A 144,179-nucleotide genomic window follows, 5' to 3' on the forward strand; every position below is an offset into this window, starting at 1 on the left:
ACACCATGTAAATAGCAAAAATGCGCAGGGTATTAAGATTATTTCCAAGTGAAGAAAATTGAAGAAAGTGAAATGAGCATTTGGGAAAAAAATCTGGATTAAATGAGCTTTCCGGACTTATTTGTAACTTGTTATTATGGAAAATACTCTGAAAGATCATTTGCCAAGCTGTCTGAATCAGATATTGGTCCTCAAAGAATTTTAAACAACGATAGAAGGTTCTCTAAAAATGAACATTACCTCTTTCATCTTCTTTATGACAGTGAAATCAAAGGTTTGTCGAATAGTATCGAGCATTTGTCTCGTATGAGTGCTTACAAAAATCTTTCAGTTAGTTCGTTATAGTTAATCAAATGGAAAGCAACGATAAAGAGTTGGAAGCTGGTTTGACAGCTTACATGCAAAATCAGCGTGGCACTCGAGAGTATTGGTATAAGCGATGCGGTGAAGTGAAAACAATGTGTTTTTATTATGGTCCACCTACGTCTCTTATAACTCTAAATACGATTGGATTGAGCTACGGTATCATTTGCGATTTTTTACCCATCAAGGGAAAAAGTTTCTAAAATTCCAGTTGGTGAACTTAGCAGTAATGGCCCAGTTGCCGTAACACGACATTTTCATAATAGGTTTAAGCTGTTTGGCAAAAACTCATTATGAGTAAAGAAAACCCAGTTTTGGGGGAAGTTGAACTTTTTTTGGAGGGTAGAATATCAAAGTCGAGGTGCTCCTCATATTCATTTTATTTTATGGATACAAAACGCACCGAAAATTGGTGAAGTGCCTAATAAGGTCGTTATGAACTTCATCCAAAAACATGCCACTTGTGCATTGCCAAACTAGACTAAAAGCCCAACGTTGTACGATTTAGTATCCAAGTATCAATGGCACTTGTTTGAGGAGGAAAAAATCAGGTGGTAAGTTTATAACGCATTGTCGTTTCAAGTTTCCCAGAGAAGTTACTAGTATAGGTAAACTGAATAAAGTTGACACCACTATAAGACATCATGTCTAGGGAAAATCGTCGAAAAAGCTCTATTCGCTGGCTAGAACAAAGGCTGAAATACAAATTAATGATAACAACCCTGTATTGCTTTTGGCTTTCAAATGTAACATGGACATTCAGTTTGAAGCGGATGATAAAATGGCTATTGCACGTGATATTACTTCGTACATTACGAAAACGAGAAATCTGACCTAGATAATTTGTCGAATGATTTGGCGAATAAAGTTGTTCGTAGTAGTCTTTGGGCTTTAGGCCTAAAAGCTATATCGGTACGATAAATCGGCAGTTACGAGCCAGCTGATCGGTTAACACATCAGCATTTGTATGGAAAGTCAGATAGTTTCGTATTCGTGAATACTTATCCTAAAGAACACAGTAAGCGCTTACTTCAGCGATATAAAGATTTGCTAGCATTGAAAGATAATGAGCCCAAAAGCACAGATATTTTTATGAAACAGCAATACAATGATATTTACCCTAACCACCTTGACAATCGAGAAAACACTTGTTTGTATGATTGGGCGAGATTCTACTATCCTGCGCCAACAAACCGAACTCAAAAGGTCCTTCTGAAATATTAGAATTAAAGAAAGGAGCTGGTTTCGTGAAGCCTTTTCTAGTTCAACATAAGAAACATGATCCAACTAAATCTGAATCAGTACTAGCTGTATTGTACTCACGGGAAAATGTTTTCGAAAAATATTAATTTGTACTATTTAAAAAATTATTGTAAAGAAGTATAATTGGAGAAATATGTCTACGATTTTACTAAACAGTAAACCTAGTGGAAAGAAATATAATTTTGGTAATGTATTATTAAATGCTCATTGATAGTTTTGGTATGATAAGTGTCAATGTATGTTTTAAAATATTTCTTTTCATTGTATATTTCTACGTTTAAAAACGTTCATTTTAAATTGATTATCGTTTCTGCTCTTAGTTTTACACCAGAATCAAAACTATTTTCTACATACTCTCGTAACAATAATTATAAATTCAAATTGGTAACAAATTCATATTTAGTGTTTCGTAATTTGAATTGAACTAATAACCCACGAAAATATAATTTATATATAATTTATATAATATATTATATATAATATAACTATATAATTTATTAAATATTACAAATAAAAAATTTCAAGAAATAGGTGTGTATAGTTCTTAAAAAGGGACATATATTATAGGAAAAAGCTCAGCTAGCTATATATAGGCTGAAAAGGAAAACAGCAATACATAAGATGATATTTGTACATTGGTGTTGTACACTTTGTTAAAACTTCAACGTTTTTTTCATTAATCAAATACGCGGTTTACGGGTAATAAACAATTGTGGTTGCCATTTCGGTTATGTAGTTTTTAGTGTGTTTTGATATATACATACAGCGTCGGTCACTAGAAGAGCGTCGGTCACTAGAAGGCGATAGTCAAAAACTACACAATTTTAAAGGTATACGGTAACCTCGTAAATTACATATGTGTGTAACCCCAAAAAAATTAATTGGAATTAATTTACATTTTTACATTTTCTTGGCCGCAACGAATGACTCAGGTCTACCTATATATCACCTTCTTAACTCAGCGTAGCTGAGCTTTTTCCTATAATTTAAATATATTTATTGCATGGTTTGCTTATATTTTGATAAGTTTATTTAAGAACAAGTTGGCAAGCCAAAATATACCTCTCCTCGGAAGAATTGTCCCTAGTGGTATTAATTTCTCAAGATGACCCTTAAAGATATCTCCGCAATTCAGAGTTATTTACTAAAAGCGTAATCCCAGTTCAATCCCGCCCGGTATAAAATTTTAATTTTAATTAAAATAATTGAGACGAAACAACCGAGTTTAATTTATTCAGAATAAAATAAATTAGGTAGTTACAACAGCGAGTTTATCAGTTAAATATAATACAAAGACAATTTTAATGAAAGAAATATCTACAGAGGGTTTTTGTATTTTTCTCGCTTACAAAATACTTGACTTTAACGCTTATGTTATTTCAACACTCGCCCTTAGAATAGCTATATTCGACATATGGTAGTGGATGACTCGTAGACTTCCTGTTGACGTTGTGACACATGCCGCATGAAAAAGACCAATACCGTCCAATTTCCAATATCACATAATGACTCGCACACCCAGGAAATCAATGACTGCATTAGGAATCGTCGATGTACAAATATCCACACCAATAAAAATGAATTAACAAGAAGCGAAAAACTTACCATTCACAAAGCACAGAAAGCCACTTGACTGAACGACAGCTCGTATATCACTAAATGACCGTAGACGGAATAGTTAGGGCTCTTTATAAATAAAAACAAACGAACCCAATTGATGAACTGCATTAAAAATCTTAATCAGTCGAGAAAACGTTTAAAATAAATGACGAATTAATGACGACCCAGTTTAAAACCAGAACAACATAAGTGTAAGAGCACGATGTCTACAACTCGATATTTTCTTCAGAAATGAACTATAACGCTTGAAAACTAATATTCTAAACCCACAATAGATAAAAATATACGATTGAAAAAACGAAATAAATTACAAAAAACTAACGGGTTCTATCCTTTAACCATCTTATCTGCTGACTGCGCTTAAACAAGATTTCATTCGTAAAAAAATTAGACTTTAAAAATCGAGATTCACGATCGCTACCGTGTGAGAACTAAGAGTGATATTCCTACGCGAGCTGTGCGCTAGAAAAATGGCGCCAATTCTCTGTGCATATAAAATGTATCAGGTAGCGGCTTACAGAGTTTCAAGCTAATGGCCAAGTTAAAAAACAATGTGATGCTAAAAACATTCAAACATTTTATTTATAACAAAGCTTTAACAAAGTTAGCCTTGTCTTAACGTCACACGCATTCAAATTACGCAGAAGTAACGTTATACTACACCGAATGTAATATCAAACATTTAAGTAACATAAACAAAATAAACATCTACGTAAGGTGTTTGTAATCTTCCCACTCAAACAAATATTACAATTATTGTTATCCTGGTTTTACTGGTATTTAAACTTTAGAGATGTAGACGTCATCGGTAAAACGTCCGCGTCATAAGAATGTGCCCGGGTTCGATTCCTGACGACGATCATTTTTAACTACAAATTGGTCAATTTCCACATTTGACAATTTCTACTAAAATACTAAAATAAGAAGCATTTTTTATTTAAATAACTGAATTTTAATATTTTTTAAAACTGCATTAATTATATTTTTGAAAATTAAATATAACCTAAATATTTTAAAAATATTTTTATAAAATAAATATTTTTATAGGACAGCAATATTCCAGTTCATCCGATTTTAGTTTACAATGAAGACTCCATTTTAGAATCTACTAAATTTGTGTTATATGCTGATGCCGTGCTCGTAGTAGAATGTGATGACGTCGTCACAACACTAGTGAGCTATTTTTGTAGCTTTTGGGTGTTTCATTGCGCTTACTATCCTCTGTTAAAAAAGACGTTGTCTTTTTTGGAAATATTTTTTTTTAAATTGTCAGAAAGCAGACCTTGTAAATCGGTGAAAGATTATGTAAAAACAATTTCAGGATAAATATTAAGTTTCTAAAAGTTGCAGTTAATTAGAAATTTTTTGTAATGAAATTTGTGTTGATTTTTAAATTTAAGTAAATGTTTTCTAAGTAATTCAATGTGTTACTTTACAATAGTTAAAACTCCAACAGTTATAACAGGAAAAAGGTGTTTTGGATAAAATAAAAGAGAAGAGGTGTTTCTTTTAGGTGTAAAAAACACCTTTTTAGAGTGGTAAATTGTCAGAAACCATCATTTTAACGCCATTTTATGAAGTAAGAAACGCCCTTTTAATACCTTAAAGGGTGTAAATAAGTGAAATTCATAAAAAAGATTGGTCAATTTCCACATTTGACAATTTTATACATATCAAAAAAAAATAAAATGGTACAGGAAAAATTGACGTTCATAACTTTAAGGTTTTAAAAATGCGTACATAAGCCTGCTAAATGTTTTTTCAAATGAATATGCTCCATTCGATTCTAATGTAGTTGTTAAGAATACTTTAGAAGGTATATTGGATGAATATTTAATTCTAATTTGATTCTTAAGAAATATTTCTATAATTTGTTTTAATTAGAAATATAACATGTGCTTAAACATCCAATTATTAACTATTTGGCATTAGCGCTTGATTATGAAAATATTTTTTGTCAGAATGATCCAGTTTTCTACACATTTCCATTTAGCTGTTGCTTTGAAGTTTGGCATATTTATACAGTTCAGAAAACCTTGACTTGCTGTCTCTTTTAAGATCATGAGGAGCGCCAAATTCGGCGATTTTCCCTTGAGAGAGAACCAACACCCTGAAAATAAATTCATATTTAATTCAAAGTATAAAATATAAATGGAAAACATACAAATGTCTTAAAAGTCGAGTTGACTGGTTGAAACCTTCCCTGATTTCTAAACCATTTTTAAACAGAGAACGTAGTGGTTTTGGGTTTTGGAATAATTTTCTTTTTGCCCTAACTCAACCTCCAATAAAAAGTGAAAAGTAAATTATTCCAAAAGAAAAGCGGCAGTTAGTTTAAATATTATATTTTAACTCTAACAATGCAAGATTCACTGTAAAATGAATTTATAACAGTTAAATAGTCAGATATCATAACCGAATAACCCTCTGATTTGGATTGTGATTTTAACTGATATTGGCCTACGATTTCAAGGGAGCGGCTGAAATTATTTCACTTGGAAATATCTTGTCACCTCTATAGCCGCACTACCAGACATTTTGTATGGTATAATTATTTATTTTCGCCTTTAATTAGTGAAAATGAAAACGAACTAAACGTGTTTGGTTTAAAAAAATTGTTGATGTCTTTTGCAGTTCATGTGATCAATATGTTTGAATGAAGATACTTCAACTTGGAAAAGATGTGTTAAAATATATTATATATATGAAATTTAAACCATAAGATTTCGATAAACTTAATATCTGGAACACCTCAAAAATGAAATCATCTCTTTTGGGGTAAGTATCCAGCACTTAGCCAGATGATGCAAAACTAAATAGCTATCGGTTGCAAGGGATAGTCGCAGCTCAAACAGTTATATTGGCTTTTGCGCTTTGAAGAGAGCCAATTCCCAATAGTTTCATTTAGCAAGGAAATTACCCCAGAAAATTAATTTGAGTTAGCAAAAAATTTAAATACTGAAAGCGCGTTGCCCTGTTGAAAGACTTTTTCCTTCTCGCAATATACGGGTGAACTGCAAGTTTTGGAAATACAGAGTATCATTACGAAATGGGTTCCTCAAACTGATGGAGAATCTTCGCCCTAGTATCAGTTTTGCCAGCACCCGAAACATTTGACTCAGGCCGTGCTTTAACTGGAGCCGCTTGACCACGGCGTGCATTCCGCTTGCCTCCACCATCCTACGCATTGTCGCTTGATGACTATCATGACTTAGGCCTAAGGCGGTGCCTTGGTATTAGCCTAGCTGATTATTATTTATATTAGTTAGGGTAGTTGGTTTGGTGATATGATAATTTTAATTTCATCTTATAGGTGGAGAGGGAACTCGTTGTTATGAAACATGTATTTTGCTTACTGTGGAGCCTCGCTCCTTATCCCGGTTCCTTCTCAGGAGATGCTGTGAAAACCTTTATGCTGATTCAAGGTGCGGCACAAATTAAGTGTCTGTTTTTGTTTTAATGATATTCTAAGAACATATTAATAAGTCAATAGCGTGTATTTTTACCTGTCGTAGTCCATGATTGTGTTTATTCTATGCGCAATAGTGATTATTGTGCAAGATTTAAATTGGTCCCGAATTGTGGCTTGAATTAGATCGTCCGTTTCCATGTCCACAGAAGCCGTCGCTTCATCCATCACCAAAATCTTCGTCTTCCTGATAAGCGCTCTTGCCAAACAGACCAGTTGACGCTGGCCAACGCTAAACAAATAAATAAATCTATCTTGATAAATAATTATTATTTCGTTGTTCCCAATATAGCTAGACAAACAATCATACAATAAATATAATTTAATGACGTTATGCATCATGTGACAAACGATTTCATTGAATTAGAGACAGAAGAGTTCAACATGATTTTTAAAATAGAAAATTAAAAAAAAGTGTGTATCATAGAGGGCCATAGGCATAGCCACACCAACTAAGCCTCTAGAGCCAAATTCTATTTCTATAATTTTCTTAAAAGTAAGGTAAATTCAATTGAGTGTTGGGTAAGAACTCTAAGTATTTAAAAAAAATTTAATTCCTATAATTAATTTAAAATAAAATAAAATAATTCTTATAAAGGATTTAAAATAAAATAATTCTTATAAAGAATTTAAAATAAAATAATTGTAATAAAGTATTTAAAATAAAATAATATTTATTTTTGTTAATTATTAATAATAGAAATATTAATATTACGTTCGCAAACACCAACTATGCATAGCTTGTAAAAATAATTAAACAATTTAAATCCAAAAACAAAAATAAATTTGGTCTTTCGCAACCTGTTGAAAAGGAAAAGAATACACACGTGAGATCACTACTCTACGAGAATTTTTGCACTTGTTCCCTAAACGAAAAATGTACACGCGATGAAACAAGGTATTGTTTCGCAAAACATCCAGTAAGATTCAGTTAGTATGTAGCGCGGGACTGCCGGGTACTTGAGTTATTATAATCGCCTAGATTAAACGTCGCTCACTTCAAGAATTTTATAAGCGTTAAAAGATTACTAACAAACAGTATGCGGCTAAAGATGAAGAGTTTAAAGTCGTTTGCCACGAGGAATAAAAGCAAATAAATCTGGTCGTAAAGATTTCCGGTAAAAACTGGTGAATTTCGCCAGATGAGTTTCAACGCCATAATATCCTTTTTTTTAAAGGATTCCGAACACAATTTATAAATTTTAATAAAATCTGACCTTAAATTCTGTCCACCTTCCATCATTTCGTGATTTAAGCCATTTTTGTACGTCTTCACGAGAGTTTTTAAATGAGCTAATTCTAGAGCTGTCCAGAGTTCGTCGTCACTGTTTAAGTTGAAAGGGTCCAAGTTGAATCTGAGGGTTCCGGAGTAGAGAACAGGATCCTGTGGAATAATGGTGATTCTGGATCTCAGGTCGTGTAGACCCAGTTTGCTGATATCTTGTCCATCGATTATGATTTCTCCGTTTGCTGGCTCAATCATCCGTAACAGAGCCAATGCCAAAGAAGATTTTCCAGCTCCTGTTCTTCCTACCACACCAACCTATTTAATTAAAGTATAAATTACTTTGACTATCTTGAACATGCTTACAATCTTTGTAAGTTTTATAACATAGGCCACAACAAAGTATACAACAAATATGAAATTATATAGCAAAATCAACCAGCTATATTTCTACACTGTAAAAAATAGGGGTGTACGGAAAGTGTAAAAAAGGGGTTTTTTTTTCAACATGCCTTATTACACCTTTCAAAACCCGGAATACTTTTTTGGTCATGATAATATACACCTTTCTAGAGTACATGGGTTAAAAAAGGTGTTTTATACTCGAGCATGCCTTATTTACACCTTTTAAAGCCCTAGAGAATATTAATTGTGAGCTAAAAATGATTATTGTTTATATTTAAAAAATAATATTTTTTATTATAATAACTATCGTCATTATATTTAAATTATTGTTATTATTATTAATGGGATGTTTATTAATTTATAGTTATATACATAGTATCTGGTTCTTTAATTTAATATTAATAATTATTTATTATATATTATTATATATATTATTATAATTTAATGTTAAGTTAATTATTAAAACACTTAGATCATTTAGTAAAATATTTACATCATAAAAATATTGTGCCATCTATTGTATAAAATTGGGTTTTGTTTTGGGAATTTTGAATAAGATATTGCAATATCTTATTTAAAATTCCCATTAAAAAATCTAATTTTATACGATAAATAGCACAATTTTTCGGTATAAAAATAAATGCATTTTTACATAAAAGAAAACAATATTTTATATACTTATATATCTTAAAAATAAAGCCTGTACACTTAATGGATAAATATAGTTAATTTTAGTGAAATATAAAGTTGAAATTTTATTAAAGAAAGTTTCTTAGTTAAAATACGTAATAACAGATGGCGTGAAAATCTGCTCAACTTTTTCATTTTCGAAACATTCAACCTTAAACATTTCTCGCCTCTCCTTTCAGCCTCGAACGTTTTCTCACTGACAACCTTATCTCTCATTTATAAAGAGAACTAGTTACTAGTTTCACTCCCAGTTATCAGCACGTTCTAAACCGCTAATCATCATTCTATTGTTAAGATATCTTTCAGTGAAAGGGCCCGGGGCAAAACTTGGAAAAAAAACCGTGGAAGAACCACGTGTTTTTCTTTAGCTTTTTCCATTTATTGTTTAATTTTTTGGTCGTATTTTTTTGTCCATCAAATTATTGAGAAACGCGATACGCTGTGTATACATTTTTTTAAATAGGATAAAATTTAAAACTAAGGCGTTTTTAATCATTAATTGGTTTTTAAGTGAAGGTGTATTAAATAATCTTTTTTTAAATACATTTAAAATTATATTTTATTCTTTTATTTAAAAATCATGTGTGGGTGTAATTCATTATAGGACGATTTTCTTAAAACAAAATAATAACCAGAATTGCCTTGGAAAATTCTGCCGAAGATGATGACCGAGCAAACAATTCATTGACCGAATCGGACTCGAATTTACCATGGTGTATTGGCATCAAAAGGAAGTCTGTAGCAGCATCAGGAAGTAGAACTAATTTTTTGATAGAATACGAAATGCCTATTTTTCCTTTCCATATTTCAAACCCTGAAGTTTTAAAAATATTACCGGAGAAAGCTATTAGCTGATCTGTTGTGCAAATATAATGAGTAAGATTTTTGTAATTGAAAATATCTATCATCCAAATACTAACGTAATTTCCATTATAGGTATCCAACCTCGCATATCATAACAGCAAAGAAGCTAGTAAAACAATTTCCTCATTTGGATGATGATCCAGGTTTTGGATACGTAAGTTGAACCATGTTTTTTTTATAACAATTTGATAGAGACATAAAGTAAACGGAGTCCATAAATTGATTAACACTGACAGAGAGAGAGATGGTATTGTGATTTTTGGTTAAAGCTAGGAGGATTTCAAAGGATAGGTTGAGTTTTGACCCCCCCCCCCCCTAAATTTATATTTAGGCCCATTTTTTAAATAAATCCACAGCACAGGGAATGTTAGATGGGAGAGAGTCCAAACATTTAGGACTTGATCGAGTCCTCGAGTCCTAAAGAATTTTACTAAACTTTTACTAACTTGAGAAACTTGAGATCATTTAATAAAAATAAGAAGAGCAGACCTTACAGAAGATTTGGGAATGTAACTAAAACTAAAACAGGGAACCTGAGGCACACTCGAAAACGTGACTCATGGCGAACAAATCGAGAACTGTAAAATGGCTACTGCAGCGCCATTTCGGAATTATTTGTAAAGAAAATATCAAAGTTTTTTATTTTTTTTTATATTGGACTCGGCGGGTAAAATTGGACTCGGCGGGTAATATTAAAATTATCTATTTACTCGAGTCCGGGTCGGGTAATTATTTCCCGTTTTCGTGGAAATCGTGTACCCGTGCGAGTAATAAAATGGCGTATTACGAGTCCGAGTACTCGCACTTTACAGTCTTGCTGAAATTGTTAAAATTCAAATTCAATAGGAAAATAAAACCACGTGGCTATCACGGCACAAAGCTATTTCAAAGTTTAAGGTATCGCGTAAAGATAACAAGCATAGAAGCGTGCCCCCTTGAATTTCTAGTTTCGCCTATAATTATTCCCGTATTTAAATTATTTTAATATTTCACATATTAAATTTACATTAATTTTTGTTAATGTAAAAAGCAACATGATATTATTTTTTATTAAATGAATCTATATTTTGCAAACTGGTCTAATATATTTAAGGTAATTTTTACTTTTTTTGTAACTAATTCGCTTAATATTTTCTATACAATTTTAGATAAAATGGAGTTCAAAAATTTGAGAAGGAAGTTATTGACACCACTAACTAAAATGGCCAAAAAATAAGCAAGAAAACACAAATTTGCCACAGCACAAAACACTGATGAGCGAAAGACAAATGAATTCTGAAGAAAGACCTATGACTTTCGACCTAGGACCAATGAATTCTAACAAAAGACCAATGAATTCTGACCAAAGACCAATGAATTCTGACAAAAGACCAATTAATTCTGAAGAAGGGCCAACGAATTCAACAGTCGCTTGATGACTTAGGCCTAAGGAGGTGCCTTGGGTATTAGCCTAGCTGATTATTATTATTATTATTATTATTATTACTATTATTATTTTTATAATTATTATTATTATTATTATTATTATTATTATTATTATTATTATTATTATTATTATTATTATTATTATTATTATTATTATTATTATTATTATTATTATTATTATTATTATTATTATTATTATTATTATTATTATTATTATTATTATTATTATTATTATTATTATTATTATTATTATTATTATTATTATTATTATTATTATTATTATTATTTGGGACGAAGGGTCATCAATTTCCGACTGTCAACTGAATTCTGACAAAAGAAAAAGCAAAAAGAAATCTCGCAAAGAAAAGAAGGTTGAAGTCGAGAATAATGAGTCTGAAAGCCAGAATGTTCCCGTTTACGAAATAAAAAACGTAGCATCTCTGATATTACTAAACCAAAAGATTCTTCTAAAAATAAACACTTAAAAAACAGCAAAAAATAGAATTCCAGTTGAAGGTATATAACTTGTTTACTTTAAAATGATTTCAAGAAAATTGACTTTTATATTTGGTTACCCTCCATTTATTATTATAGGAACTTCACATAATAGAGGATGAATTAAATATCGAAAAACACAAGTTGTTTATGGTTTCTAAACTTAGAAAAAAGAATCCTGATTATGAGGTTATGGACTCAAGGATGGCAAGGACCTTCTCAACTAGAACTGCAGCTATTCAGAACGGAGAAATCGCGCTAGACATAATGGAGGAATATCCCGCCCTCAGAGATTACAGACAAGTAAACGGTTTTTATAAATGTCTGAAAGCAAGTGTCGGCTCCTAACCTAGAACATTTAAAAACCAATTCCCAAAGCTGTAGCATCTCCTGGGTCATATATTGAATTTTTATATAAACTCGCGTGTGTTGGAGAAAGGCAAATTACAAAATATGCTGGAGTTTTACTGATGATACCAGGGATTTTCAAGGAAAATTACCGAAAATTTTTTTTCTGATAAGGTAAACCATTTTAAAGAATATGAAGCAGTCTTGGTAAGCTAGAAATTCTAGTACACGGAGCGCAAAAATAAAGAATATTTCCGGTCATTGCCAGCGCCAATTTTTGTTTTATCATTTTACGGGGATATTTTAATTTGTCGTAATTCAACGCCATCTAGTTTCAATTGATTGAATTAAAAATACTCTATGAATGATTTTAAATGATCTGGTCAGATGAAGTGGTCACTGGTCAGATTTAAATTTTGCCCAAAGAAATGACTGGGAAGTGGGAACAGTCCACGGTATTCTTCCGTTTCGAGTTCTAGAATTTTTAGCTTCCAAGACTGCTTTCCGTAATAGTTCCCTTTATACTAAAATACTAAAATAAGAAGCATTTTTTATTTAAATAACTGCATTTTAATATTTTTTAAAACTGCATTAATTATATTTTTGAAAATTAAATATAACCTAAATATTTTAAAAATATTTTTATAAAATAAATATTTTTATAGGACAGCAATATTCCAGTTCATCCGATTTTAGTTTACAATGGAGACTCCATTTTAGAATCTACTAAATTTGTGTTATATGCTGATGCCGTGCTCGTAGTAGAATGTCATGACGTCGTCACAACACTAGTGAGCTATTTTTGTAGCTTTTGGGTGTTTCATTGTGCTTATTATCCTCAGTTAAAAAAGACGTTGTCTTTTTTGGAAATATTTTTTTTAAATTGTCAAAAAGCAGACCTTATAAATCGGTGAAAGATTATGTAAAAACAATTTCAGGATAAATATTAAGTTTCTAAAAGTTGCAGTTAATTAGAAATTTTTTGTAATGAAATTTGTGATGATTTTTAAATTTAAATAAATGTTTTCTAAGTAATTCAATGTGTTACTTTACAATAGTTAAAACTCCAACAGTTATAACAGGAAAAAGGTGTTTTGGATAAAATAAAAGAGAAGATGTGTTTCTTTTAGGTGTAAAAAACACCTTTTTAGAGTGGTAAATTGTCAGAAATCATTTTAACGCCATTTTATGAAGTAAGAAACGCCCTTTTAATACCTTAAAGGGTGTAAATAAGTGAAATTCATAAAAAAAGGTGTGTAAGCGTGTTCTGAAATGGTATTAAAAAGGTATGAATAAAAACACGTTTTATTTAATATTTCGAAGATTGGTGTGCCAAAGTAGTAGATAAACACGTTTAAAGGTGTAAACTAACATCTTTGATGGTGTCAAATTTAGACCCAAAAAAAGTTCTTAAAAAAGTGTTAAAATACGCATTAATTCCAACATTTCCGGCTTTCAGTGCTTCTGTAGACTATGAATCTTACTTCTTAATAATATTTTTGAAACTACGTAATTTCTTACTTTTTCCATAGGATTAACAACGAAAGATAAGTTATTTAAAACCAGGTCCAATCCTTCACGGTAGCGAGTTGAATAATTGCGAAATTTAATTTGACCTTCCTCAGGCCACTGCTTCGGTAAATGCGCTTCTTGTTTATTCCAATCTGCCTATTTGGGAAAAAAATGATAAAGGAATTAATACAATTTGTGATGCTTATGCGCAAGACTAATTCTTAGTTGAGTACTAACGTTTTGTTTTCTAACATACACAATTGTCCTTCAAATTCACGCGCATTTTAAATATAAGTGATGAATCATTAAAATGTTAATTATATTAATACGAAATTTTTCCAGGCCTTTCAATTGTTCGTAATAGAGCCAAACATTCAAGTAAAACCAATTCGAAATAGAATACCCTTAATAATTTTCGCATTATATTTAAAAAGAAATGGTGTTCTCAATGCTTAAGTATTTTTTCCACTGTTCGAGAGTTCGGTTAAATGCAAAATTGTGTACCTTCTTTAATTTTAGAGACCAATTATGCGGGTAAGTTAAAAAGCATTGTCTTTTATCTTGATAAAAGTCGATTAATTTATTGAAAACAATGACAACCTTTTAACAATTCAAAATATTATAGAGGAAAATTTCGCGATTTAAATTTATCTAGACTGTATTAATTTTATGGAATAAATGATTAAGAGATCAAAATTGCTATTATTAATCAGTTGGCTAATTTAGTTAAATAACAATTACCTTCGTTACAAACGCTAGTTTCAATTAAGCATCATTACAGACCATAGTCTTCATTCAGTGTTTTTACCTGTTCTATTCATTATCTAGCAACATAACGAGCACTACACATCTAATTCATTTATATAAAAAACTCGTTTTTTAAAAAAAAAATTTCAAAATTAAATCTAGGAGTAGTAAACACACCCCTACCACAGGAGTGTCAGCTTCGCAGAAGATAACCGAGAGAAGGGCAGACTTATCTTATTGGTCTCCTTAAATTCAAATATTAGCCAATGAGGGCATTTGTTTATAAAATTTCTAGGCACGTGTTTGCACGGAATTTATTTTTTCGAGGTTGCGTTTTCGTGGAGTTGTTGTGAAGTTATTTCTTATAAATTAGTTATTTTGTCGAGTTAAGTTTTGTATTTTTCAAAACAGAATGGCGTTATTTTTTGATGGGTCTAGTAGTGACTCAATAGATGCGTGCTTATCAACTGATAGAGAATTAAAAAGACGGAATTTCTTTAGAAGAAGCCGAGGCTTAAAAGGAGGTATGTAGCCGATAGTGATAATTTTGAAACTTTAAAAGCCCCAAAATTTCTTAACCGTTTATATTTTTTTCAAGATGAATTTGAAATACCATTCAAAAGGGCCTTCTTATTTGCTGTGAGAAAATTAAGTAACTTGGAAAACTTAGCTAATGACAAACAACTTATCCTATGTACAAGACAACTAAGACGAAATTTTCCAAAGTTGAGCGATAAAATCTCACAAATAAGGTGACTGTTAACAGATAATTTGGAGGATTTAACTGGGAATGATTACTTTATAAAAGCTCTTCAAAATTCCAGAAATGAAAAGATAATTGCTGAAGTTAACAACACCTTTTCTTTAATCAAGGTAATATCTACAATCGCGCTTCTCTTAAGTTTACAATTTTTAAGATTTCAATTTGGTTACAGGCTTTTGAGGAGCTCCCAGATTTATCCCAAAATTTCTTGGCTCACTCCTTCCTTCGTCGCATGTATGATGAATATTTAGATTTGCTATCTGTAAAAGACAAAGATGAATTTGATGCTTCGGGCTTCATGGATTACGTGCCGACACTGGATGAACAAAATTCCCTGCGATAAGAAAACCACAATATTAGACAATTTCATAGGTACTCAAGATATGCCAGTGGAAGAAAATGAATGTTACCAGCAAACAATAAGTAGAGGTCATCTAGTCCGCATCACTGACTCAGGATATATATTTTTTGAATTAGTGGACAATTTAACGCGAGCCAATTATAATGAAAGTTTAACAAATGAACAGATGCAACGCCATGGCGATATCATTAACAATTTAAAAAAATAAAGAATTAACGGACATGTGGGCTGAGTTGAGTGATGGGTCCAAAGATTTACCAATTATTGTACACTTGTTTTTAAAAATGAAAGGAAAAGCTCTAGCAATAAAAATTAACGAAGATTATCAAATTAAAAGTAAAAAACCAATAATGGGTAGCAAAGGTATTAGACCAACTTAACAGGCAATAGAAGCAAACAAAGATTAAGTGTGAATACTTTAAATATGAATTTTGTAATAAATAAAGTTTCTAATTGAAATAATGAAAACTTCTTACATTTCTTCTTAATTGCTCGAATAGTATTGAGTCGCCTACAATTATGCATGTATTCTTGAATTGTGGGGTTAGTATTTGACCCAGTAGAAGCTCGATGAAGACTAAATTGCTGTTCAATTAAGTCTTGATTAATTTTATTTGTTAATATAAATGGAGCACCATGGTTTAGCATAAATTTTACAATTGCAGGTACAGAATATGCTGTAAAAAATATTTACAATAACTAATTACCAAAGCAATTAGAATGTATAATCTTACCAGTTCTCCTTAAAGCTTCTCTAGTTTCAATACTTAATAGCATTTTGTTTTTCTCGCTCTTTTTAAATTCACCTGGTCGTTCCTTGACATCTCGCTCCCAGCTTGGATTAATAATAAAAGCTGACGCTTAGCTATTATTATTAATCCAAGCTCCCAGTATTCAAGATATTTTAAGAAATTATTTTCCAACCACTATTTATTGAAAAGGATAATATTGAAAAAAAACCAAAACAACTTAAAGACAAAATAAATAATTAATATTTACTTTCAGCCTCTCATCATCAGTGGAGGTGTATGCAGCATTGTTTTTATTTGTTGAAGTTTTATGCTCCTTAAGATGTTTAGTATTTACTAAGTCAAAAAAATTATTGAAGGTCCTTATAAACAATATTGTTTCTGATAGTTCTGGCTCCTTTAGTAGTTCTAAAGCTGCGGCTGTTGAAGAGCTTAAAACCTGAGCTGCCAGTTTTACAGACATTAGTGAATACGAATTAGGGAAAACATGACTGAACGTGAGTTTATTAGCTATGCGTAAAATAGTTTGACGCTTGTAAAGATTAATAATGTGATATCATAGTGATGTTATCTTCTACACTGTAGGACCACCCGAGTGGTATGGCTTCCTCAATGATATTTATACCATTTTGAATTAATACTGGTTCAGGATTACATGGTATTGGATCTGGATGCTGTTCAGTCGTCCATTACCACCAGTGAAATGATTGGAACACACGAACCAATGTTTCTTTACATTTGCAGGATCTGTTGTTTTTCCGCACAATTTCATCCGTAAAACACATTTAGCCAACACAGTTTTAGGTTTCGGGAATGGAATAAGCCAAACCCGTTCATGTGGGCCACGTAATTCCTTCAAGTGTCATTTGTACAACCGGGGTAAATACAGTGTTTGGTCGCGACCATTTTTATGGATTATAATATAAAACGGTAATTTAATTGTTAATGATTTGTTAAATGAAAATATATTAGTACAAAATAACTATAAAATAAAATAAACTAACCACAAAAACCTAAAATTAATTGGATGTAAACAAAAACGGAGACAAAAAAAACTTTCCCGAAAACTTTAAAAACATTTTTGAGCGCAGAAGAATAAACAGACGAAAAAATCAACCAATTACAATCGATAATCATTTCGATTTCGGCTTGACCAATAACAGAAGTCTGCCCTGTCTCCTGTAAAGGAGATGTTATATGCTGACACTCCTGTGGTAGGGGTGTGTTTACTACTCCTAGCTTAATTGAACCATTCTTCGCATTTGAAAAATATTTTAGCCGCATAGTTCAATTTACAGCTAATTTCAGAAACTACTTAATTTTAGGATATTGGAATTTTTTAGAAACGTTTTTTAAAGTATAAATAATTGTACTAAATTTCTAAAATTAAATATACCCAATGTGTAAACCAAATTAACTCTAAATAATTCACTCACATTGAGATTCATATAACATTCGTTTTAGTAAAGAAGCATAAAATAACTTAATAACCTTGGATTATAATTTTACAAAAATGAAAAAAGTATCGATATGAATTTATCTCACTTCAGGATTTAATTTGAAATATTCAAAAATCCTCTCCAGATTCACAAAAGAAGCCTCAACAAATGTTCCGTAAAATAATATGAGCCATACAAAAGGTGCAATCTGCAAAATTGGGAAAATTGAACGATTACCAAAAATAACAATGGGAGCTTTATAGTCATTCGAAACTTAAATTACAGGACGATCGACATCCAGCAAAAAAACAGATAATTATAATTGTGATACTTAATTATAATCGTCATATTTAATTATAATTGTGGTATTTTGAATTGAACATTTCAGTTTTTTAAAGAAATTGAATAGTGCAAGTATAAATCTATTTAGTACATTTATTTCAGAACTGCCTACTGAAAAATTTGTGAAACGGCCACAAAACCCTATGTGATAAAACGTTTATGAACGTAATATTATCAAGTCACCCTGCCAAAATATTAGTTTGTTAGATGTATGAGCCCCCCAGGGGCCCAATGGACATCGCTGTTGAGAAAATTTTTTACCTCATGAATCGACGTTTCATTTACAAATATGGTCTCAGCGGTTTCCAAGAAATCAATTTCCTAAAATGTAAGGCCCCCGAGGGCCCCAATAGGTATCGCGATCGAGATAAAATGTAATCACCCATACATGGACATATAGTTAACATTTTTAAACTCAGAGGTTACCGACAAATCAAAGGCCCAAAATTACGAGCCTCCGAAGGCTAAAACGGGTATCACACCTCCGAGAGTTTTTTATGCCACATTAATGGACGTATCGTTCATATTTGCCCCCTCCCTGGTCGCTGAGAAATCTATTGCCCAAAGTTACGGGCCCTAAGGCTGTCGTGATAACATAGTTTTTAAATTTAAATGATTGCTTACCAAACTGAATGGTTTTACATATTGGTTTTGCGTTTTGTAGCCTACTTTTAGGGGCTAGTAGGGCACACTTTGTAACTCTCTGGCGTTCTTTTAACTAACTCTAGGAAAATGTGAAAAAAACGCATACTTCTCAACTCACCCCCTACAACTCCTTAAAATGTTTGCATACACTTTTGAAACACCCTGTATATATATCGACGCGGAACTAAAAACTGGCGTATTTTGAATCAATGGCTTCCAAAATAAATTGTATTATGCAAAAAATTAGTATTGTTTCAATTTTCCCCAGCAGGACTAAAATAGAACTAGAGGAAACGTGCAAACCAAATTTATAACAATGTGAACCTGCAAGATGAAAAACGCAAACTTGACCTGGTAAAACAACGGCTGCTCTGTGTTTCAGGTGAAATCTTACCCCTTAAATTTATTTCAATGTATAAAAACAAAGCTGTCGGAAATCAGATAAATTTATAAATTAGATGTTCGGGGCCTAGGGTGGTGCTTTGGATATTTGCCTAGCTGATTATTACTTTTATTATTAACTTACCCGCAAAATATACTTTTTTTAAATGCCTTTGGTTCTAAAGCTAATATATGGGATTTTCAAACTCATTGCGTTACCACGAAATTTTTTCAATTTACCACCCAATTTCTTATGAATTATGTTTTCATAATTGGAACGAATTTAGACGGTATGACATAAACATTTAAGAAATAATTAAATAAGACCACCTTCATAATTGTAGTCTAAATGTTTTTGGACTATTTTCAAATATTGATTGGCTTCACATTTAAGAAAATAAGAAAACAAATCTCTGCATATCAAATATCGGGCTTTCTCGGGTACCCGTAGTACCCACCGAAACCAAAGTACAAATTTGCCTAAGTAACCCCTAAAACCTACCCTCGATTTTTACTAGCCCCATTACTCCGTACTGTTACTTAAATAAAAACTACTGTTGTACTTTTGCCATATTATTCGCGTAGAATCTTAACTTAAAAGCGATTACTTGGCGAAGACTAGTATTCATAAAATGTTAGGAAATTTTGGTCTTATCAGAAATATTTTACATAAAGTTCAGCCATTCTGCATAAATATCACTTTGGAAAAAATTACTTGGATTTATATTAATTTTTTCATATACCTTAAATAACTTTTTTTATTTCTCACGTTTTGAACATATTTGTAATTGGGATGTCTGAACTAAAGATTTTCCGGCGAAGAAGTAATAGGTTTCACCGAAAAATAATTTTACTATAGTAAGCTCGAGTGAAATCCAAAAAAGTATTTCAAATACTTAGGCCTTTTCTTTGCGGTCATGTTCAGAAATGTTTTCAATACTTTTTCATTTGACTAGCGAAATAGATTTCCTGAAGGCACCAGGTGAGAAATGAACTGAAATCGTTTAACCGAGGTGATGGTTAAATAACACAAACCGTGTTCAAGTTGTTAATAATATATCCAACTATTCCAGGTGAGAAGAATTCTTTTGACAGTATTACCCATAGATAAGCAACGAGTAACAGCGCTCTTAGTAACAAATTGACCCGGAAGGACATCCATCTGAAAATAAAGTTATTGTAGTTTCGGAGTCGTTATTAAACAGATTAATCATGATCTCAAAAACGTATATGGGTTACTTGTGGAAATGAAGAAGTAGATTTAAGGTGTACGATATGATATCCTAAAAGAGGGCTGGCTTTATATGTAAACCATTCCAGACCCATTAATTCGTATGGTGTGAATGATGAATTATATATAAAAGGGATATTGCAAAATATAGGCCAAAGATATGGATAAAGTAAGCTTTATTTAGGAAACTAACTTTATATCTAACTAATGTAATTGGACATATGGATAGTTCAAATTTTTGCAATCATTAAACATAAACGGATTTCAAATTAAATACGAAATATCTTTGAGGAATTAAGAAAAAAATTATACATTATTATTATTATTATTATTAGCGTATTAAAAAGAGGAAAAAGATATTTAAAAGATCACTAGTACGTTCACGCAAAATCGCCTGGAAAATAAGTATATCATGGTTTTAAAATGTACCGGATTTTAAAAACCATGACATCTTACTATAATATCAACCAGGATATATCGTGCTGAAAACCATTTCCTATTTGTGTTTCTTTGTTGCGTAAGTGTAGAAATGAATATCAATATTATCGGCAACATTACAAAAGAAATTGAAACGCAAGATCTTTAAACCAGCATTCATGAGCGACTAATCTCCTACAAGAGAAGTGGCTTTTCATGTAAACTATTCCGGCCCTATTAATACGTTTTCTTTGAAATATGGTTTATTTATAAAAGGGATAGTGCAAAATATAGGCCAAAGATATGGATAAAGTAGGCTTTATTTGGGAAAGTAACTTTATATCTAACTAATGTAATTTATGGATAATTAAGAATTTTGCAATGACTTATTCACTTAACATTAACGGATTATCATTTAAATACGAAATATCTTTGAGGAGTTAAGAAAATATCTAGTGATACATTATTATTATAGCGTATTAAAGTGAGGAAAAAGTTATTTAATTTTTTAATTTTATACGCAAAATCGCCTGGAAAAGAAGTATATCAGGGTTTTAAAATTTATCGGATTTCAAAAACCATAACATCTAACTAATATCAACCTGGATATATCGTCTTGAAAACCATTTTCTATTTGTGTTTCCTGGTTGAGTAAGTGTAGAAATGATTATCAGTACTATCGGTCCCGTTACAACAGAAATTGAAACGCAAGAACTTTAAACTAGCATGAGCGACTTCACTGGGCATTACGCAAAACACGAAATTACTTGAATAATATTCTGTACTCTACAGAATAAAGAATATTAAAATTATTCAACGCACCAAGAACATTTATATTAAAAATACCGTAAAATGGCCTAAAGTTAAATATAAATTCTATAAGTAAAATAAATAAAACAAATTGTACACTTATATGAAAGTTTCTAACCTCACACTCATTGTCCATGAATAATATTTCGCTTCGTTATCCTCAATGAGTGAAAATGCTTTCTCGGTGAATATGTCAGTAGCTTTCAGAGATCTGAGGACGCTGGCACCGCCCAAAGTATCGGAAAAATGAGTGAACAGAGGAGAATTTGAGTTGACGAATAGCTTCTTCAACTGTCCATGAGCTTTCGAGTAATACACCTAAAAGCATTAAGTTTCCTCGAAGTTTAGTTTTAAAATAAAATATATTTTAAAAAAGAATATTTATATCCGTTTCAATTCTACGATGTATCAAGAATAAAATGATAATTGGCTAGGCTTTTACCCAAGGCACCACCGTAGGCCCAAGCACCTGAAACATAGCATTAATTATGTGCTGCTGGTTTTTGTACTATCAAACACGACTAGGTTACAGTTAAACGTCGAAAATTATTACAAGTCTTGTTTTTAAAGCTTCTTCGTAAATTCACAATCTGGAGGTGCATACTTCCGGACGATATTGTCATGCTCATTTGATATTCGGCGATCCTTTTATCACTTTATATCTTAAAAACAACCGATCATTTTAAGACAACAATTGTGATCAAGGCATTATAAGGATTTCACATTTGCGTGAATTTCGGTGTTTTTTAGGTCAAATTTTGAAAGCTTGTATCTCCTAAACGGTACATTTTAGGACCATGGTTCATTGGACATTTTCAACTCGTATTGACCCATAGAACACAATATAAAAGTTTCGGTACTCTTATCCGTAACACCCTGTAACTTACCAACCGTACTATATTGCTTAGTGCCAGCTATAAAAAATGTCATTTTTTCAAACTATTCTAATTAAATTTAGTGGCTGCCACAAAAATACACCTTTTCCAAAATATTGCAATTTAAATTTAGTGCCTGCACGAAAAAATTTTTTTTTTCTAAATAATTATATTTAAATTTAGTGCCTATCACAAAAAATGTCACCTTTTCCAAAATACTGCAATTTAATTTTAGTTCCTGCCACAAAAAATACACCTGTAATGGCATTGCGTGTTTCTTAAGGGTTAAAAAGGTTATTTAAGTTGTAAAAGTGCTTGGTTAGGTTAGGTTAGGTTAGGTTAAGTTAGAATAATTTTGGTTGGGTTAATATCGGGTTGGACAATTCTTGATGCGTAAGGCTTGGTACTGTACTGTGGCGTTATAGACGGCCTATCGCTCGAGCGAAGTGAATGCACGGCACCGTCAGGTGCCAATACTTAGAATACGTCAATTTGAATCGAAACACATACTACAGGCTAGAGTACAGGCTATATAGTCGAGGCTTTAGTTCTGGTACTAGTCAGTATACAGTTATTACACTACGATCTTAACCTAAAGGCTAAAAAGCTACGAATCGCTGTTTGACTGGCCATATATTTTCAAGCGACTAATTCGACAAATTATTTTTCAACTAAGCAAAACATGAAAATTTTTGTTATTCACAGTGCGACCGGACATTAAACAGTGCAGCTGGATGGTAAACAAGGTAATGTTAAAAATTATCTGCCAAAAATAACCCTTTTGTCAAGAAAAAAAGGCTAAATAATGAAAATATAAATGCGAAATCCGCGCAAATGATAAACCACGCAAATGAGAAACTGCGCAAACGGAAAACCGCGAAAATGAGAAATCCGCGGTAACGGGAAAATCGTGCTACCGGAAAACTGCACAAACGGGGAAGCCGCGCAAATAGGAAAACCGCGCAATTGACAAATTGCGCAAATGGCAATTCCGAAAATGGGAAACGCGCAAATGGAAAAGTGCGTAAACGGAAACTGCGCAAATGAAAACTGCGCAATTGGACTCAAACAGTTTCAATGGGTGTTTGTAAAAAAATTGAGGTCACGTGTTAGTGTTTTCAGTACTGCCAGATAACTTAAATAAATGGGGCTGGACATATTTTAAAACTGCCAACTACCACCTGAAAATCGCTAGAGTAGTCAATCTATTTTTGTTTCACAATTTATCACAACGAAAACTAACAAGGCTTAATCTATACCTTTATTATGGGCATTTTAATGATTTTATACTTTTCCTGAGCGCTTAATCTTGGATTAATAATATTTGCTAACTGAAGGTGAGTTCTTCTTTTACTACATAGAAATAGTATGTTTATCATAATATTAATGTTTATCTTCAATCAAGGAATAATCAAAAAAGCTAAACAACAAGACTTGGTTTTGGAATCCATACCATATCTCCTTATCTACAATATAAATAATCAGGTAAGACTTACACAATTTATGTAAGAAAATTGGAATATTTATGATTTTAATTTTCAATTTTAGAATGTCTAATCGAGCTGGTGGTCGTAGGTGCTGCGTTCCGGGTTGCTTCACTTCTACGTACAAAAATCCAAATGTTTCATTTTCTCCCTTTCCCCGGAATGAAGCTTTACGTAAGGAGTGGATTAATATAATAACAGCCAACACGAAAGAAGTTGAAAGTACTGCATCAGAGAAGAGACCGTGGAACACACCCGTAGGAAGGGTTTTAGGATCTAAACATCAGTCTGTATGTGGTCGTCATTTCATCGATAGAGGACGAAAAATGTACGGAGATACTAAGCCAAAATATTTTTACCACAATGATGACAACTCTCAGCAATGTGACCTCATACCATAAAGACTTATTGATGTTTCCAATTTTGTTGAAATACCACCCTTAAACGTAGGAAACCAAGCGTGTTCATTAATGAATTTAAGTGATTGTGAAAACGAAAACTCTACGATACCCGAGTCAACTGAAGACCACTGTTATAACCTTAAACAAGACTATGGGGAGCTAACGAAAAAAATGAAAAGCAACATGGGGCAATCTGTATGCTGATCTTAATGGTTGAAAATATGGCTAGACTTACGAGTGAAAACGTAATCCTAAAAAATCAAAACAGTGGTTTTGAGAAAAAAATTCATGATCTAACTGCAGAAGTAAAGATAATTAAATTAAGGAATTCGGAACTTTCAAAGGCAAATGAGGAAGTGGAAAAATTAGAAAATGAAAAAAGAAGTTTAAAACTTGAAATTGAAACCTTAAAAGAAGAGCCTAAAATGAAAAATACCAAAATGTCCCTGCGTAACATGAAGTGTTCTTCCATGGAAGATTTTAATAGTTGATATGAATATTTAGAACCAGATTTGCCAAACCTTAATTTTTATTACAATGGAGGCTACGAGCGTAAAACAGAGAGAAAAGATTTGAATAATAAAGGAAGACCAGCTATTTTTGGTATTATGTCGACTCAAAGTGGGACTTTTTGAGCAAGATTTAGCATATCGATTCGAAATTTCGGTTAAGACTGTATCAAACTTATGCATTACCTGGTTTGATTTTTTAGACAAAAGATTATCTTGCCTCAAAATAGGGCCTTCAAGGAAACTAGTTAACTAGGATATGCCAGATGCTTTCAAAACAACGTACCCAACAACTCGGTGCATAATCGATTGTACCGAGCTATTCATTCAAACTCCAAACGATTATACTACCCAGAGCGATACCTGGTCATGGTACAAAAGCCATAATACAGCAAAGGGTCTCATTGGAATTTGCTCTAATGGTTTCGTTTCATTTGTTTCCAAATTATCACCGGGAAGAATTCCGATGTTGAAATAACTGCACAAAGTGGAAATATTGACTTGTTAGAGCCTGGTGACTCTGTAATGGCTGACCGAGGTTTCACGATTGGGGATTTGATAAAGGAAAAAAAAGTTGGACTAAATATCCCACCATTTCTTGGGAAAAAAAAACACAACTATCTTTGGAGGAAGAAAAAAAACTAGAGATATAGCTTCCATTCGTATTCATGTTGAGCGTGTCATTAGAAGTGTTAAAAAATACCATCTCCTTGACACTGTTTTTCCTAATAGTATGCACACTCAACTTGAAAAAGTTTGGAGAATATGTCCCTACCTGAATAATTTTTGTAATGAACCGTTAGTTAAAGTTGAAAATAGTGAACTTTAATCCATTCTTTTTTAAAAACCATTTGTACAGTACTCTTTCTTTATTCAAATGCCTTGGTTTTCCTCTGCTTGTTTACCTTTAAGTCTTCTTCCGCGCAGCACAAATATCCTGATGGTAGCCCAACCTAAAACCAGGATATTTGTGCTGCGGGAAAGTAAACTTGGAGGGAAACAAGCAGAAGAAAACCTAGGTCTTATAGGAACATTAAAATCACTTTTTGCTTTTTAAAATATCACTTTTTCCACTGACCATTTACAAGTCGATTCTGACTGTTTTTTTAAAAAGGGAACTAAATGACTAGCGTAAAAATTTGTTAACTTTGGCAACATATCATTTTTAAAGAACTCCTCATTAAAATCTATTCTTTCGAAAAATGGTGTGTCATCCCCACAATCAACGATTAAATCACACCAAGGGAGACCACTAATACCCAGTTGACCCTGTATCTGATAGTAATGATTATGTTTCTTATCACATGTTAAAGAACCATTTTCGTCTAGTTTTAGAAAGTAAGTAGTTGGTTCCTTTCTTTTAACGCCTTCGTTGATTGAAATATTTTCTAATTTACATTCTGACAGTGTTTTTATTTCTAAGAGTCCAAATTGGCCTGTGGTTTTATCTAAAACTAGCCTATCCGGAGAAGCGCCTAACATCGGCAACGATGGGTTAACACAAAACCCTGTTTAAAAATCTCTATACTTCCTCGTAACGCTTTGTACTTTTCTGTAGCGGCTTTTTCGTTGTTAAATCCTTCTTGGGCGTACTTATTTCTCGATATATCTGCACCTGTTATAAGATTTTTTAAAAAGCTTTCGGTTGTCTCTTTCTTCCGCTTGCAGACGGCTCCAAATTTGGAAGCGGTTATCTTTTCTAGGCGTTCAGCTTTCCAGATTTCACAGTTAGACTGGACTTTTGTTTCAGCTTCCAATTTTTGTGCAGCATCTAATGTTATTTTAAGGACAGACGTAGTTTTTCCCATAGCATCTTCAATAACGTGGAGGGATTGTTTATTGCACTGACTAATATCGAATATCTTCACTGGTAATGGTATTCTTTTGGTGAGATCTATTTGAACTTCTATCAACTCGTTATTTCTTACGATAGCAGCAGCTACCTCAGGAACAAAATGGTTTTCTTCTTGTATACGAGTTAAGAATTTGCGTTTTGAAGCATTCTTAAACCTGTCGCAAAGCTTCTCAATCCTACATTTCATGTTCTCGTTATCGCCTTCTGAACCATGATTCCGGATTGAATTGAATTGCTTCAACTTGTCGGCTTTTTTCATCAGAGATTCACTTGAACTGGCACTAAGGCACCCTGGGCATTGGGGACACCCCACACTCTCTTCTTCTCCGTACAAGCTAGATCGTCTGGAATAAATTTGTGGTCTTCACGATGACAATCCAACATATGCCAGAGGAGAGCCGACACATTAATACATACGCCACCTTTACCAGCTTTACAATTGCATTTGCCTTTTTCCACCATCCCAGTAGATCCGCTGAGTCTACTAGCGACTTCATACTTCGTAGCCAAAGTGAACGCGGCCTGGACTTTACTTTTTATAAATAATGGATAACTTTGATTACGAGTCAAGTCAACTTCTTTTCTACCAATACACAGCTGCACATTTGACACCTTGCCCGCTTTAAACATGCGGTACCCATTTTGGAAATGCTTCTTGGCTTTGTTGCGGTTGAAATGTTTTCGTATACAGATCTCACTGAATTTCTTAGGAAAATATTGCATTTGCTTCGTCCAGTTACCCTTTGGTAGAATAAGGTTCTCTTTATCTTTGTTACGTGTGCCAGAGCTGTAATATGATTAACTTCTTAATTAATCAATCTTAAAGACCCTAGAGCCAACGTGTGTATTAATAAGAAGTAGAGCGTACCTTGAATCCATATCGAGTACAGCTGATTGCGAAGCTTCACCCATGTCATAGCAAGGAGGATTAAGAAGGGGAGTGGTTTTGTTCGATTTTTTTCTTTTCCAGCCGCGGTCAAAGCGGAGGAAAACTTCGCGGCTGGGCCGCTAGAGGCGCTCGGGAGGAAATCAGGGGAAAATACGGGACACTTCAGTTTTTAGCGCCACCTATTGCCAATAAGGGAATTTGTTTTATGTTTTTCTACATTTTAATTTTAGTGTCGGTGGGTTCGGTAGGCGAGGTCGTTTTTGAAAATATTTAGTTATAATTAGTGCCTTAAAACAATGAAGAAGTACTGTATTTACCGTTCATGCAAAAATCATAGTGAATCACAAAGTTGGGCGGTTCTTGAAAAGAAAATATTCTTTATCGCGGTTCCAAAACCTGGAAGGAATTATGATCGGTGTAAGAAATGGGTTGATGCTATTAACAGAGAAGATATTTTACCAGAAAACATAAAAAATCACCATTATGTTTGCTCCAAACACTTTGTTGGTGGCAATGGACCGACGAATGAGTTTCCCGATCCTATTCCAGATGATAACATTGACAATATAAAGCCCAAGAAAAAGAAGATACAGGTAATCAAACTATCGAACTGTCACTGAGCTGCTATATACAAGTATATTTATATCTTTGGTTTATAGATAACTGACAACCAAGAAATTCCTAACATTGAAGGAAGTTTAGTAGACGATAATTTATTAGGAAAAATCAGTGACCCTCAGGTCTGTAAACTACCTATTTGTTAATTAGATTAATTATAATGTAATACATGTATGTGTAAATATTTTTCAGTCGAGTATTGCTCCAGCTCGCAATGACGATAATTTGACCAATTCTAATGAAACCCAAGAGGAGTATGAAATCATTAAACATCAAATAGATGTCATCAAAATATCTCGCTTTAAGGATGCAGCAACGTCTCCTATTTTAATGACTCAACAAAAGGAAAAAAACTACAACAAGCTAGAAAATCTTCTTCAAGAGTTCTTGTCTTATCAATCGCGAAACTTAAGAGAAATTACGTGGTGCGTTGACATATTACATCGTATCAATCTGAAAGCGAGGAACGCAACTGTAGCATTTAAGAAGAATGAAAATGAGAAGTTAACTCTAAAAATAGTAGTCTCATCAGATATGAAATATAGGATAACTAGCTGTGATAACGAATTGCCTGTTAGTCACAACCTAAGAGAAAATATGAAACTAGATGAACCTCTGACTTCAGTGGAAGATTTACTTAAAATAATGAAAGAAATTGACGAATGGGTTATTTGTCATGGAGTTTGTGATGAAAAATTTGCACCCTTGAGAGACGGTTATCTACAGTCTTCCTATTTTTGCCAAATATCCGATTCATTTCGATCTAAAAAATGCCAGATGCTGTTTAAGAGCAAAGTAACCACGCTCTGCCAACAGTGTAGACTGAACAAGGTATATTTGCAAAGACGTCTGAAACGAAGGAAAAAAGTTATCTCAAATCAATGCAGTCCAATTACATATCCAACGAAAAAAAATACAAACATTCGATATATGGATAAAGGTCAAATGCAGAAGAGAATTTTGGGGTTGAAACTAAAAAATCAAGCTATGAACCGAAAAGTGAAAGCAATGGAAAATAAAATTCGGAAAACTATTAATAAAGATGGAATTTTTCTATTGGAAGATGACAGCGCTGAATTGGAGCAATTGCTTCAAAAAAACCCATTTGAAAACCCAAGTGTTTTTCAGAAATTACTCATTAAAGAGCAACTGAAATTAATAAAATCTAAAAAGTCACGACCTAGGAGATGGCATCCGGCCATCATTCAGTGGTGTCTGTACCTAAAATCCAAGTCACCATCAACCTATGAAGCTTTTAAGCAAGTTTTCAAACTTCCAGCTCAACGAACGCTGTTCAATTATTCCCGTGACCTCACAGCTAAAAGTGGATTTAATGAAGAAAGTTTAAAAGAAATGAGGTAAAAGATAGATATAGAGAATTTAGAGGAACACCAGAAATACTTCTCATTGATCCTTGACGAAGTTTCAGTTAAACAAGATCTGGTCTTTCACAGCAACTCTGGTCAGCTTATAGGTTTTATAAACCTTAATGATTTTCGGAATTCAATAAACAATGCTGAAGCTGAACTAGTCAATGTAAACAAAGATGATGTTTCATCTATCCCTTTAGCTAGTCACATACTTCAAATAATGGTACGTGGTATTACCACAAATTTTAAGTTTCCCTACGCTTTTTTCCCTTGCGATAAATTGAACTCCAATGATATATCATCGATTGTTTGGGAAGCTATTGAGAATTTATGCGGAGCGGGATTTAAAATATTAACAGTAATATGTGACAAGGCACCGATTAACCAGAAACTGATAAAAGATAGTACCGAGAATGCACAAATTTTGAACGGAGATAGAATAGGGTATCGATGTTCAAACATGTTCAATAATTACGAACCACTATTTTTCATATCTGATGTTTGTCACCTTCAGAAAACTGCGCGTAACAACCTAGAAAAAAGTGGTAAATTGCACAAAAAGAAAGATAAAACAGTATATCCAGTTCGACTACTTAAGAAGAATGATAAAAAAATCCTATGGAAACACGTTTATGATACATTTATATGTTACTTATTTTTATTGTATTAAACATACTATCATTATAGATTTAAAATATCACGTTTTTATTAAAAACATTGACTTGGTTTGAACATTTGCAGTGCTTATCACGTTTAATATTTGGCCAACCTTATCACAAAATTTAATTTGCAGCCTTTTTTTTATCAACTTTTTTCTCACTTAAAACTTTTAACTCATTTCGGATACCACACGTATTTAAACTTGTCTTTTTTTTAATTTGAATCTGATTTTTGATATGACTAGTAAACCCTTTAAGATGACAATTTAAAAAAATTTGGAAACATTTTGCTAAAGCAGCTTTAGAATTTGTCTCATCACTCCATAGCGACTGCCACAATATCTTTAGCGCATGATCTTTGTACAACTTTTCTAGAATAAGTTCATTTCTATTGTTATTTTCCTCCATTACTTTTCTTATTTGGAGATGTGGAGTGACTAATTTATGGGCTCTGACAAAAAACTGAAAAGCTTCCCTTTTCAAGTATATCAACCCACCACGATCCAATTTTAGTGACCACCCATGAAATGCTTCTTTAGGTTGAGTTTTGTCTTGTAGGCTGTTTATTTCAAATGCTGCAGAACCATAGAAACCACTTAACTGGTCTATTACATAACCAGCTACCTGGTGAAGTACTGATTCGTCTAAAACATTCTCATTTTTACTTTGGTTTGAATCATGGTTATCAATGTTATCTAAAATGAATAAGTTGTAAAGTTCCCTTATCATGCGGACCAAAAACACTTGAATAACACAATGTTGATTTTGGTGATTCAAGTTTTTAAATGTTTGTAAGTGCTGGAAAGAGGGCATCATTTTTTCCGCAAACGTTTGGCTACTGGTTAACGCAATCCTGTTTTTCATATATTTATCTTTATCAAATGTTGCTTTGATCTCATTATTATTGGAGAAAATTTCTAAACAATCAGTTGCTTCTTCAGTAAGAAAGTGAATTTTTTTTACCCTTATTTCTTCGAAACACTCCTAAAATAAGAACAATCAGTTTAGTAACCAAGAATCCTGATTAAAAGTACATAAATATGTAAATATTTACAATAACACATGAAGGTCTTCCTGTTGTAGAATATCCCTTTAAGTTTGATGCACTGTGCAACACTTTCTCAATTTTCAATCCCAGTGTTGTTTTGTCGAACGCAACTACAATTAAAAATATCCTCCATAAACATATATTCAATAATTTAATAGGTTAGCCAAGGCTTAACGAAATTTGTACTTACTTCTATTACAGGAAGAGTTATTTATGCCTCTGAGGCGTTGTGGCTTTTTTTTACAATAGATATGATCGTTCATTATAATTTTTGTACTTCTTCATTGTTTTAAGGCACTAATTATAACTAAATATTTTCAAAAACGACCTCGCCTACCGAACCCACCGACACTAAAATTAAAATGTAGAAAAACATAAAACAAATTCCCTTATTGGCAATAGGTGGCGCTAAAAACTGAAGTGTCCCGTATTTTCCCCTGATTTCCTCCCGAGCGCCTCTAGCGGCCCAGCCGCGAAGTTTTCCTCCGCTTTGACCGCGGCTGGAAAAGAAAAAAATCGAACAAAACCACTCCCCTTCTTAATCCTCCTTGGTCATAGGCTTAAAATATTTGCAGATATATTCTACCTTTTCTTCTCAATGAAGATGGTTTACTAACAGGAAACCACGAATACTAAATAAAGGCAACATAAAAAAAATATTTAAAATCTAATCTGAAAAACTAAGATTTAAATAAAAACAACTGCGGAAAATACATTCTTGATCCGAGTCTTCCGAGAGTTCGGAGCGTCTGCTCAAAGGGTCAGAGGAGAAAATGTCACGTGCCGAAACAGTTTTTAATACCTTCCCCCTAATTTTTTTCCCTTCTCATTTTTTTACAAACACCTATTGAGGCTTAACGATTGTTTTCCAGCAAAAATGTCTACCAAATAACCAAATTGATTTGTCTACATTAGTCACGCATTCTGCTAAAATATGTTTCAAGATTATATAAATGTAGCAGAGAACTTCTGAAGTGACGGAAATAAAAAATGTTTAAGATATAAATGATGAGCGAATAATGTTCACAAAATACTTACCCTACTTTGAATATTTTTTTCCTCTGAAATTATCTTTTTTCCAACGATTTCATCACAATTTTTTTCAAAAGTTACTTCTCTGAATTTGCAAATAATTTTAATTTTTTTAAAATCAGGTGTATAAAATAAATATTAAGCAATTAAAATTATACAGGGTCTTTTTTTTTGCTCGGAAAAGTGTTTTTTTTCAAAAACTATTTATAGTACCGATTTCAAATTTGGAAGGTCAATTCTCTATACCGGGGGACATCAGTTTGAGAAATTTGAGCGTTTTCGGTAATGTTTTTCACCAATTTTGAAAAATTATTTTTCGACCACTAGGTGCGAGATAAAAAATTTCTATTATAAAGTTGTAGGCCGTCATCGAAAACCCTTAAAAATTGTTCACTCGACGAAAAACAATTTATTTATCAGTGAAAATTCGAGCTTGAAAAATTTACAAGTTGGTGAAGCCAAATTACGATTGTTTGAAACGATAATTGAAAAGGGAACAAGTCTAATACAAACGTAGTAGAGTTTTCACACTTGAAAAAATGTACACGTTTGGTTTTTAAATGCAGATATTTTATTCACATAAATTTTTACAAAACATTTTCAATAATATCACCATTGGCTGCAACACAGGTTTGTGCGCGGACAATTAAGCTCTCAAACGCTTTCTCTACCATTTCTGGTGTGACGTCTCGGCAAGCACTGATTATTCGTCTAATGAGTTCCTCCCTAGTTTCAATGGGCGTGGCGTATACCTTTGCTTTAACGAATCCCCAGAGAAAATAATCCAGCGGTGTTAGGTCAGGTGACCTTGCTGGCCAATGCACTGGACCATTTCTCCCTATCCACCTTTCAGGAAACTCGTTGTTGAGGTGCTCAGTTACTTGCCGGGAAAAATGCGGAGGGGCGCCATCTTGCTGAAACCACAACTGACATCTTTCAGCCAATGGAAGGTCGTCGATTGCGTCACTCAGTTCGTTCTGTAGAAAATGTTAATACCTTTGGCCGTTGAGGTTCGTCGGCAGGAAAAAAGGGACCAATCAAACGGTTTCCAACAAGTCCAACCCAAACATTGACCCGTTCAAATTGAACCTGGTGATGATATTCAAAACCCCAATGTGGGTTGATGTCAGACCAAAGATGGCTGTTTTGATGATTAAAGGGCCCATCTCTAGAAAATGACGCTTTGTCGGAGAACAAAACATGGCGCAAAAATTGTCTATCTTCTTGGACAGCATTTAGTAACCAGTTGCTAAATTCATAACGTCTTTGATGGTCTCCGTCAATTAGTCTTTGGTGGAGCGTAGCTCTGTATGGGTGATAGCGATTCTTACGAAAAATTTTCAACACACGATTTGCAGAACAACCCAAATCAGCAGCGGCGTTAGCACAACTGTGACGAGGATATGCCACAAAGTACGCGAGTACATTGTTCTCGAAGTCTAAATCCGGTTGACCAAATCCGCGAAACCTAGGTTGCAAGTTACCAAATTGATTGAAATCGTGAATTGCTCGTCTTACTGTATTTACAGATGGTGCTCCATTTGGATGTCTTTCTGCGAAGATTTCAGTCACTCTTCTAAGGTTTTGCGCTGCTTCTCCATAGTAAATGGCAACTATCTCGGTACGCTCAGCTACTGAATAACGAGGCATTGTTCGAAATATTATCAAACACTGACAATAATCTCCCAACGTTTTCCTTTAAATACCCAATGCATGTTTAGGATTGACCTATAGCCTCGTGTTTTTTAAATCCGGTCGTTTTTTTAACCAAAGTTTCAACTGGATTAGGTAATTCGGTTTCAATTATCGTTTCAAACAATCGTAATTTGGCTTCACCAACTTGTAAATTTTTCAAGCTCGAATTTTCACTGATAAATAAATTGTTTTTCGTCGAGTGAACAATTTTTAAGGGTTTTCGATGACGGCCTACAACTTTATAATAGAAATTTTTTATCTCGCACCTAGTGGTCGAAAAATAATTTTTCAAAATTGGTGAAAAACATTACCGAAAACGCTCAAATTTCTCAAACTGATGTCCCCCGGTATAGAGAATTGACCTTCCAAATTTGAAATCGGTACTATAAATAGTTTTTGAAAAAAAACACTTTTCCGAGCAAAAAAAAAGACCCTGTATAAACACAATTCATAAGAATAACGCTGTTAGAAAAACTGAGCAATTATCTGCGAGATTAATTGCAAAAATTATGAATCTAAAATGGAAATTATTCTTAACAAAATGGTCTATTAACACAAGAGATTATCAAATGTTCCAACAGTTGTGATACATAACAAAAATTGTACTCTTTTAAAAGTTCCGTATCAAAAAGCAGCGATAGTAGGGTCTTCGTACCGATACCAACCAGCGCAGTTGAAGGCCAAAACCCATTGGTAAACTACCAAGGCTACACCAGCGGGTGGTGCTGGGTGGTGATTACACAAAGCTTGAACACCGGGTGGTGCTGGGTGGTGAATACTCAAAGCTAGCAAGTGCGTGGTGTGGAAACGGGTGCGAAGAACCGCGACTGTCTCTAGTCAACTAACGGTCGCGGACGTGAAAATGTTTGCAGTAATAAACATATTGTGAGAACTGTTTATAAGACTGGGAAATGCGTGTTGCTATGATAAACAAGTTGGCAAGCCAAAATATACCTCTCCTCGGAAGAATTGTCCCTAGTGGTATTAATTTCTCGAGATAACCCTTAAAGATATATCTCCGCAATTTAGAGTTATTTGTTAAAAATATTAACCCATTTCTATCCCGCCCGGTATAAAATTTTTATTATAATTAAAATAATTGAGACGAAACGACCAATTTTAATTTATTCAGAATATCATAAGTTAAGTAGTTACAACAGTAAGTTAGACGTACTATAACAATGCACAATTGAATTAAACCCTTTTACAGAACAAGTTTATCAGTTAAATATAATACGAAGCAAATTTTAATGAAATATCTACAGAGGCTTTTTGGAATTACTCGCTTACGAAATACTTGCCGCATCTTTAACGCTCATTTTATTTCAACACTCGCCCTTGATGAAGATACCGTAGATATCTGGTAGTGGACGACTCGTTCACTTCCTGTTGACGTTGTGACGCATACCACATGAAAAAGACCAATGCCGTTCAATTTCCAATATCATATAATGACTCGCACACCCAAGAAATCATTGACTGCGTTAGAAATCGTAGATATCCAAATATCCACACCAAATGTATTTACAAGAAGCAAAAACCTTACCATCAACAAAGCACAGAGAGCCACTTGACTAACCGCCAGCTTTTAAAGCAATTAACGTTAAATTATCTGCTTTGAATTAACAGAACTATATATAGGTCGTTAAGAAAGTGGACCACCCACAGGGTCTACCCTTTAACCCTCTAATCTCGGCTGACTGCGCTAAAACAAGATTTAACCTTTAAAAAATACCAGATTAGGCCTTCATAAATTCATTAATAAAAAAAGACTTTATTACCTATTATGCTTACGATGCCTGTCTTAATTTCAGTTAATCTAAGCAGCTATCGGTGGTTCTGTGGTAGAGCGCTCGACTGCCAAGCCGAATGGCCTGGGTTCGAAACCTGGGTGGCGCATTTGTTTTTAATCAATAGAGAAACGCTAAATTAGAATTTCTTCGATGCAATAATTGCAATTTCAATTCTATTTCAATTAAACCAAAATTTCGTACTCTATTAAATACGCTTCCGATAAAGCTGAAGGTCTAATTTTCAATAAGGCGTAACAAGTGTCGGTGGTTCTGTGGTAGAACGTCCGCCTGTCAATCAGGAGGTCTCGGGTTCAAATCCCGCCCGATGCGATCGCAAATTGATACTAAGACGAATACCGTGTACAACTGGTGGAAACCCTGCCATTGGACGTTGAGAGGTAGCATTACACTCAGCACTCGGTCCGTCCCAAAGTCATTAAGAAGAAGTTGGAGAGAAAACGCCCATATAAACACAACAGACTCAACATGCACAACCATCAGAACACAAACACAACAAATTCAACACTCACAACCTACGCATAAACATTACAAAAACGTAATACACCAAACCGTCACGACGGTGAGCGAAAAAACACCATCCAAACCAAACCGCAAATGCATCCGTTAACGCTCACCGTCACACGGTGGTTTTGCCAACCCTTTGAGAAACTGCGTACGCAGTGATTACACTTTGCACCGAAAATGCGAACGCGTTCGCAGTCCTGACAGACAGACAGACCCACCCACAGACCCACCCACAGACCCACCCACAGACCCACCCACAGACAGACACGGTCGTTGTATAACCCCTCCTAGGGGACTTTGTCCCCTCGGAGAGGTAAAAATATCGACTACATTGAGATTTATAAGATATTTACTTTAAAAACCTATTTAAATGATGATGTTTGTAAATTCATATTTGCCAGAATAGTCTGTAACGCTTAATAACTTTGGTGAATAAAATCTTGTTTATTTGGGAAAAATGTTTAACACTCGGTTTTCACTCGGCGATTTTCTTTGCGTATATAATTTCGCAAAAAGATCGGAAAACGTAAAATCCGTTTTCCTAAATTTTTTCCGCTTGTGAGTTTTCACTGGGCGAAACGAATTGTTGCGATAGATTTCCTCCTATTGTCTTTCATGATTACATCTTTGTAGCTCGAGTTTTTCTTATCCCAAAGATATGGGCATTTTCTAATCTCTTCTACAATAGCTTCAGAATTAATTTTTGTTATTTTAACTAAATACACTGCAGAGTGCTGATGATATACTATATCAGATTAAACAGCTAAGCTTATAAGTCTTATCTCGAAATTTCAAAATGGCGACTTGAAAAAGGTAAACACACGCGCTCCCTCGTTGTTTCGTAAATCACGTGATTAAAAGACTGGCTATGATTGGTCTAAGTCTACGGGGGAAAAACCGCACCAAAATATATATCGCAAAAATTGAAATAGGACCCGCGACGGAAAAACACGAATTTCGCAAAAATAACAGGAAATGTTTTTCCTTTTCCGCAAAAAAATACGAAAATCGCACAAAAACCGCCCACTGAAAACCGGGTGTTATTCTTTAAAACGGTTTTCAGACCCAACATCCTTTTAACGGTCTGATCGCAGGTGCGACTCAGTCTGGGAAATATTTTTTCATGGCTAGTCTTTCCAATGTAAAGATACGTGTATTTCACCCCACCAGAGTTAATTATATGGTGTTACACGGAATATCAACCAAAACTGTTTAATTTGATATTAGATGATACACCCACAGTGAAATTTCACGAAGGATTAGTAGACGTTAATATTTTCCACCTAAATGTCAATAATTTTGTTATTCTCGATGACTTTTACTTTGTGAAATATCAAATAACATGGACGTCACAAATTTGTTTATAAGAGGTTCCCATCATAAAAACACTTCGGTTTTTGTACTTATGCACAATTTGTATTATCCCGTGAAGGAAATTAGAACATTAAATTTAAACGCTCACTATCTGATAATTTTCAAGACACCATGTGACAAATCAGCAAAATTTCATTTGGCTAGACCGATTTCCCCATCTAACAGTAAATACGTCAATGACGCCTTTCATCAAGCAATTGCTAGAGACTTTGGTTATTTATGGGTGGTTTTGAAACCAACTATGTCAGATGATCCAAGACTACGAACCAAACTTGTACCAGGAGAAGAAGCTGCCGTTTTTTTCCCAAAATGAAGATAATTCATAATCATAAGTAGTTTTTAAAATATCTAACTACGTCTAATTCGTGTCAGAGAAATACCACAATTAAATATGCTTATAACGACACGAATGTGGGATGAGTATAAATGTTACGCGTGGCAATGTAAAATTGTCCGATGATCAGAAGAAGCGATTAAAGCGACATTTTAAAGTTTTGCGGAAGATATTTAAACCCATTACCTTTTAAAAACGGAAAATGATTCTAATTATAAAGGCGGGATTTTACCGTTACTCTTAGCACCACTTCTTTCAATTGTGAGCTGTGCAGCATGCGCGGTTATAAGTAGAGCTATCAAAAATGGCTAGAAAGATGATTTTAGTTTTTGAAGACGTTTATCGACAACTCAATTCGCAACCGAAACTTGACAAAAACTTGAATACGAAAACGGATTTAATTAATCAGAATCTTAATCAGTCACAAAAAGTAGAGTTGTACAACCATTTGGACTCGGATCAATTCCGGTATACCGTGGAGAAGTGGTGCAAAGAGGATACGGTCTTGGAAATATATTGGCCTAGGAATTTCAGTCGGCTGAAATTGCATCTGACGTCTCGAGTGGTGTGCCCATTAAAGACGCGTTAAAATGTGAGGGAAAGAAGCGGGGGGGATTTTAGGAAGAGCCGCCATTGCAGTAACTGTTACTAAGCTGACTGGAATTGGTTGTATAAGGAAACGTAACACGTCTCCCATCATCAGTTCGGTTCGAACCAGGAAGAAGAAAAGACATTCTATGCTAGAGTCTGATATATTATCGTAGTCACCCTTGAACAATGTCCCTAGCCCACCCCAGTTCGCAGAATAGCATTATTTCGGAACTTGACATATTTCACGTACCTTATACTCAAACGGGTATAATAAGATGTCAATGCGTTGAATATAATCCAACATCGAACGTTAAATAAAACCAAGCATTTATTTTCTATATCGCCGGAAACTCTAAGACGTACATTTCAAGTGAAAATTGTGAAACTAGATGGAACTTTACCAAAACCCAATATTCATAACGCTATATCAAAAACAACGCCTGCGGACAAAGTTGGTCCAGAAATTTTTTTTACACAGTCACTTTGGCGAAGTTCACGATTTAGGTGACAGATCAGCTACGTTATGCCCTCAACAGTACCCTTAGAAGAGCATGATTCAAACTCTCTTGAAATTCGGTGGTCCAGCCAAGGAAAGTTTCTTAACTGCGTCTCTATTCTATAAAGACAAAGCTGGAAAATTTGCTCAAGAATTGGTCATTGACATGATAGGAGTTGTACGAGCCGATATTTTTCAAAAAACTGGGTTTATTCCTCACTTGACGTAAATTTCATTTTTTCAAAGGTTCAAACGAATTTTGTTTACACACAGACGGAGAAAAATGCAAAGTCATTTTCACACACGCACCAATGTTCGTCAGAAAAGATAGATTGACGCCAGAGATTATGATATCTCACGCTAAAGCTTTGGAACTGGCCACAATGAAATATTCTATCTCCCAAACGGAATGTAATTTCAAAACGGAACAAAATATGCGTCAAAGACAGCTTATATAATAGTCAAATACCGAATATGTTGGTTATCGGTTTTGTAGACCAGAATGATTATTTGGGAGACCTTTAAAATCTTTCCGCTAAATCAAATCGCCCTAATTTCAAAGATAAATTGTTTATGAGATCCTACAAACTGGTCAATGGAATATTGACGAAGGAAATTATATTGAACGTGAAGAATTCGCCAATGGAAATGCCTTATTCTTATTCGATTTAACCCCCGACCTTAACGGAAGATCGACTGATGTTTCAACCTTAAAAAGAACGGGAGCGTTCGTCTCGAATTAATATTCGGAGAATCATTGCCGTCTACAGTCAGCGTGATTTATTATTCCAAATACCAATCTTTGGTTGAAATCGACAAGAGCAGATCAGTTTCATTCGATCAAAGCTCATAATGGACTCACAACAACTTGTAAAACTACTCAAGAACGACCCATAACCCAGATATTTGCTCAAATGAGTTTGCACTGCGGATAAACTTCCCAAGAATGTGAAAACGTATCCTTCACTTTACATCGTGAACACTGATACGTCCAAAGGGGCAGGAACACATTGGTGTATGATATATATATCTAAGTCACTCAATTGTACATTCTTCGAAAGATTATTTTTAACTATTTTATAGAACGAAACAGCTTAACTTTTACGTATAATTCTGATCAATTGCAAGGAAATTCTAGTAAGACTTGCGGTGGCTATTGCTTATATTTTTCTTTAAATTGGTGTCGGGCAATAAAATTGTTTAATATATTGGAAAGATTGAAACCAAAAATATAAACGATTGTCTGATATCTGAATTCCTGTATAAGAAATACGTAATAAATTTGTCATTGAATAGATTTTGTTTTGCTTTATTACGATGCATGGGCAAGGGTCCAAAATATAACGTTCGTCATCACAAGGGTTGGACACAATTTGCTCTGACGCACAGTTGTCACAATATGTTTATTACTGCCAATCCTTTACATGTCCGCGACCGTTAGTTTATTGGAGACAGTCGCGGTACTCCGCGTGCCAGACCCGCTTCCGCAACACGCGCTCGCACGTCTTTCTTTAGCCTTTCAATGAAAAAATGGACTATTTGAAAAATTGCTTTGTATTTAATGGTCTCCAATTTTGCATTGATATTTCTTATAATCACCCGGCATAAAAAGTGCTTTTCTCTAAAGCGCAGTTATATTTTTTACTTAAATAGTTCGTTTCGTGAGGGATAAGGTACGATAACATGGGTCCGTCTTCATATAGTTCCGTCACTTTGGGGCATCCCACACCATTTAAGTCTGTAACTTCACGGTGTAAAAGTCCCAATAAAAATACACATTTCTCCTCGCCTTTACAAAAACTCTTTCGTAGCCTCGCAGTGTACCAAAAGCACGATTTTTTGCCAAAATTCCAGAGAGAGCATATAAGAAATATTTGAACATATTTCGTTTATTCAGAATACCCGGATTTGTCAATTCGAAATATTTTTTTCATTTGACCCCTAACGGCCAAGTTAGATTCCTATTGCATTTTGGACAATTTTGACTTTTGCATTAGATAGATTAAGCTATTCTAATCAGGTAGTAATTTTCGCCCCTTTTAGAATAGCAACTCATGGAAGATACATCCTTGAACTTTGTACGCAAACAATATAAAAGTCTATATTTTAGAATAAAAAGGCGAAAAAAAAACTATCTTTGAGTAAATTTAAGTTTTGGATTTATTTAAGAAATTGTTTTATCATAGATCAATGTCAATGGTTGACGAACTAACAGAGACCGTAACGATTTTTCACCGTAATTACATTATATGACTTCTTGTCTAACCATACTGAAAAGATCTACGAAAGTGGCTCGCAACGTTTGGATTTAAAGCCAGTCAAAGATGGTTGCTTTTGTGCATTTTGAGATGGTTTCCGTTTTGTATCTTTATTTATCTGCGAGACTTCGCCATCCAAAAATAGCTTAATCTATCCAATGTAAAAGTTAAAATGGTCCAAAACGCAATAGGAAGATTCTTACCCGCTAATGTCGCGTGAAAAAATATTTAGATTTGACAAATCCAGGTATTCTGAATAAACGAAATATGTACAAATATGAATTATATGCACTTTCTGGCCAAAAAATCGGGCTTTTGGAACACTGTGCACGGGTATCAACTGATTTTAAGAGGCATGCCAATCGTTTATCTGGTACCACCTATGAATTATGAATCCTTTTTATGTTAAACCTTTACTTTAGTAACCGTATTTTTTTATACTTTTAAATATAAGTATATCGGTAATTTAATTTCTAGGATTAGTTTCATGGTCTAACCAAATTATTTAAGCAAGTTAAATTTAGTGTCAACATATATAAACATTAAAGATCATTAACATTTCATTCGTTAGTTTTTATCTAATTAGTATTAAAATATTTAACTTTGAATTGGACTGATCAGCTACCAATAAAATAATAACAAGTTTAAATGCTTTGTCTAGTTATCTTATAATTTGTAAAAATAAAAAATCGTCCTACTCACTAGCATTAAAGCGCTTAAACGAGGTTAAACAATGTACTGTACTTTCTTTGCTATATCGTTTTATTTCATACCCATTGATTTATGGTCTGTGCTTTCCTTGATCATCTTAGCTTTGTTTAGTGTTTCTAACAGCATAGAAGGAAATAATTCCGTGAAAAATGTAGCAGAGCGCCTACTTCTAAAGGTGTTGCTGGAAAACGTTGAAGACCACCAAAGTCGTTTAACTACAGAATAGAACATTGGAATTACCTTTTTGAAGTATATTTCGAGATGTCTGCTTTCGATTTTTCTTTCTGAACAATCCCTTTGTTTTTAATTCCTTCTTTGTTTAACTCATTTAAGAGATCTTTGAACGGACCCTCTTTCTGTAGCAATTCCTCGTACGTCCCTTTGCCTTCAATTCTACCATTATCCATCACGTAAACAACATCGAAACGCGGAAGAAGAGACAAATTGTGGGTAACCACTATTCTCGTCTAAAACAAGTTTTAAAATTAAGTTATTAAATGGAAGTTTAAACATTCTTGTTATCATTGATAAACTAATCAAAGTGAAATTTTGCACAAAAAATTGTTGTTTTATTTAGGTGCTGATTATCTTAAGCTAAATTCAAAATACACCTTTCGTATGCGGTCGTAGACTATAGGCTTTATTCTTAGCTAAAAGTAATTTCGTAGGCAACACTGCAAATAAATCGTTCACCTTAAGATCACTATTGTACACATTGGTAGCACATACATGTGATCTGTATATGTTCTACAAAGTGATCCCATGTGTGCTTTTACGATCTCTGAGTGTTCTCTCTTTTGAAAATATCGCTTATAAGTGATCTCGTTTCACCTATCAGTGTTCTTAAAGTGATCAGGGTGCCCTTAAAGAACGCATAACACATTTAGAACACTAGTATCAATGGTTTGGTACACTAAATTATCACTTTGAGAACACCACGTTGTAAAATTTGGTACACCACATAATCTCTTTTCGAACACTTTAAATTTATAGTGCCAATTGGTACACTAAGCGTAACAACTTATTGTTTATATTTATCCTTTTAGCAGACGCTAAAGCTTGAGCGTCGCTGCGCCACCTAGTCTAATTTCGGTAGCGAATTGAAATTTCGTACTTTTGTTTTATCCCCATTAGCTACTGAAAACTTTCGTTATGCCCCCTTTCGGCGGCCATCCACGACATGTAGAGGATACAAATAGGTAATGAAGTCAAAGCTACGAGAACAGGGGGCTTAACAGACGTTTGATACACGGTGATCCCACTTAGCAGAAGCTAAGCAAAAGCTTCTGCGTCGCTGGGGCCACCTAGATTCGTTTCAGTATGGCTAACACACTTGTTTTCAAACACGGACAGTAGGCGCCGTCTCTTATTCCTGTTTTTCTACGCACGGCGTCTATAGGCCCCGTGCATGAAAAGAGAAGATACAAGAAAATTCAAAATCGTCTGCTTAACTTTTAATTTATCCAAGGACTATAGTGTAAACTTAATAAAGCAGACGAAAATGAGAGCCACATGTGGTATTTTTCCTCATTGCGGATAGCTTTAATGCTGCCAGATATCTAATCTACGCCAGGGGCCTATTGCCTTACATATTTATTTCCTACCCATATCGGTAAAACCAAGATTTTTAACGCACGGGGTCTAAACTATTTTTTTTTAGATATATCTGTAGTAGCAGAAAAAGATACTTATATCATTCACGTTAATAAATTGCAAACAAAAATAATGCCGTTCAATATTAGAGCACTAATTGATCACCTGCGCAACAAAAATGGCTCACCTGTTCACTTAAAGAAATAAGGGAACACTACTGTTTAAGTGTTCTACTGTGTTTCCGGTGTGTTCTTTAATTGATCAAGTGAGCCAATTTTGTTGCGTAGGTGATCTTTTAGTGCTCTATTTTGAACTGTTTTTGAAACACTTTCAGAATGCCAAAAAACACTACAAGATCACTCAGGAACACTAAAAACACACCAAAAAACACTTAAACAGTAGTGTTCTCTTATGTGTTTCCTAAGTGTGCTTTAAGTGAGCAAGTGAGCCAATTTTGTTGCGCTGGTGATCTTTTAGTGATTCACCTGTACACACTTTTGAATTGCTTAAAGAACGTATTATTCACGCTTGTAGATCACTATAGTACACTAGTTACACACACACGAAGTACTATGTTCCAAATGTGATCTCTTGGTGTATAGTGATCCGATTTTGTTGCGCACTTTTAGCGTGCTATTAGTGATTTACTAGTGAACGTTTTTTTTGCAGTGTAGGGCTAATTTGATGAAAATATCAATTGTAAAAGTTGATTTTCACTTGACAAAAAGATTGAGCGTCGACACCGCTATGAAAAATAATTTTTTTAGAGCTTACAAAATGTAATCATTGTGGAATTTCAGATTAAGTATAACATTTTCCCCCTCAGGTGTATCCGCGATCCAAAGAAATTCAATGCGTGAACGGTGTCTGCAATATACGCCTAAAAATTGCGTAAAAACTGAAAAATATGACACTTACTTTATATTTAAGTAGTCCATTGGATCCAATCACCCTCTCGAATAAATGGTTTGAGGTGTGAGTGTCTACCGCGCCCAAAGGATCGTCTAACAAGTAGATGTCTCGGTCCAAGTAAACGGCTCTGGCTAAGCTCACTCGTTGCTTTTGACCCCCCTAAGGTTAATTCCCTGCAGAAATATTTAAAGATTAACAATCATTTCAAGCGATTTCTGTAGAGTTAAGCTGGAAGGTTTTGAACATTGTTATAATACTGATATTAGCAAAATTCACATATTTAAATTAAAGATATTCTGCCAATATTCTTAGTGATATAATTGATTTTGATAAGCTACAAGTTTTGCATTGAAATTGACAGAATATTTCCAGAGTCAATAAAAAATTTACATTTAATTTGTTCTGTACTAAATTTTAAATGATTTGACGGTTACTGTGAATTAAAAGGTAATATATTCTTCCTTTTAATGTTCAACTTTATAGATTCCTTTGTTTCAAAGTCATATATTTTTACATATATGATTCCATTATAAACCTACCAACTCCAAATTCACACCCTAAAATGATTTAAATTCGCACATTTCATCTACATTATTAGCGAATAATTTATTGATATCAGTGGCGTATATTCAAAGTTTAATTACGCACTGATATAACAAATGAACTTGATGTTTGCAAATATTTGGTTAGCTCTTTCAACGTTGTATTGTTGTATAAAAATCTATCCCGAAGTTATGACATCAAATTTGAAAATTTGTATGCATAACATTGTTTTATTTCCACAAATATGTGTTGTATTTTGACAGATATAGTTTTCCTTTATTGTTTTGACTAACCGCCAACTGTCGAGTTAACGCCATATAATAAAATGGAGCACACATTAAGATTATAAACAAATTGTTTATGTTATACGGTTCTATTCAAAGGCCGTGGTCAAATTGTTTTACACAGAAATTCTCAGATATGATTGACTGTTATATTAACTTTCTCTACTACACGCTCAATGCAATTTTGAAAAGAATTGTTAATGAACCCAAATGGAATGAAATTACTTTTTCGCCAATTTCTGTTTCGTCGAAAGCTGGTAAAATGTTGATGTCTTCTTCTAAAGCGCACGACTCAATAATTTCCTCGTACTTTTCTCGGTCCATTTCGCGGTGAAACAAAATGTTGTTCTTCAAAGATGCATTCTGAATCCAAGCTTGTTGAGGACAATAAGCCACAGTTCCCTTCGGTGATTTAATTCAACCAGTTAATATACAATGGAAAGTAAAACCCAGTATGATCACAAATTTTCACTATTTTAAAGCATTGATCTAATATAATGTAAATAAAAAGAGTGACCGGAAACTCTTCGTGATGAGTTGAAGGACTGAATTTAAATGACCTTTGGATTTACCATTTAACTGTTTCCGTTCGGGAGCTCCACAAAAGTGGTTTAACTTAAATAGCTCAATAACTAAAGCCTTCATCGTGGTAAGCCGGCATAGGAACCTTAATTTCTTTTTGCTCGAGTGTAACTCTTTTTTATATTGTAAAGATTTAAATGGTTTAAGAGACACCAGGCATAACTTTGCACGCAAAGACATAGATACCTGTAATATCATAACTAATTTAAGAACCTATGGTATTAACACATTGGTTGTGTTCACTACGATGCTTACGGATTTTCCACAGATTTTTGGAATGGTTGCGTTTTACCAAAGGAATTCTTTTAATCGCATCAGCTCACCTCATTAGGAATGGAATGAATCACAACCAAAACCACGTTAGAGACTGATTATACCAAAACCACATTAGTGACTGATTATATCAAAACAACACTAGTGACTGATTATACCAAAACCACATTAGTAACTGATTATACCAAATTCACATTAGTGACTGATTATACCAAATTCACATTAGTGACTGATTAAACCAAAACCCTCAAGATACCCACCAATCTTATTTTTAACAACGCTTTCCGTCAACGTTTTGGCTTGTATTTGTTATAAAAACCGATTTGAAGGTGCGGAATTACCGAAAGAGAGTTTATATTACTTCAACAAAATTTTAAGATATTTTTTAAGGTATCTCGTGTATGCCCCACTGTAGACTTTCTTTTATTCCATTAAAGGTACATTGCCTTGTAGCCGCGCAAATTAAGAAGCTCTTTTGTGAGCTTTCCAAGGAAAACGAAACGTAGGAATGTTGCATCAGTTAGGTGCCGAAACCATATAGCATATGTATATACCGTTTAACTGGCATGAGACTACTTTAGGGCACCATCAAGCAGCTTGTCTATAGCCGAAAAACAGTTTATCGCGATAAAATTGTGCCGTTGGTAGAGGCAGGCCAAATAGGAAGGACAAGTCATAGAATATAATAATTCTTTATGAAATCTAATGAGATAGGGGTGACACTACGCAACATTCGGTCAGGGAACGGCCATGAAATAAATAATATTCGAATTTTTGATCTTACGTTCACTCTGATCTCTCCACGGCATTTTTCCGTTTCACCAAGAACAGACGACAGCAGAGAGGTTTTCCCAGATCCAACTTTGCCCACAACAGCAGCCAATATTCCTTTTTCAAATTCCAGACTTATTCCATGGACAACGGGCTCGTCGGAAGAATCCCAAGTGAAATATCCGTCAATAATTTCAATTGCTTCAAAAGAAAATAGTAAATAGCGCGTAAATAATTCATATAAAATAAAACTCATACATCCAGTAGCACCCTAATAAAAGGAAAAAAAACGCTTTTAAATAATAGGCAGTTCCCTTTATTTCGTCGAATTAAGGTTCAGCGAACAGTTTAATTGATAATCACGATTTTGCAACTAATCAATTTCGAAAAAGGGCAGTGGCCAATTTCTTTTAAATAATCTGAAATAAATTTGGTTATAAGTTAACTATTAAAGCTTAGGACTAATTTCACTTCATTAGGAAAAATTTCATCTCCTTTAAATGCGAGCGTATAAATTTAAGAATTTCACTTATTTTGGTATAAACCGTAAAACATTCTGTGGGATAATCTGTGTAACCAAGACGGTAATTTCATGGAAGTATTATTTTTGGTTTTGGAATAATTTTGTATGGAGCCATAATATAATTTTTTTCTTCTACGAATCACAACATCGTTTTGGATGCAGAAGTCGATACTTTTGACTTGGGGCTTTCCTGTGCGGAATCGAAATGTCCGTAGAAGTGGGGAGAGCTATTTTGTGGTAGATTGCAGGCGGACTGAAACACCTACAACTTGGCGGTTCGAAGATTTCGGCGTACGCGAGCTTACTAATGTCGTATTTTCTTAAATATATCGAAGAAATTAATCAGGCGTGATTTAGCTGAGGAAATTAGATAAAATAATTTATTGAAAAAGAAACTTTAAAAATGGTTACAATTAAAAGTAATGAACTGAAAAATCCTGAGTTAGAAAAATAGTGGAACAGATAAAAATTCGCTAAGGCGATCTGCTCACTTCGCGAGAAATGTCCAACTGGCGAGAAAGAAAGCATCTCTTTCCCTCCAAAATGTTTTGGCGCGAACTTTCCCCGCAGTCTTATTGGTCAAACGGGTTTTCACTTGACCGCGGCTTGGGAAAACTTTTAACGCCGGATACGAGCGGTGACAATACCGTGGAAAAAACCCCAGGAATGTACAAGGTATTGGCGTAGAGACAATTAGCGGGGGTTTATGTTTTTGGTGTTTTATATGTTTGTGTGTCCGTTTCTCAGTTTTACAAAAATAAGATTCAACACCCTCCCCCCATTGAACAATATTGTTCAAGCACGATTGAGGGTTGTCTCCAATAGGTATAGAAGTGGCATTGGTCGACGTTTACGCGTACCGTTCGGCATTCTCAATAGACACGAACGCGTTTCGCCGTCACGTCCTTTGAAGGCTTCTTCTACTAACGCGGTTTCCCAGCACAGTCGCGGAATGTTGCGTTCCGATATCATTACCAAATCTCTTTCTGGTAGTGGTCTGGTTGATGCTCCTTTTGTGACATGATGAGCGGACCGCAGTTCTAATAAGTAGTCTGTCGTCCATTGCCGCCAGAATCGGTCGTTTAGTTGTTGCATGTATTTCCACCGTAGCTCCAGTTTTTGTTGGGTGGACTCGTTTCTCAAGTCCTCCGGAAAGGTTCTCGATGGTAAGGCTGTAAGACGTTTCCCGACGAGAAAGTGGGCGGCAGTCAGAGGAATGGGCTCACTGGCATCTTGGGAGACAAATGATATGGGTCTTGAGTTGATAACTGCTTCCGCCTCCGTTAATACCGTCTCCAATTCTTCGTGAGTCAATTTAGCTAATCCGAGGGTTTTCCTGAGGGCGTTCTTTAGCGATCTGACCATGCGCTCCCAAAACCCGCCGTGCCAGCTAGCGCGATCAGTGATGTAATTCCAGGAGATCTTTAATTCCCCGAAAAACCTGGTCACTTCTTGGCCCCTCAGAAACCGAAAGAGTTGTTTCAAGTCCGCATCTGCGCGTTTAAAATACTTCGCGTTTTCCGAATAAATTGTCTTAGGGATGCCACGACGGGCCACAAAACGTCGGAACGCGAGTAAAACTTTTCCGTAGACATATCGGAAATTAACTCGAGGTGAATCGCGCGAGTTACTCCGCACGTGGAAAGTGCGATGTAAACTTTAGTGCCATCCCGAGTGTAGAGAGGCCCCGCAAGATCTAGGCCGGTCACTTCAAACGTTGCCGCGGGCGTGCAGCGAGATGCTGGAAGGGGTGCCATAGTCGTAGCCGACGGCTTCGCGGGAAATTTTCGGCATACTCTGCAGTCGTAAACGACGCGTCTGACTAGCTGTCTTCCTTTCACGATCCAGTACTTTTCTCTCATTTGCACGAGAGTCTCGTTCGTTCCTCCGTGTAGAATGCGACAGTGGCTGCAGTAGGCGATGAGCTGGGCAACGTAATGTGTCGCTGGTAAAATGATCGGATGTTTTTGCCGATATGAAAGATCCGCTTCTCTCAATCTCCCTCCTACACAGATGAGGCCTCGCTGGTCTAGGATAGGGTCTAGTGACTTGATTTTCGAATTATTGGAGGCTTTCTCTCCTTTGGTTAGGCTTCTAAGCTCCTCTGGAAAAACCTGTTCTTGCGCTTTACGAATCCAGAAATTCTCGGCGTTTTCGAGCTCTTCGGCTGTTAAAGCTTCAGTTCTCTTTGTTTTGGTTTTGCAGCATTCGGCAAAGCGAAATACTCGGGCGGTGACTCTGATTAACTTGCTTAAAGAGCTGAACTTCTTGATGTCTATCGGTGCCTCGACCGTAGGCTCGGCATTTACGAGTGTTTGGATAGCTGGTTCATGATATTTCGCCAAAAGCTCCTGCTGAATAGCGGCTTCTACTTCCTCGGTGATTTTGATTGGCGTAAGAAGTACGTCGAACAGTTCGGGATTTAAATTGGGTCCGCATTCGAGGCAGTCGTTCAGCGATGGCTTTCCCGAGGATGCGTCGAAAACGATGCGTAGTTTTGTAGTTTCAACGTTGTTTCTGATGACTCCGCGATGCGGGAGGTAGTAAACGGGATGCCCTTCAGTGTTGGAGTTGTTTGAAACTTTCTCGATTACCCCCGATTGCAGCTGCTCCTGAATTATTTCGTCGTAACTCTTCAAAAGCGCGGGATTGGCACGTAGTTTTTTCAGCAGATTTTTCGTATGGGTAGCGGCGATCGCGTAATTGTCTCCTAAGAAGTCTCGGTCCGATTTCCAGGGAAGCGCGATTTGATAACGTCCGTCGCGAAACGAAATGTTCCTTTCAAACTTCTCCATAATCGCGTTTGTTTCCGCCGCGTCGGACTCCTTGTCCGTTTCCCGAATTCCGAGGGAATCTAATTCCCAAAAATCGCGAATTTGTTCCGAAACGCGTACTTCTTCTTCTTGACACTCGCATACGACTTTCATCACCGCGACTGTATTCACACCGACGGGCGTAGCGTTGACCGAGGTGGGCCCATGAATTACCCATCCAAAGAGCGACTTCATCGCGACGAGGCTGTCCGTGAACCGTTCGATCGTCTTCTCCATAATTCGCCAATAGGCGTCAGTTCCGATGAGTAGGTCAAGCTTTGACCCGGTGGTCTGTACTCCGTTGATCTCTGCTGCATCGGCTAGAAGAAAGCCGCGGGACTCCATCTTTCGACGAATATCTTCTCCCGGAACGGAGAATACGGCGCCGGTCACGGACGGCGTTACTAGAGGCTCGATAATGATGCTCCTCGTGGGATCTTGTAGGTTACGGAGAAGGACGCGTACTCTCTTCCGCTTGACCTTGATTGGCTTGTTGCTTTCGAAACCGTATACGTCCAATTCTTCCTCGCCGACAACTGGTAGTCGAAGTTTTCCGACGACATCTTGTTTGATAAAGGACCTTTGCGCTCCGGCATCCAGTAGACATCGCATAGGTTCTTTCGCTTCCGTTTCTAGGTTTTCGGCCAATACCAGCGCTGTGTGTAGTAGAATAGTTGTTTCACTCGAGACGGAAGACAGCTGGATCCCGGTGTATTTGTTGGTGCTCGACTCTTGGTTTTGGGCGGAAACTGATCCGGCATGGGATACGTGATTTTGCCCTTGAGATACCTGGGCTTCGGCCTGTTCAGAATCACAAAGACTTACGTGGTGTCTTCGGCAGAACCTTCTGTTTCTAAAGCCCCATTTTCATGCTCGCTGGTAGCGGGTAAAAATCGACAAAATCCGCTACCGCTACACACTTTTTCACTTTCCGCGTCGATCTGTTTCAAACAGATATTTTAGCTTTATTTTCACGCTTGCGAGTGGCGGATGCGAATTTTGACAATTTTTATCCGCTACCAGCGAGCATGAAAATGGGCCTTTAGGTTACATCGGCTGGCTCGGTGATTGTCTTTTAGGCAAATAAAGCAAAAGTGTTTTTAGCGCCGATCTCTCTTCTTTGCATACCCGTGAAATTTTTGCAATCGGCTGCGCCGTGATTTAGGTCCTCGCAGAACGGGCAGGCTCTCGGTGCTTGTCCCGGTTGAACTCCTACGTTTAAGGAGGAGGTGGAGGCGGGCTTCGGAGATGGGTTCGGCTTGTGGCTGCGGAATTCAGGGCGGTTCTTTTCGGGCGGCTTGTGGTCGGTCTCCAGTCGGCTGATAGCGAAGGCCCTCTCTCGGCATACGATTTCGGCGCGTAGGAATTGAAGCAGGTCGTCTACTTTGATCTCGGCGTCGTCTCCGCCCCGGCGACTGTAAGCTATGGCTAAATCGCTGGGTAGCAACCCGAAGATGAGGTGGCCGAGAAGAGTATTTTAGCTTTCACTGGTTACTACGATACTCTTTAAACTTCTTATCTCTATCTCGCAAGTGTCGTACAATCGTCTTAAGCTGAGAACATCGTTTGCGCTCTTTACTGGGGTTAATTTCATGAATTTATCCAGGTGATCGCTAATGATGAGCCCCTTTTTGTCGAATCTCTCCTTCAAAATTGCGATTGTGGCGTCGTAATTTGTATCGGTACAGACCAATCCCTGAATCGCTCTCGCGGCGTCTCCTTCGAGGTAAGAATGCAAGTACTCCAACTTATCTCTTTTGCTGAGATTGGACTTGTCTATGCTTCCTTCGAAATGGCTCCAAAAGGCTGGCCACTGCCTGTAACTTCCGCTGTATCTTTTAATTTATAATATAGGTGGCTCTTGAGGAGATTGATGGCTATTATTATCTCCGTTCGGTTGAATTGTAGGGATGCTTCGTATTTCCTCTATCTTTTGCTGAGTTCGATTCACAACGTCGAGATAATTACTGTAGTAATCCGTAACCGCTTGCGCGTCTGTTTCGTATTCAAGTCCTTCGAGAAGGTCAGCGAGCTGCTCATCGTACCGAACTAGTTGTTTTTCCTTCGGATTGAGTTGCGCTATTCCGGCTTGTAGTCTATCCGTACTTGGAGCTGGCAACGATAGTTCATTCTCGAGTTCGTTTACATATCGCGTAATCACCGATTTAACAGTTCCACGTTTCTTTTTCAAATTGTTTATTTCTCTTGATTTGGCGCTGGTGTCGCTTGGATTATCCGTCGGTGCGATTGTTCACGTTAGCCCGATTGTCTCTTCTCGCGAAATGATTTTTAAGTCCGACGATTAAAACCTTGGCCGTACGCGTTAATATCCCGGGTTTCGGCACCAAAATGTGAAATAGATATGTCCATAGAAGTGGGGAGAGCTATTTTGTGGTAGATTGCAGGCGGACTGAAACACCTACAACTTGGCGGTTCGAAGATTTCGGCGTACGCGAGCTTACTAATGTCGTATTTTCTTAAAAATAACGAAGAAATTAATCAGGCGCGATTTAGCTGAGGAAATTAGATAAAATAATTTATTGAAAAAGAAACTTTAAAAATGGTTACAATTAAAAGTAATAAACTGAAAAATCCTGAGTTAGAAAAATAGTGGAACAGATAAAAATTCGCTAAGGTGATCTGCTCACTTCGCGAGAAATGTCCAACTGGCGAGAAAGAAAGCATCTCTTTCCCTCCAAAATGTTTTGGCGCGAACTTTCCCCGCAGTCTTATTGGTCAAACGGGTTTTCACTTGACCGCGGCTTGGGAAAACTTTTAACGCCGGATACGAGCGGTGACAATACCGTGGAAAAAACCCCAGGAATGTACAAGGTATTGGCGTAGAGACAATTAGCGGGGGTTTATGTTTTTGGTGTTTTATATGTTTGTGTGTCCGTTTCTCAATTTACAAAAATAAGATTCAACACCCTGCTCTATCTTAAGGATATGCATCCCCGACTAATAAAAAAAACTGTAGTACCACTTGCTAGCCCCCTTCTTATTATCAACAACCAATACATTTGCAGTAAATTATGACAAACATTTGGAAAACGGTCAATTTCATACCCTTAAGATAAAATCAAACGCCTTGCAAGTAGACGAATTAAAACGAAACCGATAAGACTTACTTGCGCAATATGCAAATTTATACATTTTGGGTATTCTGAACAAGAAAATTATATTATAGAATTATAACTTTTGTCCCATTTAATAGCTTTTCCCATAGAATTTTGCTTGTTTTTAAGAATAAATCTTTATTATTGCCGTGCAATTGGTTTCACCGTTTAATTAATGTTTTTTTCTTTGTTAACCACTTTCTGATTAAAAATTATGGTATATTTTCAATAAAGCCATCTCTTGGTTTTTTTAAATATTATTCGAATTTATTTACATTTATGACTTGAATTACTTTAATCAACAAATTTATTAATTTAGACAAACCTCACATCTCAAATTGGGGGGGGGGGGGGAAGGAGGCTGTCTTTTTTTTTGCGTCCTCGCATGAGCGTTAATCGCGTCGAAAAATGTAATTTTTAAGAACCAATGAGATTGCAGTATTATTTGATTTTGTTAAAGAGGAGGAGCATACCGGGGCCCCTACGGGTGGAATTGGAGAAACGCTAACAATAATGTCGACATATTCATTCTCCCTGAGTATAAATAAATACATTCTTGATATAACCTGAAGCTTAAAATTAGCAAGGTCCTCCACATTAAATGAGTCGTCCACCCAATAGCTACGTCCTAATGTTTTAGCCTATGAAAGCCAAGAAATCCAATTATGGGCCAGGTCTTAATTTTTCCACCAGTATACGCAGTTTAATATTGTTAAACAAAGCCCGCTTATCACGCTACTGGACATCAAATATGCTAAACCTTCTGCTGCTGGTTTTATAAATGATTTGTTTAAGACCCATATAAAACTTGACCATATTTCTGACTAGACAACGTATACTGGCGGAAAAATTGAGACTTTGCCAAAAAATTTATTTCACGGCACTCATGTGTTAATACATTAAGATGAAACATTACTGTTTTAATGCGGAGGACTTTGCGTATTTTAACTCTAAAGTGATGAGGTAAGTCGATTCGAAATACGGCATTCGGTCGTCACTCATTTGAAATGCCAAAACAAAGTTTAAAGATAGATATAATAATTTTTACCTCTCCGAAGGGACTTTCTACCTAGGAGGGGTTATACAACCACCGTGTCTGTCTGTCTGTCTGTGGGTTTGTCTTTGGGTCTGTTTGTCAGGCCTGCGAACGCGTTCGCATTTTCGGGGCAAAGGATAATCGCTGCGTACGCAGTTTCTTAGAATTAGGGAAAAGGTTTTTCCAAAAGGGCCCGTTTTTGTTGTCATTGGGTGTAGTATAAATAATTTTCAATTTGCGTTAGTACCGGGCGGGACTCGAACCCGAGCCCTCCTGCACGTCAGGTGAGCATTCTACCACAGAGCCACGGATACATTGTACACTTCACTGAAAATTAGAAACTCTTCCGAGGAGCGGTATATTTTGGCTTGCCAACTTGTTTGAAAAACAATTAAGAAATTGGGTGTTTTGTTATTATTACTTTTTTGTAAACTTATAACGCAATTTGTGTGTTTTGACGTGTGGGGCAAAAGAGTTTCTTAATTAAAAAAACGATGATTAGAAACTAAGGTTTATCGGATAAGTAGTTTTTGCTCTAAAGTGGTCGGCAAGAAGAAGTAAGTAAAAAGAAGATGAAAGGTTTTTACCTCTCCGAGGGGACAAAGTCCCCTAGGAGGGGTTATACAACCACCGTGTCTGTCTGTCTGTCTCTCTGTGGCTCTGTCTGTGGGTCTGTCTGAGTGTCTGTCTGTCAGGTATGTGAACGCGTTCGCATTTTCGGGGCAAAGGGTAATCACTGCGTACGCAGTTTCTCGAAGGGTTAGCAAAACCACCGTGTGACGGTGAGCGTTAACGGATTGATATGCGGTGGCGTTTGGTTGGTCTTTTTTTCGTCAACGCTCACAGTCGCGACAGTCTTAACTCAGTGTGATTGGATATATCGTTATTGTAACGTTTATGTGAAGGTTGTGAATGTTGAGTTCGTGTTATGACGGTTGTGGGTGTTGAGTTGGTGTTATGATGGTTGTGGGTGTTGCGTTTGTTGTGTTTGTGTGATGATGGTTGTGGATGTTGAGTCTGTTGAGTTTGTACGGGTGTTTTCTCTCCAACTTCTTCTTAATGGTTTTGACACGGAACGAGTGCTGAGTGTTATGCAACCTCTCTACGTCTAATGGCAAGGTTTCCACCAATTGTACACGGTATTCGTCTTGGTATCAATTTGCCATTTATTGGCGCCGGGCCGGGAATCAAACCCGGGTCTGCCTCGTGCAAGATTTACTCTAACCACTCAGCCTCCAACGCTTGTTAAGTTGCGGTGTTTTTCTAAAAAACAGCTTTGGTGAATGTCCTTTACAAAGTTATAACGTTAGGTACTATAATTTATTCTACATCATTTTAAATATTTGTAAATTATATTAATCTTATATTTAATTAAATAATTTAGTATTTTAATGTAAAATTTAATCGTAATCAAGAATTGAACTCGGGTCGCATTGTAACAATGCGGATAATTCACCGCCGAGTCATTGACTTCCTTAGGGAAAATATTAAAGTAAAGGAACCATTATGATAAGGCGGGTTTTTTTACTAAACGGATTAATACTTCCCGTAAGCAAAACTCAATTTTTTATGTCGGTGTTAAAAACTTTAATAGTATTAATTGGAGGGAAGCAAAAAATATAAGTAATTACAAAAAAATTATCAAAACGTCTAAAATAATAACAATTGTATAACCTCCCAAAAACTATTCTACAAACTTAAAAATTGTGTACTTCCTCTAATAATCTAAATCCACTATTTTTCACCTAAGAAGCAATCATTTTTCAAAATTTAATACTTTGCTAAATATACTCCGTCATGAGTTGTGGCCTAAAAGTCTTTTTAGACTTGGCCCTTTAAGAAAATGTAAATACAAAAGGTGCTATGTCAAATAAAATTATTATTATTATTATTATTATTATTATTATATCTGTATATATTGTTTATTGAACTTCGTTTGTTTATTCTTTGGTACGGTTTTTTGGTTTTGTTTTAAATTTTTGTTAAATTCGTAACAAAATTTCGTTAAAACACAAAAAGGAATTCATTGTTACCTTTTAATAACGCTTAGAAAAAGGAAAATTATTCAAAACTCCCGCGGAAACTATATCAAAGTAATAATATAGCGCCACCGTGTGGAGAACTATCAATCAAACCGTGTAAAAAATATAATCTCTTCAATTTTTCGAACTTTAGTCAAATCTCGACGGGTCAAAAAAAAACAGAAAATAAAGGTATATAAGGTCGTTGCCGTCAATATAGAAGATATAGTTTTTCTTAGTTCTTGGCTGTCAGACGAACTACTACAGGACGGGGTCCTGGTGTCGGTCAAAAGTTATGAGGTAACTTTGCGGTTTAAATTAATGTTCGGTCTTCGGTCAAGAAAAGATTTAAATTGTGTTTCGCATTTGGAACGTGAGTGAATGGACTTAAGTGTATGAACAGTGCGTTTTTAAGACTGAAAGTGTTAAAGTAATTGTGATCTAGCTCAAGTCAGCTGTAAAATAAAATTGATTTTTATTATTTTTTGAATTGGAATAACCTAATTATACCCTTGAAATTATCAACTCAGCTGCTATTTAAGACAGTTTATAGTTAGGTAGTTTGAATTTAGTTAAAATTACTCAGTATAATTTATGATATTTACTTAAGTGTAAGTGTGTTTTGGTTTATTTTTCAATCACGATGAACCAAGACTAATCTAGTCTTAGACACTTGAGTACCAGTTCTGTACAATTACGTAGAACGGTTATATATTGTTGGGTTATTGATGAAAGTTAAATCTAGAACGTTCCATAACACTGTTTTGAATTAAAATAAACATTTATAATTTTGCATAATTCTGGTTGCCATTTTATTTTCTAATCACTCGCCGACAACATAACAATTCTGGCCATCCCGGATCAAATAAATTTTCGATATAACGGCGACGGGAAATTATTCTCGTAAATTTATCGCGTGGCCTTAGGGAATATTCTTTTAACAAAATTTCGATAATCTATCGTTTAAAATTATAAACCAAAAATTTTATACCGGGTGGGATAGAACTGGCATAAGAAATAACAAATAACTCTAAATTGCGGAGATGTATCTTTAAGGGTTATCTCGAGAAATTAATAAAACTAGGGACAATTATTCCGAGGAAAGGTATATTTTGGCTTGCCAACTTGTTTTTCGACACTTTGGCTATCTTTGACTACTGTTCATTATTAGCACATTGATGACAGGGTGATAGTTTCAATAAATGTTTGTCGTGTGCGTGTGGCTTTTCCAGTGGTATCTCACGTGTCTCAATACTATGAGTGAAAACTAGTCACTTTCCCGGCCCTTGTGGACTTTCATCCTCTTTGATATTCATTTGAATCTTAAGAGTCTAAACTACAAACGGTTAAGTAAGGTTTTAAGGTTGTTTTAGTGACATCAAATACACGAATCTGTTTACGTCAAGTTGAAATTTCAAATAACTGTTTCTTTTTTTATTAAGTAGACATACTTATAAGTATCAAACAGCGACATCAACTCAGTGGTGTTTTACTTATGAGCCAAAGCTGTTCTTGAAAGCGTGTAATTATTTGGATATACGCTATATTTATCCTAGACGAAAAAATGCTTGATTGGAACCTACGAAGTGAAAATGGCACCGAGTTGTTGTTATTTACTCAACATTACATATATTACCTTTTATAAAAAGAAACGATACAGCCGGAGTTAACAGAATAAAGGATCTACGGATCCCTCCGTGTTAAATCTTGTTGTTTTTTTTCCAAAATAAGAAAGATATTTATTTGGTGCCTATGACAGCGGGGTCTTCGCACCACACACTCCAAAATTACATAAAAGGTCTTAGCACCAGAACAAAGAAGAGGAAAAATTAAAAAAAAAAAGTACCAGCTACAAAATAACAAACGAAAATAGAAAAAACTGACAACAGACGAAATCTAATGACAGCCAATTAAAAAACTAGGCAAAACAAAGGTAGGAACTTAACATTAATTGATTTTCGCCACTTTTAAAATGTCACAAAGATCGTTAATAATCGCCAGGTCTCCATGCTGAACTGATTTTTTTACACCATTTGTATTTGTATCATATTTGCCGGTGACTAGAGAACCCAGGAGCCTAGGTCGAATTTTTTTACCACTCTCACAAGTGAAAAGAAGATGATCCACAGACTGCACCTTATCATAAGAACAGCTTGAGCATATGTTGGAAGATCGCAAATTTATATTATATAGTCTTTCATTTGTAGGTAAACGATCGCATATGAACCTGGCAATGAGGGAGTTTCATATGCGATCGTTTACCTACAAATGAAAGACTATATAATATAAATTTGCGATCTTCCAACATATGCTCAAGCTGTTCTTATGATAAGGTGCAGTCTGTGGATCATCTTCTTTTTAATAGTATCTCAGTGGCTCGGCAGATGGCGGTCTGTTCTTAAAATTCAAAAAAGGGGTGGAACTACAGTCTACAACGTACATGAGTGCAGCAGGCTTCAAAGCTAAAGTAGATCGTTCTTATACATAAATTAGTTCTTGGTATTAGCTAGGATAGGAATATGTGGGATCGCGTGGAATGAATGGCTTGCCACCACCCTCCTACGCATTGTAACTCTGCCACTTGATTTAAACGCAAAAAAGTCGCTAGATGACTTGAGCCTAAAATGCATTTTAAAGAGCCCAAATTTTGACAAAAAAAATAGTCCGTCACAAATAAAATTTACATTTTTATATTAAGGAAATAATCGAGAGTGACGCAGCACCAAAAGGTTTTAGCCGCGACCCCTAGCGTTGAATTAATTTCCCCGAAGGGTTTTCGTTGGTGTCATTGGATAGATATTAGCAAATTTAGAACGTAGAAAAACATTCACAGTTATAAGTTATTTCAAAGAATAGTTACAACTAGTTTAAGGGTTGGAAAAAGACATTTTGGAGCATGTTAACACGCGATTTATTCCGAGAGACTTTATTTTTTTCAAAGTTTATAAATAAATTTTACAATTAGTCCCTTTAATTATTTTTTAAGCCTACCTTCGCAACCGTTGGAGAAAATTGGGATTTAAAATTTGGAGAATATTATCGAAATGGTATGCTTAAACCGCCATATTTGTATAATCCGGCAATGAAAGGAATGTTTAATAAATTGGGTAAAACTAATTTACAGATGGAAATTAAAAGTAAATAGAGTTCTCTTAAAGAAAAAAATAACTTTTTTCGGAAAAAGGTTTCAATATTTTTAAACTTAATTAATCTTTTTAATGAACTACTATTCCTAAAAAAAGAGCGGAAATAAAATAATTTAATTTAGTTTTATAATTTTAAATGTTCAAATTTTATCTTCATAGATAAATATTGGTTTTCGGTCGAAAGGTTTTAAGTGCAAGTGTCGACTCGACGTGATGTCACTCTTTTTTCAATGGATGTCGCTAGCGTCGAGATCAATACTTTTAAAAGGCGTTGCTTATAAGTACCCCTCGCATTCATTGGATCATTTGTAAATTGGTCAATAACATAAATAAAAGTATTTCTAAACATTCGATTTTACATGGGATATACATATAATTTAGGTTAAAGTTAACTAAATTAAGTATTGGAAAATAATCTACAATAGCGTTATGATTTGGCTACATTGAATTTTAACTTCCTTTACCACTAATAGATGGCTCTTCAATATAAACGCATTTATAATCAAAATTGGCTAGAGTCATGGCCATCTTGAATAACTGGGGCCTTTTCATAATACAGGTGGCAATGATAGGGTCAAGAGTTTCTAATATTCACGGTTTTAAACTGTGATCAGTATTTTGGAGGTGCTAACCACTTCCTTAAATTATGTACACCGATTAGCAAAAGTAAATGAACCGAAGTTATCAGACTTCTATGCTCCCCATGTTGGAGGTGTTTTCCTTATGAAGTTAAATTTTGACCTCGAATTTGAAATTTTGACCGCTCCTAGGTTGGAAAAAAACGTTTTTGATATTATGAAACCATTTTTTATACATAGAAATACCTATACCCACAATTCCCAAGTGCAATTAAGCGTGTCAAAAGACGAAAAGGAAATTAGCTTTTATTTCACTCGATGTTCTCATCATTTTCATAAGGAAAACGCCCTCCGATTCTCAGCGCTATTTCGATAACTGCGGTTCATTTAATTCTGCGATTACACAATGCTAATGCTGTAGTCAGTTACGTCATCACTTTAGAACAATCAAAAGCTACAAGTTTGTACACCTATTGCGGGGTGTTATCAGCCTCTCAGTATTTATCTGATAATTACTTTTTTTATGTGTTCTAGCGATGACCATACGTTTATGCGATTACTGATACAAATTTAATAAATTTAAAATTGTTCCTTATATAAAAATGTATGCAAATTAGTGTTATCAAGTAGTAACACTAATTTGCGCAACGGTAGGACTATTCTGCTACAAATATTTATAGCCAAATTTTCGTTATTAATTTTTAAATTTTAAATCCCAATTTTCTCCAAAGGTTGCAAAGGGAAACTTAAAAAAATCAATAACGGCAATTATAATAACGTTTACTTATAAAATTTGAAAAAACTATAGTTATCTTCACGCGTCTCTCAGAATAAATCGCGTGTTAACATGCTCCAAAATGGCGTTTTAGAAACCCTTAAACTAGTTGTAACTATTTTTTGAAATTGCTTATAACTGTGAATTGTTTCCCACTTTTTAAATTAGCTAAAATCTATCGAATGACACCAACGAAAACTCTGTGTTCTTTCAAGTAAAGTAACTTAACCGCTAGAGGTCGCAGCTAAACACTTTTAGTGCTGAGTCACTCTCCATTATTTCCTTAATATAAAAATGTACATATTATTTGTGACGGACCTTTGTTTATTTTTTGCCAAAATTTGGGCTCTTTGTAACACTGTGAGATGGTGCTTTAGGTATTAGGTCAAAATCTACTTACCAAGTAGGGAGTTATAAGAATAACGCGTACACTTATAGCTTCTAAAATGGCTTTTTTTTTCATTAGTATCACTTCTTGATCCCTGAGCTCATCAACTTTCGCCTGAAACGACTTCTCCCAAGCGTACATCTTCAGAACACGAGCTCCGTTCAAAATCTCGCTCATCAGTTTTATTCGTTTGTCTTTGTAATTTATTACATGGCGCTAAATATAGAATAGCAAAGATTATTAGAATTTTTATTTATAACTTTCTTTTCTAAGCCGTTATAATAATTTCCTTATTACATATCTGCTTATTTTTGGCCTTAACAACAGCTTATTTGTTCTCACTTGTCTCACAATAGCTCACTTATAGTTTTAACTCATCTTACGAAGGTATTACAGTTCGTTATAGGCCTACATAAAATAATTGTATACATTTGGCCAATAAAACAAATTAAATGGTAAGCTAAGGAAGATTACCAGCAATTCCAATCGCTAATCTGAGTATTGTAGTGAAAATCAAAGCACATTTGATTACCTGGTATTCCTTGGAAGTGTTCGCTAGAAGTTGAAGGAATGGCACAGATAACACGACACTAATGATCCCAACTAACGCTGATACTCCCAATAACGACCACAGAAGATAGGTTGCGATTACAATTGTAACGGGAAAACAGATTATTAGATGGTAAGAAACAGCCACAAACCGAAATCGTCCTGAGTCGACTGACATGCAGTTTAGAATAGTACCACTGGCAAAATCATTTCGACTTTTATGAGACAGTCGCAGACACTATTAATTTAAAAATTAATAATAACATTTCAACAGCACTCCATTTTATTTAAACTGAATTGAATTCTACCAACGTAATTGAAATTATCCCGAAATCTTGTGATTACTTTCTATATATAAAAAAACGTAAATTTGCTGCAGGCGTAGAGGAATTATAAGTCAAGTGGGACGGTTTGCCGATGTCTCACAACTTGCGTTGATTAACATCGCAAGCAAATGAAATTTTAACTTTAAAAGTTTTTTGTTGCTTCGTGCAATTGACCAGAGTCATTTATGAAACAAATAAAAATCGTTTTCCGACTAGTAAGAGCTAAAACAACATAACATTGTCTTGACAATAAAGTTGATTTTGCATGTTTCGAAAATGTCTCGATTTCTTCGGGACAAAAATGGTTTCAAAGATTTTTTAAACTGTGGGGATGTAATCCGATTTATGCAACTTAACCTTGTTCCTGTTATGTTGGCTGATGTGGTTTTTTAAATTTCAAATAATTGAAGTACTTTCTTCACACTGAAATCAATAAATAACCAAATGTGGAGTTTCATTGGTTAGACGAAGAAGATTCAAACTACGTGATAATGAAATCGGAACTGATTACAGTTTAATTTTGTCACCTTAATTTTTTCAATAATAAATTTCGGAAGTTGAGATAAATAAGAAATAAGGGATAGTGATTACAGCTACCCCAGGACAAACACTAAAGTGGTGGATGGAATGGAATTCAATATTAAGAAACTGATAATCTCTGGGCTTTGTTTGCTATGGTATATTCAATAAGATCGAATCTAAGCTTTAGGCATTTTTATAGATATAAAGCATCGTTTTTGTGTCAGTTGCGTAACTAATTACCCGCAGACCCCACGACCGTGGGGGGGCCCCATGACAATTTCACAAAATAGGGGGCCCTTTCGTTTTAAGTATTGTTTTTTTAAATGATTTAAATTTTTAAATAATTAAATGAATTATGCTTTAACTATTCGTAAAAATGTATAAATCTGGCACATATCACCAATATTTTCAGAGAACTTGTAAAAATGGGGTAAATAAAAAAAATGTTTTTTATAAAGGGCCTTTTTGATATCCTGCGGGGGAGCCCAAAATTTGTCGTTATGCCACTGTTTTGCGTAAGTACAAGCAGAAAAAACTTTGTTTTGTAATTTCTGCTAGGTTTTCTTAGTCTGATGGAATTAAAAGTTCTTTGATTATGTCACTCGAATTAACAGTTCTTTGATTTTAAGCTTCACATTATGTCACTTGTGGTATATGTGGTCTGCTAGATATTCCCAACAATTAACGTCATCTTGTTGTAATCAGCTCATTTTGTTTCTCCTAAAGTAATTGAAATACCACCAATGCGCTCGGCCAAATAATATTCCATGAAAATAGCAAAGCATAAGATAAAGCGGAAGAGTGTGGATGTTGCGTAATCGAAATCCACTTGACGTTTCTAGTTTACGTTTAGGCCAATCGTTTCCACTAAAATTCGCCCATGAAATCAATGCTTAAGAAAACGAATCTATCACAACGTCAGTTGAATGGTAGCGACTAAAATTTCAACGCTGTTGGAAACCTTTCCCGCGTTGCGCGCAATTTTTGGTATCATCTAAAATAGCCTCATTAGGAACTGAAAAGATAACTTTTGTTCCATGTTTTAGCAAATATCCAAAACCCGGTCTGAGAAAGCCAGACAGTTTAGATCCTCCATTTTGGCGCGTATCTGGGGTAGTACCTCTTTCTTTCCCCATTCTCCCATTTGCTCTCGTGGGTCGGTGCTTTTGGCTACAAGTTGAAGGTTTTGCCTACCTTTTTATATAAAGAACTGACAGTTGAAGATCGTATTGCGGATGATAATGTAAGTGCAAGTTTATATCTATATTCGGAGATTATATTTCTTATAATAGATATAATAGTTAGAAGAATGACGAATAGTATCCCATGCCACATTGGCGAATCAGATGAGGAGAATTCAATGAGGCACCTAGAACGTAAAACAGACCTATAATTTTTGTAACATTTGTTATTAAAATATTTTACATCAATACGTCTACGGCGCCCATTTAAAAAATAACACAACCAGTAAAATTGTACCATGGTAGTAAGTAGTCAGAATATTTATCTTGTATCTAGTTACGGCACAGAAAAACATTTGCATAATCTCGAAATTCATTATCAATTGTAGTTTTAATATTTTTTCATTCCACTACGTTTTTCGAAATTGTTTTTAAATAACTATTAAATACAGAAATGAGAGTGACCGAAAATATTCCACTTAAATTATCGGTAGTTTACTATAGATATACAGGGTGTTTCAAAGAAGTCTGGCACAAATATACAGGCGTGTTCTTTGGGTAACAAGGAGTGAAAAAGGTTCTAAGAAACGTATACCTAAATTGAACCGTATCCGAGTAATTGACCGTCAAAAATCGGCCTCAAAAACGTGCAGTTTCAATTATTCCTTAGACCCAATTGTTTCCTTTTACTAAGCATTGGTTTCTTATATTTATCGATACAAAATAAACTTGTATCAAAAGTGCGTTATTAAAATGAAAGAAGTAAGCTACGTGTAGAAATACGTTTTAACAATAACCAGGGGTTTCAAAGTGGCTACGCCTATTAAAAAAACGTAATTATTGAATTTAATTTTTTATTCTTCTAATGCCATAAGTTAGTACAAATTACCGTATCTAGCTCATCTCCGTGGTTTTTAATCCCGAATGCTAGTACACTCAATGTAATTGGCTTGTGTAATCATGGACTAATTAACAACAGGGACGGCCCAGAACTATAACATTTCCTTATAAAGACCCCAAAAAAGGTGTTAACGAGTTCAGCAGCGTTGCAAGGCAAATATTTTTTATCCTAGTGATTGAAACGTCATAAACTGGAAACTGATTTTTCACGGTTTTAGCGGTTGTGATTTAAATTTTCAGATTTGTTGTTTACAAAGGAAACCCCAAACGTGTCTCATAACCATCCATGTTATCACGTTAAATAACTATAATTATAGTTATTATTTAAGTATAATCGGTATAGTTAAATGATACGTTTTCCACCCCCGATTCTAAAATTGATTCGAAATTATTCATCATAAAAAAGGTAAACAACTATTAAGCCTTGGTACAATCATTTATATTTATGAATAATATTATATTATGATAATAAGAATTACCGTAACAAATTTGGGAATTGCTTCCAGACGGTAAGCAGAATATTTTACTATAAGTATGATCGAAGAAGCTCGACATTCTAAATTTTTACGACGATTAATTTAAAAGACTAATATAATAGCATCACATGGTAATCTCGTGGTTCAAATTTTAAATTCCAAGCATTCCAAGGAAGCTTCTTTCCCTATTTTACTCCTCTCACTTATTTTAAATCATCAGCCTGTACAAGCATTTCCTGTTATGTCCGCGAGTACCGCTAGAGAGCGTCGATGCTTGTTCTTTTTATTTTTTTCCCGGGCAGGACCGTCCCTGTTGTTAATTAGTCCATATTGTAATTAATGGTGTCGTTAATAATAGCGTTTTCCATTGGCCTGGTCCGAGCGATCGCGGACTGCTCGTAATTCATTTTCGTTTTCCATTTGGTAGAAAAAACCTGCTCCGAGGGCGAGTTACGTCCTCCATTGGCGGAATCACTCGCTCGCGGACCAAAACTGGTCTGTCATCAGTTACGGAGCCACTTTTTTTGCTCTCACAAGGATTTCGCGTCGGTCCGAGTAAGAGTCCTGACGTCATCGTAAAATCACGAGCGGTCTCCGAGCGATCCCAATGGAAAACGCTATTAGTCACCCACAAAAAATGTCTACAACAAATGTTCCGATAGTTGTTTTGAACGAGTACGAGGCTGGAATTTGCAATAAACTGAAGGGCCTCAATAATTAAATTCAAATTTCGTATCTTAAACCTGCTATGCTATGGCGTACTTCAGGAATGCGAAATATGCCGATATGCATCTTATGGACTCTCTCAGGGAAGCGCGGTGGTTGTATCAGGAGCACTTTCCTCAACGATTTATATACCCCCGTATAGTAAGTTAATACATAACAGCTTCCAAATCGACAAACGTTCACGGCGGTTGAAAGACGCTTAAGAGAAAATGGATAGATCGAGGCAGAACTGTTGCATGGACAGCCCGATTTCCTGATTTGAACCAATGTGATTTCTATCTTTGGGGCCATATCAAGGACTTGGTAGACAAGACTTAAGTTTGATACGTTGAATACCTACGTCAACGCATAATTGACATCTGCGACACAATCCGAACTTCTCTGAAACACCCTGTATAATAAAAGTTAATCTAATCGCTTAGCAACTGGAAATTATTACAGTAATGTAGGAGTTAGAGTTTCTTAAATCGTGGATTTTTCGGTCCATATGCAGCCTCTTTGGTAATCTTCTGACCCTCATAGATATCACGTTATTAAATTTCTACTTTATTACTTTATTTTTCTAATATACCGAATGCAACAGAACTAATCCCTCTAATTATTGCTAACTAATTAGTTGATTAAATAAATTTAAATAAATTTACGGTTAATTTGATCCCATTTTTGAGTAATGGCATAAGGTCCCCACGATCAATGTACGTAATTATATATTTATTCATTTGAAAGTTTGATAATGTAATAAATGTCATTAAAACTAGTTCAATGATGATGTTGGGTTCACAAAAAGGTTTTTAAGTCATTTATGGATAAAATAACAAAACATTTTCTCTGGTCAAAATACATGTTTTGGGGATTGATAGGTACTGTACTTTATATTGCTGTAAGTGTTTCTCAAAATAGCTCAGAATTTTGACAAACCTGTTTGTATTAATCTCAGATTTTAATTAACTTTTTTTTATAAATGTTAAAAGTTGATATTAGCTTGCAAATAAAAATTAATTGCTCAAACTAAAAATCCAACTTTCAGTTCAAAAGCAAATTACAATGAAATTGTAACATAATGATTGAATATTTATCAAACTACTATTATGTATGGGCTTTTGACTTTGGAATATATACCCGGATTTTGAAGAAAAGCCATAGCGTTACAGCAATTAAAGTAACATTTTAAATTGAATTGAAATACTGAAACATACAGGGCGGAAAATATCAGACCAACACTTAATTTGACTAAAAATCTAAAAATTTTGTATCTCAAAACTGGCGACGGATTAAATCGGTTTACGAAACTACAGACATATGTTACTGGGTGTAAAATTAGAAATAAACAAGAAGCCTTTTGATTTCACTAATACTCATTAAGTATCATCTAATTGGATAAAGAGTAATTAGAAATAAGACGAAAGTATCAATAAGGGGACAACACTTTATTGTTACAAAATTTGGGGATTATTTCATATACTTCCATTGAGAGTACTTCTCTTTTGTATCATCCCCATGTCGTAGTGTTCATTTCAGGTGTTGCCTCTTCATTCCTTTGGCACTGGCCGCCGAGGCTTGGGTAGGACTGCGTGAACCAGCTGTTCTGAGCCGAGAGTTCCCGTTTCTTTGTAAAGGCTTCGGGCCACATTCCGATAGACACTTTGGGAGCCATGGTGGTTTATGGCCAAAAGCTAAAAGGCCCTTTGGAATTTTTGTTCTCTGTGACTTTCCTAATGGTTTAAACGAATTATTCCCCTATCCTTTCGTATGCCGCGTGTTACTATCTTCCCGTTAGGTCATCCACACATAATACGAATAACTAATTACACAGTTGGACTGCGGCGTTTGCCGGATATGTATTCCTAAAATCACTGCACATGTTGACAATCCTAAAGGCGAGGCTTACGGCCCCAGTTATTCTTGGAAACGAATACAGGAAGTTTCTGTTTATTGGCTTTTAAAGCGGGCGCAACTCGAAAGTATTTTTGTGTCAAACCAAAAACACGAGCATTTTGGAAGATAAAACCCAGGAAGACTAACTGAGAGCTTGGGTACAAAACGACGATATAGAGAGGTTAGTTCTGGATCTCGAAGTTTGAAATAGCTCGGGTTCACGTCAAAATTCTTCGAGTCCAGGAGCGCCAGAAATAGCTGGGGGACACCAATTGGTATGACTTATTCCATTTTAGGGAAATAATCCCGTTGCCCGTTGCCAAGAACCGTAGAGTTGGTATTCATGTGTTAGTATTGACCCGATTTCTTTGTCATGTGCATATTGTTTATTGTTTTTGTAGTTGAACCTCTGCAGAGCGTTTTTAAGATGTCATGTTAATATTATTTCCTTTTATTGACCAGTATCTTTAATATGGAACATTCTGGCAGTCCTGTTTCTTAATGAGTAGATTAAGCCAACCCCTAGACAACATCAACTCGTTAACCCAATAGAGAAAGTAACACGAGTTTCTCATAACTTTCAAACCCATTGCAGCCCGGTAAAGGGCTGTCCTTCAGGCTAGGAGTAGCAGTTTTGGTAAAGTAAAAAAGAAATGGCTAAACGCTGCCGCTTGTATTCAATGTTCGTGAATGGTTCAACCAATAATATCCTAATTGATGGATCGGTAGTGGTCGACTAATTCCGTTGCTGCCAAGGTCTCCGGATCTTACCGCACTCGATTTTTTCCTACGGGGCTATGGGAAGGGCGTGGTTGACGAGATGGAACTGAAACATTAAGATGTCTTGAAGGACATAATTCGAACCTCCATGACCGGAAAAGCTAATTGAATGCTTCAAACTGTACGCAAGTTTTGAACCACACTGACACGAATATGGTCAACACATCGAGAATTTAAGCTGATGTTTCCTCTAACCGAAGGTGGTTTATTTTCAAAAGGCCTACGTTCCGAGCCACACAAATTTTGTAACGATAAAGTGTTGTCCTCTTATTGATACCTTCGTCTTATCTCTAATTAATCATTTTCCAATTAGATGATACTTAATAACTATTAGTGAAATCAGAAGGCGTCTTGCTTATTTCTTATTTTACACCCAGTTACAAATATGTCTGTAGTTTCGTATACCGATTTATTCCGTCGCCAGCTTTGAGATACAGAATTTTGAGATTTTTAGTCAAATTAAGTGTTGGTCTGATCTTTTCCACCATGTGTTATGTTAGTAATTTTATATAATAAAATAACCTGCAAATTAATAAAACAAAAACCTACTGGATAATTAATGGTAAGATCAAAGAAAGAATATCAGCGCCCATTTGTACGAAAGCTGTGAATAGCAACGATGGCCCAAACGCCTTCAATAGAGCGCTTTCTATATTGAAAATGGATGTTTTATTTTTTGATTCTTCTCTTTCATCTGCACTGTTAATATAAAAAAATTATCAGTCAAGCGTTACTATTCCATGTAAGCTTCTACTCTATTAAGCACGATGGGAGTTTAAGCAGTTGTTGGTGTTGGGGTACAAATGCTTAGCTGTGGCAGGGCTAGCCCCTAAACTTCTACGCTGTTTCAATTCCAATGTCCAGCTGTGAAAAAGGCCTCTATCCTGTGGCAATGGCAGGTTTTTAAATAAATTATTACGTTTCAATGTTTATATGCATTTGACTGTGACCAGTTACCTTAATAATTATTATAATTAAGTTATTCAAAGTTCCATAGAAATATCAGCCAGAAGTTGTGCAATTGATTTCCATTTAGGTGTGTCACAATAATCTGATTGCAACGGCGATTAGATTATACGATATATATACCCAGGAATAGGCATGGCGTCCACGGGATGAAATACTAATTTTCTATTTTTACACTTTTTTCATTTGGAATTTCAATTGAATGAGTAAATCGTATTAAACCGTGTTAAGATACCCGATCAGCACGAAGGTGTTGGCTTATATGTTGGCCAACAGTTGGCCCGGAGTCGGAGTATTTGACCAGCCCTGGGCAACCAATAATCGGAAAACAAATTTTGTCTCTCCCATAGAGATTTTCTATCTCATATGGGCTCGACAGATTTGAAAAGTACTTTTTCAGGTTAAAGCCGACGGGGACGTCCTGATGACGTGACGGATGCGGAGTCGAGTTTGCGTAGCTCTTCGCTGCGGAACAAAGGAGCGGTTGATGTGCTCAAAGCGTGCTTTGTATCTAATTGTTTTATCGGCACTTTTTCGATTCGTTCTTCGCGTGGGGTACCATGATTGTTTTCGGCGCCATTCGCGCACGCTAAGCCTAGTTTTTTAACAGAATGCAGTTATTTATTTTAATTGTTTTACCGTTTCTGTCGTATTGTGGTTACGTTGTCGATTTCATCATTGTACAATCCAGTTTCAATTTTTAAACATAAAATACAAAAAAGCAAGCTTTAATAATATAAAACGAATGAAAGTGAAGACTTAGGGGAAATTGAATCAAACGTTTCTGACGCAAGTGTATTTATCTCCGAGGTCTCTCAAGAAAGTGATCAGGATTGTCTTAACCTTCAATCTGATATAAGAAAATGGGCTATTGATCGCAATGTAACTTTATCTTGTTTGAAGGATATATTAGGTATCCTTACTAAACATGTTTTGGAGTTACCCAAAGATGGAGGACACGTTTAAATACTCAAAACCAAACCGAAGTGAAATTAGTCGGGGGCGGGGAGTACTACCGTATTAGTTTCAAGAATGGATTGAGCCATCATTAAGAAAATTATCCTCAATATGAAGAAGACATATATTGATGGATTGCCGCTTCACGAAAGCTCAGGCAAGAGTTTTTGGACAATTTTGGTGTTGGTTTAGTTTTGCAAATGGTATTTATGGATAGCCCTTTTCAGTAGAAATAATTTTTAGGAGCATCTAAACCCTTGTCTTATAAAGAATATTTAAAGCCTGTCATTAGTGAGCTAAATGAACTACATCGTTGTGGCTTTTTCTTCCAAGGCAGAACTTATAAATATTTGTTAAATGGCCCGTTTATAATGCTAAGGCGTTTGTCAAAAATACAGAAGGCCACACTGGCGTTTCATCTGGCGATAAATGCCTAGTTTATGGAGAGCGTCCTGAAAATACCACTTTATTTTTCGACCTTAATTGTGCTTTAAGAACCCATGAGTTCTTCTTAAACCAAGATGACGATGAATACCATTGAGCTGGTGAAAATTATCCTTTGCTCGAATTAGACATAGACATAGTGAAACAATTCCCTCATGACTATATGCACCTGATTTATCTTGGCGTTGTGAAAAGGATGATTTGTTGCTGCGTGGAAAAAGGTACATTCAATGTTGAAATGAGTGCACAAGCAATGAGCTCTGTTTCACAAAATCTACTAAGTTATGTCAAATATATTCCAATGGAATTTGCACGAAAGCCGAGGTCTTTGAAATATCTAGAATGATGGAAAGCAACTTAGTTTCGTCAAATTTTACCATCATTTGGAACCAAATTTAAGATGTTGTGAATCACTTTCTATTACTGCATTGCGCTACCTCCATCTTTGCTAACCCAGAACTATGTTGCAATTTCTCTGACTGCGCGAAAGATCTTATAATAGCTTCCTAACATTATCATCCCAGTTATATGGCCAAAACTTCGTTGTCATGAATGTTCATGCATTGAGCCACATAGTTGATGATGTTAAACTATTTGGGGCATTAGATTCTTTCAGCGCGTTTCCCTTCGAAAACCATTTAAAATTTTTGAAAAAGAAACTTAGAGCCAGTAATTGACCACTTCAACAGTTAATTAGGCGGTTGAGTGAATGTTCTAGTTTAAATAAAGATATTCCACGTTTGAAAATATAGTATAGAAGGGAGAACTGAAATGTTCTGTTAAAAATGCACCTCATCACTGTATATGCTACCAAAAAGCAGTTACTCCAAAGTTCACAGATGCAACAAAAGATGGAAATCAATGTTTCCAATTAGAATCTAATGAATGCATTTTTGTTAAAGCTATATTTCCGTATGCAGGGAATAACGCTGATGTTTGTGTGTGTGGTTAAACTATTAAATTTTTGAAAGATATATACACATACTTAGGAATTTTCGAAGGAAAGGAAACACATCTCATGATAGGAAATATTTCCTCTCCAAAGTTTAAAGAAAAGGTAATTTCTTATTCCCAGTGTCGGAAAGGAGACATTATATGTATTCCGCTTGCTTCGTTTAGCCTAATTGGTTAGTGTTTATATACAGCTAATTAATGGAATTTTTTTTAAATTTATTTAGATGAACATGTATGCTGTAATTTGTTTTTTTTAGAGGAAGATGTCGTGCAAGTTGTCCCACTAGGTTGGTGCTCCGATAGTAAGTGCGCTTGGTCTGATGCAACTGGAAAATATGACACAAATAAGCTTATAAGAGGATGTAGACCTGCACCTTCAGATTGGAAATTCTATAAAATAAGAATTTTTAACACGACAGGTAATATTGCAAGATATTAAATAATTGCTAAAAATTTCCTAATGAATATATTTTTAAGGCTCATACGACAAAGGCAGAAAAAAATCAAACCGATCAGAAGTTACATCGGATATGTTCAGTGAAACTGAATATGAATGTGGCAAACGACAAAAAAGAAAAATGTAATATCTTCGAGTGACGAAATGCTTTCTGATCCTAGTAGGTTTTAGTAACGCTTATTTAAAGACGGAAATTTGACTAGACCATCTATTTTAGTCTGTAATAGATATAGCTCCAAGAAAAGATGTGCTAGAGAAAATGAGGATAATTATAGAACTTCTACGCGAAAAAAAAAACACAAACGTATCAGTCGTTTAGTATTTCAAAATCCTTTTGCGGCAATAACATCGCCAGCATGTTTTTACAAATTAAAATATTCGGTTTATCTAAAACAGTGGGCTATTTCGCTTTTCAGTCGGAGCATTAGAAACAAACAAGATCAACTTGCTGTAACTTCGGATTAAAAAACGGGAAAATGTCTAGATTCTATATCCACTTGGAATTGTAACATTGCAAACTTCTGCTTCATTATCAAATAAGAAAAATCAAATTGTATTACGTCACAAAACTAGATTTTTGTTAAACTTATAGAAATTTCTTTTATCAATGGCAAACCGTTAGGCCTATACGATGAATAGGCCAGTCGTAATTGTCCAAAAAGTATTAATCTCAGATATGCATAAATATACAGGGTCTTTTTTTTTGCTCGGAAAAGTGTTTTTTTTCAAAAACTATTTATAGTACCGATTTCAAATTTGGAAGGTCAATTCTCTATACCGGGGGACATCAGTTTGAGAAATTTGAGCGTTTTCGGTAATGTTTTTCACCAATTTTGAAAAATTATTTTTCGACCACTAGGTGCGAGATAAAAAATTTCTATTATAAAGTTGTAGGCCGTCATCGAAAACCCTTAAAAATTGTTCACTCGACGAAAAACAACTTATTTATCAGTGAAAATTCGAGCTTGAAAAATTTACAAGTTGGTGAAGCCAAATTACGATTGTTTGAAACGATAATTGAAAAGGGAACAAGTCTAATACAAACGTAGTAGAGTTTTCACACTTGAAAAAATGTACACGTTTGGTTTTTAAATGCAGATATTTTATTCACATAAATTTTTACAAAACATTTTCAATAATATCACCATTGGCTGCAACACAGGTTTGTGCGCGGACAATTAAGTTCTCAAACGCTTTCTCTACCATTTCTGGTGTGACGTCTCGGCAAGCACTGATTATTCGTCTAATGAGTTCCTCCCTAGTTTCAATGGGCGTGGCGTATACCTTTGCTTTAACGAATCCCCAGAGAAAATAATCCAGCGGTGTTAGGTCAGGTGACCTTGCTGGCCAATGCACTGGACCATTTCTCCCTATCCACCTTTCAGGAAACTCGTTGTTGAGGTGCTCAGTTACTTGCCGGGAAAAATGCGGAGGGGCGCCATCTTGCTGAAACCACAACTGACGTCTTTCAGCCAATGGAAGGTCGTCGATTGCGTCACTCAGTTCGTTCTGTAGAAAATGTAAATACCTTTGGCCGTTGAGGTTCGTCGGCAGGAAAAAGGGACCAATCAAACGGTTTCCAACAAGTCCAACCCAAACATTGACCCGTTCAAATTGAACCTGGTGATGATATTCAAAACCCCAATGTGGGTTGATGTCAGACCAAAGATGGCTGTTTTGATGATTAAAGGGCCCATCTCTAGAAAATGACGCTTCGTCGGAGAACAAAACATGGCGCAAAAATTGTCTATCTTCTTGGACAGCATTTAGTAACCAGTTGCTAAATTCATAACGTCTTTGATGGTCTCCGTCAATTAGTCCTTGGTGGAGCGTAGCTCTGTATGGGTGATAGCGATTCTTACGAAGAATTTTCCACACACGATTTGCAGAACAACCCAAATCAGCAGCGGCGTTAGCGCAACTGTGACGAGGATATGCCACAAAGTACGCGAGTACATTGTTCTCGAAGTCTAAATCCGGTTGACCCAATCCGCGAAACCTAGGTTGCAAGTTACCAAATTGATTGAAATCGTGAATTGCTCGTCTTACTGTATTTACAGATGGTGCTCCATTTGGATGTCTTTCTGCGAAGATTTCAGTCACTCTTCTAAGGTTTTGCGCTGCTTCTCCATAGTAAATGGCAACTATCTCGGTACGCTCAGCTACTGAATAACGAGGCATTGTTCGAAATATTATCAAACACTGATAATAATCTCCCAAAGTTTTCCTTTAAATACCCAATGCATGTTTAGGATTGACCTATAGCCTCGTGTTTTTTAAATCCGGTCGTTTTTTTAACCAAAGTTTCAACTGGATTAGGTAATTCGGTTTCAATTATCGTTTCAAACAATCGTAATTTGGCTTCACCAACTTGTAAATTTTTCAAGCTCGAATTTTCACTGATAAATAAATTGTTTTTCGTCGAGTGAACAATTTTTAAGGGTTTTCGATGACGGCCTACAACTTTATAATAGAAATTTTTTATCTCGCACCTAGTGGTCGAAAAATAATTTTTCAAAATTGGTGAAAAACATTACCGAAAACGCTCAAATTTCTCAAACTGATGTCCCCCGGTATAGAGAATTGACCTTCCAAATTTGAAATCGGTACTATAAATAGTTTTTGAAAAAAAACACTTTTCCGAGCAAAAAAAAAGACCCTGTATAGTATAAACAAGGAATACTATTCCGCATAAAAAATTGGAAAATGACATTAGTTGCTCTTACTTTCTAGTTTCTTTGGAAATTAGCGAATGATTGGACATATATTTCTCCAGTTGAAAATTTGTCTTCTTAACGTTTAGATTTCGTTGCAATTTGGGTATGTCGGAGCTTTTTATTTCTCTTCTATATATTAACCTAAATGGAAAATGTGAATTTACTGATTAAGGGTTTCTCAAAGGGCAATATCTCTTATTATTTCAAAATTGAAAATTTCGATTGATGTGCGATATAATCGTATATCATGAATTTCGCTGAAAAAAAATTATTTATTTAATGGTAGGGTTTAAAACTTTCTGTGCTTGCTACTCAGATTTACTCATAGCCAAGTTACGAAATACAATTTGTTAATCAATTCTTATTAAAAATCAAGATTCTACCTAAAGATATTACATTTTATATAACAATTTGAAGTCCAATACTAGGGATGATTTTAAAATTTGACCTGGCTTATCAGCGTTTAACAACTTTTTATCAGGCTTTTCTTGCTTTTCGGAATGTATATAACGGTCTAAATTATCACTACCAGAGGTCATCTCAAGCTCCTAGCAGAGGTTTTAAGCCGGCTGTTGCTACAAGAAAGCCTACTTGGTCTCTGCTAACTCAAAAATGGTACACGTACTTGCTCATCCATGAAAAAGAACACTGTGAAATGAATGAAGCGTGCTCTTCGGGTGATTCAGTCTGTTCCAAATAAATGAACCATTTTTATGACCGTGCTTACTATAAATCATTAATAAATAGAAACACAACACCACCAATCTATATCGAATAAAAACCGTAAATAGTGCTATCACTAAGGTTTGCTTGTAGCACTGTGTTTATCCAATTAAATATAAGGCGTTCCTTACGAAAACTAATGCGTATGCGAAGTTTATCAAATCGCTTTGACCGTTATATGGATCGAAACTCTAAGAGGTTTCTTCGTTGCGATTTTGGACTCTAAAGGCTTGGCGTAAAAAATATAACCTACTCAGGAATGGCAAAAGGAACCTGTGTGCTCTTGGTGGTAGCGAGAAATTGTGGTCAGAAAATAAATTCAACCCTAATCTGTTTTAAAGACGAATATTTTTAACACGAAATTTAAATACAAATGGGATAGGTGATGCGTATTTTATAATCAAAACTTAAAGAAGTTACTGTTAATATAATTAAGACAAATGCCTAATATGGCACCAAATTACATTGTGACCAGGGCCCACAAAGTCCAAAAGACAGCTAGAGATTTTCAATGAGAGAAACACCACAATTTTAATAGGTTTTTGGAGTAAAACGATGGCAGGAATTGGTAAATGGAACCCAACACAACATAACTCTATACAGATGATTATTATAACGTACCTCATCAGGATGAAAGTCGGTGTTTGGCGTTTTTTCGTATTTAGGTTTTGCATCTAACAATGAAGACAGAAAAAATAACAACGCTACTGAAGAAAATTCAGCAATAAGTAATGAAAATGTAATCACATTTTCTATGTGCCCCTAAAAATAATCCAAATTCGATATTAGTTTAGAGTGTAATTTACTTAGATATACACGAAATAAATTAAATGAAATATAATTCTATTAGAAATTTAATTACAGTAATGTTTCTTCTTGCTATGTTAAAGTTAGTTACTTCTTTTCTTATGCACTTTTTTAAATCGTTGACTTGTTTTCTTGTAATTTGTGTATTAGCACAAGTTAGCATACAAAGTTAAATTTTTAAATATATTTAAAACACCTATTTTTAGGAAATGTTATCAAATTTAGCAATATTTACGGTTTAATGAAGATTATCCCAAAAATTAAAAAGTATAAAAGGGCTGTTTCATTATTTCCGAATGATGAATTTATTATAACAGTTATTATAATCAGCTAAGTTAATATCTAAGGAACCGCAACGGTTTAGAGACGAAAAAGTCCCTTTAAATAACGAGAAAGGGGGCGTTCGTGCTGAATAACGACACTTTCAAAAACGCGTGCCAGAGACATTTTAACGAGACCAAACGTCTTTTATTTTCTAATAGAGCTCTGGTCGTAAACGCGATCAGAAGCTAAAATGATAATTTCTTTGGGAAAATGGCGCCGGAGTTTCTTCGAGCTAAAGTGATAGATCAAGGTGTAAACAATATCGAAACAGATGTCCCGCTGAAAAGAATGTATCGTGAGTGAACCAATACAATGAAATGACAAAAAAAAGATTTTTGGTACTACCAATCTAACATTTACCCGAAACCGCCATTCATGTGCTACAAATGAGAATAAGTCCAGGGCCCAAATTGAACGGCGGACAATAGGTTTTTCTACAGAGGTAACAACTCCTTCTGTTTTCGTTTTGATATTTTTTAAATGTCACTATTGGAGCAATTGTTTTAAAGTAATGTTATTTCAGATCCGCATAATCCTAAACTGTTTTGGAAAGACGGCGAATAATTATCAACACAAACCTGTCAAGTTCAGTCAAATTATTATTGATATTACACCTTGATTTTTTACTTTAGCTCCACTTTCATAAAAATTTATTTCAATTCTAAAATTTAAATTATTATTTAATTTTACAGCTTTCATTTATGGAAAAAGGGATACATCTCCCATTTGACCTGATACCCAATAATTAAAAACTCCCAAATATACTTAATGAAATGTTTATTGTACCCCAAACCGCTTTTTGCCTAAAAAATTACAGGCAGACTATAACCAAATTAAATTAAAATCTAGCGCCAAACTGATATTAAGAGAAAAACCAGCATGTAGATGGAGACAGCTCCGTTGGAAAATAACAAAAACTTTGGTCAGCTGATAATATTAAAGAAATAGTTTCACTGTTTTCTTAAAGCTAAGGAAAAGGTAATAAGAAATATTATTATGTTTCAGGGTTATTAATTCAGCGACCTTTTCAACCAGAACATATGAGGGTTGCGTATGGACACCAGAATTTTATTGGTATTGTCCAAATGACTCAAAAAGGTGATGGAAAATTGCGCAATTTGTTTTCTTTGGTCTACCATTTCGTTTAGAATCATGTCCAAAAGCCAATTGAATGGTTCTTGATTATTTACAACAGACCGGGCGGCGAGGTTTCGGCACTGCTAATTTTTAATGGCTTCTTTTATCACCAAATTATTACTTATATCATATTTAACATAATTACTCATAAGTATGCCAGGCCCAAAATGGGTTAGAGTGTGCAATAACTGGTGGCTTTACCGGAGAGTCGTGGTCTGGCTCTTGTATCCCATAAGGGTGGTGGCGCACTGGGAGATGTTAGCTCTGATCAAATGGTCCTATCTCCACCTCCGACTTCGGTCAGGTTTGGGCTGGATACTGAGCTTCGGCTCAGGCTAACGGAGAGGGTCCGTTCAAACTGGCCGCCTCGGCGGATTCGGTAGCCGGCTGTGGGGCGGCGGGCCTCCGTATGAGGGCACGGCGGTCCTGTTTCCCAGCCTTCTGGGGTCCCACCGGGATCTCCGGTCCCAGCTGTGCCGGGTTACTTGAGCTGCTGTGTGCTCGTCGTTCCCCTTTAGGAGCTCTCTCCAAAGGGTTTGACTCTTTACCTACGTAGGTAGGGTGTGGGCTGGGGCTACTACAGCATCCACTCTTACTCCCACTGCTGTGTGCGAAGTGGTGATTGGTCCACCCATTGGTGCACCTTCTGCTGTGTTGAGTGGCTTGCGTCTAAGGTGCGACCATCAGTAGTAGGGTACTACTACCCATGCAGGATTTGTCACCTGTCCGGGCTAGGGGGACGCTGGCGTAGGGCACTGTGATGATAGGCCTCCGGTGGTATGGTCTCTGTTACTAGGTACACCGGGCTATAAATTCTGACACACTCATAAGTATGCCACTAGCTCTATTTCTTAACTAACGGTTTGTTTCACAGATATTGCATCATCCGTACCCTACGTAATATTTGACGTCATCGAATAATGCCATCGCGCAATTATCTCTTCGTCTGCTAAACCTATGGCCATTATTTTAGTAAACAAACCGGTTTGAACAACCAAGGCTTAGGAGCGAAAATGAATTACAATATGCTGTCAACTGCTGTTAATGCAATTAAATTCAAATTAAATAAGTTTTGGAGACTCAGGTTCTATTATAAATTTGCATTGCCGAAAGGAAGCAGCAGGTTTATTGGAAAAATAGATGAAATTCAGGTTGAGTTTTGCTGGGGCATCTACAAGGTTGGGGTCATCGCAGATTATTTTGAAGCTAGGCTTTACTCTTCTTGGCTTGATATGGGTTTTAATAACGCTGGTGGAATATCCCAGAACCGTATGAGTCATTTTCCCCTACCTTTTATTTTTCTAAACTACTCATTATTTAATTTTAACCGCACAAATCGAGCGAGTTTATGAATTTGGGCTGACTAAAATTACGACACCAGAAATGTATTCTAAATTTCGAGGTTTTCCATTGACTTAAATACATATGAAGGTAGCCAATAGTGTAACTCCCAAAAAGTTAAACAAGTAAAACTTTTTACTGGTTCGTGGTGAAACGAACCGTTAGTGAAGATTTCTGAAGGGAATAAAGGTACATTGGCATACGTATGAGTAATTATGTCACATATGCTTATATGAAAATTTATGTCGATCTGTTTTTGAGGGAATCTAGGAAAAGAGCAAGCTTAACAATACTGCTTTAGAATTTTGCAGCCCTTCTATCTACTTTAGAAATGTAACTGAGCTATATTTACCAGTTAGTAGTATATCTAAACCGAGTGTTACTAAATATAGTAATTTGATTGGCAATATTTTGCATTGAAAATATCTTGCATTGTCATTCTTAGATTTTTTTGGCCATTGGGTTGCCATCAATATGGGAAGCTAAATGAAATTTCAATTAAATAATGGTATCCTCTACTTTCTAGAAATAATAACCTTTTATTTCTATTAGCTAAATTAAGAGGAGCTTCACCACTCACGCTCGGCGTGGTACTCATATGAATAACGTAAAAACGCCCCGCAGTTGGCATACCAATAAAAACAGCATTTATTTTGGCTGGTGTTCCGTGAAAACTGGTGGCGCTTGTAGAAGTTACGCGGTTTTGTTTATATTGTTTAAAAATGTAATGTATATTTAACAATTAAAATTTAATTATTTAAGTTAATGAAGTACAGTTTGATGTACCTGTTTCTTCATTGCTGTATTATCGATGCGATTTTCAACACCTGCTAAACTCAAAACTGCAGTTCCGCCAATTCGTTTCACCCACCAACCCGCAAGTGATTTCAGATCATCATAAGTGACTGGACCACCCCCCAGTCACTTTTTTAAACCTAATATTGTGTTGAGCCTTCTTCTTCGCTTCACTTTCGAAGTTCGACCATTTGGTTCTTAGTTGAGGGCCTGTTCTTATCACACCCATTCCGACTGCCGAATCTTCTTTCGCAATTTTATCCCAAGCTTTCGTTACGTCTTCGTTGCTCTTATATGCATTTTAATTTATATCCCCATTTCCCGGTTTACTAACCCTAGTCTTGCCTCTAGTCCTGCTACAAGAGGTCAAGAACTTTTACTTCCCTACCACTGAATTTCTTACGACTTTGCTCCCTTTCTTGACCAGCTTTACTTTTATTTTTCACCTATGTTACTAAGTCAAGAGAAAAAATAAAAATAAAATAAAATATAAAGTATTATATAATACAGCGTGTCTTCATTTGATTGGCCCAAGCATTTTTCTCCAAAACTATACTTTTTAGAAATTTGAAATTTTCAGTATGTACTCTTTCGGGGGTGATCGTTTGTATTTGAAAATGTCAGAAAAATCGTAAAATGTTTCACGAATTTAGATGTGTTATAACTATAGTTTATGAACGCTACGTGGTATACGAAAGTTTCAATAAGCAAGTTGTAGAGCATACTCGAAAACCTTTAATGAGATTGGTATAGTGGAAATCGGACATTTAGTCACTGTAATAATTAGTCATGAAAAACCAACAAGTTGATACTACCATGTAGCGTTCAAAACCTAACACTTCTAAAATCATATAAAATTTCACGATTTTTCTGAAATTTTCAAATTATAACAATCTCCCCCGGGAGCGTACACACTGAAAATTTCAAATTTCTAGAAAGTATAAATTTTGTGAAAAATGCCTGCGCCGATCAATTAAAGACCACCTGTATATTATATATTATAATATAACATATCAATATAAGAATTTTAAAGCTAACATTTTCCAAAAAACATGAAGCCCATATATACTTTAAAGCCAATAACAATAATTATAATCAGCTAGGCAAATATTCAAGGCACCACCTAATTCCCAAGTAATGGAGCTACTCTTAACGCCTTTATCCCAGATGGCTGAGTTACAATGTGTAGGAGACATACCATTCTTGCCAAGCGAGCCAACAGCTCCCTACACTTACTTTTAATCTCAGCCAGTTTTTATGGAAAGAGCGAAACCGAAGAGCTCGATATAAAACATCACTAACCAGCAGTGAGAGATCTTACAAACTCATTACTGATGGAGTGTTACGAGTTTTCACTCAGTAGTAAGAGTGCTTTCCACTTCGCCGGCCCACTTTTAGCGATTTTCTGGATATAGTGGTAAAAACACATCCGCAATATAAGAAGCCAAATATATTAACGACAGCATCGAACCTTTTAACGCACTTGCTTTGAATTTGGAAGTAAAATTACGAGGTTCTCTCAGTAGGACCATTGTCGGGCTCTGATATAAAAAACTGGTTTTTTTTCTATTGATTCGTTGATTATCCTTAATTTTGCCATATTTTACCGGTGTTAACGGGTTTCATCTAAAGTACTATTTGATTATTTAAAAAATGTTACTTCAGCATTTTTTCAAATGTCCCCTTAACTGCGTCCTGTGGCAATTAGGTTGATTCAATTTTCAGAGCCATCGATTATAATTACGTGAATTAGTATTTGTTTTAGATAAATTGGCTACTAAAGCCAGTTCCTAAATCATCTAACATTTTATAACCCTTATATGATAAGTGACTATGTATTTGAATTTAGATTTTGTCGCTATTTTAAACTTCCTTCTGTTCCTTGTTTATTCGAAATCCCGTTGCAGTTATTCGTGGTATTTATCGAAATTTACATCTATTGTTGTAAAAATGTGAATTAGTAAAAATCCTTTTCTCTTAAAATTTTCTTAACCTCGAAAAAGCTCTGGTGCTGTAAAAAATTAATGTTTTTAATAGCTGGTTAACAACATATTGAATTTGTTTTATAAATATTCACGAATTATAACTATGAACAAGTGAGCCAGATAAATATTTTAAATTTTTAAACATTTGGTTTGTTTTTCTGCCAAAACGGTCTAATGGTGCTACGGCTATACGCATGTTGCTATGATAATAATGCAAATGTAGCATTTTGTCATTAATAAGAAAGTAGCCGTACCTCATTTAACGTTAAGGATATAATTGATCTGATTGAAATTATTCCGGCCAATGTTGAGAGACACCTATATACAAATAGAAGTCCTGAGCGTCGAATGCCACGCGCACGCCCCGATAAAATGAGATAAAATGCTAAAACCTAAAACGAAAACGAAGTTTTAGTGTCAAACAATTCAAAATAATTAAAAGCTATCAACTAAAAGAAAATTGCTGAACAGATTTAAGAATTTTTTGACCGCACACACCATCTGTAAGAACTTAAGGGTAAAAGACATCAAGTCAACTACAGAAAGACTCTTTTACTCAAAATTTGAAAAGTCAAATCATCTTTCTCCAATGATGAAAACCGACTATTTAACGATTATGTCATTATGTAATAAATCTTGTAAAATATTGCGGTTTTAGTCACGACACCACGAGTTTGATCAAAATTTTGTTTGGATCGAATAAAGCAATTTCATGCAATTTAAATTGAAGAACTACAACACATTTTAAAATTTGTATTCCAATTTTAAATAACTATTATTTATTTTCTGTTAAATGCCAGGAACATAAAAATGGGAAATTTATAAAAAATATTTAAGACCTGTTTTTATTCTGCTCCAATGAGCCATTGTTTTCTTTTTATTTTAATAATAATTGCATTGAATTTTACTTAAAACTCTGCTTATTGAGAACATTTTTTTTTAACTTACTTCTGTCAAAAGTTTGATTAACGAAGGAAGACTATGTATCAGGAAAGGGTTTTTCTGGTAAACGTCGTAGGTTATTTTCAGGACATTGATGAGTAAAAGTGCAACATTGGCAATCTATATTTAATAAAAAAACATGATATTACGAGAATTCCAAGACGTTTTATAAGAAAAACGTTCAACGATTCCTTGTAAAAGGAACCAATTATGGATTCCTTGTCAATTATAATTTAATTGTTAATGTGTTATGGAAAAACTTCTTACCCCGTAATGAGTGCTAAGTGGAATTTTCGCCTAAAAGCATTTCTGCCAAGGTACCTCGTATAATCTTAAATAAAGTTTTCTTTCAAAACAAAAGTATTTGGTCTTTTTGATAATATGAAGACCACTTCATATGGAGCTGTTTTTAATTCGCAATTCATTGAGTTGATTACTGCTCGGCTAGCCATATATAATAGTAATGGGCCAATAGCATGGTCCATTCGTATGAATTATAAATCATTGAAAAATGGTCCATTTGTTCGACGTGCATTTGATCGACACTTTGGTTTCATTTTATCTACACATTTTTTAAAGAGGACCATTTAACCGACCAAAGTGACAGCATTTTTTAAAGGGTTAAAGGTCATAAGTTTTATGTTTTAGGGTGAGAGTGTCTTGTGTATAAAATTAATAGTTTCCAGTAATTAATGTTTATTTTAAAATGGTAGCTGGTCGATAATGGTCTGTAAGCAATCTGATTATGTTAGGTTGGGGTAGGTGAGGTTAGGTGAAGTTAGGGGCGGTTTGGTTGGTTTGGTTGTTTTTAAGATAACTAAAATAAGAAATACACCGAGCAAAAATTAAAACCGTGATTTGTCGACCATTCGGGCTTTCAATATAAACATTTCGATAATGTGGAAACTGCTTTTTGGTTGTCTAGTAAAAGGACACCTTGTCAATCATTTAGAATTTGATCAAATAGACCAAATCCGGACCAATATGGTTAATTGTTATAATCATGAATAGGCTTGAAACTTATTTAATGTGAAGACACGATAAAATTAACTATCTTAGATAATTTGCATTTGCAACCGATTAATACCAAAATTTACCAGCTATGTTCTCAACAGCCTAAGTCCGCATTTATTTCCACTTTTCTAACACTTTCTGTTCATAAAGACCTCATTTGCAGTTGTGGAATGATATTGGTATAAGCTTGGAAGTATATAGTAACTTATTCTCCTAAAAAATTTATTAAAGTAAGTAATAAAGTTTCAATTGGTTGTATTCAATATCTTTGAAGGGATCCTTTTCATTTTTTGAAGGGACCTTGTTAAATTTGTATATTTGAAATGTGTCCCCACCTAAAAAGAGCCTAAAGACGCTACTAGAATTTGCGCTTTTCAATTATATTTGGATTTATGGTGGCAGGCGTCATTACAAGTACTATTTTATCGCGGTATCCTAGATAATAATCGCATTTACTCTGGTTTATAGAGCAAAAGTGGATGCAGAATTGATTCAAATTTCCAAGTGGTTTTAACCACACAACATTAAGATGTTAAACTCTTAACATAAATCAGTACCTTTAACATCTGGAATTATCTGGAAAGCAGTCCCACCACACTTAGGAAAAACAAACCACCTACCATTTTAGTAATATTCAGAAATGTCCATGGAATATGAGTTCCTTTCGATCTCCTGAACGTTTGAATTTCCGGGAGAAGGAAAATCCACAGAAATGCGCAAGGAACCCAAACCAGAACGGTGCGTTGGAAACATGGCGTGAAATCTGGATTGGAAGTATACCAAGTCAAATTTGAATCCTGAAAAAATGAATTATTTTCCGTTCAGTTCGAACAGGATGAAGCCATATAATAACATAATTAACAAAACAAATGGCGATGGTGATAAAGCCAAAAAGAATCAAATTTAAAATAACTACAGATACCATAATATATCACAATTTACCAAATAAACGTTATTTTAAGCCTTAAGAGCGTTTCAATTTTCAACAAGCATTGGCTTTAAGGAACAGCTTACGGAGAAATGACAGTTTATAACTAGGAAAATATTTAAATGGTAATGGGCATTACACAAATTGCATCAGCAGCAAAGGGAGTATCATACGTAATTCTTTATGTAAATTATGCTATTACCTAGATCGGTGATTTCCTTTAAAAGGCCGTATCTCCTCCAGCTCATAAAATTTTTACATAAGTATTTCTTTAATAGTTATTAAATAATCATTAGAATAAGAAGACTGTTTTCAACGCAAAATTGAAAAAATATATTTAAATTACTGCTAATGTGAAATACGTTTCATAATTAAACTTATATTCGCAGGGTAGTGGAGTTCCAATTTTAATCAAATGCTTAACATCGCTGAGATGGCGGTGGCGTGAGGTGTTTTTCAAAATGACTTGGAATATGTTTTTGGTTAATAGCAGAAGTTACATTTTTACAGCTTATACATGTATCTGCATTTAAAACGTAATATACTTATGATCCTTTGGTTGAAGAATGAGATAAATTATATTTTTTTAAGCTTCCATTTGCATTCATTGCTATTTGATAATTTCCCCATATTATGGGTTATTCGAAGAATGTAATTAGGTTAACAGAAAATGTGTTGGCAGAACGAGGCCCTTCTGATTTTTACGCAACAGTTTTACTAAGGCATGTACAAAAGTACTGTAAAAGTTTCAGGTAAAAGTCATAAATATTTAACTATTTATGACTTAAAAAATGGTTTTGGATTTTATAATTTTCGCATTAAAAACCACGTTAAAATCTGATAACTTAGGTTTTGAAAAAGTCAAATATCTCAAAACTACGATCGTGGTGGTTAAAAGGTTTTGCCATGGGACCGCCGAATTGGGTCTGTAGCAGGGAAATCTCACTGGATCTAGCATAACAACACAACAGGGTTGGCTTAAGGTAAAAATTCCAAGCATCCAGTTTGGTTTTTGTTGACCTCACGCCCTTACCAGGGTCGGACTTACCATAAGCCATGGTGTCTAGGGCCTAGAACAGAGCTTTTAGGGCCTAAGATTTACGTATATTAATGGAAGAAACGACACTTTATTTTAAGAAATATGGAAATATAAATCTGAGACCGAAGATAGAATACTTACTCAATAACTTAGGACCAACACGATTTTAATCAAAACTCCACGAGTTTGATAAACATTTTGTTTGGCTCGAATAAATAAATCCATGCATTGTAATTGGCTGGACTTACAACACATTTTGGAAAAATTAATTTGGTATTCCAATTTCAAATAACTATTAATGTGTTCAACACACCAATTGATCCAAATCAAATTGGACCCAAAATATTTTAAGGTATTAAGGTTTAAGCCTAGTGAAAATCAATTAATGTCAGACCGAAAAAACTTCAATATAATATTTAAAATACCACTTTTTAACAATGATCGCAATGGTGTTAGCTAGCCCATATATTTAAATAAAAACTTTAGATATAAAGTTTCCAGTTAAGTACGTCTTAACTTAAAAAATCTTGCTTGAATATTAACGATTATTCGTTCTATATATTTTCAGTTTTCCTTTGTAAATCTTTTAAAAAAAAACAGATAAGCGTCCATATTAAAATAATATAACCAAGTTAGAATGAAATGAAGTTCGATAAAATAGTTTTTATCCAAATAAGATGCAAATTGACATGGATCAAAGTGTGATTTAAATAATATTTTTTCCGAATGGAATCTAAAGGGATTCAATCGTTTATTTTAATAGAATTAAAATATAATTCGATTAGATATATTTTTAATAAAGTTGGATTTAAATCAAAACGTTGGTTTTAATATTTTAATTTTTATCCCATTGCAATATACGAAAGTCAAATTTATTCCGATTCGATACAAATTATTCAAGAAATGAGAACAGTTTTATCCATGGTAGGAAAGTGGATCCAGTCATGTTTTTGAAAAGAAAACTAAAGTGAATATGGATTATTTAAATAATTAGAATTAAACTAGTGTTTTTCGCTTCGCCAATCTATAGCTTAGCATGCGCTTCGCGAAAACGATATACCTTAAGATGGCGGCGAAAATTCAAACCCAAATACTGGGCGTTATTTTGCGTTTCAACTTTTTAGTCCAAAAATTATTTTTTCAAGACAAAATAAGGTACGTGTAAGTATATTGAACGTCTTGATGATTTTTACCTCTCCGAGGGTACTTTGTACCCTGGATGGGTTATACAATCACCGTGTCTGTGGGTGGGTGTGTGTGTGTCCTGCGAACGCGTACGCATTTTCGGGGCAAAGTGTAATCACTGCGTACGCTTTGTGTTGAAATCACCGCGTTCGCAGTTGCTAGGGCTCTTTGCGTTCGCAGTTGCTAGGAATTAGGGAGCGAAGTCTAACGGATGTCAAAACCACCGTTTGACGGTGAGCGTTAACGGATTACAATGCGGTTGGGTTTGGTTTTGATGGTTTTACGCTCACCGTTGCGACAGTGTGGATGCAGTTTGATTGGACATCACGTTATTTTAATGTTTATGTGTAGGGTGTGAATGTTTAGTTCGTGTTATGACGGTTGTGGGTGTTGAGTTTGTGTTGGTTGTGTTATGTTTGTGTTGGTTGTGTTAGTGTTGGTTGTGTTATGTTTGTGTTGGTTGTGTGTACGTGCATTTTCTCTCCAACTTTTAGTTGTTGACTTTAGGGACGGACCGAATGCTGAGCGTTTAACAACCTCTCAACTTCCAATGGCAGGGTTTCCACCAATTGTTCACGGTATTCGTCTTAGTGTCTATTGGCGATTTATTGGCGCTGGCCGGGAATCGAACCCGGGTCTGCTGCGTGGAGAGATTTACTCTAACACCTCAGCCACCGACGCTTGTTAAGCTTCGGTGTTTTTCAAAAACAGCTAATCGATAGTCCTTTACGCTGTTATAAAGTTATTGACGTCAATTTTTTCCTACAACATTTTACACTTTTGTAAATTTTTTTTCAACATTTTACACTTTTGTGAATTATATTTTACGTATGCAATTTTAAAGGTCAAATCTTGTTTTAGCGCAGTCAGCCGAGATAAGAGGGTTAAAGGGTAGACCCTGTGGGTGGTCCACTTTGTTAGTTTTTTGTTATTTATTTACGGGTTTTATTATCGACCTATATATAGTTGTGTTAATGCAAAGTCGATAATTTAACGTTTATTGCTTTAAGAGCTGTCGGTTAGTAAAGTGGCTCTCTGTGCTTTGTTGATGGTAAGGTTTTTGCTTCTTGTAAATATATTTGGTGTGGATATTTGGATATCTACGATTTCTAACGCAGTCATTAAATGATATTGGAAATTGGATGGCATTGGTCTTTTTCATGCAGTACGTGTCACAACGTCAACTGGAACTCTACGAGTGTTGAAATAAAATGAGCGTTAGAGATGTGGCAAGTATTTCGTAAGCGAGAAAAATACAAATACCCTCTGTAGATATTTCTTTCATTAAAATTTGCTTCGTATTATATTTAACTGATAAACTTGTACTGTAAATAGGGTTAAATTCAATTGTGCATTGTGTTATTACGTCTAACTCACTGTTGTATTTACTTAATTTATAATATTCTGAATAAATTAAACTCGACTGTTTCGGCTCAATTATTTTAATTATAATTAAAATTTTATACCAGGCGGGATTGAACAGGGAGAACGTTTTAAGTAAATACCTCTGAATTACGGAGATATATCTTTAAGGGTCATCTCGATGAGAGGTATATTTTGGCTTACCACCTTGTTATTTTTCAGATATCTTTGTAACGAAATAACATTTGTGTTATATAAGAAAATAATTATTTGACAGGTTTATCTATACGGATAATAATAGTAATCGGTAAACCGTACTAAATTGTTTATCCGAATAAAATAACTGAAACAAATAAGGTGATAGACTTTGGATTATTATTCATTATTCAAATTGCCGAGCACTAGGCCTTGTCAAGTTATTACACGATAAAGTGGACAATTTGGGTGGTGGGAGATAAATAGGATCGAGCCTACTGATTTAAGATTTTTGGATATTTTTTGAGAGAAGCCAGGATAAAAAGGGATACATGCTGGGATTAAAGATCTTTGACCCCCGCATGTATCACTTTTTATCCTGGCTTCTCTCAAAAATTATCCGAAAATCTTAAATCAGTAGGCCTCAATCCTATTTATCTACCGCCACCCAAATTGTTCGCTTTATCGTGTAATAACAAAGAATCAACTGCCCTCCTTGACAAGGCCATAATGTGGTGATTTTTACATTGGGCAATTCCATCACCCATTTCATCAAAGGCTTAAAGAACAGAAAAACATAAACAACCCATTCAATAATTTTCCCCTTAACGAACACCTTCGTGTTTTGGCCATAATGCTAGGTGGGACTCGAAATTTAAAAAATAAATCTGCGCAATGTTTAATGATTGTCCTTTTAACTTATACACGTTCTCTCTTTTTTAAATAAATAAATTGTAAATTTTAAAACCGGTTTAAGTCTCTTTTAATTTAACACCACTTAATTTTATAAATTGAGTGATACCACTTATTTTTATAAACTGAGTAATACCACTTATTATTATTAAATTGAAGAATTAATCTGGTGTACAGTTTTTAGCGAGTTAAATAAAACCTAAACATGGACTACTTTTTATTGGGGAGAAAAATGCGCCTACTCTCAAATTTTTAACTTCACTAATGAAATAATTACATCAGGAAATAATTGATTAATTTGGGGTGGTTTACGTACACTGAAAGCAAAATGTTCTGTAAAATTTTTAGACCTTTTCTGAAAACCCCTGCATAGTTTACAGAAAAATCTTACTCCTGGACTCTTCTGTAAAATTTACATATTTAGTAATTTTGCAAAAAAAAAAACAGAAGCATTTTTGTAAATTCACCAGTTGTCATCTGTGTTTCTAATGTGTTTTTTACAGAAATAATTGTAAATGTCACAGTTTAGTCCTGCATTCAAATCAAATAATTTTTACGAAAACATCTGTACATTTTACTGTTTTCCACTCAGAGACCAAAACTATTGAAATTGGAGACATTTTCTAGAAGCAAATGATGTATGTTAATTTCAGTAAGATTTACCGGTAATACGACTAAAAAAAAGAGTTTGAGATATTCACTGTAAAACTAACCGGTATGCCATTATCCGCTATTACTTCCTTTAAACTTTCTTGTGCGTTTCAGTGCTTATAAACCAGATGTCATTTTACTGTTTTTTTATGGTTTAAAAAAAATCTTATTTTAGTGCGTTTAATTTTGACATAACCTGTTATTTTTCTTTTTTTATTTGTGTTGGTATAACACCAATGATAAAATTTCAGACAGAGATTCCACCTATAGATCAGTCTTACCCTTTAGGGGCGCAACAGTATGGCTTAGGAACTCTGGTTATCTGCGAAAACTGCCGATATCAATCTACTAATAAAACTATTTTGCCCTATATGTGAGCGGACCAGTGCAATTTATAGTGAAATTGTTTACAATTATTTTGTACAGTTTCCATATTCATCGAAGAACTTTTATGCTCGGGCAAAATGTTTGTTGAATATCGGTACGTCATGCAATCAATTTGACAAATTTATTTAAAAATTGCAAAGTACTTCTCACATATAGGGCAACATATATATGTTCTACATACAGGTTGGCCCAATTTGCTCTGACCAGGCATTTTTCTCAACAACTATTTGAGATATAATCTTGAAACTTTCAGAGTATGAGAATTGGATTGGGAACGTTTCAAATTGTAAATTTGAAGACAATCGAATAATTTTTCCCTCCATATTGCACAACCAGTTACAAAATTCAAACCTACGAACCATATCCCCGTCACGATGAGCTTGATGAAGTGTTGGCCGATAAGGATGGAAATTGTGCTGACGACCAGCTCCTTGTTATCTTGGATTGACATCACCATGGTTCCGGAAATCTTTAACAGTGCCAAGAACAGTGTTGTGACTGGGAAATCTGTCTGGAAACCGCATTCTGAAAACATGACATACCCTACGAGCGTTTTGATGGGCTTCACCATAAAATAATTCGACCAAGAAAGCGCACGGTGCAGCAGAATACAAAGGCATTGCGAACATGCAACACTGCGGGTTATTTTGGTTTAAATACTAAATAAACTCGAACAAATAAAATAAAAATCAACTTTGAAAAAACATGTTTTGTTGATTTACTAGGTTTAATTAGACCAGTTTATCGTTCTCTCATTTGTCAAACAACCCTTTGGCCTGCAATGGCCACCCTGTTTTTTTTTCTGACCTCATTATCGAGGGATAAAATAGGTTGATTTCGATCAAACTAACGCTATTTGTAGATTTTCAGGTTGGCTCTTCAACTTTCTCATTGAAAAGGTTTTCCTATCGAGTATCAGTCAAAAAAATTAATTTTGAAAAATAATTAAAAGTTGTTCGATAATTTACAATTTGGAACGTTCCCAACTTTTTTGGGAATTTGGCTGGGCACGTTCATGCTGAATTTACCCCCTTAACCCCCATTCGCCATATCCTAAGACCAAAGACCCGAGCCTAGACCCCCACCGGTGGTTCCAGGTTGGTGTCTAAGGCTCTAGCCGACACCATACCGTGTGACTCTCAAAAAAAAAAAAAAGGTGGTTCCAGGTAATGACCGACTAGCGGGCGGCCAAAAAGAGGGGTCGAAAAGACCGCGAAAAAGAGTGTATATCTCAAATAGTTGTTAAGAAAAATGCCTGGTAAGAGCAAATTCGGCCACCCTGTAAATTGATGAAATTTTTTTTAATACACCTTAATTATATTGCATAATGAAAAGTAAAATGAAAAAAAATAAGCAATAAATTTTGCTTCCTCCAAGGCGTTACTCATGCGCAACGAGGATTTTACATTAGTTATAGATTAACCAACAAAAACTATTTATTTGTAGAAATAATAATAATAATAATAAGCTAGGCTAATACCCAAAGCACCACCTTAAGAATAAGCCATTGGCGACTTTTAAAGCCTTTTAATTCAGGTGGCCGGGTTAGAATGCGTAGGAGGGTGGTGGCAAGCCCTGCAAGCCACGAGAGCCAACAGCTCCCTACACTAACTATTACCGTTCAAGCAACTTTCAAAAATATATTTATTTGTTAAAATATTGCTTACGTGTACCAATCTGTGTATACACTCTTTTTAGAAACGTTTACTGGGCGCTGCCACTATCCTACAGACAACCAACGAGCAAGCCCTCTACCGCAGAAATTTCATCCCTCCAAAACCAGTTTTTACATCACCCTCCCCGTAGACTGTAGGTAATGGCGGTCGTTTGAGAAGGCGCGTTTAAGAGTTTACTGTACCGATCTGTGTGTATGTTGGAATAGTATGTAATTAAATAGCACTTAGAAATTGCATTTAAAACACTGTATAACGGATTTCAGTAGTTAATTTGAAGGATTTTACGGTTTTTTCAGAAGTCCTTTCTTAAAAACCGCAAAAGCTCGAGATACGTAAATGTTTTTTGAAGGTCGAAATGGCCATTTTTGTGTTCGATATTACTGAAAATCTCCCAATTGACAACCTTATAATGAACCGTTTAACTTTCTTAAGCTATTCCAAAATATACCTAAGTGTTTCAAAAATATTTGATCTCTTACTTCTTTAAATTTTTTATATATTTTAACGGTAGTTGTTGTCGATTCTCTTAAACTTATTCAGCTCTTGCTAAATTTATCGTTAAAGAATATCTTCTATATTGGAACTAATTAATTAGGCTAGGATCTGAGATATTTCTAATTTAAAACAAAAACTAATGAAAACCACTTGAACTCTTAATGGTCAAAATCGGTTTAAGGGACAAAATAACATACATTTTTACGCTAATGAGTGATATACGAATAAAATGGTCTTAGGAAAGCTTTCGGAACTTACCCAGAATACCGTTTCGCACAAACCATAGAAACCGTTATCTTCCTCCATTGCAAAAACTGGGTTCAAATCCTTCCAGACATTTGTGAACTATATATTAACGAGGCAGTTACTGCAATATAAAGAGTAATATTACAGAGTGAAATCTAGAAATGACCCCTTTTCGAGTTATCTTTGTTGATAATTGTAATATGATATAGTGAGATTTTTACGTTCACACATTTACTACCCCAATGTTCATGTACCTCCTTATCTTTGCAATTAAATTGGGACTGAAGTATTTTTTATGTTATAAATAACCTTGAAGATGCAGAATTATCTCTAATATTTTATAAAAGAAACAGAGAACGTTTAAATGGCGAATATTTACATTTTGGCAGACAGATAGAATGGTTATAGTGTCTTTGATTTCTTATGAAATAACGCCCATGCTCAGGGCCATTTAAGCCCTCATGTCACCTTTGCATGAAGGAACAAATAAATTACAGGCAGACAGGCGATATAATTTATGTTAAAAATATTTATTTCAAAAAACCAACGAAACATTACTTACGGTAAATCAAAGAAGAGGTGTTTTTCACTTCTAAAGCTTCACTGTACGCAGTACTGTAGGCGTAAAAGAGAATTTATATTTTCAAAGCCAAATGGAGCTTCACGATCGGTAACACTTGCGTTAACCAATGGCAGAAGTATGTAGTTGTAAAACTTCAATATATGGCGCTTTTAGTGTATGGCAGACATAATGTAAAGGTAACCAATGTGGATTTGTTTTTACAATGAAGCCCTCTTATCGCTCGTTGCTGAAAATATTGAGTGGATAATAAAATTTAAAAATATTATTTTATTTTGTCAGTAATTAGTCGTAGAGGGAAAGTAAGGTCGACCCGTCAGTCCCAGGTTCAGGTTTAGGTTCGGGATCGAGATCCGGGATTTAAGGGGTGAAATGGGGGTAAAATCGTCGAAAAGTCAATGTATTTATGGTATTTCTCGCGACGATTTGTTTTCCCGTATATCAACATATTGTGTCCAGGCCAACTTGTTCATTTATCTACGCTTATCTCGAAAGATACTTGAACGTATATCTTATCAAGTTTTATCGTACGGAATAAGTTGAAATGATGTAAAAATTGATAACCTAGGCGACGCGTGCGCAGATTACCCCGGGGGACGCGGTTAATTTGAATTTAAGAGTGTTTTGACGTCATGGAATATTCGTTGTTAAAGTAGAATGGAAATATTTTTAAACTTCATTTTAATATCATTGTAGTACTTAAATATGCTTGACACTTGAACCAATCTCACGAGTATTTCTTAAAACGAATATCTCGATCGCGTTTTATCGTACGAAATAAGTGGAAATTATGTAAGTTGTATGATACTTGATAACCTAGGCAGGAAGATAGCGTGCGCGTGCGCGGATTACCTGGGAGGCGCGGATTGCCCGGGCGCGCGGTTAATTTGAATTTAAAACATGGATTCCCTCTCCGAAATAATTCATGTACCAAAAATTGGACAGCAAGTTTTTTTCTTTTAGGGGAATCTCTATGGGAGTTTAACATTACAATAAAGCTAATAGGTCCAGTTTGGGGTACTTTTGGTCCGAAATGGGGTACAGAGGGCCGAAAATGGTGACTTTGGTCGTTTTAAGGGTACTTTTGGTCTATTTTGGTCCATTTTTGTATTCGACACTTCAGGTTCAGGACTGCATATCGGTAAGAATTTTCTGATCACGTGCGTAACCTTTGTAAACCATAGATAATATTATAATAGTAGACTAGTAATGGCACTTATACAGAGAATAAGCTAGGACAATGAATTTCTACTGACTGTAAAATCTTTTATTATACAATCAGTAGAATTTCATTAAGTCTTATCTTAGATAATATTATGTTGGGTATTTCAAAAATGATCTCGTTTGAAAAAAAATTGAAAGTTAAATATAGGCCTACTTTTCCTCCAATTCAACTCTATTTGTAGAGGCGATGATGCGCTCAGCTTCGAGTTCCGAATTGCGATTGGCTTTGACGAAAAGGAAAATATTTGGGAGATATCGCTAGCCTTCCATTGTTATTCCGCCTTTTTATAGAGAAATAAACATTTTATCTTTTCACGTTCAGGGAGGTCTCAAACGATAGATAATTGGTTGATAGGTATGAATAAACAAAATCGATTAAAAATTGGATTTTGTTTCTACATTTTAGCGTAAAGTTATTTTTTTAGAAAAATTGCTCTAATTAGTTTTACAATTTTTTAAAAATTAAGTTTTTGGTTTCCAGAGGGTACTTAGAATTTAATGGGTATCAAACAACTGGTCGAAAGATTTTACAGTGAACGACAATTCTGTGAAAGCAATTGAGTGAGTGATGGTGTGGTTTCTCAAAACATCAACTGGTTATATATTTACATGGTTTCTATAAATCCGTATATTAGCGGGGATATATTAATCATTTAAATATATCTATCGCCGCCATTTTTATAATTTCCGCCATCTTGAATAGCTGGGCGATAGAAAAGAGAGTTGGCGCACGAGAGCGCACTCTAATGATAGTGCTAATGTGTTAACAGGCTGATGCGGGGGAAGGCTGGTCGTCAACTTGGCCCCCACCCAGCTCGGCGCTCGGCCTGAGCTAGCTCAGTTAGAGGAAGAGAAAGTAGCGTCCCCTGTATTGAGCACTCGCTCACTTGATCACTCAAATTAATAACGTCTGAGCGTTCATTTCGGAATTTGCTCACAATTTTTTCCCACCTAATTTCATTGTCTCCAGCATAAAAACGCAAAAATCCGCTTGTCCCAAATCTGAGTTGATGTCACGAGAATAATGATTTTTCAAATAATAAAGCAACAAGCCTTATATTTTTTATCTTAAACCGAATCAGTGAAAAATATGTGATCAAACCTTGGTGCGCCCATTTGGTACCGGTAATTTGGCTTGCTCTTGGACAATCACTTCTCTAAAACGAAGTAGAAAATTCTGTTGCCGGCGTTTTTCTCACAACACTTCGCTACGTTCCAGTCAGTCACGCTACGACTAATAGTAGAGGGAAAGTAAGGTCGACCCGTCAGTCCCAGGTTCAGGTTTAGGTTCGGGATCGAGATCCGGGATTTAAGGGGTGAAATGGGGGTAAAATCGTTGAAAAGTCAATGTATTTAGGGTATTTCTCGCGACGATGTGTTTTCCCGTATATCAACATATTGTGTTCAGGCCAACTTGTTCATTTATCTACGCTTATCTCGAAAGATACTTGAACGTATATCTTATCAAGTTTTATCGTACGGAATAAGTTGAAATGATGTAAAAATTGATAACCTAGGCGACGCGTGCGCAGATTACCCCGGGGGACGCGGTTAATTTGAATTTAAGAGTGTTTTGACGTCATGGAATATTCGTTGATAAAGTAGAATGGAAATATTTTTAAACTTCATTTTAATATCATTGTAGTACTTAAATATGCTTGACACTTGAACCAATCTCACGAGTATTTCTTAAAACGAATATTTCGATCGCGTTTTATCGTACGAAATAAGTGGAAATTATGTAAGTTGTATGATACTTGATAACCTAGGCAGGAAGATAGCGCGCGCGTGCGCGGATTACCTGGGAGGCGCGGATTGCCCGGGCGCGCGGTTAATTTGAATTTAAAACATGGATTCCCTCTTCGAAATAATTCATGTACCCAAAATTGGACCGCAAGTTTTTTTCTTTTAGGGGAATCTCTATGGGAGTTTAACATTACAATAAAGCTAATAGGTCCAGTTTGGGGTACTTTTGGTCTGAAATGGGGTACATAGGGCCGAAAATGGTGACTTTGGTCGTTTTAAGGGTACTTTTGGTCTATTTTGGTCCATTTTTGGGTACATCAGAAAAGCAGTTGGAAAAACGAAGAGCCTTATTTTTTTTTCCACCCATCTCCAAACTCCAAAAATTTCTTGCTATAATTTATTTATCCCTTCCGTAGGTATAAAATAAGATAAAAACCACTTACCTATATTTTAATTACGGTAAATTAAAAATACTTAATTAGTGTACTATGTTACGTTTAAAATAACCTTTTGTAACAATTCCAATATGTAAATATAGGTATAAGGATTGAAAAAATACTTAAAGTGGTTTTACTGATAAACTCTAAAGGAATTTAACTTTAAAGGGTATCTTAGATTATTGTTTTTAATATTATTCAAGTTGAAAACGTATTAAGAGTCCTTCAAAGTACTATAAAAGGATTTTATTTACGAACTTAATTCATATTTTCTTCAAACAATTACCTATATTTTAAATACGGTAAAATATAAATACATTTCCGATATGTAAATAGGTAGAATAACACTATGAAAAGTTCCTTTTTCTTCTTTTAATGCGACAACACACAACTCTGATACGCAAATATATAAAGAAAATATAAAAAAAATTTACTCTACGTTCGATACGTTAAAATACATTTCCGATACACAAATATAGATAAAGAAATACTATAAAATGTAAAAAGGTAGAAAAATACTACACATTAACCATTGTGAATTTAAGCTTACAACTTCCTTCACGTATAGAGCATAACATATATGTTCAGAGTTAACTTGTTTCCTCGTTATCTTTATCGCATGTGTTTTAAATAGCGTATGGAATAAGTTAAGAATGTACTGAAATGGTGTATGTTTAAACCTCGTAGAATAAAGAGTAAAACATATGTTCAGAGTCGGCTTGATTACTAAAGCGAATAACACAGACGTTTCCGGTATAGTCACGTAGGAAGAAAAATACTACAACACTCTCTATACTTTACATTCAACACGTTAAAATATACTTCCGAAATGCCAATATAGGTAGTAAAATACTACAAAATCTCTATACTTTACCTTCAATACGTTAAATTACATTCCAATATGTAAATATAGGAGGAAAAATACTACAAAAGCCTCTTTTTTTGGCGTTCAATATGTTAAAATAGATTTCTGAAATGCAAATGTAGGTAGTAAATACTACAAAATCTCTATACTCTACCTTCAATACGTTAAATTGCATTCCAATATGTAAATATAGGTAGTAAATACTACAAAAGCGTCTCTTCTTGGCGTTCAATATGTTAAAATAGATTTCTGAAATGCAAATATAGGTAGTAAATACTACAAAAGCCTCTTTTCTTGGCGTTCAATATGTTAAAATAGATTTCTGAAATGCAAATATAGGTAGTAATTACTACAAAAGCCTCTTACTCTACGTTCAATACGTTAAATTAATGATATGCCTCCGATCGAATCGTTCATTTTTTCCTATTTAAATATACGCATTTAAATTAGAATTGCTTCTAGTGTTCGGCAGTCGATTAATTTTTATCCACAAATTTTCCGATTTATTTAAAAAACTTTGGTAAAAAGAATATCATTTTAACTTATTTAATTGTGTTTTTTACCCAACCAAGCATTTATTTGAATAAAAGTGGTATTTATTTAAATAACCAATAGTTAAATAAAAATTGTTAAATGCTTAAATAATTGAAAGTGAACAAGCCTATTTTTTAAATAAAACAAACAGACTTTAGAGTTGATAAGATTTGTAAATATCATTCGAAACTAATAATTTTCACGCTTTATTTAAGTCAAGCAATTACATTTTTAAAAATGAAAGAAGTTAAACAATATAAAAATTTGTAAATAATTTAAATATTTTTAGGTAATAAAGAAATTAAGAAATGTTTTAATTAAAATATCTTTCATTTTCTACTACATTTTTAAAAATGAAAGAAGTTTAACAATATAATTATTCTAATATAATTTCAAAATCAGGTATTATTTAAAGTACAAATGCATAATTTAGTGAAGCAATTCTTATTTAAATACTTTTATTTAATTAATATGTGTATCTGAAATGTATTTATTGAAAAATAAGTGGGTTTTACTATTTATCACGGTTTTATATATATATATATATATATATATATATATATATATATATATATTTTGGAATTGTTACAAAAGGTTCTTTTAAACGTAACTTAGTACATTAATTTATTTTGGAAGTTCAAAACGTATTAAGAGCCCTTCAGAGTACTATAAAAGGATTTCATTTACAAACTAAATTAATATTTTCTTCAAACTTTCAATTCGTTATAATTTGAATTTAAATGAAAACATCATGGATTATAGGTGCGTAATCTACTATTAGACCGAACGGATTAAAAAATACTTAAAGTAAGTGGTTTTACTGATAAACTAAAGGAATTTAACTTTAAAGGGTATCTTAGATTATTGTTTTTAATATTATTCAAGTTCAAAACGTATAAAGAGTCCTTCAAAGTAATTTAAAAGAATTTTATTTACGAACTAAATCCATATTTTAGAAGTTAGTTTGTATGAAATACTTACTAATACCTGAAAAATGGACTTTAGAGTTGATAAGATTTGTAAATATCATTTGAAACTAATAATTTTCACGCTTTATTTAAGTCAAGCAATTACATTTTTAAAAATGAAAGAAGTTAAACAATATAAAAATTGGTAAATATTGTAAATATTTTTAGGTAATAAAGAAATTAAGAAATGTTTTAATTAAAATATCTTTCATTTTCTACTACATTTTTAAAAATGAAAGAAGTTTAACAATATAATTATTCTAATATAATTTCCAAATCAGGTATTATTTAAAGTACAAATGCATAATTTAGTGAAGCAATTCTTATTTAAATACTTTTATTTAATTAATTTGTGTATCTGAAATGTATTAATTGAAAAATAAGTGGGTTTTACTATTTATCACGGTTTTATATATATATATATATATATATATATATATATATATATATATATATATATATATATATATATATATATATATATATATATATATTGGAATTGTTACAAAAGGTTCTTTTAAACGTAACTTAGTACATTAATTTATTTTGGAAGTTCAAAACGTATTTAGAGCTCTTCAGAGTACCTTAAAAGGATTTCATTTACAAACTAAATTAATATTTTCTTCAAACTTTCAATTCGTTATAATTTGAATTTAAATGAAAACATCATGGATTATAGGTGCGTAATCTACTATTAGACCGAACGGATTAAAAAATACTTAAAGTAAGTGGTTTTACTGATAAACTAAAGGAATTTAACTTTAAAGGGTATCTTAGATTATTGTTTTTAATATTATTCAAGTTGAAAACGTATTAAGAGTCCTTCAAAGTACTATAAAAGGATTTTATTTACGAACTTAATTCATATTTTCTTCAAACAATTACCTATATTTTAAATACGGTAAAATATAAATACATTTCCGATATGTAAATAGGTAGAATAACACTATGAAAAGTTCCTTTTTCTTCTTTTAATGCGACAACACACAACTCTGATACGCAAATATATAAAGAAAATATAAAAAAATTTACTCTACGTTCGATACGTTAAAATACATTTCCGATACACAAATATAGATAAAGAAATACTATAAAATGTAAAAAGGTAGAAAAATACTACACATTAACCATTGTGAATTTAAGCTTACAACTTCCTTCACGTATAGAGCATAACATATATGTTCAGAGTTAACTTGTTTCCTCGTTATCTTTATCGCATGTGTTTTAAATAGCGTATGGAATAAGTTAAGAATGTACTGAAATGGTGTATGTTTAAACCTCGTAGAATAAAGAGTAAAACATATGTTCAGAGTCGGCTTGATTACTAAAGCGAATAACACAGACGTTTCCGGTATAGTCACGTAGGAAGAAAAATACTACAACACTCTCTATACTTTACATTCAACACGTTAAAATATACTTCCGAAATGCCAATATAGGTAGTAAAATACTACAAAATCTCTATACTTTACCTTCAATACGTTAAATTACATTCCAATATGTAAATATAGGAGGAAAAATACTACAAAAGCCTCTTTTTTTGGCGTTCAATATGTTAAAATAGATTTCTGAAATGCAAATGTAGGTAGTAAATACTACAAAATCTCTATACTCTACCTTCAATACGTTAAATTGCATTCCAATATGTAAATATAGGTAGTAAATACTACAAAAGCGTCTCTTCTTGGCGTTCAATATGTTAAAATAGATTTCTGAAATGCAAATATAGGTAGTAAATACTACAAAAGCCTCTTTTCTTGGCGTTCAATATGTTAAAATAGATTTCTGAAATGCAAATATAAGTAGTAATTACTACAAAAGCCTCTTACTCTACGTTCAATACGTTAAATTAATGATATGCCTCCGATCGAATCGTTCATTTTTTCCTATTTAAATATACGCATTTAAATTAGAATTGCTTCTAGTGTTCGGCAGTCGATTAATTTTTATCCACAAATTTTCCGATTTATTTAAAAAACGTTGGTAAAAAGAATATCATTTTAACTTATTTAATTGTGTTTTTTACCCAACCAAGCATTTATTTGAATAAAAGTGGTATTTATTTAAATAACCAATAGTTAAATAAAAATTGTTAAATGCTTAAATAATTGAAAGTGAACAAGCCTATTTTTTAAATAAAACAAACAGACTTTAGAGTTGAAAAGATTTGTAAATATCATTCGAAACTAATAATTTTCACGCTTTATTTAAGTCAAGCAATTACATTTTTAAAAATGAAAGAAGTTAAACAATATAAAAATTTGTAAATATTGTAAATATTTTTAGGTAATAAAGAAATTAAGAAATGTTTTAATTAAAATATCTTTCATTTTCTACTACATTTTTAAAAATGAAAGAAGTTTAACAATATAATTATTCTAATATAATTTCAAAATCAGGTATTATTTAAAGTACAAATGCATAATTTAGTGAAGCAATTCTTATTTAAATACTTTTATTTAATTAATTTGTGTATCTGAAATGTATTAATTGAAAAATAAGTGGGTTTTACTATTTATCACGGTTTTTTATATATATATATATATATATATATATATATTGGAATTGTTACAAAAGGTTCTTTTAAACGTAACTTAGTACATTAATTTATTTTGGAAGTTCAAAACGTATTAAGAGCCCTTCAGAGTACCTTAAAAGGATTTCATTTACAAACTAAATTAATATTTTCTTCAAACTTTCAATTCGTTATAATTTGAATTTAAATGAAAACATCATGGATTATAGGTGCGTAATCTACTATTAGACCGAACGGATTAAAAAATACTTAAAGTAAGTGGTTTTACTGATAAACTAAAGGAATTTAACTTTAAAGGGTATCTTAGATTATTGTTTTTAATATTATTCAAGTTCAAAACGTATAAAGAGTCCTTCAAAGTAATTTAAAAGAATTTTATTAACGAACTAAATCCATATTTTAGAAGTTAGTTTGTATGAAATACTTACTAATACCTGGAAAATGGATTTTAGAGTTGATAAGATTTGTAAATATCATTTGAAACTAATAATTTTCACGCTTTATTTAAGTCAAGCAATTACATTTTTAAAAATGAAAGAAGTTAAACAATATAAAATTTTTTAAATATTGTAAATATTTTTAGGTAATAAAGAAATTAAGAAATGTTTTAATTAAAATATCTTTCATTTTCTACTACATTTTTAAAAATGAAAGAAGTTTAACAATATAATTATTCTAATATAATTTCAAAATCAGGTATTATTTAAAGTACAAATGCATAATTTAGTGAAGCAATTCTTATTTAAATACTTTTATTTAATTAATTTGTGTATCTGAAATGTATTAATTGAAAAATAAGTGGGTTTTACTATTTATCACGGTTTTATATATATATATATATATATATATATATATATATTGGAATTGTTACAAAAGGTTCTTTTAAACGTAACTTAGTACATTAATTTATTTTGGAGTTCAAAAAGTATTAAGAGCCCTTCAGAGTACCTTAAAAGGATTTCATTTACAAACTAAATTAATATTTTCTTCAAACTTTCAATTCGTTATAATTTGAATTTAAATGAAAACATCATGGATTATAGGTTCGTAATCTACTATTAGACCGATCTAATTAAAAAAAAATACTTAAAGTAAGTGGTTTTACTGATAAACTCTAAAGGAATTTTGGAATTTTCTAGAATAGCAAAGTAAAACTAAAACGTAAACCAAGTTTAAAACGAAACTAATAACTGGGAGAAAGGTTGAAGTAAGTAATTTTTTGATTTTTCGTTTTTTAATTTTTGAGTTCCCTATATTATTATAAACTAAATTAAATATAATTTTTGAAAATTTGTGATAAAAGATCTGCTCCTTTGTGTTTTACATATATTTAAAAACTCGAGATTTTAATGAATTGTTTTCAAAGCATGAAAAATATAGCAGATCCTTTGATTTTAATTGTAGTTAGTAGTTACTTAAAAAAAAAGTCGCTAGCTGACTTGGAGCTGGTGTAGTTAAATTTTAAAAATGTGTATTTTAAATTTTGTTTGTAAGAGTGTTTTTGAAAAAGTTTAGTATTATAGTTTAAATTTATTAAATAAAATAAAATATAAATTATACATTTGGTTTAGTATTTTACTATTGCAAGTAAAATTAACAGTAATTTCAATTACTTTTTTAGTTTTTTTTTGACAAATATGCAAACTATTTAGTTATTTCAAAAACAAATACGTCGAATTATTTGGTATTCGAAATACTATTGGTTAGTTTTTATATCTTTAATTTTATTTTTCAGAACAATTTCTCTTTGTCTAGCTTCTTCTAACTTTAATTTAGATGGCCTTAAAGCCAAGTATTTAACAAAATTTGTAACAAAGTAGATGGAGCCTCCGTCGACGTCTGAAATGTGAAATGGGGCACCATCAGGGCGAGGGCGCGGACGCTGGGGCACGGGCGCCACCCGCGTCTCAATGTCTGACCATCATTTCGCAGTTCCATACTGGGCTATTTGACCATCAAAATGACCAAATACACGTATATTTGAACATTTCCTTGACTACATGACTGAAAAATTGTTTAAAGCTCCATCTACTTGGTTACAAAATTTGTTAAATACTTGGCTTTAAGGCCATCTAAATTAAAGTTAGAAGAAGCTAGACAAAGAGAAATTGTTCTGAAAAATAAAATTAAAGATATAAAAACTAACCAATAGTATTTCGAATACCAAATAATTCGACGTATTTGTTTTTGAAATAACTAAATAGTTTGCATATTTGTAAAAAAAAACTAAAAAAGTAATTGAAATTACTGTTAATTTTACTTGCAATAGTAAAATACTAAACCAAATGTATAATTAATATTTTATTTTATTTAATTAATTTAAACTATAATACTAAACTTTTTCAAAAAAAAACTTTTACAAAAAAAATTTAAAATACACATTTTTAAAATTTAACTACACCAGCTCCAAGTCAGCTAGCGACTTTTTTTTAAGTAACTACTAACTACAATTAAAATCAAAGGATCTGCTATATTTTTCATGCTTTGAAAACAATTCATTAAAATCTCGAGTTTTTAAATATATGTAATTTAATTTAGTTTATAATAATATAGGGAACTCAAAAATTAAAAAACGAAAAATCAAAAAAAATTACTTACTTCAACCTTTCTCCCAGTTATTAGTTTCGTTTTAAACTTGGTTTACGTTTTAGTTTTACTTTGCTATTCTAGAAAATTCCAAAATTCCTTTAGAGTTTATCAGTAAAACCACTTACTTTAAGTATTTTTTTTAATTAGTTCGGTCTAATAGTAGATTACGCACCTATAATCCATGATGTTTTCATTTAAATTCAAATTATAACGAATTGAAAGTTTGAAGAAAATATTAATTTAGTTTGTAAATGAAATCCTTTTATAGTACTCTGAAGGGCTCTTAATACGTTTTGAACTTCCAAAATAAATTAATGTACTAAGTTACGTTTAAAAGAACCTTTTGTAACAATTCCAATATATATATATATATATATATATATATATATATATATATATATATATAAAACCGTGATAAATAGTAAAACCCACTTATTTTTCAATAAATAAATTTCAGATACACAAATTAATTAAATAAAAGTATTTAAATAAGAATTGCTTCACTAAATTATGCATTTGTACTTTAAATAATAACTGATTTTGAAATTATATTAGAATAATTATATTGTTAAACTTCTTTCATTTTTAAAAATGTAGTAGAAAATGAAAGATATTTTAATTAAAACATTTCTTAATTTCTTTATTACCTAAAAATATTTACAATATTTACAAATTTTTATATTGTTTAACTTCTTTCATTTTTAAAAATGTAATTGCTTGACTTAAATAAAGCGTGAAAATTATTAGTTTCGAATGATATTTACAAATCTTATCAACTCTAAAGTCTGTTTGTTTTATTTAAAAAATAGGCTTGTTCACTTTCGATTATTTAAACATTTAACAATTTTTATTTAACTATTGGTTATTTAAATAAAAACCACTTTTATTCAAATAAATGCTTGGTTGGGTAAAAAACACAATTAAATAAGTTAAAATGATATTCTTTTTACCAACGTTTTTTAAATAAATCGGAAAATTTGTGGATAAAAATTAATCGACTGCCGAACACTAGAAGCAATTCTAATTTAAATGCGTATATTTAAAAAGGAAAAAATAAACGATTCGATCGGAGGCATATCATTAATTTAACGTATTGAACGTAGAGTAAGAGGCTTTTGTAGTAATTACTACCTATATTTGCATTTCAGAAATCTATTTTAACATATTGAACGCCAAGAAAAGAGGCTTTTGTAGCATTTACTACCTATATTAGCATTTCAGAAATCTATTTTAACATATTGAACGCCAAGAAAAGAGGCTTTTGTAGTATTTTTCCTCCTATATTTACATATTGGAATGTAATTTAAGGTATTGAAGGTAAAGTATAGAGATTTTGTAGTATTTTACTACCTATATGGGCATTTCGGAAGTATATTTTAACGTGTTGAATGTAGAGAGTGTAGTAGTATTTTTCTTCCTACGTGACTACACCGGAAACGTCTCTGTGTTATTCGCTTTAGTAATAAAGCTGACTCTGAACATATGTTTTATTCTTTATTCTACGAGGTTTAAACATACACCATTTCAGTACATTCTTAACTTATTCCATACGCTATTTAAAACACATGCGATAAAGATAACGAGGAAACAAGTTAACTCTGAACATATATGTTATGCTCTATACGTGAATTATGTTGTAAGCTTAAATTCACAATGGTTAATGTGTAGTATTTTTCTACCTTTTTACATTTTATAGTATTTCTTTATCTATATTTGTGTATCGGAAATGTATTTTAACGTATCGAACGTAGAGTAAATTTTTTTTTATATTTTCTTTATATATTTGCGTATCAGAGTTGTGTGTTGTCGCATTAAAAGAAGAAAAAGGAACTTTTCATAGTGTTATTCTACCTATTTACATATCGGAAATGTATTTATATTTTACCGTATTTAAAATATAGGTAATTGTTTGAAGAAAATATGAATTAAGTTCGTAAATAAAATCCTTTTATAGTACTTTGAAGGACTCTTAATACGTTTTCAACTTGAATAAAATTAAAAACAATAATCTAAGATACCCTTTAAAGTTAAATTCCTTTAGAGTTTATCAGTAAAACCACTTTAAGTATTTTTTCAATCCTTATACCTATATTTACATATTGGAATTGTTACAAAAGGTTCTTTTAAACGTAACTTAGTACACTAATTAAGTATTTTTAATTTACCGTAATTAAAATATAGGTAAGTGGTTTTTATCTTATTTTATACCTACGGAAGGGATAAATAAATTATAGCAATAAATTTTTGGAGTTTGGAGATGGGTGGAAAAAAAAATAAGGCTCTTCGTTTTTCCAACTGCTTTTCTGATGTACCCAAAAATGGACCAAAATAGACCAAAAGTACCCTTAAAACGACCAAAGTCACCATTTTCGGCTCTATGTACCCCATTTCAGACCAAAAGTACCCCAAACTGGACCTATTAGCTTTATTGTAATGTTAAACTCCCATAGAGATTCCCCTAAAAGAAAAAAACTTGCGGTCCAATTTTGGGTACATGAATTATTTCGAAGAGGGAATCCATGTTTTAAATTCAAATTAACCGCGCGCCCGGGCAATCCGCGCCTCCCAGGTAATCCGCGCACGCGCGCGCTATCTTCCTGCCTAGGTTATCAAGTATCATACAACTTACATAATTTCCACTTATTTCGTACGATAAAACGCGATCGAAATATTCGTTTTAAGAAATACTCGTGAGATTGGTTCAAGTGTCAAGCATATTTAAGTACTACAATGATATTAAAATGAAGTTTAAAAATATTTCCATTCTACTTTATCAACGAATATTCCATGACGTCAAAACACTCTTAAATTCAAATTAACCGCGTCCCCCGGGGTAATCTGCGCACGCGTCGCCTAGGTTATCAATTTTTACATCATTTCAACTTATTCCGTACGATAAAACTTGATAAGATATACGTTCAAGTATCTTTCGAGATAAGCGTAGATAAATGAACAAGTTGGCCTGAACACAATATGTTGATATACGGGAAAACACATCGTCGCGAGAAATACCCTAAATACATTGACTTTTCGACGATTTTACCCCCATTTCACCCCTTAAATCCCGGATCTCGATCCCGAACCTAAACCTGAACCTGGGACTGACGGGTCGACCTTACTTTCCCTCTACTATTAGTCGTAGCGTGACTGACTGGAACGTAGCGAAGTGTTGTGAGAAAAACGCCGGCAACAGAATTTTCTACTTCGTTTTAGAGAAGTGATTGTCCAAGAGCAAGCCAAATTACCGGTACCAAATGGGCGCACCAAGGTTTGATCACATATTTTTCACTGATTCGGTTTAAGATAAAAAATATAAGGCTTGTTGCTTTATTATTTGAAAAATCATTATTCTCGTGACATCAACTCAGATTTGGGACAAGCGGATTTTTGCGTTTTTATGCTTTCCTTACAGGACCACACCAACTTACAAGTTGTTAGTGCCTAGGGCCCCATCTTCAGTAAATATGGCATTGTTAGATTTCGGTAAAAAAGGTTTCCAGATTGCTGGAGCCAATGAAATTAGGTGGGAAAAAATTGTGAGCAAATTCCGAAATGAACGCTCAGACGTTATTAATTTGAGTGATCAAGTGAGCGAGTGCTCAATACAGGGGACGCTACTTTCTCTTCCTCTAACTGAGCTAGCTCAGGCCGAGCGCCGAGCTGGGTGGGGGCCAAGTTGACGACCAGCCTTCCCCCGCATCAGCCTGTTAACACATTAGCACTATCATTAGAGTGCGCTCTCGTGCGCCAACTCTCTTTTCTATCGCCCAGCTATTCAAGATGGCGGAAATTATAAAAATGGCGGCGATAGATATATTTAAATGATTAATATATCCCCGCTAATATACGGATTTATAGAAACCATGTAAATATATAACCAGTTGATGTTTTGAGAAACCACACCATCACTCACTCAATTGCTTTCACAGAATTGTCGTTCACTGTAAAATCTTTCGACCAGTTGTTTGATACCCATTAAATTCTAAGTACCCTCTGGAAACCAAAAACTTAATTTTTAAAAAATTGTAAAACTAATTAGAGCAATTTTTCTAAAAAAATAACTTTACGCTAAAATGTAGAAACAAAATCCAATTTTTAATCGATTTTGTTTATTCATACCTATCAACCAATTATCTATCGTTTGAGACCTCCCTGAACGTGAAAAGATAAAATGTTTATTTCTCTATAAAAAGGCGGAATAACAATGGAAGGCTAGCGATATCTCCCAAATATTTTCCTTTTCGTCAAAGCCAATCGCAATTCGGAACTCGAAGCTGAGCGCATCATCGCCTCTACAAATAGAGTTGAATTGGAGGAAAAGTAGGCCTATATTTAACTTTCAATTTTTTTTCAAACGAGATCATTTTTGAAATACCCAACATAATATTATCTAAGATAAGACTTAATGAAATTCTACTGATTGTATAATAAAAGATTTTACAGTCAGTAGAAATTCATTGTCCTAGCTTATTCTCTGTATAAGTGCCATTACTAGTCTACTATTATAATATTATCTATGGTTTACAAAGGTTACGCACGTGATCAGAAAATTCTTACCGATATGCAGTCCTGAACCTGAAGTGTCGAATACAACGAAATTTAATCAACATATCAGCAGCGCATACTAATAGAACCGGATGGTGAGAGCTTTATTTAGGATTTTAAAAACGTGGGTTCTTGTCTGAAAAGTAATATAGGTATACCTGTCCGATGTAAATCATATTTGGGGCTAGACGCCAATCGTAAATTTATAGTCTGTATTAGTGTTAGAGAATGAACTGTACACACTCATCAAAACAAATATACCAATGCTTATAAGTTTGGAGCAGGAAAAAGAGTTTCAAGCCGCTACCCATTGTTACATCTGTCAAAAACCGCTAATCCAGAGTAACTCCACTCCAGCTGCGCGAGATCACTGTCATTTCACGGGGGAGTATAGAGGAGCCGCGCACAATCACTGCAATCTTCGGAATGAACTGTACACACTCATCAAAACAAATATACCAATGCTTATAAGTTTGGAGCAGGAAAAAGAGTTTCAAGCCGCTACCCATTGTTACATCTGTCAAAAACCGCTAATCCAGAGTAACTCCACTCCAGTTGCGCGAGATCACTGTCATTTCACGGGGGAGTATAGAGGAGCCGCGCACAATCACTGCAATCTTCGGAAGAAAGCGCCGGAATTTATTTCAGTTTCATTCACAATCTCAACAGGTTGGATATCTTTGTTCATTTTATTCAATTTGACTAAAATGAAAATTATTTCTAGATATGACCTACATTTGATTTTTCAAGAAATTGGACGATTTAAGGAAAACGTCTTAATGTTATTCCTTCTACCAGCGAAAACTACATTTACTTACACTATGTGATTATTAATTAAATTTACTTATAAAAATAAAATTAATGGCGTCACCCTTTTAGGTCAATTCCGCTTCTTAGATAGTTTAAGATTTTTACCAGACAGTTTAGAAGCTCTGGTATCTAATCTCGCGACAGTGGAGATATCTAAATTTCCCATTACCTGTCAATATTTCGATGCTGATATAGTTCAATTGTTACTTCGGAAAAGAGTGTATCCGTACGAATGTGGACGACATAAAGAATTTTGAAGAAACAGCGCTACCATCTAGGGAGGTGTTCTACAATTCGCTTAAAGATATAGTTACAGATTTTTTTATATATCATATTTTTGCATTAAATATATAAAATGAAGAAGATAATTATAGTAGTAATAAGGATTTTAGTTAAAAAATAACTATTCACTATTAAATTTAATATTTTAAATGAAAGGGTCGGCTTCCCTGTAAGCTTCGGGTCTCCTTTTGCGGACGTCATTCACGGGCATTATTTTTTCTCTCTGCCGCTGCCTAAGCGGAATATAACGTAGAATATAGGAAAGTTTGCGGGAAAGCAAACTCGGAACAACTCCTTCCGCGTTGAGTTTGCAAGTTCTCTCCCCGCTGGCTTAAGGGGTTTTCGCCCGGGCTCTTCGGTTTCCCCTTCCATAAAAACTTGTTGAGGTTAACGGCAATAGTTAGTGTAAGGAGCTGTTGGCTCGCGTGGCATGCAGGGCTTGCCACCACCCTCCTACGCATTGTAACCCGGCCACCTGAATTAATGGCTTCAAAAGTCGCTTGATGACTTAGGCCTAAGGTGGTGCCTTGGGTATTAGCCTCGCTGATTATTATTTTTATTATTATTATTATTATCTCACAAATAAATTAAAGTAAATTTTCCTAAATAAATACTAATTTAAAGTGGTATAACATGTATATTTATTAAGCTCTACCCAATGATGGTCATAAAGTCAAGAAAAAATAATGAACAATCAGCTGTTGAGTACGATCAACCTGATATTGAAGAAAAAATAAATAAGATTGCTTTACCTGAATTACCTTATTTAAATTTAGAGGAAGGTAATCATTCCGATATTTCACAAAGTTCTGATTATTCTAGTTCTTTAGAAAGTAGTACTACTGAAGGTGTTGCTGATAATCAGAGTTGGGAAACACTCGGAGTGCATTTGAACGAGTGGTTTTCACTCCACACTTTTCTCACTCCACTCCCTAACAAAAAATTACACTCGTAAGACTTGGGTTTTCACTTTTTCGTCACTCGGCGAGCTCGGTCGCGTGAAAAGAGTGAAGTTAGTCAGGGTCAGCTCTTTCACTATTATCGATTGTCAAGACTATTAAAAGAAGGCGGGAAATTGTAATTTAATTTATTTACTTTACTAGGGAGCGTGGCACCATCTATTAACGACCATGGAGGCTAAAATATACTTTTTGGATCCAATTCAAATTTCCCGGCTTAAATTTTAAGTTTCCCGCCAAGAATAAGAGTGAAATTGGTGAAAATTCTGCGTTCGCAGTTTCTCGAAGGGTTGGCAAAACCACCGTGTGACGGTGAGCGTTAACGGATTGATTTGGTTTGGATGGTCTTTTTTCCGTCAACGCTCACCGTCGCGACAGTTTTAATTCAGTTTGATTGGATATTTCGTTATTGTAATGTTTATGTGTAGGTCGTGAATGTTGAGTTCGTGTTATGACGGTTGTGGGTGTTGACTTTGTGTGTTTGTGTTATGATGGTTGTGGATGTTGAGTTCGTGTTATGACGGTTGTGGGTGTTGAGTTTGTTGTGTTTGTTGGGTTTGTTGTGTTTGTGTTATGATGGTTGTGGCTGTTGAGTTTGTTGTGTATAACCCCTCTTAGGGGACTTTGTCCCCTCGGAGAGGTAATGAGCGTTAAAGATGCGGCAAGTATTTCGTAAGCGAGAAAAATACAAATACCCTCTGTAGATATTTCTTTCATTAAAACTTGCTTCGTATTATATTTAACTGATAAACTTGGTCTTTAAATAGGGTTAAATTCAATTGTGCATTGTTTTAGTACGTCTAACTCGCTGTTGTAACTACTTAATTTATAATATTCTGAATAAATTAAACGCGGTTGTTTCGTCTCAATTATTTTAATTAAAATAAAATTTTCATACCGGGCGGGATTGAACCGGGATTAAGTTTTTAGTAAATAACTCTGAATTTCGGAAATATCTTTAGGGGGCGTCTCGAGAAATTAATACCACTAGGGACAATTCTTCCGAGGAGAGGTATATTTGGGCTTGACAACTTGTTAACTGTAATTAAGATGGTCCTTTAATAATGAATACCCCTGCCAGATCATTTTGTAAAAACTGCAAGGGGCATACTGGTTATTTCTCTTGTGATAAATACACAATCAAAGGCTTCCGGGTGAATAATAGCGCAGTATTTTGGCAATTGGAAGAGGAAGTAGTAACGCTTCGTTCTAATGAAACGTTCAGAAACTAGGGAAACGAGGAGCACCACTTAATTGGCGGGCCTTCTCCATTTTTAAAGTTAGATATAGATATGATCGCTAGTTTTCCCCTGGATTATATGCACCTATTATGTTTCGGATGCATGCGACGAATGCTTAATAGTTGGGTTAGAAAAGGGAGACATGTAGTTAGACTTAGTAGTCAATTAGTTTCAGAGTTTTCACCAAAACTTAAGTCTGCTGATGCTTGCATTTTTTGTCAGGTTATTGACGGAGTTTCGCATCTCTATAACTGCATGGATCTCTGGTAGTGCCTTTGCATTTGATTTTTTTTGCAACTGTTAAAAACAAAATTGCGATCACCAAATAAACCACTACAGCAGCTTGTTAGAAGACTTAGCGAAGGTAAAGTTAATTTAAAAAAGTAATTAAATGATAAAGGGTTAGGACTTAAAAATAATTAAAGGAACGTAGTGTAAAAATTCCAGATGGTGTGAAGTTTTACAAAAAATATGTAACTCCCCTATTTACAATATCAACTCATAACCCATACAATTGTTTAAACTTGTCTACGGGTGATATAGTTTTGATAAAAAGTATCTATAAAACCCAAACTAAAAAAATATATATTGTTGGGAACTTGTGCAAATTTTATGAGGGTTTTTTGATTACGCTTTACGCTCATCTCTAATTGGAATCTATACAGCCAAAATATCAAAACAAAACAAAACATTTCCTATAGATGTTGTTGAGGGGAAATGTTTTATCTATCCAACCAAAACTAACTCATTGTGTACAATTGTACCACTACTTAAAAACCGTATTCATTTCTTGTTTAAATCATATAAGTTTAAACATTTTTCAAAAGATTTTTTTTAATATTTTTTAAAGAATTAATGGTAAATAACTAATCTTTTAAATAATAGTTTAATTTTATAGGTAATATACGTAATTCAATATAGTTAAATATTATAAAATTATTTTATATTAATTAAAAATCAAAAAATAATACCCATATAATATATAGAGACAAAATTTATTTTAGGACGGGAATTTTGTTTTATTAACGTAGTTATTTCTTAGTTATTTTTAAAATTAGTTTAGATGTGTTTAATTTAGTTGGTATATTATTATGTTATGATATATATTTTTCTTAAAAATATTGGGGATATATTTAATTTTATCCAAAAAAACTTTGTTGGGCAAAAGAAAACAAAGCACTTGTTAGATTATCTGATAAAGTAATAGCGGCCACTTTTGGGATTTAACTATAAAAAGAACCCGAATAAAAGTGTTGACAACTGTTTTGATATACATCATATACACTTTCAAGTGTTATCTTGTTTGTGAGATGTCGAAAGTGCAACCAAAAATGGAAGGAGCTATTGATAGGGTTTAATTGGAAATGAATTTGGGGTATTAAGCTTATTCTGTTTATTAGCCTCTGTCGTGAAAGGTGGTACCGGTACACCGGGCTATAAATTCTGACAACATGTCGTGAAAGGTACTCTCTCGGAGCTCTCTTCTTGAAGTTAATGTCTGGGTTGAACTCTTCATATGATCCTCATGTTAGTACAAGTCTGTTTCGACATGTTATTATTTAAACCCTCTTAACCCTACCATTTATGATAGTTTAAAATTATATGTTTTTTAATATTTTAGTTGAAAATTTATGCTTTTAGAAATAATATGGTTTGATGAATTTACAAAAAAAGTTTAATTTTACGCTATTTGTGGTATTGATAATAGTTTATTGCTTTTTTTATTTTTCTGTTAACTTAAGACATTTTCTCGTTATTTAGTAAATATATTATTTTCCGGTATGATGATTTTAATAGTATATAATTAAATGTTTTATATTATTATTTGGTTTTTACAATATTGGTAGCTTAATTAATTTTTATTTAAGTTACTTAAATTAAGGTTATTTTGTTTTTCGTGTGGCGAAGTTGTTTGCCTATGATTTAATATATTCTTCATATTTTGAAGACAAATATATACTCCATCATTAGATAATAATAGGCCGAGTAAAATTAATGCATCTTAACTTAGTGAAAAATATTCTTAAATAAGAATGTTATGTTCCAATTAAATAACTGAAATTATTATTGGCTTAATTTTCGGCTAGCGTTATGCTGGTTTTGTATTTTTTGTTTATTGATAATATAAATATCGTAAAGTTAAATATTACATTTATGTATTTGTATGCTTTAAAGGCACTCAAATCTTCTTTAGCTAAAAGCCCTAAGTATTTAACGATAATTTAATCTTTAAGAATTAAATAAAGTAATTTCATTAATAGTTAATTAATATACTGTATAAATTAAGTCGCTTTTTAAGGCATAAGTAATGGGTCTACTTTCTTCAGATATTTAGTTATTTCAAATACCATAATTGGCTAAAGTACATACTATAAATATAATATAGCATATAAAATTTAAATAACACTTGATACTTTTCGTACTTGGTATATTATTTCCATTGCTACAGATAGATGTCACCAAAGCATCTATTAAAAAAGATTTATCGCTAGTCAATTTTTTTTTTAAAATCTTTCTTTTTAAAGAATTGAGGTTTGCTGTAATTGGGGATAAAATTTAGGAACTTAATGCAACTAATTTATTTTTAACTGATTTTAAAACCTTGTCTAGAGAGTGAGGAGTAAAAACGCGAACAAGTAAAGAGACCAAGAAGTGGGGGAGAAAACTAAGCTTTAATGGGGGAAAATATGCGGTACTTCGGCCGATAGGCCTTCAAGGCGAAAAACTTTATAACGACTAACCGACAATTTGAAAATGTTTAAAAATATTATTAAAAACGCGAGACGCGAGGCGCGAGACGATAACACGCGACAACAAAAGGAGAATACAAACACGCGACAAAAAAGGGGGGGAGCCTAGATAAGCTAAAAAAGCTAAAAAGGACTGTCATAAAAGGGGAATGTTCGCAATAAGTTTGATGAACAATTAAAGGGGGGGGAAAGACGAATGGAAAACGAGAGGCGAGGGAACCAAACATCAAATGCTTGCGAACAAACCCCTACCCGACAACCAAAAAACCGTCCTCGTTCGAAACAGACGACAATCGAGCAATGTCGAACGCGGGCGGGAAAAACATGAAGTCGGGATGACCGCAAAACACACACAACAATACCCCCTAAAAACGAACCACCCTAGCTAAAAACTCATTTAATGTTTAACCGCGACGGAAACTCTGTGGCTAAATTAAAAATGAGGCGATTTTCTTCAGTGCGGCGGCCTTTCGTGGGAAGATTGGTAGTTTTCATGACGCGGATGGAAACGTCATTGATGTTGTGAACGTGATTAAAATGTTGGGTGACGTGGTTCTTTGCTGGCGTCTTTCTTTGTTTAAGGTACAAATGTATAATTTATTGTAGCAGGTTTGGTATTTTTGGGCTTATTGATGATGTAAATACCGAAAAGATAAAGCATATAATATTACATTTATGTATTTGCAAGCTTAAAAGGTACTAGAATCTTTTTTAACTAAGAACTTTATGTAAGTTATGTTTACTTATTCCTTATTTGGTAAATAAAGTAACCTTATTAAAAGTTAATTCATATACTATATAAATAATTACGCTTTCTATGGCAAAAAAATGTGTTTATTTTCTTCATATATTAAGCTATTTCAAATAACAAAAAGGTTCAAGTACAAACAACAAATATAATATAGCAATTAAAATTTTAATAACACTTGATAGTTTAGTATTATGTATAATATTTGCCATTGCCGCCGATAGATGTCACCAAAGCATCTATTAAAATAGATTTATCGCCAGATAAAATGTCTTTTTTTTACATATTTATGTTTATTGCGTAGAGGTTTGCTTTTAAATATCACTGTAATTAAGAAAGAAATATAAAAACATAATGCAACTAATTTAGTTTTTTTAACTGATTTGAATATCTTGATATATTTTTATTTTAAAACTTGGGATTTTATGTTATATTATTTCGAATTCATGTATTGTTTTAAGTATAAATGTATAATTAAATGTAGCAATTCTAATTTTAATTCTTATATTTAATTAAATAAGAAAAAAATTATTTAAATTTTATACTTTTTGAAACATTTCTTGGTATTTATATTCTACAATAAGCAAAGTCTGATAGAAGCGGTGGGAAAGTTTTCCTGTGTGATGAATGGGGTAGTGACTTCCGTTACGCATCTAGCCCGAGTCGTCACAAGCGTCGGCATAATATTTATACGCCAGATTATAAGAAACCCCGGTAAGTTGTTAAACTTTAATTAAAATCTTTTCGCGATAGCGTTATAAAACATATATTTTGCGGTGCTTTTAGATTTAATTGTATTAACTGTAATAAATAATTCAACATGAAAACCGAGTTTAACAAACATAGAGACGAGCTTCACGCTCCACAGAAGTTGACTGGAAACCGTTACCCTATTCTACCAGATGATGAATTCCATCCTGATGTCGACGTTACTATAACTGGTGCATTGAGAGGAACTGTTTCAAAATATAAGATATTTCTAAGTGGTTATGATGATTTGTAAAATATTAATACCTTCTCCTCTCAAGCTTCCGCAAGATTTGGAGATATTCTTTTAAACCAATTGGAAACATGGCGTGGCCTAAAATGGCATATCAGTCTTCAAGGGCGATACTCGAAGGCAACGGTTTACACCGAGGGAGGAGTTCTTGTAGAAACGTCGCCGTATTTTCATAGCACAGCTTTCACCACTCTCCGGGAAGATATACTAGACGCTCAGATGTCCGAAGCCTTCGCGAAAATGTAAAAATCAATGCAGGAGTATGAGAGAGAAGGTAGCGGATGGACCCTTGAAGAACTTTTATATGGAGAATTAACCTTGGTTCCCTATAAACCACTAAATGGAACCTTTATTTAATATAGGTTCATATTTTAGATACTAAAATTATCTCTTTAAAGGTTCCAGCTTCATTTCCCTGCCCCAGGAGTTGCGGAATAAGAAAGCGTTAATAAATATTCAAAATGAGGACAGCAATTACTTCGTGTGGTCTATTATGGCAGCTTTACACCCAGTGGAAAGAAATGCCCATTTAGTAAGAAAATACTTTCAATATGAGAATGAGCTTGATCTTAGTGGTATTAGTTTAACAATGGAGATAAAACAAGTGCAAAAGTTCGAGAAGCAGAACAATTTTTTGGTCAACATTTTTGCATACGAGAATGAAATATATCCACTTTACGTTAGTGCAAATATATGCGAGGAAGTTAGAAGGGTTAATTTAATGATGATATCGGATGACGAGAAAAAACACTTTGTTTTGGTGAAGAACTTAAACAGGCTACTATTTTCCCAAACAAAGAACAAGCACGCCCGCTTTTATTGTCACTACTGTCTACAAAGACTTTCCAGACAAGGAATATTGGAAGAACATATGAAATATTGCAAAGCAAAAAGTCCTATGAGGGTTGAATTGCCTGATGATAATGAAAAATGGCTGACATTCAACAAGCATGTTATGCAAACGAGAGTTGATTACGTCATATATGCCGACTTTGAATGTTTTATTGAGAAAATTGACACTCCTAAGCCAGATCCAGTGAAGCCAAGTAAACATCGTCCTTCCGGTTTTGCGTACGTAATAATTGGTCCCGAGGGGAAATTGATCAAGCAGCCCGTGGTTTACAATGGAAATAATGCTTCAAAGCATTTTTTGGAGTGCCTTCAAGAGGAAGAAAGTGAACTATGTGAGATAATGCATATTAACATTCCCATGAATCTGTCGATGGAGGAACAGAGAAAACTCGACTCTTGTACGAATTGCTATATTTGAAGAAAGAAGTTTGAAGATAGTGACAGAAAGTTTCGAGACCACGAACATCGTACTTTACTATTTTTAGGAGCTGCTCATAATTCTTGTAACATCAACAGAAAACCTCTCTTCCACATTTGGGTCGTGATACAGAGCTAGCGGAATTATGATTCGCATATAGGCCTAATAATGGAGAGTCTTGGATGCTTCAAAAACTGTCGGATTACTTGTATACCGCACAATATGGAAAAATATTTAACTTTCACATTAGAAAGGTTGCGATTTTTGAACTCGTTACAGTTTCTAAATGCGTCCTTATACTCCTTGGTATATATATATATATATATGAAGTATACATGATTAAAGCTTAATCCGCTTCATTAAAGTAAGTTTCAATAAATAAATAAGTTCAATCTATCCAAGTATTTAAGTTTTGGAAATGCACTTAAGCATAGAATCTAAGATTTTTACTCTATTGCAAGTTTTGTTGAATATATCTAAATTTGAAAATTTCTCGTTATACAAATTCTGAATTCTGTCTAATGGGTTAACTTGGCATAATTTTTTTACAGAAAACAGGTGGGCTTTTCGAAGGTTTTTAACTGGAACATTTATGTTCATTTCAGATAAAATCTCACTGCTACTGATTTTGTTACTAAGGACTTTGAATAAAAACCATACCTCGTTGCAATCTTTGCGAGTATTAAATGTTTCAAGGTTTAGGATTTCCAAAGTTTCTTTATAGTCCGTCGTCATTTTCTTTGCAAAATAGTACTTATAACAGTGAATAAATTTCCTTTGAACCCGTTCAATGTCACAGATTAAATATGCGCTGCACCCTCCCCAAACAATTAAGCCAAATTCAAACCTTGCATGTACAAGTGCATTGTACAAAACTTTATAAACTTTACCAGATTTTAGGGATCGAGAAATTGATTGTATTATATGAAGCTTTCTTAAACAGTCTTTTTTGTTTGAGCTACATGCTTATTAAAAATTAATTTACTATCTAAGATCACACCCAAATCACGGGTGCTGTCAACGCGTTGTATTACTTTATTATTAACTTTGTATTGGTAGCTGAAAGCTGTGGTTTTGCGTGTAAAATACATTAATTCGGATTTTGAGTTATTTAAAGGTTTTTCATAATTTTTACTCCAAGTAACAATGCACTCTATATCTTCTTGTAATTTCTTCGAGTCTGATATACAGTTAATGTTTCTAAAAACCTTAGAGTCGTCCGCGAATTGTTTGAGATTGGAATTATGGCTTAAACAGCTCTCAATGTCATTTACATATAGGTTAAAGAATAGAGGGCCAAGGGCCGATCCCTGCGGAACACCTCTATTCGATTGGAAGTGTACATCTGTGAGAACATTGTTGCATTTAAGAATATTATGCCAATCTTTCAAATAACTCACAGTCCAGTGTAAAAGGTTTTTCACTTATAACATACCCTTTAAGTTTACTGACTAGGATTTCATGACTCATGTTATCAAACGCTTTAGAAAAGTCTAAAAAACGCAATCCACCTGCCGCCTATTGAAGACCTTTGGAGCAGTATAAGCCATGAATTCGGTTAAATTTGTTTCCACTGATTTCCCAACGGTGAAGCCGTGTTGTGAGTCCGTGTGTTATATATATATATATATATATATATATATATATTTATAAATACCTTTAATTCTTAAAGAAAAAAATGGTTTATAGGAAAAACCATGGAGAATCTTGGGAAACACTGAGACATCCAACTAGTTCATAATGAAAAACAAGTACAACGAATGTGCTCATCACCTCGGTTCACAAGAGCTAGAATTTTTAATGAAAATCTCGTAGTGAATAGAAATGACTCTGACGAAAAAGTAATGAAATCATTTATTTTTGTAATAATTTCGTGTACCATTTCAAGTTATTTTGAATTAGGATGCTGCTTAATCGGCCAACATATGTTGGATTTAGTATCCTTGATGTCAGCAAAACCTGCATGTATGAATTTCATTATACTGAGATAATGAAACGCTATTTATCAAATGCAAAGCTGTGTTTCACAGATACTGATTCACTATGTTATCTAATTTAGACCGACGATGTTTACAACGACATGGCAACGTCTACCCATCTTTATGATTTTTCAGACTATCCTAAAGATCATAAACTATTTAGTGAAACTAGCAAAAACAACTCGGATTTATCAAAGATGAATTGTGTGGCAGATTTGGCCTCTTTTTCGTTGGTCTTAAAATAAAAATGTATTCCCTACAGAGTGAGCATGGAGATAAGAATACAGCCAAAGGTGTTGATGTGTCAAGAAACATATAAAACACAACTCTTACCAAGAATATTTATTTACGCAACGCATAACGTTAAAAAAATTGCCATGGTGTTATTAAAGAATAATGCTAAACACCGATTTTTTAATTTAGTTTTAAGCTTATTTATCCCATAGCGAACAAACGAACTGTCAACCCTAAACGAAAACAATTAAATGGCTGCCAATTAAAGCCTAGATACCTTTGAACAAAAACCAAATGCCCTCTAGAGGACTAAACACGTTAGAAAACCAAATGGCCGCCAACCAAAGCCTAAATCCTTAATAAAAAAATGCCCTCTAATCACAGATTAGGTTCACGGTAAAATACAATAATAACATGGCATCCAAATTTCGTGCTGTCATTGTTATCATGTTAGCTGCCAGAAGCGGCAAAAATACACTACTCATTCGCTTTCCCCAACTTCCCCATCAGACATTGGAACAGGTGAATGACGAAGAAGAGCTCCTTTCAAAAGAGGACGTTAAACAAAAGATTGTAAGGAATTGAAATTAACGTAAAGAATGTTTAATTAAAAATTGTTTTTGTTGTCTTTAATTTAGATTTGTAAATTGGCATCTTTTGAAGGAAAAAATATTTTCGACTGTTGTCGAAGAATTTTAAAGAACATTTTTGACCATAAACTAGTACTAGAATTTAATTGGAACGGTGTTAATGACAAATTCGCTTTCAAAGAGCTTCGTTTCAAAAATTGCGTAATCGCAGCTGTCCAAAACAACATTAAAGGCAGTAAAGAATTTGAGATAGAGCGAATTTTGAAGAACTGGGTAGCGAAATGAGAGTGTAACAAAATGGTTACTTTACCTATTTATGAATGCCCCCTTATTATATTTCTACGACTGGCTCTGGTTTTCCCAAGTTCGCTATTGCTCTCTGGTATTGCCCAACTATCGCAACACCTTCTCAAACTTTCCATACGTGAAAGAACCCCAACGACCCCGTAGCGAACCCTTGTTCTAAAAGTTCGCGTCCGATATTCTCCGCGAATTTGAACTACGAACCGTGTAGTGCGCTTTGGAAGAGTGTTATTCGGGCTTCAATCCGCAGGATCAACTTACCACCCAGAAACCTCCACGTTGCAACTTACGTAAGAACGATTTAATTCATTGGGTTGGAGAGCCATGTCGATTAATGATTTCATTTAAATGTTAATGTTTTATGTTATTAAGAATTTTGCGTTTACGAAAATACAAGTCTACCATTAAATTGATTCTTTTATTACTTTACAATGCTGGCACTTTAATCCTAGAAATACTAAAACCTACCCCTAGACAACTTCAACGACCGAATTAACTTAAAAAGTGCCACATTTTGGGGGCCCGTTTCCGGTTTTGAATTTCGGATTTTGTTTTATGTACATCGTAACCTTAATTTCAATGGCCATCTCTTTCACCGTAGATTTTTTTTCGCGTTAATTGTTTCTTTTGTTTCTTAGGTTTAACTTTTCATGTCGTGTTTTGATAGTATTTCGCATTTATGTATACGGTTTTTTCCCGCGGTACAGCCTTTGTTCATTGTTTTTTTTACTAATTTCGGGGCTGATACTGGGTTACTTTTTTAACTAAAAGTTACTTTTTTTAAATCGGTTACTATTTGTCTAATTTGGTTCCTAAAAGTAACTTTTTTGAAATTTGTTATCTCTACGAAAAAATATTTTACCATATTTAATTTTATCATATTTAATTTTAGTACTGCCCATAGAAATCAAAAATGCCGTCTTGTAACCAAATCCTTTATTCGTAACAAAGGGAAACGTGTTTAGCTACAAAACTAGCGGGAGAGGCCGCCACCGGCCAATTCCCTAGAAATGTAACGGCCGCTCCCTAAGCCAACTTATGTCTACTCCTATTTTGGCAGCCACATTTTTTTCTCGTCTTAAAGTTCGTCTGCTTAATTTATCACAAACCTCGTGTGGTGGGTTTTTAAGTTATTTCTTAGTTACTTTTAGGTTACTTTTTGGTTACTATTTTTGAAGAGGTTAGTTACTATTTCCACTAAAATTAGTTATGAATTTGAGTATCAGCCCTGTAATTTGTTATGGTAGGATTTTTGGTGCGTAGGTTCGGTTGGTCATCTCCATCCCTTACATTTTTTTTAGTTCTTGGTTTTGGTCTTTTGGCATGCTCTCATGGTTTTCGAATACTTGGTATACTTTTGTTGGTTGATGCCTATTTTTAGAGATATTCATACACGTGGCTGTGCCCCAGCGTTAGGTGAAATTTTTAGTTGCCAAGAGTGTTTTGAAGTTTATTTCCTTACTGCCCATCCACCCCATTTAGACGCCAATATGCCTATTAATGCCGAAAATAACGCCAATGGCGACCCCACTGCCAACGCGGCGGCTATCGCGGCCCTTCAGGCACAGTTGGCCCTTCTTACTAATACCGTCCAAAATAATGTTCTCCCCCCCCGCCGCTGCGGCCATGCCGGCTGCGTGGGCTCCCCCCGTAACTCTGCCTAATTTTTCTGGTAGTTTTTCGGGCGGCATCGCAAAGGAGTTTTTTACCAAGGTGCGTCAAATTATCGCGTCCCGCAACTGCCCCGAACCCTTCTTTGTCAAACATTGGGTTCCCGCTATGCTCTCGGGCGCGGCCCTTGAGTGGTTTTACGCTCAGCCAGATTTCGCTTCCTTCGCCGATTTTTCGACCACTCTTAGCGCGGAATTTCAGGTTCAGAATACCGACGACCGTTTGTTAGATCAGTTAGATTTTCATTTCCAACAACCGGGTGAGTCAGTTGGTAAATATGTAGAAGGTATGATCGCCATCATTCGCCAATTATCTATCTCTATGCCGGTCGCCACTCAGATTAGAACTATTCGTAGGAATTTAAAAGACGAACTTGGCTCACCTTCAAGTTGTTAAAATAATTGAAGGGAAAAGGTTAATATAAGATATAGAACTAACATCTGGATATGGGGGAACAAGTTCCATTGAAGGTTACCTTTCTACTTTGTTGTCAAATGCTCCCAAAAATAAACATTTTTTTTATGAAGGAATGCAGTCAAGGTCAGTTTTAATTGTAAAATATACATTTATTTATTACAAAATTCCATCAAATTAGGCTAGCCTTATCAGCCCTTCATCATAATGAAATTCTCAAAAACCCATAAAGAAATTAGGTGATGAAGACCAGTGTACTTATAAATTTTCAAAAGCCAACAAAGGGAAAGCTACTTTGGTATTTCGAAAAGAAGCATCTACTTATGGTGAGCTTATTAAATTTACCTTATTCTAATTGAAAGAAGAATTTATTTAATTTTTTTAGATTATGTTGAGGAACTTTATGAGAAGGTTCTTGAAAGGAGGAAAACATACCCCACATATGACAAAGCTGCCCAGGCTTTGTCACACATAATTCCACCTCCACTTTCATATTCCTATAATCACCCACCTAAGGAAGAGTTAATTACTAAATTTAGAAGTAGATTTGTTAAGAAAATATAATTTTAACAGTTATTCACCTCTGTATTATTGTAAATTTTTATTTTGGCCTTTTCATAAATTGTAAAATTTAAAAAATTATATATATGGCTCCATTGGTTTAATAAATTTAATTTTTATTTAAAATTTAGGAATAAAAAATTATCACAAACTTTAGGAATAAAAAATTATCACAAACTTTAGGAATAAAAAATTATCACAAACTTTAGGAATAAAACATTATCACAAACTTTAGGAATAAAAAATTATCACAATTTTAAATGTGTAAAAATCCTCGGTAGGTCCTATCTGCGGAGGGGTACCTTGCACGAATAAGGCTAGTCACACAAGATGGAATTATAACTCTGACTCGCTCACCCAGATTTCTGTATATGAAACCCACAAATTTCCTATATGCTGTATATCGATATCTCCTAAAGAAAGATATAATTGATATGCACACCAAAGAACCAATTAGTAACATACGCATTAGGATCATTGTTTGGTAAGCCCAGCCTTCTAATAAAATGCTTAGCATATAGTCTGTATGATGTATCTAAAACATGAATATTTAGGCATACAGGTTCAAATCCTGGGTGTAGTGTTATGCAAGTAACATTTTGCTGCTCCATTTTGGTTACTACGTCCCTTTGCTCTACGCAGCAAGTGCATTCCTCTTCTGTTTCCATGGTGTGGCAATTATGACACCTACACCTAATTGAAAATAGCTAAATGATTAACCAGCTTGATAAGTTGATTCTTACCAATTTCAATGAAAATGTAATGATACTCACCAGGTGTTTACATCTGAATTCAAACGGTCTAATATATCATCCGATTCTTCGGAATCATCATTTGATTCAAAACTGTAATTAACCTCCGATTCATCAGAATCGCTTGAACTTTCTCTTTCTGGTTCAAATCTGTAAGGTTCCACTTGTTGCATAGCCATTTTGAAACCACTAGGACCACATTCGCACCCACTATTCCCAATTCAATGATTTGCACTTTCAAATTTAAGAGGACTCAGTAGAGGGGAACGAAGATAGTGGCCTCTATTGACGTCACGCATAAAAACCACGTGATCACTAGTTTACCCGCGTTTTCAAGTGATTCGCGCCGTCTGCTTAAAATTGTACTTTTTAAGGCTAATAATTAATTAATTAAGGTCGTAGAATTTTTTTTAAGGTGTTTTCCAGTTTTATTATACCACTAGCTTTAAGGTAATATAGGTTTTTATTTTTCTTAAATGTAACCTTTAATGAAGAATGTTTACTTCGAATTGGAACGCTGTAGAAGATCTACATTTGTAGACGATACTTAACATTGCTTTTTATTTATAAGTCTCCAATTGTGCATGGATATTTTCTATAACCACTCGGCATATAAAGTGATTTTCTCTAAAGCGCATGTATATTTTTTATTTAAATAGTTCGTTTTGTGCGGGATAAGGCAGGAAAACATGGGTCCGTCTTCATCTAGTTCAGTCACAACATTTAAGTCTAGAACTTCATGATGTAAAAGTTCAAATAAAAATGCACATTTCTCTTCGCCTTTACAAAAAACTCTTTCTTAGCCTCCTAGTGATCCATAAGCCCGTTTTTTGGGCTAAAATTCGAGATATTGCATATTATAAATATTTATACATATTTCGTCTATTCAGAATATCTGGATTTGTCAAATCTAAATATTTTTTCATGTGACCCCTAGTGGCCAAGTTAGGTTCCTATTGCGTTTTGGACAATTTTGACTTTTACATGGGATGGATGAAGCTTTTCGTATCACATACTAATTTTTGGATGGCGATGTATCACATGTTAGTAAAGATACGAAACGGAAACCATCTCAAAATGCAGCCATCTTTGACTACATGTTACTTTAACTACAAATTTTGCGAGCCAATTTTGTAGATATTTTCAGTTTGGGTAGACAAGAAGTCATATAATGTGATTACGGTGAAAGAGCGTTGCGATCTCCGTTATTTAAGCAATCATTGTCGTGTATCTATGATTAAACAATTTCTTTAATATAACCCAAATCTAGCCAAGATGTGGTCGGCTTCAAGGGCGTATTTAAGGGGGGGGGGGACCCCCCGAAATGCTGATGCCCGGGGGGGGGGGGGTGCCGAATAAATATCAGTGAAACTTCCGTCAGCACCCCCCCCCCCCCCTGGAAATTTACCAATTGGCTTTTCTTGGATTGTTTGTGCGCTTTTGGAACGGAATTGCTTACTAATTCTAACAGTTTGGGTTTTTTTAGATTTTAACCTTAAATCTGTGTTAGTAAATGCATCTGACACATCATTTTCAGTTTGAACTAATACAGAATTTGGAAAAGAATCAAAATCTATAACTTCATCAATAGTATTGGTTGCGACATCTGGAAGTTTATGAGATTCCTCCAAAATTGTTTCAAGTACCTAAAACAATTAATGGTCTTTTAATTTTTGAAACTTTTAAAACAAACACCTTCTCACCTCTTTTCTTTGTCTTTTTGCCACAAGGCTTCTGGGGGGTTTGGTTTCCTTGTCTTTGTGATATGCAAATATTGTTGGTATGGCACCTTCAGTTAGTCGTGGTTTAAGGCGATTAGGGCTAACAAAACCAATTGACTGAAGAAATTCAGCGTTTGCATTTAACTCAAAACAATTACTTTCAAAATGTTTATGGCATAATCTAGAGTGTATTGTAGGTTTAAAGTGTTTCCTTTTTACATTAGCCACCCATGTTTTTAATAGCTTGGGATTATCGAGAGGAAACTTAAATAAACTATTTTTACCATTGTCATTTGATGAACTACAACCGTACGCACTACAATGCTGAACCATTATGGATAAGTTTTCTTTTAGATGATTAGATTAGTGAAATATGATTTTATAAAATAAAAACAGCTGGAATAAATCAGAATAACACGACAAAGGGCTGGCCGAAAAGCGATCGACTGGTAGCAGTACAATAGACGCGGCCAAAGGTAGTATACCTTAATTGACGTCACACGTCTAGCCGCGTTTCTTCCCCCATTTTCCCGCGTTTTCGGGGGAAAAAAAAGCGTGTATTGCGGGAAAACACGACTTTGTTAAATGTAACCTTTAACGTTATTCCACGTTCAACGATATCTTATTTCAGCAAGTCCAATTTCGTACGCTCTCTCCAGTTTAAATGGTTCTCGTAAATACGTCCTGAATTTGTTTTAAGTTTGTTCTTGAAATAGCGTTTAGAAAAATCCAAGGGTAACGTTATATAGAATCTCCTTTGGGGGCTGATCACTATTCGTAATCGGTGGACAAGCTTGTAAGTAGAGGGAAAGTAAGGTCGACATATCAAACCCGGGTACAGGTTCGGGTTCGTGTATGGGTTTAGGAGTTTTCGATGTGAAATGGGAATAAAATCGTTAAAAAGTCAATTTATTAAGGGTATTTCAACATATTGTGTTCAGGACCAGCTTGTTTCACGTTATCTTTATCTCCACTCTTCTCGAGTACTTTAAAGAGCGACATCACGAGACACTTATATGGTACTTGAAAAAGCATATAAGTTCAGGTTTGGCTTGTTTCTCTTCATCTCGAGTTTTAAATATCGCGTGGAATAAGTTGAGGATGTATTGAAATAGTGTAAGTTGTAAAGATTGATATTTTCTTGATAACCTGGGTGGGAGATAGGGCGCGCGTGATACCCTTGCGCGTGCGTCGATTACCCGGGGGCGCGGTTAATTTGAATTTAAATGAAAACATGGATTTGAGTGTTTTAAAAGGGATTCACGGAATATTTGATAGTTTATAGTACAAATGTTTTGTTAAAGAGACGTAGAATGAAATTAATTTTAAACTCCATTTAATTTCATTAAGTGTCTATATACCAAAGTGGCGCTTGAGCCAACATCACAAGCATTTTGTTTTAACAAATATCTCAAGTTATAGTATGAGAAACGTATCTTTCTCAAGTATTTTAATTGTACACGTGATTCCGTATGAGGACCTGGTAAATTTATATATATACGTAACGCTGCTCATTTCAAATTGGTATACAAATACGTGTAATTACATTCCGATATACAAATATATATATACTTGACGTTCAATACGTTTAAATAGCTTTCCAAAATGCAAATATAGGTAGTAAAATACTACGAAAACCTCTTACTCTACGTTCAATACGTTAAATAGATTTCAATATGTAAATAAAGGTAGAAAGATACTATTAAACCCTCTTAATTCTACTTTAAATCGGATAAAATATATTTCAGATATACAAATACATAGAAAAATACTACAAAAACATCTAAACTCTACTTTTAATACAACAAAATACAATTCCGATTAAGCTACGTTTAAAAGAAACTTTTGTAAACACGAATTCATCCAATAGTTAAACATAGGTTCCAGATTAGATGGTGTATGTATTATGGGTAAGACTCTTGTCAGAAAGATGAGTTCCGCTTTCAATACGTTAAAATACATTTCCATTATACAAATATAGCTAGAAAAATACTACTTAAATCACTTTTTAAATTTAATAAAATACATTTCCGATATGTAAATAGGTAGAATAACACTATAAAAATTCCTTTTTCTACTTTTAATACGGCGAAACACAACTGTGATACGCAAATATGTACAGAAAATACTAAAAAAACTCTTTAATTTATTCATAAATTTTGTTTTGAAGTACAATAAAGAGTAGTAACCATTTACTTATTAAAAAAGTTAAAGTTTTATCAACAAGTAAGTGTTGATTTTTATAAATTATATTTGTAATATTTAATTAATATAGTAATTCCACCTACGTGACGAAGACGTTTAATAATATTAAAATGAAATTTAAAATTGTTCCTACCTATTTTATTTATCTTTGTGACGTATTTTGTTTTTAATTTTCTTATTTACAACACTATGTAATCCTCATTTAACTTCTTAAAATTAGAGGCGACAAACTGTATTTTAATATAATTTATTCATAAATATTTTTTTAAGTGCAAACAAGAATCGTAACCTAAGCCTACACACAAGAAACATCTTTACTCTACTTTAAATACAATCAAATCTATTTTCGATATATAAAAAGGAGGAAACATACTGCAAAAAATCTCTTCTTCCACTTTTAATATGGTACAATACAACTCCAATATGCAAATAAAGGTATAAAAATACGACAAAAACAACTTATCTACATTTTAAATACGGTAAAATACAATTCTTATACACAAATATAGTCAGAAAGATACTATAAAAACGCAAAAATGAAAATAAAATAAAATTAGTGTGGATAAGATTTGTAAATATCATTTTGAAACTAATAATTTTAACGCTTTATTTAAGTCAAGCAATTACATTTTTAAAAATAAAAGACGTTAAACAAAATAAAATTTTTAAATATTATAATATTTTAAGACAATAAAGAAATTATGAAATGTTTTAATTAAAATCTCTTTTCATTTCTACAAAAGTTACCTTTTATTACTATAAATATTCCAATATTAAATGGGAATTAGTTGAAGCTAGTCAAAGAGAAATAGTACTGAGAAATAAAGTTAGAGATATAAAAACAGATATAATTGAATTGCAAATATTTCAAGATAGTTGGAAGAGAGCAGAAAACTAGAAAGAAAAAGTGAAACACGCGAAATAGTTTCAACAGTCACCCAGTTCAAAGCGAAATCTAGAATAATTGACATCGTGAATCAGTACCATTATAACTTTTTGTAATGTTGTATACCATAAACTGGCTTAACTCCTGTTAAAATTGTGCGATTTAATATTAACATTATAATAATAATAATATATCCATATTGAAATATTTATAGAAATAAAAGGTTACTATTGTAGAAAAAAGAGATCTTATTTAAAACATTTCTTAATTTCTTTATTGACTTAAAATATTATTTTGGTTAACGTCTTAGTTTGTATATGAGTTATAGTGTGAACTGGGCTTTAGACGCATTTCATATACATACCTGGTAGGTTAAAACGCACCAGTTCATTTAATTCAAACTCATTAAGCACCACCATAAGCCTATGATTAGGTAGGCTTATGGCACCACATACTACAATTAGATATTCTTATTTTTAAAAATTAGTTTTGAAGATTTGCAGATCTAACAAATCCTGTAAATAATTATTATTTTTATTATTTAATATAATTAAAATTATTATTATTATTGAAATGTACGTACATGTACCACAGAGCAAGGAAGAAACTGGAACGTGGATTTCCAGACGGTAGGAATGTGCTTACTTTTCTTCATGACCTCTTCGACATTCACAGATAGCTAACAGCCGCGTAGTAGCTCTGACAATGGTTCCAGGTAACACACTTTGTCCCCGAGCCGAAAGGAATCTGCCGGCTTCTCTTAATAACCTGGGAGATACGCACGGATAGCTAAGGCCCACTTTGTAGCTTTGACAATGGTTTCAGGTAATACTCTTTCTCCCGTTTTTACTATCAAAACATAAATCCGTCAACGCCCATAGATGGAGCGCCGGACTAAAAATGAAACCAGAAGAGAAACCCCAAGAGACTCGCCAGTGGAAACTCTGCTCCGCCATGGACCAACACTTCACTTAAAAACTTTAACTTTAACCCAAACTAAGAAACTTTAGCGAAGACTAAATGAAATTAAGAGATCCCCTAACATACGTCAATCCCTGATGACATCCAGCGAGTCTCCTGACGTATCCAGATACGAAGTCAATGAGTCCTGGTAATCCAATTCCCAAAAGAGCCTGAGAGGTAAATCCGACCCAGAGTCCTAGAATTCCGTTCAGGTCCGAAAGAGATATCCCGACGAAGACAGCTGGGAGCCTACTTGCGTAATCCGGAATTCCCATAACCCGGAAGCTCCCGTAACCCGAAGAGACTACAGCACAATCGTCAAATTCCAGAGAAAGAGTCCCCAGCCTTCCATAGCAACTTCGACGCAAGCGACGCATCGTGAATCAGGAGAGAAAGATGACTCTGCACTCTTAAATCAGTTGGGTTAAATATTTTGGGTTGTTTTAGTTTTAACCCAAAAATGGCTAAAATTGACTAGTTTTGGGTTATGGTTTTTCTTACATTTTGTTCTGGGTCAAAAAACTGGGTCGAAATGTCTAGCCCAAAATTTTGGTTATTTTTTAAACCCATTCTGGGTGGTTATTAACCAATTTTGGGTCACATGTTCTTACAACCCAAAATTGAGTTACAAAATTCGCGGGAAAATTAATTATGACGTCACTATCGTAACGATGCGTCAGTAAGTCGCGCGACGCCATATTTTTCGCGCGAAAGCAGTGTATTTTCGAGTGAGTGAATGTTGATTTCATTCTTTTTACCTTTTCAATTATACGGTGAAGATAATTAGTTTAACGACTTTATTGTGCAGCATCTTCATAATAAATATTTAGGGTAAAAGTAATCCATGAACAGGTCCATTCAAAGTTATTTCCCCAATAAGCCTAAACATGCATGCTTCAAAGTGTTAGGCTTAAGTGTTGCCAGAATAACAAAAAGTAGTAATAATAATAAATAGACCTTTGCACAATTGCAAAAGCAGATTGCGTTCTATAATATATGTTTAAGTAAACTATTACATATACCAAATGCGCCTAGATCGTGGAAATAGATGTATGGTCTTCTTAAAATTATTGAATATGATAATCTACCGTAACCAAATTAACTTAAAAATCATAGATGAAATATATTATCCAACCATTGGGAAAAATTTAATTTTTGTAAGCTCAATAGCGAACGGGGCTGAATATCTGGTGGTTTTGAAGAAAGTTGGAAGTACGCTGTAAAGTACACTATTTCGAAGAAAAACACTACTTGGTAAATACAAAAATATTTCATACAATATTTCTTTGTTTATGACCTCTTTGCGATAAACTGCCCAAGTGGTCAAACACAAAGAGATTTATATCCAATCTAATTACTCATAGAAGTAAAGATAAAAAAACTTAATTAAAAGAGACTTAAACAGTTTTAAATTCACAATATATTTATTTATAACATCCAACGTTTCGGAGGAACTCTTCCACCTTCTTCAGGGATTTTTACAAGTCTGACGATATAATGGTAAAACTTCTAACTATTAAGCGCACAAATGTTTTTCGTCCCTAAGTTTTACCATTATATCGTCAGACTTGTAAAAATCCCTGAAGAGTTAGTAATATATTTATAAATAAAAATATTGTTAATTTAAAACCGTTTAAGTCTCTTTAATTTATTTACTCATACATATCAAAATTTTTATCTATTAAACCTGATACTTTGTATGCATAAATTAATTTTCAAATTTAATAGGTCTCTTAGAATATGAAGTTTAGTAAAAAAAAATTCACTTTCGCATAACCGAATTTACAGCCATTGGGTTAATTAAAATATATTACTAACTCCAAGTCATTTTACCATTTGTACCTTTTAAGTGGGAACATTCAAAGATGTTATTTCTACTACATAGCTTAATAGAAAAATAATCTGATTGTAATATTTCAGTTGGTTAATGGCCTCTTTGCGATGAAACTGCCCGAATCATGAAACACAGTTTATGGGTAATTCCCACGCTAACACTTTTATAATTTTTTAAAAATCAAAACAGTACCATAGTATGGTACTGAATTGATTTTTAATAAATTTATAAAAGTTTTAGTGTTCGAAATATCCATAAAAGTGCTAGTCTGTGAAAGTTTCATAAATGTTTCGTAAATCCTGTTGATTTAACATGGGATGAAGATCAAAAACCTCCTTTTTAAGAGCAAGATTTGACTAATTATTTTATAAATAGCCACAATGAGTCTGAAATCGGTCAGAAATAGAGGTATGATATAGAAATTATTTTTCAAAAACATTTATAAAAGTGATATTGTGGGAAATATCCATAAAAGTACCAAAACCTCAGTTACTTTTACAAGGGAAAGTTACTAAAAATCCTCATTTTTAAGAGCAGGATTTAACTAGTAATTTTACTAATAGTAAAAATCAGTTTGAAATTGGTCAGAAATATAGGTATGATATAGAAATTATTTATCAAAAACCTTTATAGAAGTGCTAGTCTGTAAAAGTTTCATAAATGTTTCGTAAAACCCGTTGATTTAACAAGGGATGAAGACCAAAAACCTCCTTTTTATAAGCAGGATTTGACTAATTATTTTATAAATACCCACAATGAGTCTGAAATAGGTCAGAAATAGAGGTATGGTACTGAATTTATTTAAAAAAAAAATTATAAAAGTGTTAGTGTGGACAATATCCATACAAGTACCAAAACCTCTGTTACTTTCACAAGGGTAAGAAATCAAAAATTGTCATTTTTAAGAGCAGGATTTAACTAATAATTTATTTAATAGCCACAATGAGTCTGAGATAGGTCAGAAATAAAGGTATGGTTTCAGTCTCATTGTTGCTATTTATAAAATAATTAGTTAAATCCTGCTCTTAAATATGAGGATTTTTGGTTACTTTCTATTGTAAAAGTAACTGAGTTTTTGGTACTTTTATGGTTATTGCCCACACTAACACTTTTATAATTGTTTTTTAAATCAACTCAGTACCATAGCTCTATTTCTGACCTATTTCAGACTCATTGTTGCTATTTATAAAATAATTAGTTAAATGCTGCTCTTAAAAATGAGAATTTTTGGTTACTTTCCCTTGTAAAAGTAACTGAGGTTTTGGTACTTGTTGCCCATTGTGAACATCAGTTAATTTATGAGATTCAACTTTTAAGTAATTAAATTAACGAAAATTACTAAATTTGTGTTGAGGTCGTTGTTTATATAATTAAATATACGTTACTATTGGAAAGGTACTTTATTAGGGAATCTATACAATTTGGGCATCGTGGGACAAGTGTCTTATTCTCCCGCGAAGCTTGTCTACCTCCGTATCCGATTATCACATGCCGCGCCATCATACGGGTATTTCGCGTACTAATATACTATACAAGATTGTCTATCCTAACATCACTTTCCTTTTTTTTTTTTTTTTTTTAAAGTAACACATATAGAAAAAAATTAAATGTCCATGATACGACGAGGTTTCGGTGGTCGTGATGAACGTCTAAGTAGTGGTTCTGAGATCGGAATGGAAAGTTGACTAGGTTGATATGGAGGAACCGCCAGGGATTGTTGGACAGTGCCTGGCTGTGGTAAGAAATCGAGTCTCTGTTGAATAGTACGTGATGGTAGTGGCATGAGCTGTTCTGATATTGGCCTCCGGTGCGGTGTCAATGATTGTAAATTCTGCGCGGATGGTGAATGTGGCCGTGGTGATGCTAACATCTGTCTTTGAGCAGGAACAACAGCATGTCTGGTGATGTGTGGTTTGAAGGCTAATACTGGAGTGGCAGGAAGCGTTGGTTTATGTGATGTTGTTATGGGTTGGCTCGCTCCTGTAGTATTCTTATTTCGAAATAAAGTACTTGATGCGGAAGAATCAAATCTAATTTGATTGCGATGTTTTTTTTATATATTCCGTCTGTACCTCGTACATAATAGTACCTAAATGTTTAATTATCCGACCAGGAATCCATTTATTTCCTTTTCCATAATTACGAATGTAAACGTTGGAATTAGTTGTGAAACGTACGTCTTGCGTGGCTCTATTATCAGATTGGCGGAATTGCGTCACAGTCGGATTAAACATATCTAATCTGGTTAAAATTTTCCGGTTGAACATCATTTCCGCAGGTGATCTGTCGCCATTCACGGGTGTTCTACGGTAATTGAGTAAGATTCTGGCAATACGTTGCTGTAGAGTACTATGTGGAAATTTCTCAAATCCTGCATCCATAATATCAATCTCTGGAGAAGTATCACCATTGACTTTCTTCAAAGTAGTCTTCATCGTCCTAACAGATCGTTCAGCTTGACCATTTGAAGCGGGGTTATATGCTGAATGCCATTCTCCCTAGTAAATTCCTGAAATTGTGCGCTTGTAAAACATGTAGCGTTGTCCGTGACTAATTTTGGCATAATACCAAATCTGGCAATGTGTGAACGAAGACAGTCTATTACAGCTGATGTGGATGTGGATTGAGTAACATCAACTTCGATCCATTTGGAAAATGAATCGACAGTTATTAACAAGTATTTGTTCTCAATTGGTCCAGCAAAATCCAAATGAACTCTCTGCCAAGGTGAATTCTCTTTAGGCCAATTTGAATATTGTCTTGGTGGCATGGGGGCGTGTAATCTACAAATATGACATAAGCGCGACAATTCTTCTATTTCTTTATTTAAACCTGGCCACCATATTTTTGATCTTGCCAATTCCTTCATTGACCGTGCCCCCTGATGGGTGCTATGCAAGTCCATTAAAATTGCTTTTCTCAATATTTCAGGTACTATCACCTTGTTGGAAATGACCAAAACGTTGTCCACAACTGTTATGTCAATGAAGCGTTTCTGATATAGTTGTAGCTCTCCTGATAATCTTGAAGAATTTGTTGGCCATCCGTTCATAGTAAAATGCAATACTTGAGAAAGAACTCTGTCTTGTATTGGAACATCAGCCATTTGTTTAATATTGATAGGACATGCAGATTCTTGACTTAATAACAACACTAATTCATGTGGTATAGGAGGGTTAGTACCGGGAGTGTTTAGTGGTAATCTGCTGAGTGCGTCGGCATTACCATGATTTGTGCCCTTTTTATATATAATGCGATAGTCATATCCAGATAATATCAGTGACCATCTTTGCAAACGAGCCGCGGCGGTGGCGGGAATAGGTTTATCATGGCCAAATATAACGACCAGTGGTTTGTGATCAGTCACAAGAGTAAATCTTTTGCCCAACAGATAATCTCGAAAACGTGTTACCCCGAAAACAATAGATAATGCCTCCTTCTCGATCTGCGGGTATTTTTGTTCGGCTGATGTTAGAGTGCGTGACGCGAAGGAGATAGGTCGCTCAAGTCCATCAATCACGTGCGAAATGACTGCGCCCACGCCGACAGGAGACGCGTCGCAAGCCAGGAGAACATCTTTGCCAGGATCAAAATGTATTAAAACGTTAGAAGATTGTATAGCATTTTTAGCTTTGTCATAACTGTCTTGATGATATTTCGTCCAGTGAAATTTGACATTATTACGAAGGAGTTGATTAAAAGGTGACAAAAGAGTTGATGCATTGGGAATAAAGCGGGAGTAATAATTAATTAGTCCTAAGAAAGAGCGTACTTGATCAACTGTTGTAGGAATTGGCGCATCGCGTATTGCTTTTAATTTTGACTCGAGCGGATGTATTCCGGTTTCATCCAGCCTATATCCCAGGAATTCTATGGACGTCTTCATAAATTGACATTTGGCTTTATTGAGTTTCACGTTGTCTTCTTGAAATTTGGCAAGCAGTGCCTCAAGTTTGTCTAGATGATCTTGCTCTGATATACCGCCCATGATAATGTCATCCTGAAATGGAATGGCAGTTGTGTGGTCCTTGAGTAGAGTTTCAATATAACGTTGAAATATAGCAGATGCGGATGAAATGCCGAAGGGTAATCGATTGTATTGATACAAGCCCTTGGTGGTATTTATTACCACATGTTTACGCGATTCTTCATCCAGTGCTAGCTGATTATAGGCATTTCTTAAATCTAGCCTGGAAAATATTTTACATCCGTGTAATCTTGCGAAAATGTCATCTACTTTCGGTAGCGGATATTTTTCTGTATCAATGATCTTGTTTGTGGTGATCTTGTAGTCACCACATATTCGCACCGTACCATTGCCTTTTTGAATTGGCACTATTGGAGCTGCATAATCCGCGTATGGTATAGGTGTGATGATTTGTTCATCCTGCAATCGTTGAAGTTCGTTCTCCACTTTATCTTTAACATGGTATGCTAGTGTTCTGGGTTTATAAAATCCTGGAACTGGAGTATCTTTACGAATAAATAGTTTTACTTCAATTCCCTTGATGGGTCCCATTCCTGGATTAAATGGTTCTGGATATTTTTGTAAAATACTGTCAAGTCGTGTATGTGGAGATTGTAGATATGAGATCATCTTATCCCATGTTGACAAAATATTAAAATCGGAGAAAATCCATTGCCTTCCCAACATATTGGGTCCAGGGCCATGATAGATCAACAATGGTAAAAGTAATGTCTTTTCTTTATAGGTTACCCGAACAATAGCTTCACCCTTGATTAATACTTGGTGTCCAGAAAAAGATGTCAACTTTGCATGATTTTCTCGAAGGTGTTTTCCAATTCTCAATTGTTGTTGATGTACGTCAGAAACCAAGGTGTGAGCCGACCCTGTGTCCAGTTCAAAAAGAAAATCTTGATCATTGACTTTACAGGATATCTTAATAGGAGGTGGTTATGTAATGGTATCCTTCACATGAAAAAGATGATACTCTTCTGGTTTAATTTGCGTTTCACTATCATCAGTTTGAGTGACCAGTTGCTCAATTTGGTTCATAGTAGAATATTCTTGTCTGGTTCCATGTCCTCTATTATTGGTTGTCACTCTTGAATTTACTGGGTTGTTAGGTTTGCGTCTACATGCTCTTGATATGTGTCCCTTTGTATTGCAACGATAGCATATGTCATCTTTATAAAAACATTCCCATTCAGGGTGTTGATGTGAAGTGCAACGAATGCATGCTTTGAGCGGACGATTAGAAGTTATTGTTCCTTGATATTGCCTATTTTGACTTTGAGGATTGTAGTTGGAACGCTGTGGAATTCGTGATGATTGATTATTTGAATAGCGATTAGGCTGACTATTCCCTCTTTGTTGGGTTCTTGAAGGACGTTGCGACGAATAATAATTTTGCTGTGCTAAAGGCTGATTAAATTGAAGTTGTTTTCGTCCAGAATGTGAAATCTTATTCACGGTCAGTGCATCATGTTTATTGGTGATATTATCCATCCCACGAGTTTCACGATCGACAGTTTCTACAGATAAGGCAATATCTAAAGCTTTGTTGAAATCTAGTTGTCGTTCAGCTAAGAGCTTCCTTTTGATTATGTGGTTGTTGACTCCTCCCAGTAAGCGATCCCGTAACATTGTATCGAGAGTGGCACCAAAATTACAAAACTCAGCCATTTTCCGCAAGGCTGCGACATAAGAAGATATAGTCTCTCCTTGTTCTCTATTACGTCTGTAAAACTTGTCCCTTTCAACAACTTCATGAGGAGTAGGCTCGAAATGTGTATTCAATGCGTCTATTAATTCCTCATAAGTTTTATTGGATGGTTTTTCTGGTGCAACCAAACTTCTTAATAAGGTATAGGTTTCATTGCCTAAGACTGTTACCAATGTAGCCCTCTTCTTTGCTTTGACAGTAGCAATAGCAGCTCGGTTTGCTGCAATAACATCGGCGTCCCTTGATGCAGTGACAGTTGGCTCTATGATATCGGTAGCCAAGAAAAATTGTTCCAAACGTTCATAATATATAACCCACTTGTCTTGTGCTTGGTTAAATTGGGGAAAGTTGCCATAAAATGTCGCCATAACTTGATATTGTATCACACGAGATTGGTCGTTGTGATAGTGGAGATGCCCTTGTTAGAAAATATTTCCTGAGTCCTTGTTTCTTTGTCTACCCAATCTACGGCACAATGGCGGCTGATGTGACGTAAGCCTTGTCGTGCACCACGATGTCCAAAAATACGTTTCGCTGACGTGATAAATCTTGACTTCTTGATAAAATAGTTAAAAAAAAAGAATCTCCATCCGCAGTATGGTAATCTCCGTCGCCATATGTTGAGGTCGTTGTTTATATAATTAAATATACGTTACTATTGGAAAGGTACTTTATTAGGGAATCTATACAATTTGGGCATCGTGGGACAAGTGTCTTATTCTCCCGCGAAGCTTGTCTACCTCCGTATCCGATTATCACATGCCGCGCCATCATACGGGTATTTCGCGTACTAATATACTATACAAGATTGTCTATCCTAACAATTTGTGAGACTGAACTTTCGTGAATCTAAGATGTATTCAGCCAAAATGTGTAATAATTATATTTTTCACATAAGTTGAACAACTTGTTAAAATTTTTCGTAATTATAGTTTCATTTTTTTTATCCTAATTTCACTGAACTTTTAAATCTAGTCTTTCATTGTTATTTTTTAAGATAATATACTTTTATATAGCGAGGCTGAACTTTTTATAATTTGTGAAGCAAAAAGCAGTTTTAAGTCAAATTCCTTTTCATATGGTTTATATGTTTTTTAAGTTTTGTAATAAACATTTTTTAATTTGTTTTACCACAGTTTAATATTAGTATTTTGCTGACAGTTGTGGTAAAATACAGGTATCTTAAAAATTTGTAACATAATAGTTCTGTTGAGTTTAAATTTTAACTTAAAAAACCAAAGAACAATATAATTTTTAAAGTACAATAATGTCATAATTTAACTATTCACAACAACATTTTGAAAATAAAAAAATTTCCTAAGTGATTGAGTTTGGTATTCTTTGATTGTATTCACAAAGGGTAGATGAACGGGCTAGGTTATACCTGCTTAGGCTAGAAATGATTCTTTTAGGTGAATCAGAGATAGTTTTGATTCTTTTACTAAGAATGTTACGAAGTTTCGGTATATATAAACTAAATGAGTGTATTTTTAAGCTAAATATCAGTAAATACAGGTCCAGTATTATGACTATTTTATATATAGTCTGGAAACCAACTATATTTGTGTCCCTTTGTAACCCAAATATGGATTCCTTCAGAGTTTTGTTTTTTAAGGCAACCAAAATTGGGCTGTTATTGATGGGATATTAACCCAGTTATGGATTAAAATTAAAAAAAGACCTCAGATAGGACTATTATTGTAACCAATAATGGGTGGTTTGGGTAAATAAAAGCCGAAAATGGGTTACTATTGCAACTAAAAATGGGGTGTTTCAGTTTAAAAAAGAGCCCAAATTGGGTTATTATTGCAACCAAAAATGGGGTGTTTCAGTTTAAAAAAGAGCCCAAATTGGGTTATTATTGCAACCAAAAATGGGGTGTTTCAGTTTAAAAAAGAGCCCAAATTGGGTTATTATTGCAACCAAAAATGGGGTGTTTCAGTTTAAAAAAGAGCCCAAATTGGGTTGTTATTGCAACCAAAAATGGGGTGTTTCAGTTTAAAAAAGAGCCCAAATTGGGTTATTATTGCAACCAAAAATGGGGTGTTTCAGTTTAAAAAAGAGCCCAAATTGGGTTATTATTGCAACCAAAAATGGGGTGTTTCAGTTTAAAAAAGAGCCCAAATTGGGTTATTATTGCAACCAAAAATGGGGTGTTTCAGTTTAAAAAAGAGCCCAAATTGGGTTATTATTGCAACCAAAAATGGGGTGTTTCAGTTTAAAAAAGAGCCCAAATTGGGTTATTATTGCAACCAAAAATGGGGTGTTTCAGTTTAAAAAAGAGCCCAAATTGGGTTATTATTGCAACCAAAAATGGGGTGTTTCAGTTTAAAAAAGAGCCCAAATTGGGTTGTTATTGCAACCAAAAATGGGGTGTTTCAGTTTAAAAAAGAGCCCAAATTGGGTTATTATTGCAACCGAAAATGGGGTGTTTCAGTTTAAAAAAGGGCCCAAATTGGGTTATTATTGCAACCAAAAATGGGGTGTTTTAGTTTAAAAAAGAGCCCAAATTGGGTTATTATTGCAACCAAAAATGGGGTGTTTCAGTTTAAAAAAGAGCCCAAATTGGGTTATTATTGCAACCAAAAATGGGGTGTTTCAGTTTAAAAAAGAGCCCAAATTGGGTTATTATTGCAACCAAAAATGGGGTGTTTCAGTTTAAAAAAGAGCCCAAATTGGGTTATTATTGCAACCAAAAATGGGGTGTTTCAGTTTAAAAAAGAGCCCAAATTGGGTTATTATTGCAACCAAAAATGGGGTGTTTCAGTTTAAAAAAGAGCCCAAATTGGGTTATTATTGCAACCAAAAATGGGGTGTTTCAGTTTAAAAAAGAGCCCAAATTGGGTTACTATTGCAACCAAAAATGGGGTGTTTCAGTTTAAAAAAGAGCCCAAATTGGGTTATTATTGCAACCAAAAATGGGGTGTTTCAGTTTAAAAAAGAGCCCAAATTGGGTTATTATTGCAACCAAAAATGGGGTGTTTCAGTTTAAAAAAGAGCCCAAATTGGGTTACTATTGCAACCAAAAATGGGGTGTTTCAGTTTAAAAAAGAGCCCAAAATGGGTTATTATTGCAACCCAAAATGGCTTGTTTTAGATATTAACACAGTTTTGGGTTACGAAATATAACGCAGTTTATGTTATTCTTGTAACCCAACTGTGGGTTAAAACGTAACAACCCAACTTTGTGTTGCAAGTTCTAACCATTTCTGGGTTGAAATTTAAATAACCCAAAAAAGGGTAGGGTAAATACTGACCCAGCGTTAGGTTATAAAAATAACCCATTTTGGGTCGATTTTAACCCAACTGTTTTAAGAGTGTGGGAGCCACTGCGATTTGCTGCTTGAATTCATCCCTTGTCCTTGGACGAAGTGTGGTGACTGTTCGCGAGCCCCCCCCCCCCCCCTCGCCCGTATCGGACTGTCGGAATGAGACCACCGCGCAAAGAAGTAGCGAAGGCGCCAAACAAAAGGACAATTGATAAGTAGTAGATTTTCCTACTTCTCCCCTTAAAAATTCACTCGGTGAAATAACGAGTCAAGAAAAGTACCCCACCTTCAAACTGAACAAAACACCCTAAATCTAGAAATTCCCTTCTAAGACCTAACCCAAAAAAAGCAATCAAGTCCCCTAACCCAACGTAAAGTTACATTTTACTTCTGAGTTCCTAAGATATCATTAAGGCCGATAACCGAAAGAAAATAATATGTTCCCTTAAAGATTTTGTCAGGTCCCCTCGTTTTATTTTATAATTTTGGTTTATGTCCCCCTTACGTTGTTGACAATTTGTATTTTTGTTAAAAGGGTTAGTAATGATAATTTTGATTGAGATCGTACGGTTTTTTAGTCTGAGAATCCACAACCTCCTCTTTCCCCTTCCCTTTTTATAAACATTTTCGGTTGGAGCCTACAATACCGGACTATTAATATCACATTTGTTTAATTACCATCTAATCATCAAAACGCTCCGACCGTCGAGGGTTAAATTAATTTCATGGATATGATGAACCACTTTTTGATACTGTCAATGTCAGAAATCTTGAGACTGGCCATCAGCAAGTTATTGGTTTTCAGGATCCCTATCATAGTGTGAATGACCGGAGGTTTACAGTAATTCCTTATTTACAATTGCAATAATTGATAATTATTTTTGTTAGTGGCTAAAAGCAACTATAATGGGGTACGTAATTGAATGGGAGGCTTAAAATGAGGCTTGGACGTTCCAAAACATTACTTTTCAAGGATAGTATTTTAGCTACTGGCACGTCTGTTTTTTCTTTTGTGACGGAGCCTTTACCCAAACAATTGAGATATATTTCAAAAGGTTTTTTAAGAACAGCATCTTTGTTTTCACCATCACCCCATAATTCTGCCCACATTTTCAGAATTTCATAGGTATTTATTAAGATTCCCTTGACTAGTTTAACTCTATCCTTTATCTGTAAATTATCGAATTCGTTCAAATCCCGTACACCCTAGATGAAACTGATTCAGGCAATGAATTTGATAATCCTTAAGTCTGGTCGAAAATCAGTACAAAATTCTCAAATTCATCTAAAAAAACAAAAATCCACGCGCAAACTGTGCTCTGAAATCCTAAAATTATAAGATTCATAATGTATACTGCAAAAAACATTGTTATTCTGGAAGCAAACCTCCATCGCAGTGTAGACCTCGTCTTCTGACATAAATATCTCGTTGATAACGGCAAAAATGAACGAAATGCCAAAAATATAAGACAAACTAAATCCGATTGAAAAGAAACTAAGTTACTTTGAAACTGCGGGAAATTATTGTAGCGGGAAAATTGACGACTTCGGCCAAAAGCTTCAAGGTTTTCGCCAAGGTTTAGATAAACTACAAAGCGAAAGTTCTGCATCAATAGCAAAAAATTCCACATTAGAGCTTAAAGTATCTTATTTGGAAAATAAAATTAGCATAATTGACCAAAATCAATTGAAATAATAGGTATTGAGGAAACAAAAAATGAAGATATAAGGGAAATTGTTTATCTAGTGGCTAGTTTCTTAGAAATATAATGTGTACAAAGTGATGTAGTTGATAGTTATAGACTCCCCAGAGTAAAGTTAGGCCAAGATAAGGTTAAACCTAGTAAAATTATTGTTAAATTGGCAAATGAAAAAATGGAATGGATGAGGGTTTTTAAAAGTAAAAAGAAAAATGGTATCACGGCTTAAAACATCCACAAAACCTTGCCAAATGAGTCGGTCTACATCAACGAACAACTAACGGCATTTAATAAAAAAAATATTGAATGATGCACAAATTTACGCAAAAAAGAATTATCACAGATTTGGTTGGATCTCAGCAGGGGAGATCCTTATCCGTAAATCTGAAAATTCGAAAGCTATTAAGATAAAAAGTCAAAAAGATCTAATATGAATTCTACTATTTTTGTTTTGTTTTTTCTTTAATTTGTTAAAATTGTTTTTAACTTTAATGACTCAGAAAAGTATAATTTAAACATTGCTAATAACCAGATAGATAAACAGCCGATTACTAGTGATATTAATATGTGCAAATATTTTTTAAATACCAACGGTCTTAAAATACAACAACAAAATATATGAGGTAAAAGTAAAAATTTTGATAAACTTTTTGTTGTCTTAAGCGAATAAACCCCGGAAATAGATATCATTATTTTAACCGAATGCTGGCTTGTAGATGTCCCGATTGAACTATTTAACATCGATGGTTATAAATCCGTACAGACAACAAAGTTATATAATAAGTGTGACGGAATTGTTGCATTTGTTAAGGAAGATATCAGCCTTAATGTTAAGGAAGTAAACATTGGCCCTACAAACTGTCATAGAATTGATTTAGTCAACGACGATATAGATACCTCTTTGGATACTATTGCCACTCGAATTTTGACCGTGTATAGGTCACCAAATTCTGACCCTGAAGATTTCTTAAAAGACTTGGAAGTAGAATTACAGCACTATAATTGTAAAATGATAATGGGTGACCTTAATTTAAACATTTTAGATACTAAACCGGACTCAGTAAGTGAAGACTATATAGCTTGGATGGTCTCTAACGGATTTCTTTCGCGTGTATCTAATTATATACTAGATTTAC

General features: G+C 34.2%; 2 protein-coding genes across 5 annotated transcripts; both read right to left on the minus strand.

Moving 5' to 3' along the window:
* Positions 1 to 5,110: 5,110 nt before the first annotated feature.
* On the minus strand, positions 5,111 to 47,077 carry LOC149954471 (ATP-binding cassette sub-family C member 1-like). The gene is made up of 13 exons (XM_090169916.1): positions 47,053 to 47,077; positions 46,319 to 46,362; positions 45,639 to 45,815; positions 44,593 to 44,745; positions 42,322 to 42,548; positions 32,311 to 32,389; positions 21,683 to 21,882; positions 20,142 to 20,268; positions 17,845 to 17,946; positions 13,689 to 13,835; positions 7,933 to 8,258; positions 6,753 to 6,947; positions 5,111 to 5,356 (listed from the first exon to the last, which is right to left on the minus strand). Exons 1-13 carry the CDS (start codon positions 47,075 to 47,077, stop codon positions 5,236 to 5,238), a joined length of 1,923 nt encoding a protein of 640 aa, XP_090026042.1. The 3' UTR covers positions 5,111 to 5,235.
* Positions 44,669 to 93,299, minus strand: LOC149954472 (ATP-binding cassette sub-family C member 3-like). Of its 4 annotated transcripts, XM_090169083.1 has the most exons (15): positions 93,203 to 93,239; positions 91,133 to 91,316; positions 84,954 to 85,130; positions 83,326 to 83,439; positions 82,632 to 82,769; positions 76,610 to 76,750; positions 75,891 to 75,952; positions 75,275 to 75,406; positions 69,320 to 69,469; positions 64,027 to 64,201; positions 61,968 to 62,222; positions 61,448 to 61,651; positions 58,185 to 58,348; positions 58,000 to 58,100; positions 47,155 to 47,240 (listed from the first exon to the last, which is right to left on the minus strand). In XM_090169083.1, exons 2-13 carry the CDS (start codon positions 91,133 to 91,135, stop codon positions 58,232 to 58,234), a joined length of 1,668 nt encoding a protein of 555 aa, XP_090025209.1. In that variant the 5' UTR covers positions 91,136 to 91,316; positions 93,203 to 93,239; the 3' UTR covers positions 47,155 to 47,240; positions 58,000 to 58,100; positions 58,185 to 58,231. The 4 variants fall into 4 exon arrangements, with proteins under 4 accessions (XP_090025210.1, XP_090025209.1, XP_090025207.1 ...); XM_090169084.1 differs by lacking the exons at positions 58,000 to 58,100; positions 58,185 to 58,348; positions 91,133 to 91,316 and adding exons at positions 44,669 to 44,759; positions 45,639 to 45,815 and having other exon boundaries at positions 47,053 to 47,240; positions 93,203 to 93,299; XM_090169081.1 differs by lacking the exon at positions 91,133 to 91,316 and having other exon boundaries at positions 93,203 to 93,299.
* Positions 93,300 to 144,179: the final 50,880 nt, after the last annotated feature.

Source organism: Leiobunum rupestre, chromosome 3 (assembly GCF_980474605.1).
Source record: "Leiobunum rupestre chromosome 3, qqLeiRupe1.1.hap1, whole genome shotgun sequence".
Taxonomy (NCBI): Eukaryota; Metazoa; Arthropoda; class Arachnida; order Opiliones; family Sclerosomatidae; genus Leiobunum; species Leiobunum rupestre.

What these genes read in the sequence shown, in the direction of transcription:
- LOC149954471 (XM_090169916.1), bottom strand. Translation starts at nt 47,077, where the DNA reads ATGCCGTGGAGAGATCAGAGTGAAC. An exon ending in AAACAGAAATTGGCGAAAAA is followed by an intron (nt 44,746 to 45,638) that starts GTAATTTCATTC and finishes AATTAACCTTAG; the next exon opens with GGGGGTCAAAAGCAACGAGT. An exon ending in TTGTTAATCCTATGGAAAAA is followed by an intron (nt 8,259 to 13,688) that starts GTAAGAAATTAC and finishes TTAATTAAATAG; the next exon opens with GTTGGTGTGGTAGGAAGAAC.
- LOC149954472 (XM_090169081.1), bottom strand. Translation starts at nt 93,250, where the DNA reads ATGGAGGAAGATAACGGTTTCTATGGTTTGTGCGAAACGGTATTCTGG. An exon ending in TATCCTTAACGTTAAATGAG is followed by an intron (nt 76,751 to 82,631) that starts GTACGGCTACTT and finishes GATTATTTTTAG; the next exon opens with GGGCACATAGAAAATGTGAT. An exon ending in CCGACTTTCATCCTGATGAG is followed by an intron (nt 75,953 to 76,609) that starts GTACGTTATAAT and finishes TATTTGGAACAG; the next exon opens with ACTGAATCACCCGAAGAGCA.